The 136,932-nt window shown below is 39.9% G+C and overlaps 6 protein-coding genes and 1 pseudogene across 12 annotated transcripts; 5 read left to right on the top strand and 2 right to left on the bottom strand.

Annotated features, from left to right (window-relative positions):
• The first annotated feature begins 11,856 nt into the window (after window positions 1-11,856).
• Window positions 11,857-26,416, top strand: LOC137277628 (perilipin-2-like). Of its 4 annotated transcripts, none has more exons than XM_067809448.1 (10): window positions 11,857-12,029; window positions 14,262-14,503; window positions 14,871-14,953; window positions 15,076-15,165; window positions 15,990-16,197; window positions 16,561-16,718; window positions 17,385-17,522; window positions 18,276-18,440; window positions 18,896-19,018; window positions 25,162-26,416. In XM_067809448.1, exons 1-10 carry the CDS (start codon window positions 12,001-12,003, stop codon window positions 25,270-25,272), a joined length of 1,347 nt encoding a protein of 448 aa, XP_067665549.1. In that variant the 5' UTR covers window positions 11,857-12,000; the 3' UTR covers window positions 25,273-26,416. The 4 variants fall into 4 exon arrangements, with proteins under 4 accessions (XP_067665549.1, XP_067665551.1, XP_067665550.1 ...); XM_067809450.1 differs by lacking the exon at window positions 25,162-26,416 and adding an exon at window positions 21,814-23,321 and having other exon boundaries at window positions 11,860-12,029; XM_067809449.1 differs by having other exon boundaries at window positions 11,870-12,029; window positions 14,265-14,503; window positions 25,162-26,415.
• Window positions 26,417-35,737: 9,321 nt separating this feature from the next.
• Window positions 35,738-38,932, top strand: LOC137277627 (immediate early response 3-interacting protein 1-like). Of its 2 annotated transcripts, XR_010956623.1 has the most exons (4): window positions 35,738-35,850; window positions 36,549-36,644; window positions 37,055-38,438; window positions 38,881-38,932. XR_010956623.1 is itself a non-coding variant. In XM_067809447.1 (3 exons), exons 1-3 carry the CDS (start codon window positions 35,760-35,762, stop codon window positions 37,108-37,110), a joined length of 243 nt encoding a protein of 80 aa, XP_067665548.1. In that variant the 5' UTR covers window positions 35,738-35,759; the 3' UTR covers window positions 37,111-38,932. The 2 variants fall into 2 exon arrangements, 1 of the variants encoding a protein (XP_067665548.1); XM_067809447.1 differs by having other exon boundaries at window positions 37,055-38,932.
• A 6,288-nt stretch (window positions 38,933-45,220) lies between these two features.
• On the top strand, window positions 45,221-57,613 carry LOC137277626 (tripartite motif-containing protein 3-like). Of its 3 annotated transcripts, none has more exons than XM_067809444.1 (3): window positions 45,221-45,297; window positions 48,235-48,309; window positions 53,846-57,613. In XM_067809444.1, the coding sequence occupies exons 1-3, from the start codon at window positions 45,267-45,269 to the stop codon at window positions 55,936-55,938; spliced, it is 2,199 nt and encodes a 732-aa protein (XP_067665545.1). In that variant the 5' UTR covers window positions 45,221-45,266; the 3' UTR covers window positions 55,939-57,613. The 3 variants fall into 3 exon arrangements, with proteins under 3 accessions (XP_067665545.1, XP_067665547.1, XP_067665546.1); XM_067809446.1 differs by lacking the exon at window positions 45,221-45,297 and adding an exon at window positions 49,311-49,413 and having other exon boundaries at window positions 48,067-48,309; window positions 53,846-57,262; XM_067809445.1 differs by lacking the exons at window positions 45,221-45,297; window positions 48,235-48,309 and adding an exon at window positions 49,228-49,413 and having other exon boundaries at window positions 53,846-57,262.
• Window positions 57,614-59,093: 1,480 nt separating this feature from the next.
• LOC137276629 (5-formyltetrahydrofolate cyclo-ligase-like) lies at window positions 59,094-60,947 on the bottom strand. The gene is made up of 2 exons (XM_067808238.1): window positions 60,693-60,947; window positions 59,094-59,590 (listed from the first exon to the last, which is right to left on the bottom strand). The coding sequence occupies exons 1-2, from the start codon at window positions 60,892-60,894 to the stop codon at window positions 59,337-59,339; spliced, it is 456 nt and encodes a 151-aa protein (XP_067664339.1). The 5' UTR covers window positions 60,895-60,947; the 3' UTR covers window positions 59,094-59,336.
• A 3,675-nt stretch (window positions 60,948-64,622) lies between these two features.
• Window positions 64,623-68,355, bottom strand: LOC137276628 (5-formyltetrahydrofolate cyclo-ligase-like; annotated as a pseudogene).
• A 10,870-nt stretch (window positions 68,356-79,225) lies between these two features.
• On the top strand, window positions 79,226-97,566 carry LOC137277625 (solute carrier family 12 member 3-like). The gene is made up of 23 exons (XM_067809443.1): window positions 79,226-80,203; window positions 82,718-82,840; window positions 83,559-83,730; window positions 84,557-84,696; window positions 85,035-85,148; window positions 85,301-85,412; window positions 85,631-85,755; window positions 86,235-86,462; window positions 86,973-87,080; window positions 87,434-87,557; window positions 88,554-88,655; window positions 88,952-89,107; window positions 89,488-89,587; window positions 90,283-90,394; window positions 90,800-90,934; window positions 91,395-91,501; window positions 92,740-92,879; window positions 93,231-93,569; window positions 94,027-94,141; window positions 94,908-94,994; window positions 95,364-95,475; window positions 96,164-96,231; window positions 96,664-97,566. Exons 1-23 carry the CDS (start codon window positions 79,388-79,390, stop codon window positions 96,797-96,799), a joined length of 3,771 nt encoding a protein of 1,256 aa, XP_067665544.1. The 5' UTR covers window positions 79,226-79,387; the 3' UTR covers window positions 96,800-97,566.
• Window positions 97,567-100,843: 3,277 nt separating this feature from the next.
• LOC137277624 (activating signal cointegrator 1-like) lies at window positions 100,844-111,767 on the top strand. Its single transcript, XM_067809442.1, has 12 exons — window positions 100,844-100,933; window positions 102,195-102,345; window positions 102,546-102,683; window positions 103,677-103,779; window positions 104,030-104,148; window positions 104,521-104,735; window positions 105,180-105,516; window positions 106,175-106,356; window positions 106,677-106,798; window positions 108,473-108,570; window positions 110,954-111,050; window positions 111,598-111,767. Exons 1-12 carry the CDS (start codon window positions 100,857-100,859, stop codon window positions 111,666-111,668), a joined length of 1,710 nt encoding a protein of 569 aa, XP_067665543.1. The 5' UTR covers window positions 100,844-100,856; the 3' UTR covers window positions 111,669-111,767.
• Window positions 111,768-136,932: the final 25,165 nt, after the last annotated feature.

Here is a 136,932-nt window from a genome sequence, read left to right as displayed (position 1 = left end):
ACTGTTTGGGATTTTTTTAATCACTTCTTTTGGTCAATCAGGAAATATTTGGTTATTTAGTTTATCAGCAGTTTTAATACAAACCCTTCTGAACTGGAATTTCCTGTTTTGTATTCAGATTTAAAGGTCTGTGGATCTGTAAGCTAAAATGTGATAGTTTTTTTTTTTCACAATTCTCTTACTATGCACATTCTGACCATGTAACTTGTTCATCTATTTTTCTGTTGAAAGATAAATCATTCAGTATAAATCAGGTCAGTTCAGGTGTTCCAGTCAGAGCTTTTGCATGTCCTTATCATGATCAGAGGACACCTCCACAGAAGCTTGCATCAGTGATGTCAAAATGAAGATATGAATTCTTCATCCAATGAAATGTCAGCATTCTAAAACTATTTAGCTTCACTATTGTACCCCCTCATTCCAGGCAAAGGAAACCATCTATGAACCTATATATTCTGTGCATAGAAAACCCTTTTAGTAACCACAGCTTTCTCAAACAGTGACATATGCTGTATCCACAATAAAAGAAGGCATTCATGTTTATTTTTCATATTCACATTTTGTTAATTCTATTCATTTTTGAGATTTTTCACCAGATATGCTTGACTGAAAAGTCAAGTGAGAATAAGAAGCCTTGCAGTGAGAATGTTGAAGCCTTGACATTGATTGGATCGTTAAGGGTTCACCTGGTGCAACTTCCAATGGAGGTGCCCTGAGATCTTCATGCAGGTTAATCATACCTCTTAGGGTCCCGGAGATCTTCATGCATGTTAATTATACCTGTCAAATGTACCAATCTGAATTTCCAGGACCTTAATTGAATTTTCCTTTCAATATATTTTTATCATTAAACTGTGGTTCAGGGAGTGTACTTTCAACAAACAGAATTTCACTTCTGTACAGATGCATTTCAGTCTTGCAGTGATATTCTTATGTCTAAGATGTGGCCCTTCCTTATCTAAATCATGAATGCTCAAACAGTATTGATTAAAAGTAAGTATTCCAACATAAGCTCTACATCCAATCACACACTAATCAACACCTTAATTTTCGTTGTTTGCATACGCAGTCACTGACCTTGTACATAGTTTTCATAATCAGCCCCAGATTGGGACCATTGTTCTTCCTGTGAGTTCTCTAGCATATGATGATGAGAGTTTGATAGTTTTGTTGAAAATCCGCATGGCTGTGGAAAACAAATGTTTCATCCAAGCCATCAGTCATGATTTTCTCAGATGGCAGAAAGCTGTTATTGTAGTGTTGGGGTTTGTGCAGAAAAATTTTGCTTGTCATGATGAAAGGCCCAGATTTTTTCCCCCATGGGTACAGTTTGTGGAGCAAACATCTGACCACTTTCCACTGTGATATTTCTTGAATATTGTTGAATGAGGCATACAGTCTGTTTGCAGTGAAAATGTACCTATGAATTTCTGTTCAAACAAAAAAGTAAATCGAATAAAGAGAAATTAAGATTTCGAATCCTCATAATATTAACTGAACATTTGAATCTCAGAATTTTATTCAACTTAGGATAAAAGTTGTGTATCAAACGGTCATAGTTTTCAAATCGCTTTATTTGTTTGTATTTCAGGGGTTTATGCACATTAACTGAAACACAGAGGACAAGTAGGGTTGATCTAAATTACTTACTTACAGCTCATCATGTACCGCACATGCATTTGTTTCACTGTTCCAACTACTATGTGTACCCCTTTGTAATACAAACCAATAATAGTGATTTGAATATATGATTGTTAAATATCTTTTATCCTAAACTGAATAAAATTCTGAAACTTAAGTTTTCAGTTGGCAAGGTAAAGTTATTTGCAATCTTAACTTCACTTTGTTTGGTTTACTTCTTGGCTTATAGTGAAATTTGTCGGTGCATTGTCATTGCAAACAGACTCTAGTCACTCTTTTAGAAACCCACCGATGATATAAACTGGCAGCAGCTGAGATGATGTAACACAGGGAAAGATATCACTCCTGTTAAATGTCTTTAATGTTGGTTGACAAATATTATTGAACACCATAAACAGAACCTTCACACAACATGTTCTACATGAACTGTAACGTGATTAGAACAACCACCTACCACAGTAAAGGATGTTAGTACATGATAACTGCGGTTATATCTGCTGGTGTGCAAATCACTGACCACTGAGAAGTTCCAACTGCACTGAAAGAAATGTAATGAGAACTATAGCACTGGTACAGGTGTGACTTGGGCGGTAGGGTATTGGTTTGCCTAGCATTTGCTTGTCATCCTGAAGACCCAGGTTCAATACCCCACATGGATACAGTGTGTGAATCACTTCTGCCTTAATGGCCGTTGGGGAGGCTGGTGGTTAAAGCATCCACACGTCATATATTCCCCAGATGTGTACAATATGTGAAGCCCATTTCTAGGTCCTCCAACCATATTATGACTTGAATATTGCTAAAAGCAGTGTGATGCCATACACACTCACTTCAACCTAACTGACTGAAAAATTGAGGCAGTGCACAATATCTATGACAACCAGCTTTGTGGGTGTAGTGACTGAATTCAGAAATTCTTGTGTTGTGAAATAAGCCATATAATACGACTGAGCTAATACGTTACTCAGAATGTGCTGCCCTTTTTGTATTGTTAAATGGATGAAACTTTGATCATGAAGCAGTTTTCATCTGCTTACTGAACTGAATGTATCTTATAGTTTTCATATGTATTTGTGTGATCAGTTTTCCTGGAAACACACTTGTTCAGATGAAGGGTTATGTTCGAAGTGATCGATGGTTTCTCATACCTCGTCCTATAAATGTACAAAATAACACAGAAATGTCAACCACTCCGATTTTTGATGAGTTTTCTCAGATTTACAAACACAAAATCTACTTTCTGATTTGTCTGTAAGAAACTCTGATTCTTAGAAAATACAAATATGTTTATGAATTTACAATGTTTGAAAGAAATTTAGTAAATAACCATTTGAATATGTTCATTTGAGTTAAGTGTTAACTGGTTAAAAAAAATTGCATATTTCCAGCAAACTAAATCTATTTTTGTATGAGTCCCCCACTCGCCCAACATCCACAGTCAAAAGGGTCCTGGTGCATCTCTCACACTCACCCCCAACTTGCACCATCAGGGCTCATGAATTGCTTTGGGCAAGGCATGACTCCGCTTTCATTTGATTAAGGGTTGGTATCTCTGATAACAAACTACTTTGAGCAAATGGGAGAGTGCCTTGTAATCTACTAAGAATGATTATTGGAATTTTGTAGATGAAATCTATGTAGGAATTGTTGTACAAACATGTGTGAATTATGAAATAAGGAATTGTGTGTGTGTGCGGGTTTGTAGGTGTACGTGCCTGTGTGTGCATGTTTGTGAATCAATGTAATTGCCAGTGGGACCAGATGTTCATGAGACATTTTTTGTTTATATATGTCACAGATGTGCATGATTAACCTTGCATAAGGTGTTTATTGTGGATTGATTGTGTCTTGCCTGAAAAATAAGACCAATTTTGGTTTAGGGAACAAACACCATAACAATGACTGAAACTGGCTGAAAAGGTCATGACCTTTATTTTCATTCCATTCAGAATGAATTTTTTTTTTTCATTGGTGAAGCACAAGTTTAATTTCATAGCTAGCTTCATCAGTTTGTGTGGCTTACTTTTGTAAATCATCAAGCAAGATTGCTATGTTTGGGGATTTCCATGATTCTCCTAATAATCCTGGATTTTGTTAGATAATTGATTTATCATTCTCTGTGCGAAACCAAGTTATATATTCCATCTTCTAAGAATTTGGAACAATTTTTCCTCCCCCCAACAACAGAATGGTCAGTCCCATTGTGCCGATTTGTGTTACATTAAAACAGGTTCCCCTGCTTACCCCATCCCGCAGGAGGATAAACAGGGTAACCATGCTGAACTTACAGCTTTTAGAATTCAAATTGTCAAACATCAGCTCATTGCCAGGTATTATTGAATCTAGTAAGTATTCAGTTCATTGGGTCAGACCAATTTTATTTCTTGTTTTATGGATTTTTGGCCTCAGAAAACCTAAAGCCAGGAGTAGGGGGAGGAAATCCCCAGTCAAGGCAAAAGCCATCATGAGTTTTTCAAAAGGCGTTGTTGTTCATGTTCACACTCACTGACGTGCTCTAAGCAGTGATTTTTTAACACCAGTATTGTTAGATAATTCATTTTAAAGTCTCTTAAAACAGATGCCGGTGTTTTAATGACCTTGCATAGAAGTCTCGCTTCCTTCTATGTTAACATATAGGTTTTATTTTTTGAGAGGGGAAAATGTATTTACTGTCTCTTATTATTCTTGAAAACATACAATCAGCCGTATCTGTAACACAAGCAATAATATTGGTCTGGCGATACTGACATTTTTCTTTAATGTTCTAGACTGAACCCTCCCAACCTCTTGAATGTCTTACAGTGACAATAGCATAATGTGTTTTGTTGATTAGACCTTACACCTGCAAAAAAGACCTTTATTGTTTATTGCTATGAAAATATATTACTCAAAACAGTTTTAGAAGATCTGCCTTTGGAAGACTTTGTGTTTCAGTACAAATCAGTCATGAATGACTGATTATGGTCACATTAGAACTTGGGTGTTTTTAACTTATTTTGAGAAGCATATTAGGTCACTTCATAAGTGTTCTGCTGTGTACTTTGCGTGTGATGATGAATTGCATCTCAATGAAATGGCATAAACATTGAATAAAATGTGATAATAATCACTATTATGCTGTTACTCTAATATTGTGTTTCTTTGTGTGATTAAAGTATTTCATATGATTTCAACATGTTTCTTTTGAGGCAAATGTCAAATCATATGCATTCTACAAGTGATGAATTCTTGCTAGCTAAGGTGTGCAATTAGGCTTTGATGATCAATAATTGTTTCCTCTCAATTTTCAGACAATCATAATATTGTGGAATATTCTTAGCTGAATGTTGGTCAATTCTTCATAGTCGTAATTTTCAAGTGATAGTGTGTTTGTTTAAGTGATTTGTCTAATGGATGCATTTTCTGTATTTTTTAGGAGTTTACTGTGAAAGATTTCTTAACTGAATGAAGTCTGTTTGTGTGATTGTTATGATTTTAGATCTGTGACTGCAGATATTCCAGGTTTAATATCAGGAGGTGTTTTGGCAACTTCAGGACACAGCATTTATGATTCTTGTGTCAAAATTGTAAACATTTCCTGAAATAAGTGCATGTTAGAATTGTCTGAGTTGAGCTGTGACACAGTCAACACAATTATCCTTGCTGACTCTGCCTTGGAGGTATATCGAAGTCCCAGTGGGCAGATATATCGACCACTGACACTTGCACTCCTTTCAGTAAACTGAAAAGTAAAATATTTTTCAAAAGTTTCATTTCGTGTGGATCCGAAATGGACTTTTTTTAAAATCATTGGTGGTATTCATTAACATGCTAATTTGAGACATCAATGACAGGCTATTTGAAAAATTGAGAATATAGTGCTCAATGATAACAGGTGTACTGCTTTAATGATAAACTATTCCATTTCTGCCATGATTCAATGCTACTCTGGAACACATAGTGCACTGCATTTTTAGCACACCAGTCCGTGGATCAGTGCACACATGATTTTCAGTTCTCAACTCCCTGGGAAGTCTGTAAGAGGGCCATTGGGGTAGCCTAGAGGTTAAATCTTTTGCTTGTCCCGCCGAAGACCTGTGTTCAATTCCCACATGGGTACAATGTGTGAAACCAATCCATTGCTATACTAATGCTAAAAGTGGCATAAAACCATACTCACACACTCACTGTCAGGTGTTATCAATCAGAGTTTTGATTTTAATTTTTAATAACAATGCATCCTATGATGTCTTACATGTGGAACAATTCACTAGTAACAGCATAATGAACAATGAAATGTTCTGTAGATGTTTGGCCCTTCAGACATATCTGCTGAAACAGTTGTAAAGTGTAAATGTTTCATGTGATTGTTACAGCAATTGATGGATTTCAATTGATGGATTTCAAGTTAAGATTCAGACAGGAGTCAGATGTCATTTGATTGTCATGTGGATTTTCAAATCAATTAAACCTTCAGGAGAGACTGATGTTGATTGTGTAGTTGTTCAGTTTTGTACATCTTTGCTTTGACACTAAGATTTGCTCTTTATTATCATTTCTCTTCAATTTTGTCCAGTTAGCATGAAATGGCTTGGTTTTGTAAAAATCGTTTTTAGTTTTAGTTTTAGATAATGAGAAATCTACTCTTTAAAATGTTAAGCAAGATATTTGTAGCTTGAAAGTACTAGATTTTAGCTTATGTAATGGTGGTTTTATCCTTTTAGTGCAAAGTAGATAGTGTCCAATACTGAATGCTTGAGGATATACTGTGTACATCTCATTGATATACATGCTTAGTAATTAGTTCAATATGAAACACTCATTCTCAGATGGGTAATGGTTTGATTGGCAATACCCCTCATTACTGTTACCTTTACAAAGGTCATTATTAGTGTGAGGAGTTAGATACCTTGCTTACTAAGATATAGCAGGTCAATGTTGTTTTCTAGAAATCTTGTAAAGCTGAGAAAATTATGTAAAGGACATGCAATTTTTCCCACCCTAAGGAGAAAACAGTCCTTCCATCTTATATATATTGTTTATTGGTTGGGAGACTAGAACTGATGTTCAGTAACCCATGCTTGTCCTAAGAGGAGACAAACGGGATTAGGTGGTCAGAATCGCCAACTTGGTTGATACATGTTGTCATATCTAAATTGCATAGGTCAATGCTCATGTTGTTGACCACTGGATTGTCTTGTCCAGACTGACTTATTTACAGACTGCCTCCATATGGCTGGAATATTGCTGAGTGTGGCGTTAAAGAACAAACAAACAAACAAAACAAACTGAATAGGAGGTATTTCTCTTGTAGCTTTAGTGGCATTAGAGTCTTGAACGTTCACTTTGATTGTCCTGTAGATAAATCAGATTTTTCAATCTGGTCATGCATCAGCAGCTTTAAGTTGACTTAATCACTGGATTGATAGGTGCTTGCAGCAGTGATTTGTGCCTTTGTTACAATTCAGCCCATACACTTTCATATTTGACATGACAGGTGGGCAGTCAATTGTACATAGTGTGTTGTCTCTGTAATTTATCATATTTCACTTTCAGATTCATTAATAAGTTTGTCATACAGTGACGATATTGATGTTTTGAAAATGTTTGTGACGTGTTTCATAATTAAGGTTCGTAGAATGGAATATCTTTTGCTGTTAATCCCTGTAACGTTTTCATTTATGAAATGTGAAATAAACATGTGTTGATTGCAGTGGTGTCATGTTGATCTTTCTGTGAATGTTTTATTATGTGTTGTAACAGTTAGACACAGGGAGTGAAGACAACAGGCCAATGGCCATCACTTGCTGAGGGGGTACAATCATACCACTCAGTCAGTGTATCACAGGAATTAGTATTCAACCTTGTCACTAGAAGTATAGAGTTGCCATCTGTGTGCAGACCACAGTACATGGATAACTTTGGGTACATTAAGAACTCAGATGAGCGACCTGGGTATTTATGGGTAGTACATGGATGGGGGACCTGGATATATTGCGGTAGACCACAAATGGATGTGTATCATCATCATCACCACTATCATCATCATTAACTAAGAACTTATACAGTGCAAGAATACAATCAGTATAAATGCTCTAAATCGCTCTGAGAGGATGCATGTGACATGTATCAGCAATGTCTATTTGGTCTAGGTGTATGTGTCATGAAAAGGTGGGTCTTGAGATTGGTTTCAAATGTGGCCAAGTTATTAACAAGTCTCGGATTTAATGCCAGATCATTCCAGAGTCATGGAGCTGCTTATTGGAAGAATTAATCTCCATAGATGGTGGTTCTTGTGTGTGGAACACACAGCTTGGCTTGTCCCATGGATCTAACAGGCCTCTCGGGCTTGAATTCCTGAAGGAATTCCAGGAGATACAGGGAGGCTAGGCCAGTCCTTACTTTGAAGGTTAGAGGAGCACTTTATGGGTGATTCTATCCGCCACCTTCAACCAGTTTGAATGGGTGATTCGACTCAAAAGTTCCTTTTCTGACATGTCTCATTGTGGCCAAGAGCAGAATAGGAGTAGGTCCAACTGACGTCCTCCTGTCCAGCCTTACACACAATATGTATGTATATTGCTGCGCTTACAGTTCTGTACCTCATCGGGGTCAAACTCACAAAAGAGTGGAATTCCGTGTTTATAAATAGAAAAGTGACTTGGCGCTGATCATGTGCCAGTCCTTGTCATCTTGTCCCACATACGGTGGATTGTTGCGTGCAATAGCAGTGATAACCAAGCAGCCGTGACCCAGACGTGTTCGCTCTGCGGGAATCTTTACTACATATGTCTAAAGTCCAAATATACAGAGGACATTGACTGGGATTTTCGGTCCAAGCTGCTAGGGACAAAGGCACTCAAACCCGCTGTTAACATTCGTATTTTACGCTTAAACCAGCGGGACATTTTTACAATGATATATGTTGATATTTACAATATTTCAAACCATTTCAACAGAAATCAGCGGTCTTTTTAATACCTTGTTTTGAAATTCACACACAAGTTCGCTAAGTATCCTTTTGACAGACCAAATTAGTAAAAGACAAACATTACCTCACCCTCACAGAGACATGTTACATTCAGTTTCACACTATAATTTGAGTCTGGTGTAAATTTGAATGAAGGTTGTGTGACGAACCCATTGTTGTCCTTCATGGGGACAGAAACGAGCTGAGAGTGTTAAACTTAATGTTTATGTCCTAACTAGTCATGAAGTCCAAAGGTTCGGGGGGAAATGCTGCTCAGGGCATTTTTCAGGGGTGAAAAGGACATCGTTGATGACGCCATCTATACAAGTACAAAATGCACGTAACAACAAAAGAACAACATGTTTATTCATTATTCCGACCTTTGCATATGTGCTCATGATGATCTTTTAATCCCGTGTGAGAAATGGAGACCCCATGATACCACAGTGCCTCTCTGTAATACAAAAAGCATTGCTCCATTCACATCCAAGGACGTGAGAAATCACATTGCGTCAGCTAGAAGATGAGGGTCGCAATGTTAGCAGTTCATGTTTTGTTTTCGTTTTCTTTTAAACGATGTCTACGGCTAATATATAGATCAACCTACTTGAAACTCGAAATTACAGTTTATCTGTCCCTCGTGAGTGAATGATGCGAGTGCCTCGCTGGGATTTAACACAATTCCTTTTCTCAGGCAAGGTCAACCGTAGTTCTTCGCTGTCCATTTGTCATTCTCTAAGTCTGTGTAGATTTATTTAGACACTGTAGTTTAAAGTCACACCAGTGTCTCTTGTTTTGTAACACGCACTCACGCACGAACATTTGCGTAGAATATCAAGTATTACCAAGAACAACATCTATGTTAATGTGTTTCAGCAGACAGACCAAACTCGATTATTTTGTTTTTATGTCATCGTTTCGATAGTCGATGATCAACAAGATAAGTACCGGAGAACATTTTGCTTACATGGCGATAAGGACATTCTGAGTAATCTTTGACCTTACACGCGTGATTATATCTACCTTCCATGTTTCACACGTCATGACGCTAATTTCAACGTCAAGACATTACTGACAAACCAGTAACTTCATACAGACGGGGGGTGGGGGGTAGGGTGGGAGTGGGAGGGGGTGTCTATCACTGGGCAATAAACAGACTTTGAAAATCAATTAAGGTTTTCTCCATTATCTCTGTTATGTCTTTGTTTATGAAGACGAGAAGAGACGACTTTTCCCAATTTCTGCACAGTGTCAAAAGATAAAGTGATGTCGGGATGTGTCGTGCTGGCATTATCGCATTATTTAAACTCTGAAACAAACACTAGAATTATGTTGCACAGAGATAATGGAAAACATCTATTGCTTGACAGGTCAGCATCACATTATCTAGATGGTTAGTCTACAGACAAAAGGCCGGTAAAGTTCATCAGTATCTTGTCACGTGTTGACTACCAAACTGAAACTAAAACGTTAACCGGAAACAACCCATTGAAACACTAGGTGCGAAACCAACAAACATTTTAGCTACATAATGTAATTAACAATTTTATTCCAAAAATAAGTAAGTACACTAGTACAAATAACAACACGGGTTTCGCTATGACTGGGGGTTGCATATACAGGGGCGCTACAAAGAAAACATGTTTGGCTTTGGATTTTAATTAAACAAAGACTACGTGAGTACAACACATTTGCTTTTGGTGCAACGCAGTAGGATATATTCATGTTTATTACTTTTGACCTTTCAACATCCTTGTTCGTGGGTTTGTACAAAAGGTTAAATTCTGGGACCGTGGGTACAACCAGGGAGCCTATATAGAGGGGGAGAAGAAACTCCTCGAAAAGCCGCTGAACGTATGTCTCTGGTCATTACGTAACCAGTGAAGCCAAAATGGTCGCAGCGTAGTATTTAAGATTGAGTCCGGTTTGTTTTCAACAGCTGATTAAGTTCGCTGAGTGTTGTAACAACTCAAATCCTCCATGTAGAAGATGGGTTAACTATTTTGTCAACTCAGTTTAAGTCAAATAATTGGTATTAGTGTCCGTATTAGGACAGTAGATTTGAAGTAAAGTTTCTAGTCGGTATGTTATAGTTCACTGGCTTCTAGTCTCGATTCACCGTGAAGATAGACTAAATTGTGCCGATAAAAACTTCTTTCACACATTCGTTTACTTTATCGAAGGGAAACATACATTTAGTTGAAAGTTATTTGCAAGTAATAGTGACAGTTTAATGACTTGAAAAATTGTTAGGGTGTTATTGAGGTGTGTGAAAGATTTGACACATCGCCGATCTGTTCTGATCCGCCATTTAAATGCTACACGTCATTGTTTGAGTGTTTCTAGTTATTTCTTCCAAAACATCTTTCACATACACCTTTAATTAATATGAGGGGAAATGTGTTTGCAAGTAATAGTGATAGTTTCATAATCTAAAACGAAATGTTAGGGTGTATTTGAGGTGTGTGAAAAATCTGATCTGATTCGCCATTGATGCTTGAGGGTTATAGTTCCATAACTTCTTTCTTTCTTGTTGATCTAATTATTTGACAAAACTGTGACAGTTTTACACTTTATATTTGAGGTCAGTATGACAGTGTCAGTTAACATTTTGTTAATGTCCATTCCATTCTCCACATGCAATAAGATATCTGAGTTAATTATTAATGTAAACAAAAATGTCTCAAAGTAGATTTTTTAAAAGGACAGCTGATGTTAACCCGTTTTCTCGCGATACTTTTGCGTTCTTTAACATGTTTTGGGAGGGAAGGCCGCGGTTTATCATTTATTCTTTCATTCATTCACATATGTACTTCTTTCTTTTATTCTTTTTTCTTCCGTTCATTCACATAATTCTTGCTCTTAATTCTTACCACAATTAATTAATTCATTCATTGTAAACTTCCGACTGATACAATAAACTGGCTGAAGTTCTGTTACACACAACTAAGTTGTACAAACATGTATCGCTGGAACATGACTTTCTATATTTAAAAGTTTAACTATAATAAGCGTGTATAAAATATTTACACGAAGTATAAGGAAACGTTGCCTGTAACCATAACCACGAATAATCTACTCTGTATATAGTCTCCCTGACATAACACGCTGCATGACGACCGAACTTGAACTATATCTTGTCACCTGTATCTATGTGGCCGAAGTTTTCGGACAAAATGTCAAACCATTGTGCGACAAAGTGGGAGAGCACAAAGGTTAGGTTACGTTGACCTTGTACACAATCTTTGACCGCCAGACGGCTCTGCGTGTACGAGAGTTATTTCAGGAAACACGTCAAAGCGTGTCACGCGCAGACCAGCAACTGGACTTTGAACTGTACGTTGATGCAATTTGGCAGCGGTATATATAAAGAAAATCTCGAACGCTGAGGAACATTCTCAGCTCGCTAAATGCTGGAACTCTCGCGCATTATACTTAGGTAAGTAGATTCAAACAGTTTATACCTATAATCAGCTATTAGATTGTGGAAAAGTCGACTTCGGGAGCTGTAAAATTTTAGAATCAGAACAAGGCCAGAAATGTCAGTAGTTTAGTGAAATGTGTCTTGATTTCTGTCTGTAGTTAGGTGGTCATTTGTTGCTTCAGTGATTACTGTAGACATCCATGACAATGTGTATATTCAGCCACATTTCTGTGATCTATCGTGAGATTGTCCGCTGTTTGTCTTTATCTAAACAATAACAGTGAACAATATGTATACTTTGATTGGGTGATTTGATCTGAGAAAACATAATTTTGGATTTTAATGGATTATTTTGAATGATCGATGGATTTGTTCCCAGTCGAGTTACATGGGTCATGGCTATACAGCTGCCTTATATGTCCACAGGGTAGTCTCCGACTGGCCCTTTGTCTGTGTATGGTATGATAGTTACACATTATTCATGAACTGGTAGGGGAGCAGGCAGACCAACATTCCTGGGTCAGTGGGTGGCCGTCCGCTTTGACATTGAGTAGCCAGAGCGTAGATCTTCAGTGAATACTTAAGTTACATAGACAATGTTCCTTCTTTTTGTGAACTGTTATTATTTTTTGTGTGCAGAGGTTAGGAGTTATATGACAAAATACTCTTTCCAATATTCAAAATGGGGAGACACTAAACAAAGCTAAAGTTTGTAGAACAGGAATTGCATTATGTACCCCTCAGGAGTTGGCCTTCATTTACCTTTCCTTTATAAGTTTATATCCAACATAGACATGAAAAGCTGCCTACTCTGCCCTCCTCCAAACGAACCCACACTTTGACCACTTTCACAAGTATCAAGCGTTACTGTATTGACACAAATATAATTCCTTCTACTTTGGTTGTTATGATTCACCCATGTATTTGCTGACTTGAACCGTTTTCCTGTGGAAATTCATTTCATTCAGTAAAATCAAAGTTTCAGGAATCTCTGTTATAGGTGAGTGTTTGTACCCAACAAGGCAGTCTATTACCCAACACTCTTCATCTACTCAGGAGATGTTCACAAAATGACTCCATGATGATAACAAGAATGAATGTCACGTCTAGTAACTGTAATTGTCAGTAAGATATCTGAAGAACGGTTCCCTGGACTCAATGATGGCAGAACAAAACCCATGCTAATCTTGTCTTCTCAATAATCCCTGTTCAACATTCAGTCAGTCTGTACAACAATTGGTTTATTCAATCAGGCAATGTACACTATGCCTGGAAAGTTCAGACAATGTACAGAATGACTGAATAAATCAGGCAATGTACACACTGAGTAATTATTTCAGTCTTTGAACACATTGCCTGATTGATGACATGGACTGTAACAGATAAATGACCACTGGTCAATGTTACAATAAGATAACACAGTCAACATTGTCAAAACGTGTCTAAGAATTAAATTTGTGATTGTTTCATGGATACCTTGCCGGATCATATGTTGGATGGCAGTGTTTACCATTGTAAAAAATCAGTCCAGTAAGGCAGGCTGTGTCACAGTGGCTTTGTAAAAACTCAGATGTTTACTTAAATAGAAATGACTTTAATAAGTATGTGACATGTTTTGCAATTCTTTGTAATTGTGTGGTTATCCAGATAAAAAGAGTTTAAGCATCTGATAATGATCATAACAGGAAGTGCAGACATGTGATTGTATGCTTTGCTGAATATTTGTATTCCTGACCCAGTATTTTAAATATGTGGTTAATGTTTGTTTCAAATTAAAGAATTTGTTGCAGCCCTGCATTCAACTCTATATCATCATCCTGTTTAGGTCAATGGTGCTGCCTAGTTGTCAAAGCAGTTATTCACCCACTCCCATATGAGTCACATCTATCATGATTGTGATTTTTGCCCCTTCCCAAGCTAGGCTTATGCTTGTCTTTGTAACACCATGTTCAACATGGTCAAGATATGTAGCATGGGTGATAAAACTGGGTGTATCATATTATCTGATTTTGATGCTATCTCTACATTTGGCCTAGGAGTATGTATTTAATATTCTTACTTTTACATCTTATTCCATGTGGGGTGCCTAGATATTGCTGGATATTGCCAAAATCAGCGTAAACCCATACTCACTCACTCTTATTCTGTGTTTTGTATCTAACCAGGAGATTTAAAGTTATGAACTTATAGTGGTCCTGATGACTCATGATTTTTATTTTTGTATTATTTTGTTTTTCTTCCTTACAGCAGCAATTATATGTACCGACAAAGTCTGCAGGCACAACAAGCAAGAATGGAAGAGGAACAGTTTATAAATAAGCTGGGGAACCTACCAATGGTGAACCTGGCATGGACCACAGCCTTCAGTGCCTATGAGAAAACAAAAGAAAAGCATGCCCTGTTGAGAACAGCCCTCAACTTGGCCGAGAGCAGTGTCACCACGGTGGCTCAAACTGCTAAGCCACTTGTGGACAAAGTCCAGCCTCAGAGTAAGTTTATTATTTTCCCAAGTACTGAAGGGATAGCACCAAGCAAGATAACCTGACATTTTCAAACAGATTTGACAATCATAATGTTAATCAAGTTAATGGTCTCCATTATGTTTGGTATCTAACTTCATTACCATGTTTGATCAAGGCAGCCTTTGAATTCTGAAGTTTTATTTTCAAAGACAAATGCAGTCGAATGTGTAAATCTTATTTCACCTGTCTTCAGAATCATACAGAATGATATATGCTTGCTTGAATCTTCTGAAATTCTTCTTGTTCCATATGACTTGCGGAAGTGTCAATATTACTTAGAAAGGGATTGTTGGATGTGTAGATATTTATGAAGATACACATTTCTTGTTTCCAGTTGCTGTGGTGAATCATTATGCCTGTGAGAAGCTGACCAATCTGGAGACGAAGTATCCAGTCATCACCCAGCCTGCAGATGAGGTGTGTCTTGCTCAAGATTATTGTGTAGTCATTGTTAGGGCAATGTTTGTTTCCAAAAGTCTTAGACTAATGCAGTCAAGTGAATTTTTTAACGGACCTGACCGCATGTTGTTTAATTACAGGTGTATGCCAGTAGCAAAAAAGCCTGTGAGGAATACCTTAAACCTGTCACCAGCACTGTTAGTGGCGTCTACAACGTCGGCAAACAGCAGGTCAGTCCAAGCAATACAACATGTCGTATCTGTGATCAGACAACTAGAAAACCTGTAACACTAATCACTGATTTAGCTTGAGTCCTTTATTTGACAGTCCCTGGGACTCATACTCTAATTTTCAGGGGTCTTGGACTGCAAAATGGGTGTCCCAGACACTTAATATTATTATTAGTACTTTGTTATAATATTGTTACAATTCAGTCATTGTTATTGTATTGTGTTTCATGATCATCACTGTAATTAAACTGCAGACCCAGTGATAACTTATTGTTACTTGATCAACATATTGAAAAAAGTGTTTGGACTTTTTCTGCATCCCTGTGGACACGCTAGTTTACTTTGTTGCATCCCGTGTCAAATTTTATGCTTATAGGACACAGGAATTTGCTTCCTGTAAATCCCTGGTTAATACATTGAGCTTTGCTTATGCAAATCCTTGCTGCTTTTATGTTTTAACAATAGTTTAGTTCTTAACCTGCTGAAAGCAAGAAATGGAATGTTCAATTGTCCTATGAACAATGTTGGCAAGTTTGTGAAATTGTGTTGCATGAAATATAAGAGGAGGACATTCTCGCATAATTCATTTGTGAAAACTTACTGTATCTAATCATGAGTGGGACATATTGTCATGTACGTGGTATACAATGACCTTATCATGTTTAGGAATGACTGTATTTTGTCATTTTTATCAACTACATGATTCAGAGTTGCAATCTACTTGTTCAAACATGGTAAGGTGCGGTGAAATATCACTGGTGCTTCTTGGACTGTATTTGTATTGGACAAGTGAGCGTATGTTACTTTCAAATACTGACTTGCAGGTGACTCGTGTGGGTGAGTTGGGTACTGCAACGGTCAATGGTGTGAAGAACTACAGCACCAATCAGATTGCACGTGTCCAAAGTCTTGGCCAAGGTGTGCTGGACGCCTCCCTCGGAACCAAGTATGGCCAGCTGGCTGTGTCTGGACTGGACAGTGTGCTGTCTACATCTGAACATTTGGTGGACAGATACCTGCCTCCTGAGGATGGTGAGTGAAAGCTTTGGACCTTTGCCATGATAGTGACTGTTATGCTTGATGCCATGTTACTTACATTACAAAAGATCTGTTAAGCAGAAGAAATTGTTCAAACATAAACTTTCATATTGTTTCTGATATGTATGGTTGGCCATATGATATGCGATATACTTCACATGATGGGAAGTAAACATGACACTAGTCATCTTACTGTACTTGCAGTGAATTTTTAGATAAAATATTATTTACTCATTAAAAGTACATGTTACCATAGCAACACAATGTATCACTCTGTACTGGATCTGCAGTTTATTATAATACTACATTTAGTAACTCAAGGTATGACATATTTCATTTCTGCGAATCATGGCTCAGGTGAGGTTGACAAGCCAGAGAAGAATCCCCTCTACCGCGCCACGTCTCTCACATCCAAGGTGAGACGCCGCATGTACAAGAGGGCCATGCGGGATCTGCGTGGAGTCCAGGTGAAGGGTCAGGATGCCCTATCCAAACTCAACTTTACGGTCAACCTGGTAGGTACCTAGTCTGTCTGTGGTGTGATCCACCATATTTGTCCCCAACTTGCAGCGACCTATTGTGTACCATATTAACACATCTGGTTGACATTACTGAATATAGGGTGGTAGATTCATCAACGTCTCTGCTGAGTGATGTGGAAACAATATTGTCACTTTTCTTCTGTGGTTGTAGCATGTGAAGATGGTTTTAACTTTGCCATGCTTTTAAAGAGGTATACAACTTTATTTTTTCATGTGAGAATAAAGCATGACCAGAAATAGATCATCCACATGTATACCTCATCATTTCTTTGAAAAACTATTTGGTGGCATAAAACAAGTTTGCATTATTGAAACAGATTTTGTGATGTTTATGAAATCACTGTACATTATTTTTGGTATGTTCCTGTAGAGATTCTAGGTGAGAGTATCTGTCCTAGTAGCTTACACTTGTACATGGTGACTGAATTTGGTGGTCAGGCTCAATAACATTCATGCGATTTATACCCAACCCAAGTAATGTTGCTGGTTTGTCTGGTCCAAACAAGATTATAAATGGACACCATAACTGAACTGGATTATTGCGGAGTGCTGCAACAAACCCTGATCAACTGGCCACACCCGTTACAATCATTGTATAATTTCCATGTTGTTTACCGACTGTTGTATTGTGCTTCCCAGATCGACTATGCCAAGAACAATATGGAACAGGCTCGCACCCTTGTAGGTGATAGTGTGACCGCTGTGCAGGACAAAGTCAGCAACACCTGGACCCGCATCACCACTGAGGATGAGAAGGGGGAAGAGAAGAACCCTGAGGTGAGGAAACATTTCCATGACTGGAAGTACCTTAGGGGCTGACATGTTTGCAATTTAGACAGAAAAAGAATAGTTTCACATCAGAAAAGTTTTTACCCAAAATGGAAATGTCACAGTTTTTTTTACCTAATATTGAGCCAAGGTTTATGAACTGCTTTGGCACTGAATGAAAATTTCACTTCTAATTTGGTTCATACCAGTATTCCAGCACAGTTCTTTTTTTACCTTGTTTTCACTGTTGATAATTAGCAACAGTGGCTTCACACCTACCAGATTTGCATCTGATGTGATGAGATTCTTTCAAATGTCCATTATTTCACCTCTTCCTGACTCCATAAGAGGCAGCTAGGGCGATTAGGGTGGTCAGATCTGCTGACTTGGTTGTCATTGCATCCCAACTGTGTAGATCAATGTTTATGCTGTTGATCACTGGATTGTGTGGTCCAGACTAAACTATTTACAGACCACCTCTATAATGCTTGAATATTGCAGAGTGCTGTGTAAAACTAAGCTCACTGACTGTTCCTGACTCATACATAGTAAATTGCTTATCTCTTATTCTCCTGTGGGTGAAAATTGAGAGAGACAATGAAACTGCACAGGGCACATGGCTCCGGTATGTTGGTGCGAGATGTATGTGTCCTTAATGAACTGCAGCAGAGGAAGTTCCATTACTGTCAGGGTGAGCAAAGGGGTAATCAGTTGGGATAATGATGAAATAATACCATTGTAATAAAACACATTTGCCCCCAGAATCTGGAGGAGAGAACCATTCTGCTTGCCCGTCGCCTTACCCGCCAGATACGTCACAGCACCGCCACAGTGTCCCAGTACGTCACCTCTCAACCTCAGCATCTACGGGAAACTATTGCTCAGGCTACAAAATATATTGAAGACCTCTACACAACTTTTTCCAAGGTTTGTTTTTCACCGTTCAAGATTGTTACTTTTGGCTCTATTCACTCTAGACTCATCTAAACACTGCTTGCAAATAGGCTGAAATCCTACAGTAATACCAAAGCCTAATAGGTAGGAGGCAACTAACAGGATTCCAGTGGTCAGGCCTGCTGACTTGGTTCAAAACATGTTATCGGTTCCTTATTGCATTGATTGATGTTAATGCTGTTGTTTTGTCCAGACTTAAGTATTTACAGACTACCACAATATAGCTGGAATATTGCTGAGTGTGGAGTAAACCTAAACTCACTCACTCTTTGATTGAGGTAAACTATGAATATTGTGAGTTTTTTGTGCAAATGTTATGATGTTGTTTGTTGTGACATACGATGCATGTTTATCGATGTAACACAATCAGGTTGTTTCCCTGTATGACTTTCTCTGGGTATTTATTGAAGTGCTCATGTTTGTTCCAGGCTAAATCATATGAAGACCTCCCATCTCTGTTCCTGAGTCAGGCCAAGGACAAACTGGGCTATGTACAGGAAACGCTGAGCTTCGCCACTGATCTCCTCATCTCAACCCCACTCAACTGGCTGGTAAGTACCTAAATCTGTTGTTATCTGTACCTTACCTCTGTGCATCTGCCCTGGCCTGTGTTCATCTGTACTGGCCTGTGTGTATCTGTACCGGCCTTTGTCCATCTGGACTGATCTTTGTTCATCTTTACTGGCCTCTGAGCATCTGTACTGGCCTTTGTCCATCTGTACTGATATGTGGGCATCTGTACCTGCCTCTGTCCATCTGCACTGGCCTGTGTGTGTCTGTACCAGTCACTGTCCATCTGAACTGATAAGGGAGCATTTGTACCTTACCTCTGTGCATCTGTGCATCAAGTAAACTGAAAAAAATCTACATTTGGAATTACAAATTCCTCATGACCATAGTGTCCAACCTTTACTAGTCATCTGTTTTTTAGTTTGGAAAGGTGGGTTAATTCAACACATTGCATGCTCTCAATATCTGTGAGAACTAATTTAATGGTAAGGTTCACCATAATTAGAGTAAAACAACTTAACATAGAGTTAAGGAATTTGAACATACTTTTAAACAGTAAGTAAATGTTTCATACTGTCTTTACAGTGTTTCATACTGTCTTTACAAAATATTTTGCCCTTGTCAAAGGACAATTAAATTTTATAGAGTTAACTCCTATCACACTGCTGGGCATGATGTGTCTGAACGCTAGCCTGTCCGAACATTTCCCTTTTTACATCTTTCTTGTGCTTTTTCAGCCTCTTCATTACTCATATATCTGACTGTGCTATTGCTGGGAAATTATTAAGACTTCACTTTCTTTTCCTTATATGAATTTCTCATACATGCATAAACACACTTGCATTGGTCATTAACATGTATGCATGTACTTGTCTGTGACTGCTCATACTTGTCTGAACAATGCTGAGCAATCTGCTAGTGCTCACTTACACATTACAGTAGTTCAACATGGATTCCCACTCACAAACAGCATATTGACTGATACTCCAAGCCAACCTGGCAATTATTCCGAGAATAAGGACCCAGACCCTTTTTATCCAAGTCAGGCAGGGTAACAACAAGTACCATCATTTAACATGTTTTGGTATGATGTGACGTCAGATGGAAATATTGGCTTGCACTCTCCAGACTGAAGGTTGTCAGATATGTTGTAGACTTCTAACGAACCGTTGGCGAAACTGCTGGATTTGTCAGAGGGTCGAACACCCTATGAGAACACTGTCATCATGGGATGTATATTTGGAGCATGCATCAGTGATGCTGGACACATCTGCTGCTGCATCGATATGTACATGATATAGGGTTGAACTTGTATTTTAGTCTCATGCATCAAAGGACCCTCTTCTGATATTGAATGCACATATGCTGTGAATAACTCTGACAACTAGACTTGGCTAGTTGTAGCAGGAGATGCTGCAAGTATCTTGCAGGGACTAAGTACATATGTCCCATTCTTAAGCAACTCCTTGTTTGTATACAGTACACCTACCAATCAGCTTAGTTAGTAGATTAATACATGCTCCAGAACATTGGCTGCAGTCCTAGTGAAGGTTATATTATCCAAAGTACAATGTTTGTGAGATTCGCCAGTGTGATCATCATCTGGTTTACAGCGGGCCTTCCTTTATTGGCTCACACAGACTGTTAATGTTTCAACAAACAGGACTCAGAATGCATGCACTGACTAAGACTCAGGGAGGTGAATGAGCATTTAGATTCAGATTAGGTCATGTGCTTCACTGTATTGAGGAATGTCCAGAATGAGAGAGCATGCCAGGTGTTCCTGTCTCGTGGGTTGTTGCATAATTCTGACCAACCCTTGAACTTCCAGGATGATGTTAGTCTTTACTATCACAATGTAGGATATGACTTTTTTGTTTAGGTGGTCATGTGCAATGTGTGATGTGCTTACATTGTCAATCACTGGACTGTCTGGATCAATCATTCACAGACCACTGTCCTGCAGCTCAAATAGTGCTGAGCCAGCATTAAACTTCAAACACACAAACATAATGGTAAAAGAGGCGAGGTCATCTGAGTTGAGATTAATTGTTCGGCTTGCTTTGAAGTGTATTTATGGTGTTGGTGTGTTTACAGTGGTTGATATGAGACCAGTAAATATGGATGGTTTGTTGTGAAGGTATGAATATCCTTGAAATGACTCTTTGTGTTGTTTATTTTGTTGAGAAACTGCATGAACAAAACCGTTTCTAGTCAACTGATCTGGAGCACAATTTAGACTACTGGTAGTTAATGTAAAATAACTAGTGTCCCAAGACGAGGTGTGGGCTGAATTGTATCTTTTTCCACATGCTGGCAGTATACATGTATCTGTGTCCATGCTGAATATAGTTAGTTGTGAATATAACTTATAAGGACAGGAACACTTAAAATTTAACATGAGTCTGTTTATGAAAGCTTCTGAGGATGATGGTTGTCTTTTTAACGTTTAAGTGCTGATCCCTAGAAATGTATAGAGGTGCATATTTCAGGAATAGTTTACAATCACCATCAGTCTAAAACATTATCACTCTCCACTGTTTCTGGCAAGTTTAAAAATGTCTTTCAGAGACATTTAGAAGTTTAGTGATAATGATGTTAGAAAATACACCAAAACATGGTTCTAGTTGTAGAAAAGAAGTTTCATCCATATCAGTCCTAATCAGCTGTTGTGGACATATTCTTATCTAAGATCCCAGTGATTCCAGGTTATTGGTATGGGTTTCCAGCTCCTGACACTCATCAGTCTTCATATTTGTCCGGAACAAGGAATCTGTATGGTGGTTTGTGTCCTGAGTTTTGAGGACGTAGTATGGCATGTGTTTTTTCTTGACAGGTGGCTCGTCCCAAGGCTGCAGTTACAGAAGAGATGGAAATGAATGACTTGAATACAGACAGTAGTCGGAGAGAATAGTTCCGTCATCTTGGCCTTGGAAGCATCATAGTATCCTATGAATACCGAAGTATTGTAGTGTCCTCTGACCTTCAAAGCAACATACTGTCCTAGGCTTTAGTCAGGTTCCCATGTTGTGATAATCATCGATTAATCAAAAAGCACTAAGTTGCACAAACATCTCAGTTATCAAATTTACAGCTTACATTTAAGATAAGGGTTTAAGGATTAAGATAAAAGGTATTTGTCAGTGGTTTCATGGTGACTGCTTATAAATGTCTCCTGTAGCTGTTTATGGACAGGGTGTACACCTATTGGTAACTTCTGAACAATATCAAGAGGAAGACTCAATGTTCCAAGGGTTAATTTGCAGTTGTTTAAGTTTCTTTTTGTCAGAGACATTCCTGATATATGAGAAAATATGTACCATGTACCATATAATGTATAAGGTACGTCTTTTTAAGTCTGTAAGGAAAGGATAATGTTAACTTGTGTATAACATCAACGTGTTTTGTTAAAGATATGTTTGAAACATTCTCTGTATGCTAAGACCAGCTTGGTTATTATCATATTTTGTCAAACTGTTAGCCTTGTTTAACACATGTCAGAATGCCTTGTAAACCAGTTGTCTTGGTTGTAATCCCACACAAACAGCACTTACACTATGTAGATGCTATCGTCATTTCATCCATGTGTACATAGAGAAAGATCATTTAATGACATTTTTCTAATTTTTATCATGGTCTGTAAATGATGTGACATTTACAAAGGTACCTCTTCACAAGGATGTATTTACAGACTTTACTTCATGTACATTTGGACAATTTTATCATGGGTTTTTTAGCCGTTAAGTCATACTCACTTTTTCAGAGCAAATGAATCATTGTTAATTCACCACTGACCATTGTAAAAAAAATGTAACAGGAAGTTTTACAATTAAGCATAATGAAAGGTTTGTAATTATCAGTTTCGGCCTTATGTTTCGGATGCATGGAAGTAAGGTTTTCTGTGATTTTCACATCAGTCTCCATTAATTGGAGTTCAGTTTCTGCAAAACACTGGTACCTGCACCAGCCAAATCCTCCCAGCATCTCTTTCAGTAGATTTTAATGGTCATGGAATGATCATGTAGGTCAAATTCACCTGAAAGAATGTTGTTGCAACTCAGGTTTTAGAGAGATAGGTTAATAATATGGACAACGTTATGTTTGAGGATATGTTGCTGCTAAGAATGACAATTCAAATATCATAGTCTGACATGTATGCTGTTGAAATCTCTACATCTGTTCATGGTTCATTTTGCTATTCAATGGTGATTTTGCACAAAACCAATGGTGTACTTCCTGCACTGTTAGTGCAGAGATAGATGTGTGATTGAAAGATGTGCAGCGCTTGTCAGACACACATGATGTAACTCATATACAATGAATAAAATAATCTTCTTAATGAAAGTGTTGTGTTGCTGCTCATAGAGTAGACAGTTGCTGGTTCAATCCTCAATCTCTTCAAACCATTAGACATTAAGAGATGGTACTTGTTACCCAGCATGGAGCTCAGCATTAAGAGGATAGAAATAGGACTGCTCAACATGGAGTATACTGTGTCTGTTATCCGTGCTACACAAAGGCATTGTCTGTTTGGATACTATCTAAGTACAAAAACGTACATACAACCATACAACCATTTCAGGGCATTGGGATAGCCAGATTCCCACACTGGTACAGTGTGTGAAGTCTGGTGTCCTCTGGTTTGATATGGCTGGAATATTACCAGATGGATACTTTTTATTGATGGTCCCATGTTTGCAGACTGGGAAAACTTTGCCTTGTGTATTATGGACCCAGAATCAAAACTATCTATTTAATCAGACTACAGTAAGAATTTGGTTAGAGAAGAATGAGAAGGATGCACCTGCTGAAAATAGGGGAAATCTCTCTGTCAGGATGGATCTGGTATGTCCTCTAACATTAGTGGGTACTTTGTGGTCAGTGATAACAAGAAAACAACTCCATCCATGAGAAAACAGTGTACATGTTAAATATCTTAATTCACAAATCACAGTCTAAAGATGATACTTCAAAATATGAATAAACCACATCCCTACTGTCTTCAAGCGCGTTGCAGACCCTTTCTTTCGTGTAAGCCACAGGCGCTTGTCTCACTGCAGGGATTAAAGATGTTTTTGAAAAAATATCAAACTTTTGAGATGATCCCCAACTTGAAATGCTTCACAGTACAATTTATCTGTACTGTGAAGCGATTCAAGTCAGAGCTCATCTCAAAATTTTCATATATTATTAAACGAAAAATCTTTAATCTTCGCCATGACACACGCGCATGTTGTGCAAGCCCCACAGGTCACAAAGCTGCATAGTAAGAGCATAGGAGGCTTGTTCGCCCTTTTTAGCAGCAATCATGTATGAGACCGGCTTTTATTACAGAAGCTACCACCCTGAAGCTCTTTTATCCCTAAGATAGGCGTAACTGCCATACAGATAGTAATGACACAAATACATGGAACATGTTGCCAAGACTGCCTTTACTGTAATTACTACCAATGTGGAACATTTGAGACTTAGGTCACACTGTAACGGATATTGAGCTGACGGATAAAGTTGGTTACTTAAATGCTTAAAAGAGGACAAATATATTTAGCATTGGTTCAGTCGCATCTCAATCACATCTGATATTAATGAGATCGGCATAGATTCGATTAGTTTTTCAGCCATATCGTTAAGATAGGAGGGTTTGTGTGGCCCCGACTATTGTCGTTAAGGCGCATGATTTCGAAATATCCCTCTTCCACAGAACATATTGTGTTTTGTTTGCTGTTGTTTAACGATCCATTTTCACAGCTATATGACTGCGGTATGCAAGTAGTCGGGTCTGGACCAGACAGTCTAGTGATTAACAACATGAACATGGCTCTTAACTTAAGTATGCTATTTCGGATACGATGATGTGCATTAGACTACATCGGCCAAGTCAGCGAGACTGACCACCTGATCTCATTAGATTTTACTTACTGTGTTTTATGCTACGATGGCAAATCGAATCAGTGAAACAGCGTCCCTGATCTGTTTTTGGTCATAACGTTAACCAATGATTTCCCTGTTCGTTACTAGTAAACTGGAAACTTGGGTTTCGTCACACAATTGGAGTAAATCGGGAAGTTGTGACAGTCGCTTCCTTATATCAGTATTTACGTGTTGTCGACATGAATTGGGATATTTGATGAATCAGTACTTATTTTGTTTCAAAATGACTCCAAGCAGTTTATTCTGATTTCAGAGCCTTGATCTTGACCTGCATGACCTTCAGCTAGAGGACCCGGAAGTCGTCAACAGCAATGGTTTTCCTCACATGCCATTACTGGGACCAGACAGTGTGCAGCTTGAGTGATTCCTGGTTCCGCAGCAATACACGCCACTAATACTAAGGCGCTGAAGAGACCCTGTTACTGTCGCTAGTATATCGTATAACGTCATGTTTTAGTCATATATGTGCTTACAATGATTTTATCGATCTGTACGTATGACCATGTGCGATTTGGAGCTTAGCAATTTCGATTGGACGTTGTGAAGTGTTCACGTGTCTCTATTTTGTTTTGTTTTTATGAAAGAAAGTTGTTTAAAGAAAACTAGAATCCCGCAAAACCCATGCAATGTCCTTTACGAAAGTTCCCTGTGAGGACGGACACAGTATGCGTGGGTTTCATGCAGATATTTTATGCCTTTTTGAGAAAACAATTATGCCCTCTCCGGAAATCATTTTTGGTATGTATGTGTACAATTCAGGATACCTCACAGTGCTGTTCGTGAAAATGTCCAGAGTTAACAATGCAATGGGAGCGTGCCTCGCACCCTGTATCATTTAGCTTCTGGGCCAAGCATCAGTAAGACAGAAGTCAGTTGACCAATCCTTCAAACAAGGCTTTTCTATTCCCCTCTCACTTATCCTGTTTTGCCGAATGCATTGAGGTCATCTTCTGAGGGGCATGACTTGTTTAATTGTCATTTAAAGAACTTATCCTGTAAACATTGCTACGGAAGGCTTTTCTCATTAATTTTGCAGTACACACTGTACAAACGCATTGTATGTGAATTGTTAAGGGCATTGTAAGTATTCGACATAGTAATGAAAGATGCTTGAATTTTAAAATGTCCGATACCGATGCATGGAGATGTTTGACAGAATGTGTCGTGTCTTCATCATGGTTGTTTTTATATCGTACATGAACACTGTAGGAACTGCATACTTCAAACTACGCAAGATTTCACTCCCATTTTTACGAGCGTATACGCATTTTGTAACGCATGGTATACAGAATATTGTGGAATCTGTCCGAACCCCTTTACTGTTTCCTAACTTAAGTAAATGTTGCATTACGTTAAAGCTGTAGATTCCCTAACTCATTTCTCATTTACCAACAGAGGTTAAGGTAATAGAACTGGTTAAAATTGGAAATCCTAATCATAAATATTTTGTCCTCAAATGTTTTCTTAACTCATGTGTTAACCTTTAATAAACAATATATTCCCACTACTGTTTTGTTAACTGTCTTTTGTTTCAAATATTAAAGTGTGACATCGTATTGTTGGTGAAAAAACATTGTACATGCATATACAGAATAACCATCTGCACTGAACGTTGTGATCATTGTTTTCTTGAACGTTTCCATAGGAACACAAAGAACGTAGTGATATGTAGCCTTCCAGGGCGGATCCAGTGGTCATTAGGCATGACAAAAAGAGGAATGAGGTGCGCCCAAGGAAAGGATCAGGCAGAATCTCAGCAGGCCATATACTGAAATTCGTTTCCGCTTGTCTCAAACTATAACTAAACAATGCCATTTGGAACGTGGTCAGATGTAACGTATGCTATCTTTTGGACTACACTTTCTTAGAGTAATCCAAAATTTAGCATATGTTATTTGTCTCAAACTGTTTTCAATTGATCATTTCAAGCAAAAACCCTTCATCAGTTCTTCCAGACAGAGTACCACTTTTTTTACCATGCCCGTCCTTGATATTACCACCAGTGTTTGCTTTAAACCACTCACTCAGCAATGGCTTGGCTATGCATATGAGCAGTGGTCTGTAAATGATTGAGTCTGGTGACTGGCGGCTAGCCATTCTAGAGACTGACGTAAGGAACTTGGACCGCGATTGAGATTGTGTTTGTTATTTAACGTTTTCTCAGCTATATGGCGAGGATCTTTAAATGATCGAGTCTAGACCGGACAAACTGACAACTTACGGGACTCGGTGGCTTAATTCATGCATGGCATCATATCCCAGTTGCGTACATCGATGCTCATGTTGTTGATCACTGAGCTGTATTTGGTCCATACTGGACTGTTTTCAGACCGTTGCTATATAGTTGGTAGTTCAGCGTTAAACAACAAACAAATACAGCAATGCTCGGTCTGCCATGAACCGACAGCTGTGTATCACTAAGTGACATGCGGTGGTGTCGCTCGCTTCCGATTCCTCAGGAAAATTCATTCACTATGAGGGGTTTTCCATTTCCGTCCTGCTTAGTATGTCTATATTTTGTTGATACGCCCGCTTGAAAGGCCGTCCGATCTGACGGTCATGGGATTTACAAGTTTGAAATTGTCAAACAGTGTTATCAAATGATATCCCATCGAACACAAAAATACCTCATCGATCGGTTCCTCTAAATGTGCATACGAAAATGTTGCTGACAGTATTCTGGCTATAATTATATTGCGTTAGTTCCGCATTCGTATTCATTCGTCATCATGGCAACAGGCGAATGGTACAAAACCTGCTCAATAATTCGGAAGTAAGACAGATCCTCACGCGAGTTGTATTTTGTTTAACACATGCAACACCTTAGTTTGTTCTCACGTTGGCTGGTTTGATGCTTAACGCCGCACTCGGCAATATTCCACATATATGGCGGCGGTCTGTTAGTAATCGAGTATGAACCAGACTCCAGTGATCAACATCATGAGTACCGTTCATCACCAACTGGTACACGATGACATGTGTCAACCAAGTCAGTGAGCCTGATCATCCGATCCCGTTACTCGCCTCTTACGACAAGCATAGGTTGTTAAAGACTACTTCAAGCACGGATCTTCACAGGTCTGTTCTCGGGACGCCGGACACAAAAGTAGAAGATTACAATGAAAGCATAGGCACTTGAGTTGAATACATGCAGTACATTAAGACCGACACAAGTACCGCATAATGTGTTTCACATTAAGGGGACCAATCCATATAGTTTTTCCTTCAGCCCAGCACTGCCTGTATTGCAAACGCTTTGAATGAAGCAAGTCTAGATTTCCTCAGGTTCAGGATCTAAATCTCGCTCCTGAGTGAGCCTCCTTTCCTGTACAAATGGGGCTCGTTGTGTCTCGGAAAATTATCACTCTCAGCAATATAATGAATCGATAAAAACAATATCAATGCAAACCACGTCATTGGACCTGGCAAACTTACAAACATGTCAGAAAGATAAAACAGTACAGTGGGCTCTGTATTATCCGACACTCACCGGGACCGGGGTCGAAGAGAATGTCGGATAATTCGATGTCTCCTTGCTTGAATACTTTTCAAACTGTTTCATACATTGGAACTGGCATATACCATGAAATTAATGCTTAATAGCTGTTTCCTGGGTAAATAATGTGAAAAATCAAATTCTGTATTTACACGTACAGTATAACATTGGATTAGTCACCTTCAGTACAAAATACATACATGTACTACTATCATTATCACCTTCACACTTTCTTGAGTCCTCAAGTGTAACTGGTGTTTTTCGACTCCAGGTCAAATTAATTGATCCCTTTTCTGACCGCCCATTCATCCTACATGTTATCCTATCCTATTCTTGACAAAACATACCAAGTTTGGTTAGGTCCCGTAAGTTCGACCTTTGGATGAGTGTAAAAACACACTAGTTGCTTTGGAGGGATATAGCGTTTAGGTCGACTAGCTCTAGACAATAGACAGTCAATGTTTTCACAACGACATAATGCTAAAGTGTTCACCGGAACATAACTGAACGAGGATCACGTTGCAACATGTCGTTTTTGTTTGTGCATTCATTGGTGCAGTAATTGCTATACATATAAATAAAGTCGTATTAATATAATAAAATATATAATATAATTTTACATAGGTTACATATATACAAAGCTGACAGTTGTCTTTAAATAAAATAACATGCAATAATATTTTTACATGTTTCACATAAAAGTTCATAGCACTAGAATATATAACTGAACCAAAGGTGGAACATACGGACTACCCCACCTAGGTCAGTGCTGTTACCAGTGCCTGCTTCGCCGAGTAAAGTAGATAGAAAGAGTTGGTCCACTTGACCATGTCCTGACAACGTGTTAATACTATCCATTATGTAGTTCCTGTCTCGTTCATTTATACAGGGATTCGTCATAAACACGAGTGAGTTCCGAAATTTGGTAATTACATTTCAGGGTAACATGTTTATGGAGCTCCACGTCAGTCAAATGGCAAATGCTTGGGTTTTTTTTTCTCAAATCATCCAATAAATATGTCAGACATGATATCTTCTCAACACAGAAGCAATCAAGTGTTGCTAACTCGTTACCTCTCGACTATACTAATGCAAGATTTTGGAATTCATTCTGCCTTTTTTCAACATAGTCCCTTTCCAACTTCACACACTTCTCCCATCTGGTTTGCCAATTGCTGATTCCTGATCTGAAGAACTCCACATCTTGGTCCCCTAAAAAACCCTCCACAGCAGCGATAAGCTCATCATCATCCTGAAATTTCTGGCCCCGGATGTGTTTTTTCAGTCGAGGAAAGGGGTGGAAGTCGCTAGGGACTAGGTCTGGTGAATAGGGAGGGTGAAGTTTCTGACGAACAATTATACGGAACAATGTCTTTGTGTTCTTGATCACCACGTAAAATCGATTGCTCGAAATGATACAAATGTCACTAATGTCACCAATTGAACATTTCCTCAAATCCTCCAAAAATATTCAAATAATACCATATACATGCATCTCACTTTCCACGAATCTCACTAACTGAGCATTATGTTGAAACAAACTATGGCTCATGTGCCCTTGCTAAGTGTTATCTAAACACTCATACCAAAACATAAGTCTCGTTAACCTATTCAGACACTGACCTACTTTTCAGCCGATCCGAATTTTCTCGTGTGAAAGTGTAAATCGACACTTCACACAATTCTAGTTAAACTGAATTTCAATTCATTGTTTCATAAGAAAATGATATTTATAAATGAATTGTAATTACAACTTTAAAGGTCACATATACTCTAATAGGGTACAAACGCAAAATCACTTGCTGACATCGTTGTAAATGAAACCCCGTCATTAAAATGCTCTTGTCGATCTTTAACTACCTTAAATCAACCTTTTTGTCAACAGTGCAAAATTCTCAGACGCAAACGAAATTTCAACCAATCTGAGCGGCGCGTCTCCGTGACGTAATAGTGGGTATAGAAATGAGGGTCTGTGCAGTATTCATCTACATTTCAGGGGTTGAACTATTTCGTTTACAAGTTTGTACAAACCTGAAATCGCGAAAGCTGTTGAGAAAAATGAAAGCTATATGTTCTCACAATCTACTATCATTTAGTTTTGTCTCCTGCTTTGCCTAGTTTTCGAGTTACAACCCTTGTTTTCATAGACGATTCTGTCAAAATCACTTGGTGTCGCTAGGTTGTAATCCGTGTTAGGTGGTATAAACCTACACGTTATTTGTCATCATTCACTTGATGCTCAGTTAATGAATTTATAACAGGTATAATTAGTGGTAAAGCCACTTAGATTACCCGACAAAGGCCCCCATTTGGCATTTCTTTTGTCTGGATCGATCAAAGGATTAACCAATAGCACGCTGATTAATTGGTTTTATGGGGATTTAAATGGGGATTTGTCAAAAGGTAGTGTTTATGTATGTACATTTACTAATCTATACTTAATACACCCTGTCGTGTCTGTGTCTATGTAAAACAATGCCCTTCTATCAAAGGATTAACCGCCAATACATTGATTGATTGCTCATTATTCGCTGACTAAATAACTAAAAAGATTGACACACATTGTGCAGTTAGTTGCCAGGTGTGCTATCTTGGGTAACCAAAATGAAACTATACGGCAATGTGAAAAACCTGAAACGATACTTCACGTTTTCGTATATTAGACTGTTAAAAGACATATCACTTGGGAAATCTGCAGATGAATTATATATCACTTGTTTTTGTGGATATTGATGGATACATTCCTCGAAGAAGGTAATAGCCTGACATTGCTCCTATAACTTTAATTTTAATATTTGCATTTTTGTTTTTAATACGTTGTCGTAGCCTTCAACAGAAGCATTGTTTTCGTCCATAAGTTTAATGATGCAGACGACATACACGAGGGCCTGCGTGCGAATTATGATTCATATAGGAAAACTATTAAATGTCTACATATTACATTCCTGTTATACATTCGCAGATCGCTTCTTTTTATTAAGTTTCAAAATGCATACAAGTATGATTATAAAGTAATTAGGATTATGAGACCAAGTATAAAGACGTTTATTGACAAGCATCTACATACTGGTGAGTGAAAGTTACAAACGAAGTAAATTTAGCGAGTGGAGAAATTTATCACGCAGTATTTTCACTTCGACCCCGACCTCGCTTAGGTTATGTTACAGGTTGTGTCATGCAAACCCCTTTTGGTAATGATTCAAATACATATTTATGTAGTTTTGATTTTCTTACTTGATGAGAACAAACCATACATAATCTCATTAATTCAAATGGATTTGACTTCACGATTTTCAAAAATGATGGCGCCCGGTCTTGGGATGAATGCTATTTAAGTTTGTTTTCACTGACTTACAAAAGGAAAATTACTTTCTACTGGTAGTAAAATATGTATTTTATTGATGGACATTTTACATGACATTGCTTATAACATAACAATTTCACTCTTGGAAGTGAGGTGGAGGTCAATATAACATTGCTTGCAGTATAAATGTCACTTCGACCCCAACCTTGCTTCCTTGGAAGACGTCCTTATGTTAAAAGTTGTGTCATGCAAAATCCTTTTGGCCATGATTCAAATGCATATTTAACTACTAGTAAAATGTAGTTTTGATTTTCTAACTTGATGAGAACAAATCATAATCTCAATAATTCTAACGGTCTTTAGCCCGTGACTTCACGATTTTCAAAAATGGCGGCGCCCTGTCTGAGGATGAATGCTATTTAAATTTGTTTTCACCGACTTACAAAATAAAAATTACTTTCTACTGGTAGTAAAATATGTATTTTCTTGATGGACATTAGGATTTTACATGACGTTGCTTATAACATAACAATTTCATTCTTGGAATCGGTCAATATAAGGGGTCAATATAATATTACTTACGATAATATTGTCACTTCGACCACAACCTCGTTTCCGAGGAAGAAAGCCTTATATCCATGCAAAATCCTTTTGGTCATCAATGTGTAGTAAGCAGTCTTGATTTTATAAACTCGATGAAACTTGAACTCCATTTTCTATCCTGGAAGCGTGGTAGGGGACGAACCATCCGATTTAGTATATACCACAGGCTTCCACAAAGCTCACTTCATGACAAGAATTTTTATGGATGATCAACTTCTTTATTGCAGGGTAGCGACGTTTCGGTATAGATTCTTATACCGTTTTCAAGCGTGTGGGGAATGGCAGGGGGAGTACAATATATATACAGCAGAGATGAGCATGTGATGACAATACAACAATAACAGGATTAACAATAACTATTTGAGGTAACAATACATTAGAGAAGTGTTGAGGTAAGCTGATTAAGGACTGAAGCCAGCGGGTGAGTTGACAGAAGCCAGAGTGAGATGAGTGGATTAATTGGTGGAAGCCAGGGTGAGTTGAGTGGATAAATTGAGACTGGGGGCCAGAGTGGGTTGATTAATTAGTGTTAATGATGCAGTTGAATGCCGGAGAGACAAAGACGCCTTGATCCCTGTTGATTGTTGGGTTGTGTCTGCGGATTTGTACTGCTTCAGCAAGTTTGCGTTGTTTGAAGTCATGTTTGTTGCTAGCAAGTGTTGTGACAGTGTCCCAGTTGATGTTGTGGTCAGGAAATTTGGTGATGTGTTCCGAAATGGCTGATTTTGTGTCACCTTTGTTTGTGGAGGTTTTGTGTTCTTTGATGCGTATGTTGAGTGGTCTGGATGTTTCCCCAATGTAGTTGCTGCCGCAGCTGCAGCTGATGTTGTAGATGACGCCTTTAGGGTGTTGTTGTTGTGTACTGTGTTTCCTACCGTTGGCCTTAATGATTGTTTTGAGGGGTGTTCCTGTTGTAAAGTAGGTGTCAATGCCTGCTTGTTGCTTGAGTAGGCGACTGATGTGGTGTGATGTTTTGCCGGTGTATGGTAGTGAGATGCGTATGGGAGCGGGATCAGGCTTGGTAGTAGTGGGTTTGGGAGGTGGGTTGACAGTGGAGTTAATGACACGGTTAACAAGTTGGGGAGGGTAGTTGTTTAGTTGAGTGAAGACATGCTTGAGATGGTTTAGCAGGCAACAAGCAGGCATTGACACCTACTTTACAACAGGAACACCCCTCAAAACAATCATTAAGGCCAACGGTAGGAAACACAGTACACAACAACAACACCCTAAAGGCGTCATCTACAACATCAGCTGCAGCTGCGGCAGCAACTACATTGGGGAAACATCCAGACCACTCAACATACGCATCAAAGAACACAAAACCTCCACAAACAAAGGTGACACAAAATCAGCCATTTCGGAACACATCACCAAATTTCCTGACCACAACATCAACTGGGACACTGTCACAACACTTGCTAGCAACAAACATGACTTCAAACAACGCAAACTTGCTGAAGCAGTACAAATCCGCAGACACAACCCAACAATCAACAGGGATCAAGGCGTCTTTGTCTCTCCGGCATTCAACTGCATCATTAACACTAATTAATCAACCCACTCTGGCCCCCAGTCTCAATTTATCCACTCAACTCACCCTGGCTTCCACCAATTAATCCACTCATCTCACTCTGGCTTCTGTCAACTCACCCGCTGGCTTCAGTCCTTAATCAGCTTACCTCAACACTTCTCTAATGTATTGTTACCTCAAATAGTTATTGTTAATCCTGTTATTGTTGTATTGTCATCACATGCTCATCTCTGCTGTATATATATTGTACTCCCCCTGCCATTCCCCACACGCTTGAAAACGGTATAAGAATCTATACCGAAACGTCGCTACCCTGCAATAAAGAAGTTGATCATCCATAAAAATTCTTGTCATCTTTATCTCAGCAACTTCTAGAATGCCTCTCAAACAGTTTAAAGCTCACTTCGCACACACTTACAACCAATCTAAGCACAAACTACGGAGTCTGGTGGAAATGTGTGCATAGTGACACCTTCATCCGACCCCATGGAACAACTGACGGCAACACAACAATTCGGCGTGTCTTTGGTGACGTCGAGAAATCAGCAAAACGACGAGCTTCCTACACATTTTCTATACCGGAAACCGTTCCTTCTATGACGTCACTGTAGGGCTCTGGTGAGTTACGTAACCTGTCTGCGGTTTCGTTTGCGGGCGAGAGAGAAGCAGACGGCTTTTTAGCAACTTTTGAGCGCTTGGTATTAATTAACCACGCGGGTTTTTTTTAAAAAATGGTGTTTCGTTTATGACTTACCAAAAGTCTTTCATGTGCAGTGATAAAAAGAGTACCAAAAAATGAGTTTAGTGGTCCTTCAACAACACCGTCTTTCTATACTTTATGTCGAGGTTCGGGCAACATGGAATTGCAGACTGCCCCTGTTTGATGAGGTCCTAAATTAAGTCACAATGCATCTGGCTCACTGGTTAAACCTGTTATGTATTTGTTAGCGCTTATTCACCGTAGTCCTGTGACGCACAACGAGGCTGATGTAATATCAGTTCCGTCAGAGACCGCCAAACTTTTCTAGCGGCAGAGCCTCGTTTTGAGATTTCCTCGATTTCTAGGTTTCCCTTTGTCAGAGCTCGCTTTACGACAGAGCACGCCGTACGACGTGTTTCTTAGGATTAGAACGAGCTTAGTGTCGCAATATTCACTTGCATAGACTTATCAGATCATAATGCTTAATATTTATGCATCCAGTTAACTGACATAGTTTTAAAATTCTGGACTGATTATCGCACTAAGTTGCGCAACAGGACGGAACCATGTAAACAGGAAACGAGACTGTTCTCTAGTTAATGTTTTGACATGACCCCAGTCAACCAGATCCCACTCTGGCTAAGTGAGGGACCAGTTTTGACAGAATCTGGCTGAGTGAGAGGACACCGTTTGACTTCAGGACACCTTTTAGCAGCAGTAACAACTCATGTGGGTTGGCTGGGTTAATATTTGTTTTGGTATGGGAATGCAGATGGAGGCTGTGTCATGAAGAACAGCTGATTGTTTTAAAGGGAATATGAGTCGTGGTGTACTTAGTAACCACATACATCATTTCACTAGGAAATAATTTGAAGCGTGTTAATGCTCCTGCTATTTCACACATTTTCCTCGTTGTACCATCGTTGCATGGCAAAACGATAGGCAAAACATGTACTCGGCACTAGAACTCGTCGCGTAAACACGGCCTTACTAGGGAGCCGTTCGTGATAATAAATACAATCGATGCAGTGTTTGCTAGATTTACGTGGAGAAAGCTCATTTGAGCAAATCAGATTACAATATGTCATAATAAATAAGTATTTTATGTGATATATCAACTATCCCTTTAAAGTATGTGCAAAATGTTTTGTAAAATAATGTAAACAAAATACAAAATAATTTCTCCATTGCAGACGAATACTTCCGCTGCCAACATGGCGTTCACATTGTATAGTTTGATTGAGGCTGTGATTTTATGTTTAAATGCAGTGTGTGTTTTACACGAGGAACGATTTCTTGCCAAAGGTATATATTCTACGTTATCCTTGTGTTGTCAAATACTTTGCAAGTGTCATAAAAGCTATACAAGTTACGCCAATGGCCTGAATGTGTATGTTTATAGAGTGACAAACACTAAAGTCTGTAAACAGCAACTGGCGACTGGATAGCCGAGAGCCGCGATGGACGTCTGTTTAGTTTCCACATACAGGCTTATACCAGTTATATTCTGTCACTTTACGTAATTTCCAAAGACTTACACGTTATTCTACACGGTGTAGCATTTTGAAACCTTACAAAAATGCCTAAAGGCCACTTTGTTGAGGTGGAAGGGGTGCGTAAGAGGGTTGCTGTACCCAGTTTTGTTCAGTTATATTAATTGTGCTGTTTTGGCTTTCATCAGGCGTACACATAGCCACCACTAAGTGTGTCAAGAGGGTCCAGGTTTCATGGTATTTAGATTTTGCCAGGATGTTTTGCTTCTGGTGATGATGGAAAGGTAGAGTATATCTGCCAGAACTCATCACACATTTTTAAGACACGCTGAAAGATTACGATTGTATTTCTTTCATGGAAAGCCAATGTCATCTTAAATGTTCTTAGATCGTTTATGAGAGGAGAGGCAAGTAGATAGTTTTGTATACATTCACTTCATAAGGTCAATGTGTATGAATCTTGAGTGTTCATGAATTAATCACAAGTGTTCCAAACATTTTATGTTCCAGTTGGATGGGGTGCTGACCAGCGAGGATTTGGAGAGGAACCTGGGATGAAGACACAAATGCTCAACCTTATTAGATCAATTAGAACTGTTATGAGGAGTAAGTTCATGATGAATGATGCCAGTTGATGAAAGATGAACTGATCAGGGCCTAATGGGATTCTGTGTTAATACTGATTGCCAACAACATATGCTCACTTTCAGAAGTTAACTATGAGCGTACTAAATAGCAAAATTACAAGATATTTTCGGTTGGTTGTAATATATCATTACTCACGTAGTGTTTCTAATTATCTAAGGCATCCATATAGTTCAACACCAACCAACTATATTGTTTTACAGGAATCCAATTAACTTTTCATTAAGCCTCTGAAATTGCCTAAAGTTGTAAACACTGCTGTAAGCATGTCTTAGTCTCCCACACCTATGCAGAGCTAAGTCTTGAACAGATTGAATGTCAGTTTTTGCTATTTCAGTGTACTGAAATATTTTTCTTTGTTTTTTTTTCAGTACCTTTAATAGGAATCAACATAGCTGTAATATTACTGAAGCTTGTGTTTGGATAACAGAAGAACATTACTGTGGTGACATTTGACTATTGGTTTGCACCCATCCAGCAAGTACTGGATGAGAATATTCATCAGTGTGCCTTTGAGAAAATCATTAAATCATGTCATATTTCTTATGATTGTGACGGCTAACATCTTTAACCTTTTTGAAATTTTGGGTGAACCTATTACAATGGAAAGATAGTACTGTCTTGATTATGCTGATAATTTGATTTTTGTTTTCTTTAAAAAAAAACTCCAGAAGACCCATAAATGCTGAAGAAACATTACAAGAATGAAATATAGAAATGTATTAGAATGCAAATACACTTGCAAGAAGAACTGATCAACACTTGAGAGAAATAATCGAGACATTGATATCTTGATTTTTCTTAGTAATACAGCTTACCAATATTGATTTTTTATGCCACTTTCATTAACATTATTATCTCAACATGTCAAAGTTGTATTGTTGTCACTAAAAGGTAACCACTGACATCATTCTAAAATTCTGGAAGTGATGTGTTTTGTGTCAAGTGAGAGGGGTCAGTATCTACGTTGCTGAGATTTGAAAACATGTATGTCTTGCAAAGTAATTGCAAGTTCCATTTCATGTCAAATTGGATCTTGAATTGAGAACATCCAAGAAAATCCAAGCATATTCTGAAACTGTTTCACAGAAAAATGTACTAATTGTTCAGAATATACAAAATACAAGAAATGGTTAAAGATGCATTGGAAGAAATACCGGGGAAGATACAGTGATTCTTCGATGCTTGTAATATTGACATGGGAGGAACATATAAGTAATAGGTGGATTGTGAAGCATGTCAGAACATTGATTAATGTGCTGTAAATACAAAGATGTGTAACTGTAAATGTTTTGACGACAAGAGTTTTTCAATACTGTGGTGACTGTATGAATGTACATTTCACATCTGATTTCCTGCCTGTTTCCATCATGTTTCCTCACTTTGTATTTTTTCTTGTTATTCTCTAGAAAGAATGTTGATCTGCTGCAGAATTAGATGAGAACCTTGATAAGAGTTACGTTTGGTAAGATTTAACTGATTCATTGCAAATTTTGAAGAAAAGCAGGTGCTGTTCCATTCAGTCAGGAAACGTCACTACATCAGATATGTCTGGTTATTAGAAGTAAACCATGTAAAGACAGTTATATTTAAACATTTCTTCGGATTTGTCATGAGGTATTATGATATATTCATTTCATTGAATTTGGTTATTTTGTTAATGTACAATGACATTTTGTCGTTGTAATATGCATTCTTCCTTGTCAACTGTAACATGTATTGTGTGCTTTATGTGTACCATATTGAATGCAGAATGTAAACTGAACATACCTGAACTTGCAACATGTTCCAGCAAAATTGTTATTATGCTTCAGGGTGATTTCGTTTCCAAGGGTGGAGCATCAAGCCATTTCAATAGTAGTCAGCTTCAGAATGACAGGTGTACTTCTGATGTTTTCCATTACGGATTTGGCGCCAAGATGCATCCCTTGGGATGCACTGTGGATTCCGTCATTCAGGGACTGATATGCATGTAGTCTCTTTACTTTATGGGTGGTTAGGTGGCCCATCAGGTAAAGTGTTTGCTCATCATGCCATAGATCTGGGTTTGACTCCACCCATGGAAACAAAATGAGAACCCATTTTCTTCAGTTCTGTTTCATGAGGATGCTGAAATACATGTATGTCTAATAACAGTAAGAAACCATACTCACTATTTACCATGTTTACCCTCTATTTGTAACACCAGGGAGCCCAGGCCTATGAACTCCCTGGTAATAGGCATGTGGAAATAAACAATGTATAAATTACAGATTAGTCTGTCCTGTCTTCTTTTTTTTTGAGAGAGGGGTTGGGGTGGGAGAGGTGTTGTTTACGGATAAAATGTAGTTTGTCTTGATTTGTGGCAGGTTGTCTGGGAACAAACACACAGACAAATGGTTTCAAACGAAAGCACTGATTTTATGATTTAGGATCCGAAGGTCCCTGTAAATGTCTGATATATTTGGACTAATGGAGCTGAAAACAAAATTTCAGTCAGCAACTTTCAATTTAAGCAACAGTTGTTAAATTTCTTTATGTATTTCTTGAATTTGATAACATGATGCGTGTTATATGTTGTGTTTGAAGAACAGCAGTGGACTGATTGTATAAAGATATCCTGCAGCAACACTGATAACTGTAAAATATCATTAAATATGCAATGGTTCTATAAGTGTGCAAAAATATAGCAATAAGGGAAATATCTGAAGTTTTGTTGATAGAAAAATGAGTACAAATGATGAATTTCTCATGTCTACATGCATATGATTCTAACATCCCACCTGGGGAAGATGGTTTTCCAGACGAAGTTTTTACAGAATATATTTCTTTACTGCTTCCTTAGTCTGTTTAATCGAGTTCTAGATAGAGGTGTTTTCTCAGATTCCTGGGGTATAGGATTGATAGTACCTCTGCATAAGTCGGGCGAAAGGGGTGATCCAAACAATTATAGAGGCACTGCATTACTGAATACACGAAATAAAGTATTTACCACTGTATAAGATTATCGCATTAAGCCTTGGGTGTCCACACGCGAACATCTGTCAGAGTGCCAAGCAGGATTTCGAGAAGAATATTCAACAACAGACCATATATAGTCTGGTTCATAATTATTGAGAATTTTTCTTCTTACTTTGAGCTATCCTGACACCTCAACTGATTCACTGATACTTAAAACTAAGTAATGGTATAAGGGAGGAACTCATCTTGGCCTACTGAGTATAGTACAATTAGAGTTACCTCCCCTGAATTTGTAGCAGACGTCATTTTCCTCAGCACTGTCAACAATGTCTGCTGAAGATAAAAGAAGGTTGATTTTTGAGTTGTGTAATCAAGGAATTGATGATGTAAATACATTGGCAGAGAGAACAGGAACTCCTCTTTCTACTGTGTATAGCATTAGGAAGAATTTTAAAGAGGGAAAGGATTTTGGGCACCAGAAAGGAGCAGGGAGACCCAGAAAATTGGACTTCTCAGATCGCGTCCGGATGGGAATTTTAGCGTCTAAAAAGCAAAGGGCAAGCATCTCCAACATCAGGTATGAAATGATAGAAAGGGGATCAACAGTTGTATCAAAATCTACAGTTAGAAGAAATTTGATTGATCTTGGATGGGAGAAAAAAGACTGGAATTCCTTCTCCTCTCATGAAACAAGAACATAAAGACAGGCGTGTTGAGTGGTGTTTGGCACATGAAAACTTTGACTGGGAAAATGTGATTTTTACTGATGAAAGCTCAATATGGGTATATCCCAATAATGTGAAAATATGGACAAAGTCTGCGTCAGCACCGTTGTATCGACGACCTAAATACAGCCCAAAGTTTCATGTATAGGGAGGGATATCCTTATTAGGAACGACTCCGCTGTGTGTGTTTGAGGGAAATCTGACAAGTCAACGCTACACTAACATATTAGATAATTTTCTCCTTCCAAGTGCACATGTGTTTTATGGAAATGACTGGATTTTGCAGCAAGATAATGATCCTAAACACACCGCAAAACATGCCAAGCAGTGGTTTCAGGAGAAAAATGTGACTGCATTACCATTTCCTGCATATAGTCCTGACTTAAATCCCATTGAGAACATTTGGGGGATGATGAAGGAATGTGTGAATCAAAAGGGGTTGACAAAAATTGAAGACATGAAGAGAGAAGTGGTCGGATACTGGGACAGCATAACTCACGAAACACTAACCTCTCTGATAGGAAGTATGCTTACCCATCTTAGACTGTGCCGTGAAGCTCAAGGAGACTTGATAAAATATTAAATTGTTACCTACACAACATGAAAAGGTCAGTTCACTTTCACAATACATTCAATTTTATCTGATTTGTTCTCGTTTAATAATATGAAATGCTTTAGCTATTCTCAATAATTTTGAACCATACTGTGTATTTACTCTCAATAGTATTATCCATATGAGCAAACCTAAAGTAATGTTTTTTAAGAATGGAGGTGAAATTTCCAAAAGTGAAAACTTGTTCCTCCAAATATTGGAGGTAGTATCATATTATATATATTTTCTAGTAGAAATATATTTTCAAGAGCCTGTGAAACATTATCTATGCAAACTGAACGAACCCCACATGCCATAAAGAAATTCATATGTAAATACAGAGAACTACCGATCCACAAAAGTTTTAAACTGTTTGATGGAAACATTCAACCAATTTTGCTGTACGGTTCTGGAATATGGGGCATTAGGATAAAAATGTTACGTGTTGGTTACAGAACCGCGAACAAGGTTATTTTAGCTATATGTGCACGTTTTCCACCATTTTTTAACGCCCGCTGTCGGTTATATCATATTGGCTAAGATTGATGAGACAACCGATTTCACGATATTCACGATTTCGTTATGAAATGCTTAAACATTATATGATACAGGAGATACTAAATGGGTTTCCTTCGTCAAAACTATTATTTTTAGTCATGGCTTTGGAAATGTATGGCTCGCTCAAAATGTAAGCAATACAGAATATTTCATCGAAGTATTCAAAAAGATATGCAAAGACATTTATCAACAAGACTAGTACATTGAAATAACATCCAACTGTTACACAGATTATAAATATTGTGTTAATACAGAAATTTACTTTTCAGAGATTAAATCATCACAACTTAAGCGTGCGCTCACTAAATTTAGATGTAATGCCCACACCTTTAAAGTCCAGGCGGTACGATTTGCCAAAACTGTAAATGCAATAGATATCCAGTGTCCATTCTGTAGTCTATCGCAAGTAGTACCATGTACTAGCAAGTAGTACCGCAATACTCAGAAATTAGAGAAAAATATCTGCCTAATTTCTTTTTTAACCAAACGTCGAGACGAAAATTCTATATGCTGCTCCGCACAGAAGATAGGGACCAATTGTTTGAGGTAGCGTAGGTTAACTTAGGTTATGAGAAAGTAATGTGAATTACAAATGAGTGTCTAGATTTATCATGTAACTACAACATACGTACTTACAGGTAGCGCATATATGCATTGTTAGGAGTCTTACAGATGGCCTTAAGACCACATATACAAATAAACAATCTGTCTGTCTGTCTGTCTGTCACCCCACAATCGATGACCTGAAACAAGAAATCAGTACCGATGTATTGGCATGCGAATACTTGAAATGTTCATTTCAGCAACACTAAACCGTATCAGCAGCAACCCAACAACACGAATAGTATTGCCATAATACCAGATATACCTGCAAGCAAGGAATTGCCACTAACTACGGTGAATATCTGGTGCATCCACCCCTCGTGTGGATAACATGGAGTCACCTCATACCGGTAATCACACCTCTCATCTTCAATCATTTACACCCTCTGTCATTCCACATGTCCTCCCTTGGCCAGTTCATTCGGGTTTTGCGTTTGAAGGTATCGGACTCGCCTTCAGCTACCAATATCATCATACAGAAATTTTATTCAGTTTGGGTTCAGGTCAGAGTTATTATATTTCGGAATGGGATTATGAATCAAACTGTGTTTAATTAACCATATGTATACAATAGATGTATGAAATATGAAAGTATTCTTTTCCGGGATGTGGAGATGGCAGCTGATAAATATGATAAATATCCTCGGGAACAAGCCGACTAGTGCAGATAATTTAAAATCATTGTCATTGGGCGAGTGTGTGTAAACATAACTGCGCAATGTCCAATATTGTTGACTTGTGACAGTGTTATCATGTTATGACGGAAGAGGGAAGTATTCCACAAATTAATGACAGAAAAAAACAGTTGCAGTCGGTCAGTATTTACTTTTCATGTCACGCAGTTGAAACATATGCAGATGTTGTTTGTCATAATATATCTACGACAGCAACGACAGAATGAATATTCTGCTAGTGAGCACGTTTGTAATTAGTTCATCTACCAACAAAACGAACCCTACGTTGCAGTGTTTAACCCCACTTTAACACGGGTATGCCGTGCCGGAATCGGAAGATCCGGGTTACAGTTGGTCCTCCACAACATATGCTTGTCGTAAGAGGCGAATAACGGGATTGGGTGGGCAGGCTCGTGGACTTGGTTGACACATGTCATTACATCAATACTGCGTAGAGTGATGCTCATGCTGTTGATCACTATTTTGTGCGGACCAGGCTCGTGTATATATGGTTGGAACATTACTGAGAGCGGTGCTGAACAACAAACAAGCCACCATCCAAAACACAAGAAACTTGTCCCTTTAAACAAACTGGCGCAGCCTCTAAGGGGTTTGACGTCTTAAACACGTCAACGTGATGTTCGCTATCATAATCTACAGCAGGCACAGATCTGTCTGTTTTCAAAAGCCTGATTCTGTTCTCGTCGGTGAGTAAAGAGTAAAGCCCTTTGCCAGCTTCAGTTCTGTCAGTGTCACAGTGTCAGACATCACTGATGTCGTTGACGTCGGTGTTCCGGCGTCAGCGTTTCACCCCATTGTAGATTCTAAGCACTTCATATTGTGCTAACGAAATCATCATGCCCCTAACCATGCAGCGACTGACAATACTGGACTGATGATTCAACAGGGGTTGATGACAGACCTTTACCATTACGATACAAATACACAGATACATCGGCCAGCAAGAAATCTTCGCTCTGGGAGCCAATATCTTCTAAAAAGTCCCTCCCACAAGACTGAAAGGATATGGACTAAGGGCATCCAGGACTGCTGCAGCGATGCTCTGGGAAAGACCTTAGAAATATGAGGAATCAAGTCCTTTGACAATTTTAAAATTCACCTCATCATCGTCTACTATGCCTGAATCCCAATCTGTACACAGACTCACTAGTGTTGGCATTTTCTAATATCCGGTCTTTTATAATGTATATGCGCTTTGAGCTTATGTTCTTATGGAATCTAGCGCTATAACAAATATATACTATCATTACAAGCCATGTATCTCGTTTGCCCAGTTTGCCTGTAACGTGACATATGCCAGTCATTCTCCTTTGTCATGGGCATTCGTTGATTCTTGATGTATCACACCAGCGGCTTCAATTAGAATTTTGTCTCCGCTTTTGTCACTGACCAACGGTTTGGGTGAGAATTAACAATTAACGAGTATATTGTTCGTTTTATACCACAGCTAACATGTCGTATGCTTATATGCATCAACATTTTCGCTTCAAACATAGTTTCCACTCACATGGGTACAGTTCACGCGCACGTGTCAGTAGTTTAAGTCGAGTTCTCACGATTACTAATTATCAAACATTTCGTAATCCTATCGAGGCTTAACCCAGCGATTTCAACAGTCCCTTCCCTCAGAGGTTTCCTTTGGTTGTCATTTCATGATATTTCAATCGCTGATTGGTAAACTCGTAAAAGTATCAACTTGTTTAATACACCCATATCACTGAAGTAAGTTTAAATGTCAAGTTCAAACAATAACTTAGACAATGCACAATCACGTCAAACTTTGAAAATGTGTAAAATATCACCAATGAGTGATTATCACTAATGAATCAAGATAAGACTATCGAGATAGAATGTAGTAGACGACCCACTGGCTGCTTGGTTTGGTCAAAATGCCCTCTCTTCACCCAGCAGAAAAACGGGTACCCGGTGGGATAAGTCATGTGACCTTGTAGCGCACAGGCAGCTGGGAATATCCAGGGTAATAACTGTTAGCGTTGACATCCATATGCATATCCTGTATATGTATCCTTCGTTATAAGTATGTGGATATCAGTGTAGGCTTGCTGGACCCAGGACGTATTGTTTTCAGCAATGCAAGTCCCTGTGTTGTTTGTGTAGGCGTTTCATTGTTTTATGGGGTGAATAGCAAAGCATCACCTGACCCATCTAGATATTTAGACAGACACTTTTCAGTGGTTCCTGAAAATAATAGTGACATTTCTTTGAACAATAAAATTCTGAACAATGTCTGTATAATAGCAGCCTACAGAACACAATCAGCTTGCAAACACGTAGCCATTGAGTGCGACGACCAAGAAGATGCTGTCAGAGCGAGACGTTATTTCCGGAAAGATGAGTTCCGGGGTCTCGAGGAAACATTTCAAGCATCAGTACGTTATTTCCTCTGTTCTGGGATATATGCTTGTGGACGTGTTTGTGTGTCCGAGACTCACGCAGTACCAAGTTTCCGATGTCCGATATTCAACGGCACTATTACTCAGGTACGACATATTACGCTCCATCACTGTGACAGGCACTACACAGATGAACACCTAGTGTCCACGTGCAGTTGCAAAGATGTATACTGATGTCATTACTGTATTAAGGAAGTCGTTCATCTCTTTTGATGGTCCAATATTTAATGAATTTATTTATAAATCCAAATATATTCATGATTGTTAACCTTCGTGACAAACTGCAGTTTCACTTTCCAGAAAACTTCCATAACTGCAGGCTAAGAGACTATGTTTTGTCAACAACATATGAGTAAATTGGCAAATATGAATACAGTTGTATTATGAGGTTTATGAGTGATTTCAAACCTTTTCTAACCATCTGTGTATTATTATCATGGCTAGGTTACCCACGGACATGCACCTTGCACTGTTGGATTTGATCAACTTCCAGTAGCTTTGAATCTAATGCAAATGCAAACAGCAGAAAGCAGTACAGCCTGCTCGTTAATAATGGAAGTAAGTGTATCGTGGTGATCTATACGTCCCGCGGTAATACATGTTATCCGAAGATGACATAGCTGAAAGTGCCCACGAAACGACTGAAAACCTTCACCCGACCTGCAGATCAGTAATGCTTTAAGGAAGTTCAGTTGGTTGATTCAATGTTTCGATAAGCTGTTTAAAGGTTCCTTGGTGTACATACATGGTCAAACACGGAAATGACAACAAAGACATCCTTATCTGTTAAATTCATACCCTGCAGCGCCACAAACAACGTTACCACTGATTCTCTTTTCGCAGCCTTAAAAAATCACGCTTGTCCTAGAACCTGCTTAACGGTGCCTTGTATACATCCAATTATATTCGTTCTTGTGGACAAGATGCGTTTGAGGGCTGATATTAAGGGCATGTCAATGCTTCGGTTGTCCAAGAGCCCGTTTACCTGTGCCTAGTATATATTCAATTATATTCGTTCTTGTGGACAAGATGCGTTTGAGGGCTGATAATAAGGACATGTCAATGCTTCAGTTGTGAAAGCATTTTGACAGTTGACATCTTGGCCATGCAGGTATTGCTCACAACCCTCTCGCGTGGAAGGAAGTAGTGTTATATGAAAAACAGATATATACATTGTAAAATATCCTTTCACATTTCATTTCGAAATGTTGTTCCATTTTGTACGTGCATGTAAAATCATGTCAAGTCTACGGTTTCTAACCGTGTTTCACACAGATCTCTGAATTTGGGACTGTTGTGGTTGGAAGATTTCTTTATTAGGGCCAAATGGTACAGATTTGATCCGAGGTAGTTATCCCAATATATACTCTTCAAATAAAGCAGGGGAACTTCGGCTTTTTTTTATTTACGATTAAAAATATTTAGGAGATTTATCGGAGTCAATCAATGTTGATAAAATAATATTGAATGTTTTGAGAGTGCATCGCCATTTGCACTTCCTTACAACCATAGCTATTTGGAATGCAGTCGCTATTGAAAGACGATTGGTGTATGGCATGTACTTTGCATGTATACGATTTTCATTTTAAAACAAACTACTAGAAACAAACACTAACAAGTGTGTGGTGCAAGATGGGTGTCAAAATTAAAGTTCTAGGTGAATTCTCGACCTTCTTGAAAAATCGTCAAAATCAAGAATGGGACCCCATGCACGTAAATGGGGCTACTGCGTTGTGCAAGTGCACATTACACCTTGTGTTTAGGGGTGGTAATAGAGAGAATTGGTGGTGCCTTCATAAGATGTCTGCACGTGAAACCTTTGTCAACGACTACACTTACTATCCAAATTGAAAGTTCAAATTCCCCTACTTTTTTTGCAGAGTTTATAATACCCTTGATCATCAAGGATATTTGGCTTACTGTGTGTTGTTTTATCCGGACAGCTCATACCTACAGTCATCCACACCTGTTCAGCACTGACAGTTGCAGTTCTCATGCTCCGGCTGCCAACACGCGTTTCAGTTAACACGCCATACAGGCTGACTGACTGAACGGGTGTGCCTCCTCAGATTATATCAGTAGTTTTGATCTCGATCTAACAACTTCCTTTTGTGTACCTTGCAACCGAACCATTACTTGAACTATACAAAAAGTTTAGGATCATGGAAATCAGTGTCACTTTTGCACTGAGCACGCTGTGCCATGATCGTGAATATTCACGTCCTAAACTTTTTTGTTCGAACGTTTTTTGTTCGAATTATAAATATTGATTGAATTAAAAAACACAGTGTGTTTGCTTTGGACATGTACAATGGATAAGGTGATGCCCATGTTCTTGCTTATGTGAATATTAACCCGGCGATTCTCTTTCGTTTTAGTTTGAGATGACTGTAAAAGCCACATGTATGCATGGTTTCATATGTCGTCAAATACATGCATTATAAATAAAGATATGATATATGCGATTTTGCTGAAGAAAGTAACTGCATTTCATATAAAGTTTTAAAAAATACATGCTTTCGAAAAATAATTCATAATCTTTCAACGATTCCCTGTCAAGTGTGTAAAGCATGGCGCAATTCAACCCCGTACTTTACCCGACCACTGTCAAACTCAACGCCCTTCTGTTCCTGTCGATAGTCAAATCTACTGTCGTTCTGTACCATTTTGCTATCAAATCCAGCCCTTTACTCGTCTACTGTCAAATCCGAATCTCGTACTGCACCCGCCCACAGTCAAATTCAGCCCTTACTGTACCAGTCTATTGTCAAATCCAACGCCGTCCTGGACAACAAACAATTACTTTTTATGGAAAATAATGTATTATAACACCACACTAGCCGTCCCAAATCGCTCAGACTGTGAGTATAGTCCACGCAGAGTGTGCAGTCAACAAAATCATTGATTGGGCAGAATGTTACCCATTCACTCCCGTCACACGGGGAAGACGAAACTAAAAGTTTCTTTCAAATGTATTGCAAAATCCCAGAAAAACAAGTTGACAAGTAAGTGTTTTCCTTGCAGGGTTGAAGTGGACTTGTTCTCTCATCGGAGTCGTCCACTTGCACAGCAACGACATGGAAGACACAGAGAAGGACGGTGAGTTGCGTGCCTCGTGCCTCCGCACCATAATACTAAAACAAGATATTTTACTAATGCTCTGTATGGACTGACTCCAGTCTTTATTACACCAAGTTCTCATCAATTGGGTCATGCGTTTTAACGGGATATTAAGGTGGAGTACTCCCTGGTTACGTCACGTGTCACCACTAGAGAGGGGATAAACATTGTATGACCTGAATGGTTGTGTCGTCACGCATTTACACATATCGATAGAGACTCGATTACGTATACATTGTCCTGACGTAGCAGCACTATTGCTAGCCGCGGCGGAAAACAACATTCAATGAAGATGTTATATGGATAGATATATCCTGGGCGCAACAAACATTACACATCAGTGTGTATGTGTATCTAATTCTAACTTAAAATTAAAAACATATCATAAACTCGCTAAGATGCGTTTCTATTGCTCCTCTGTGCATAACTGACAGTAACAGTTACGTCAGCGCCTCCTACACATGCCACATTCTGCACTTCATCTCGTCTACATCACCAGAGTAACCTGGCATACAGACCCTGGAACAAACCTATCTAAGAAAGTCCATGCAAGTCTTGAATATGTGGCAAGTCTACTTTCCACAGTTAAGTCACAAGGCTCCTTTTCATTATATTAATATATTTTTAAAAAATGAACTGTTTTTTCGTAAAACATGTTCATTTAAGAAACTAGTTGTTAGACTGTCCCCGAGATGAAGGTCCAATAGAGCGTATTTTCAATATCCCCTATACTAAACCGCTATACAACTGGAATATTGCTGAGTGCGGCGTTAAACAACAAACTAAAGCTATGCTAAACAAAACGTGACCACACCCGAGACCACACCGTTACTACATACGTATGTATCATAGTGAGGCGCGACTAGTCTATAACCAGGTGACAAGCATTCTAGTCTCATTGGTTTATCGATTGTATTTGCGTTAAGTATTTCTTGCTAAACTTCCTGCTTGGTATTCTATGCCAGTTATAACATACACAGGATGTAGTCTCAGCGCTCCGACTGTGCAGCCCTGCTCTATATATGCATGGATGCAGCTGTGTATACAAGTGACAGCCGTGTGGAGGGATACTTACACGTTCAGGTACGTCAGATGTAAACTGTCTTGGTTCTATGTTGAAATCAGTCTTCAGTTAGAACCAAAATGCGAGTTCGGCCGCGTTCATTCATTCATGGAAATGACACGTTAGTCTGAATTACCGCCTGAATTGTTAAAATGAGGCTTGTAGACACTTGTAACTAGACATATTCGTGTATGCACTTCAGTGGATTTGAGTAACACATATGACACATGACAAACATACAGCTGATGTCATGTTAACCCTTTGCACCAAAAGAATAACATTTTATTATGGTCATGGGGTAGGGTCATCGTGTTTGTTTGATGGTTTACGCTGTAGCGATATCCAGACGGTGTCCGAACAGTCCGAACCAGTCCAACTAATTCTATCATGGGGCGGCGATGGGGTGGTCTAGTGGATATAAAGCGTTCGCTGAACACATGGGCACAACGTGCGATACTCAGTTTACGTGCCCCTCGCCATGATGTATAGGAGAAAACACGCCTCCGAGGTTTTGGTAGACAATGTAAACCCGGAGGGGGAAGGACATCCCGATGGTTTTACGCAGACTACCAAAACCGAGGAGAAGTGTTTTCTCTATCATATATACTGCAAGTGATAGGTAATTACAATGTAGATGATCATTTAATGACGCGACATAACAATAACTGAAGCGTCCGTAAAATCAATGTAATGCCAGTAACTATAATTAGGTAATTTAATCCCTCCACCTTCGTCGGCCCGATGGCCGTGCGGTAGAGCGTCTGCCTACAGAGGGGAAAACTGTGGTTTCAATACCGCGGCGGAAAATCTTTGTATTGTGACTCTAATCTTGAACGATATTTTTCAACTGATTCAAACACTCATGGACCATTTGAATGTTGATGTCCACATATAAAGTTAGGAAAAGTAAACTCTGGGAAGCGGTCTTACTCCAAAACAAAAGCCTCAAATGCGGTTATTCTGGGAAAACAAGAGATGACCTAATGTATAGTGAGATGCACACTTTAGGTTTATATATTGCTGGAATAGTGCTACAAGTGGCGTACAACTAAACTCACTCACTACTCCGAATACTGTGACAGTTATCAGCGATCCTTACCACTTGACCCATAAGTCTCTCTGTAACAAGCTGCTGAAGATCAGCTCAAACAATGGTGTCTACGGGTTTTGGCATTCGTAGAGGGGCGGTGGGGTAGCCTAGTAAGTGTTATCCTGACGGAGACCCGGGATCGTTTCCCAAATGGGTTGAAAGAGTGAAGCCCATATTCACTGAACTCCGCCATACTCATTCACCTAATTGAACATTACCACGAATCTCATCGCCTGGAGCTGATATGAATGGAAGCAGAGATGTTCTTTTCAAATTCGATTTTCTCCATAAAACAAATGATTCGATCATTTCGCCAGAAAGTTATGCTGCTTTATATATATATATAGATGAGTGCTGAAATATGAAATATGTTCACGGTTGATTTCACAAGTTTAACCTCGCCCGTATAGACACCGCGGCACTTATAGTCTCCCTTTCAGTCTGAAGCATCCGTTCTCTTTATACACTGCGCAGTGTCAAAGGAAAGCCAATATTTTTATAACGTGTATATGACTTGGGATGTGACTCAGCTTGGGAATAGATAGTCAGAAGGAAGTTAAGTCAACTTGTATGAAGTCCTCCATCTCGATTTTTCGCTTTTAACTTATAAGGCCACGCCCACTTCGGTCCCAAGTATAAATTGGTGAGTCCATGTACGGACATGGGCGGAACATGCCGAATTCATTACCTAATAGTTATTTGGAATAGATCTGAGCTACGCAGATTGGATCGTACAGAAGAAGGAAGTTTGTGTTCACCAACGCCTGTATCCGAGAGACACGTTGTCCCACATGTCACAGCGCTCAAGATGTTTGTCGAGCGTATTACGCAAGAATGTTTCAGGTCAGCTTGATCCGTGTTGCAGGTCAGCTGAGGGACATTACGCTTTGTGGAAGTGATTATGGAGCACCTTGTGAAACCTCGGCACCTTGAAAGGTTCCACGGTTATTACTTAACAGTAGTCAGGGCACACGAACTATAGTTTAATGTGGCGTTGGATGCCGAATGAGCTTTTAACTGGCGAAACACAAAAGCAATAATAGTAACATATTTGACATATTTGGTATTACGCTTCTTAGTAAAGTTCAGATTCTTGTATGTTGCTGGGTTAAATTCCATCTGGGATCCAAACTCATACCCGCAGAGTCAGGCACCTAATCGCCAGCACTGTCAGCTGTCGAACAGCTCAACCACCGCTGCTTTAACAATCTGCTTACTGAGAAAGTGTGATCTCAAATACATGTATAACATATGTCACATTTGACGACTTACTGAAATGGCATTGTGTATTAAATAATTGTACATCTACATCTCGGCTTGATGTGGAAAGAACGCCAGAAGTAATGGCAGGTCGTGAACGTTTATACCTCAGGCAAACCCATAAATGTGAGTATCGGGCTGATAGAACTAAAATATGACCCGAACGAACCAGGATTCTAACCCACAGTCCCAGGTTTCTGGCGATACTGCACAGCTGATTGCTGCGCCTTAGACAAATGAGCAACCTCTTCCAATAGTTGTTGTGAAATTATTGCAATAATCATGGCCTGTATTACTTTCCCAAATGGCAGATGTTCCCACTTCGAAATGGATCCGTTAATCAAATCCGAGTTTGATTCCAACTTGGGACAGCGTCTGTCAATCTGGTTACCTGCCATGCACAATGCGATCATCCCTTTTGACTCCCTTGTTGCACATACTCTATATTCATTATGCACTCTTTGTTTTAAACCTTCACTGCCGGAGGAAATAAAGAAATATATATATTTGTACATGTAGTTTGTGATACTTGAATCTGACTGCATGGTCTGACCTGGTGCATTTGAATACTTTCCCGCCTATGTATATTCTCGATCGCAGCGATAGCTACACTGAATTGATGACTCCATGCTTCATTCGTCGTCGACTTTTTAAGTCGTCGGTAAAAGTGTCGTCTGCTTTACCGGCAGTTTACAAAACCTCACATACAAGAAACTGAACAAGCCCTCCACATACTGATATGATGATGCGCCTGACTAGTGGGAATATTCTATCCCACTCATAACCAGGAAGCTGGTCAAGTGTATGGCCAATTACAACATCATCAGGGGGATACCGGAAATTTTGGCAGCATTTTACAAACGTTATTTTAACATGTATACAATACTGTGCGGGAAACTTTCACATCTGTCGAAATCAGTGTTTTTTTCAGTTATCAGCATCATGTGACACACAATTTCCCATTTGGTGGGGAAAACAGTTAAACAGACAAAACAGTTAATCAGAGATTTCACTTGACTGCTGTATAGTGGTCGGGTTTTTCCAAACGTTATTTCGAAGTAATCATACTAGGTGGAGACTAATAAGAACTGGGTAAACCCTAACGGAAAGTTGAAAGTCACAATAACATTCATAATGGAAGCTGTTTCAGAATTCAGTTTCAGAATTGTTCCAACAGTAGCAAGGAACAGAAAATAAGTGGACATCTCGTCACCTTCAAATCCAAGTAATTCTGACCTGGTGCATTTGAATACTTTCCCGCCTATGTATATTCTCGATCGCAGCGATAGCTACACTGAATTGATGACTCCATGCTTCATTCGTCGTCGACTTTTTAAGTCGTCGGTAAAAGTGTCGTCTGCTTTACCGGCAGTTTACAAAACCTCACATACAAGAAACTGAACAAGCCCTCCACATACTGATATGATGATGCGCCTGACTAGTGGGAATATTCTATCCCACTCATAACCAGGAAGCTGGTCAAGTGTATGGCCAATTACAACATCATCAGGGGGATACCGGAAATTTTGGCAGCATTTTACAAACGTTATTTTAACATGTATACAATACTGTGCGGGAAACTTTCACATCTGTCGAAATCAGTGTTTTTTTCAGTTATCAGCATCATGTGACACACAATTTCCCATTTGGTGGGGAAAACAGTTAAACAGACAAAACAGTTAATCAGAGATTTCACTTGACTGCTGTATAGTGGTCGGGTTTTTCCAAACGTTATTTCGAAGTAATCATACTAGGTGGAGACTAATAAGAACTGGGTAAACCCTAACGGAAAGTTGAAAGTCACAATAACATTCATAATGGAAGCTGTTTCAGAATTCAGTTTCAGAATTGTTCCAACAGTAGCAAGGAACAGAAAATAAGTGGACATCTCGTCACCTTCAAATCCAAGTAATTCTGATGACAATATTTTGAAGTCATTTCTTGTCTGAAAACGCTTTTGTCTGTCTGAAACAAGTTAATTTTCAGAAAACGCGTTTACGAATTGGATTTTTGTTTTATCAGAAATGGGTACATTTAAAGTAATACAGAGATGGGTATATTTTAAGAAATGACATTAACAAGTGAATGTTTTTCGTTGCCAGGTGATGTAATGAGTGAAACATCGACCCAGGACAGTATGTCCAGTGTTTCGGATACGATTGGTGCCATTCCAACGCCAGACAATATCAGCCTTTCCTCGTGCAGCAGCAACGGCCAGATGTCCTGCGACAACATCAGCAACATCACCAACTCAGCTACGGACACCGACACTACGTTACTATCCGATACTGAAGGATTTGGTACACTCCGAAACATGTCAAAGACCGATGTGACCCCTACCATTGTGGACGTGAAGAAGTTACTGACGTGCTCAGCCTGTAACGACACATTTGTTGAACCCAAGCTGTTGGTGTGTCTTCATGCCTTTTGTGAAAAGTGTATACAGACTTACAGAGAGGTTGACACTGACTTCGTCATCTGTGGCTACTGTCGCACTTGTCAGCCCAAACCTTGGAACGGGTCGAAAGGTCTGACGCCAAGCTATACACATGAAGACCTGCTTGAGATAATGAACAGATCGGACAGCCAACCGTCTCTCTGCCAAGCGTGCGAGAAAAACCACGACCCACAGTTCCTCTGTACAACATGCAACGTAGTTATCTGCAAGCCTTGTCAAGTGGCACATGCGAACTTAAAAATCACCAAGAAGCATACCGTGTTGCCAATGAGCCTTGCCAATGAAACACCATTGTCCATCTATGCCGGAAAGAGACAGGTGATCTGCAGAGAGCATGACGAGGCTATAGCGTACCGCTGCGTCCCCTGCGGTCTGTTCCTTTGTCACACAGATTTATCGCAGTATCACGCTGATCACGAGATCGAAACAGTAGCTGAAGTGAGGCACAGAATGAAACGCAACGCAGCTGATCTAGAACGGAAGGTAAAACAGAGTATTTTGTCTTCCAAATCAGCAGAGACCCTAGCCCGCTGTCGAAAAGAAAGACTGAATGAGAAATTCGAAGCTATGGAGTCAAAAATTGATACAGTTGCCAACGAAATCGAACGATGTGCTCGTCAGGCAGCAAACTCGATGAAGGCACAGCTGAGACAACAAAGGGGAGGAGAAGAGGAGAAGATTCAGGAGGTAATGGGTGAGGCTGAGGAGAGACTCCAGTCTTCTCAACATCTTCGTCGAATGTTGCTATCGGTTACCAAGGAATCCAATGATCTTGACGCCCTCACGTTTTTGTCGTACTGTGAACAAAGTTATGAAGACTTCCGACAGAGAGGTTCTGCGCAGAAGACTTTTGACTCGGACATAGTTTTCTTGCCATCACCACGGCTTAGTCAAATACTTACCTCGGGAAACATTGGCGAGGTTCGAGAGATTGGGAACTATCCAGCCTTCAAAACACCACAGATCTGCAGCTCGTTTGATGTTCTTGAAAATGTGTCGGGACTGGCAGTAAATGTTTACGGAGAGGTGGTGTGCACGTCCTATCACGAAGGACGGTGTGTTATGTACGACAAGACTGGAAAACTAATCCGTGATCTCAGCTCACAGGTGGTTAGACCTTGGGATGTTGCGTTCACAGACGACAACACTTTTGTCATCACCGACTGTGGCGACAATATTGGCCACGGTTCAGTCAAGCTATTCAGTCCAGCGGGATCCCTGACAAAGGTCATTGCAGCTAACGTCAAATCGCCAGCAGGCGTCACCATTGACCGTTCTGGTCGCTTGTACATTTGTGATGAACACGAGACGTGTGTCAGGATAATGTCCTTGGAGGGTAACATCATCGGTCAGCTGAAATCCTGGAACGAAACGTACCTCTTCCAAGGTCCCATCTTCGTTGCCACTAATATCAACAACGACGTGATCGTTTGTGATGACCACCGTTCCATCGAGATCCTATCTCCCGTTGGTGAACGGAAGGAAAGGTATGAAGTGGATGGTCGACACGATCTGCAGGCGATATGCACGGACGGCAGTGGTCAAATTCTTGTTGTGGATAATATAAAGAACGGACTTCATGTTTTGACAGCTGGGGGTAGGTTGAGAAGGTTCGTCTCTTTCGCGGATATCATAGGTCTGGAAAACACCCGTTGTGTTTGCGTTGATCCATCGGGCCGTGTCCTTATTGGGGGCAGGTCGAAACTGGTTGTGATGGATTTGTTCGAAACATGTTGATTCAGGACTGGTTGTATAAAATAACAAGAACTGTGTCAGACAGCCATTCATCGGACTCACTTAAGTCTGTGTACCGGAAATCCGAACGAATGCCTTATGGGTCTATGCTGTAACTACAGAGAGATAGACCGTCTGTTTTCAGTCCAAGCTAATGACCTTGAGTCGAAAGAATTGAAAGACTTATTCAATACATTGTGTAAATAATTTAACCAGTTCTATCTTCCACACAAACAACAATCTAGATGTAATTATTATATAGAGAGATATATATCTTGATGAGCGTAGCCCTCGAACTTCTTAAGCCCATTCTTTGCACACTAGCTGCGATCAAAGTTAAGAATTCTTAAGATTACGAATGTTTCGAGACATGGCTGATCACTATCATCGTATCCCAAATGAGTATATATATGGTCATAGTGCCAATCCCTAGAACAGTCAAGTCCGGACGCGATTATTCATCGATCTCTGTCATGTAGGAGTGTCGGGGTTAAACAACAGGCGAGTGAATTATCACAGGTGAAACAACCGGTCGGTGGAGCACAATGACAACGATATTTTATTGTCCAGCATCGTTGGAAGTATGTTGGAGGTTACAATTACACGCTGTATATTAGCTATTTATTTGGCTTCTAAGTTGGCAGCATTCAATTACTGCTACCATTATTGGAGCCGCATTCTGTGTAGTGGCAGCTCCACGCTGACACGTTAATTTCTATTACTACACTGGAATGCACGACTACACAAATCAAATCAGAGATCAGGTACGAATACAGGTTCACCACGATGTTTCAAGATTTGTCACCTCATCCCGTGCTCTTGGTGCTGTACATGTGAAAAGAAGCATCACTTGGGGCTGACATGTCGTGGAGTGACAGGAAAACTGACAAAAGTGACCTTAACCCAACTCACACACTGTTACTAGGCAGACTGGCTGAATTGGTATTGTCATCCTCATCATATATTGGTTAAGTAGATCGATGCTCATGCTGCTGATCACTGGATTGTCTAGTCCAGTGTCGATCCAGTGGAATATTACTGCATGTGGTGTTAAACAAAACTCACTCACTCACCCACTCAATGTTACTGCGAATCCTAAGTTCATTAAATGCTTCTTGCATTCTCAAACTGATGTTACTGAATTCCATTTTGATCTGGGGCGGTGGGGGTCACCTACTGGTTAAAGTGTTCTCGTCACGTAGAAGTCCCTGGTTTGATTCCCCACATGGGTACAATGTGTGAAGCTTATTTCTGCTGTCCCTGCCATAATATTGCTGAAATATTGCTAAAAACTGCATAAAACTAAATTCAGCCTTATGTGAACAAATGTTTCATGCATGTCATCACAATGGTAAACATTTCACCTCATCTCAAGATTTAAAATCCGAGACTTTTAAAAACAAAAGTACAAACAGAAAGAAAGCAGACATGCCCCAAGTGAAATATGTAGTGGGCTCATGTCCAACATACAATTATGCACTTGCTGCTGTAACACCCAGATACACTGACAACACAGCGATACTGCAAGCAAGGCTATGGCAAGCAAGGCTATGTCGCCAGGAAGTAGCACCTATCTATGATTGAGAAGTCAACAAGGAGACACAGTCATCAATATCTCCTGCATTACCTCCGATTTCAGTCTAAGTCACACTTGTTGCCATGGAAACGACCAAAAAAATTTTATTCAGAATTCCAAAACAATCAAAAGGCACCAGCACACCACTAGACCCATCTATGTGTCAAGTTTGGCAGAGAAATATTGAACGGTTTTAGAGTTTTGCTCCGGAAAAGATAAATGTGCACGATGCACTTTAATACCCGCCACAAAACTCGTTGTGGGGGATAATTATATGTTCTTTACATGTAGTATCAGCAGGTACCTTACAAACGTTTTGTCAATGATATGAGGCACTTCCAGGAACTACTTATTCAACATGAAGTCATATCAAGGGCATATACTCATTGTGAGAAATAGTTGCCTGAAACTGGAATTATTAACCCGCACCATAAAACCTGAATTTTATATGTAGAAACTAAGCAAAAGGTTACAAAAATATATGTAAAAAATAAGATATTGTCGACAGGCAGCAGGTTTCAACTAAAATCATGAAATTATCTGGCCGTGATTAGAAAGTGTAGTATAAGTCAGAGTCATTTACGAAATGACCCCATGAAATGCACTGGACCAGTGGATATTTAATGGATGGGCTGGATTTTCACTAGCTACGGGCTAGTGGGCCAGTGGTCATTTCGCACTCTGGATATATTTACCAGAGTCGCCTGTCAGTATAGATGTGTGTCACATACTGAACCACATAAACTGAACTTCAGGAGAATGGGGATCGTGTTTCTTGTCTAGTTCATGTGATTGGCAATCTTCAAGGGGCCTACACAAACATAACTGAAACATCCAGTTGTTTCCTGCTGATAACAAAACTAAATACTGATTTTTTAAAAGTCCTGTTTCAAAAGGAATATCTCGATTTATTTCCTAGTTTTTGATATAACAGACTGCAAAAATCATATGTGCTCTTGTGCAAATATCACTTCATGTGGATCAGTGTAGAGAGACAGCATTGTTGAACAATTCAAACCTTATTGGGACATATTGTTGTTTACACTCCTCATATTTGTGTTTTGCAGATAGTGCCTGTGATCACTGCATTTTCTACATGGTTTGATGTCTCTTTTAGCAATATACAGTGGGGGCGGCCCGTGAGGGTCCCAAGAGTAGAATAGGCTTTCAGCAACTCATGTTTGCCATAAAAGGCAACTATGCTTGTCGTAAGAGGCGACTAAACTGATCGGGTGGTCAGGCTCGCTGACTTGGTTGACACATGTCATCGGTTCCCAACTGCGCAGATCGATGCTCATGTTGTTGGTCATTGGACTGTCTGGTCCAGACTCAGTTATTTATAGACCGCCGTCATATAGCTGGAATATTGCTGAGAGCGGTGTAAAACTAAACTCACTTACTCACTGAGGAGCCATCAGAAATGGGCTTCACACATTTGTACCCATGTGGGGAAACGAACCGAGTCTCCCATGGGACAAGCTAACACTTTAAACACTAGGCTACCTGACATCCCTTCTAAATGGCAGCTGAAATGGTTTAAAACTAATGGGACATAATGAACATATCAAAGCAGTGCGTCATACTGATTTTAATAACCTTTTTCATCGTACAAACTTGGAAAATATACACATTCTAATACCTGATGAAATGTATAATCAGCATGAGAAACGTGTTCATATAATAATCTCTGTTTGTTATTTACAACAAAAACTATTAGATTGATTTGACACAAGTGTACTTCCTTCTTGTAGATATATTATAAAAATACTGACCAGTTATTTCTACGATGATATAAAAATACACCTTCCTCATTGAGACTTGGAAATCACTTTACATCCTTGAGAGCATCTTGTATCTCCATATCAGTGGGATAGATGACAATGTCTATGTTGTGGTCTGCCTCAGTGGTTGGGATGTTGCCACAGATCTGTTCTTGGAAGGCCAGGGCAACTGTGACAGGTTTGTGGCCTCTCTGCTCACACTGATGCAGGTAGTTGTCATAGTAACCCTTGCCATGACCGCATCGAACACCTTGAGGGGTGAAGGCAACACCTGGAGTCAAAATTACATCCAATCCACCTGCAAATGACAATAGTGTATATGTCATTAGTGGTGGGGTGGTGGGTTTGGCTGGCTGGCTGGCTGGTTGGTTGGTTGGATAGATGTGTATGACTGAAGACAGGGGCATTTAGTGAGTGGGTGAGTTGAGAGGTGAGAGTGGGTGAGTGAGTGAGCTGTGAGGTTGGTGGTTGGTTGGTTGGTTGAGTGAGAGTTGACTGGTGTGAATGGGTGTATAGGTGAGTGAGCTGACAGGTTGGTGGTTGGTTGAGTGAGCTGACGGGAGTGAGTGAGTGATTGAGTTGACAGGTTGGTTGGTTGTTTGAGCAGGAGATGACAGGTGTGAATGGGTGTATGGGTAAATGAGTTGACAGGTTGGTGTGTTCACAGGTGGGTCTGGGTGAGTGAGTTCACAGGTGGGTGGTTGGTTGGTTGTTTGAGTGAGAGAGTTGACAGACGTGCATGGGTGTATGGGTGACTGAGTTGACAGGTTGGTGGTTAGCTGGTTGAGTGAGTTGACAGGTGTGCATGGGGTGTGGGTGGATGAGCTGACAGGTTGGTTGATTGAGTTGACAAGTGTGAGTGAATGAGTCTAGGTGTATATATACTTTGTGAATATGCAAGTGTGTGCATGTGGTACTGAGTAAGTAAAGTTGTGATAGAGTGAGCTGAGTGGTTGGTTGACACTGAACTAGGTGCTAATATTTTGGGGAATGTGGGAGTGTGTGTGCCGTGTGTAATGTGGGTGAGTAACTGGGCAAAAATGTCCTTAGGATACTAAACATAACAGGATTCAAGTAACCACACTTTTTGCAAGAACTGGTCTTCCCTGGTGTTGGGCAGTTACAATTTGTGATGTACACAATGATTGTGCATTCTCACCTGGCAAGTCATTGTAAGAACTATGAACCACAGGTCTGGCTCATGAGAAGCAACCTCTTGATACTGGCATAGATCAAACTGTATTACCACACACGACAGAATGCTAGAACTGTAAGTCACTGCATCTACCTTGTAAGGTGCCATCTATTCCATATTGGCTAGATACAGGAGCAGTATTGTCAAATGACATTGATCATCATCCTCTCACTCACTCCATTTCTAATACAGACCTACACCCTACCTGTGTCCAGAGCATCTTCTCGCTGTTCATCAACTGGAGGCTGTTTAATCTTCCATTTTGTCTCAGGAAGGTCTTGGTAGTCCCTCCATGAAGCCAGTCGCACCATGGACATGCCAACGCCATCATAACGTGGGATGAAGCATGTTTTGTTGGTGTTGAGGAGGTGCTGCACCAGTGCTTCTGTACTGACCTCACTCTTCATGCTCAGGTACACAGATACTCGCTTGCTGGCCTGGAAGACTGGCAATGCAAGCACCTGCCAAACAGGTGAGGTGCAAAGAGGTTGAAGCCCTACTTACATAGTAACGTAGTGTCGGTGTCCGTAGCTGAGTTGGTGATGTTGCTGATGTTGTCGCAGGACATCTGGCCGTTGCTGCTGCACGAGGAAAGGCTGATATTGTCTGGCGTTGGAATGGCACCAATCGTATCCGAAACACTGGACATACTGTCCTGGGTCGATGTTTCACTCATTACATCACCTGGCAACGAAAAACATTCACTTGTTAATGTCATTTCTTAAAATATACCCATCTCTGTATTACTTTAAATGTACCCATTTCTGATAAAACAAAAATCCAATTCGTAAACGCGTTTTCTGAAAATTAACTTGTTTCAGACAGACAAAAGCGTTTTCAGACAAGAAATGACTTCAAAATATTGTCATCAGAATTACTTGGATTTGAAGGTGACGAGATGTCCACTTATTTTCTGTTCCTTGCTACTGTTGGAACAATTCTGAAACTGAATTCTGAAACAGCTTCCATTATGAATGTTATTGTGACTTTCAACTTTCCGTTAGGGTTTACCCAGTTCTTATTAGTCTCCACCTAGTATGATTACTTCGAAATAACGTTTGGAAAAACCCGACCACTATACAGCAGTCAAGTGAAATCTCTGATTAACTGTTTTGTCTGTTTAACTGTTTTCCCCACCAAATGGGAAATTGTGTGTCACATGATGCTGATAACTGAAAAAAACACTGATTTCGACAGATGTGAAAGTTTCCCGCACAGTATTGTATACATGTTAAAATAACGTTTGTAAAATGCTGCCAAAATTTCCGGTATCCCCCTGATGATGTTGTAATTGGCCATACACTTGACCAGCTTCCTGGTTATGAGTGGGATAGAATATTCCCACTAGTCAGGCGCATCATCATATCAGTATGTGGAGGGCTTGTTCAGTTTCTTGTATGTGAGGTTTTGTAAACTGCCGGTAAAGCAGACGACACTTTTACCGACGACTTAAAAAGTCGACGACGAATGAAGCATGGAGTCATCAATTCAGTGTAGCTATCGCTGCGATCGAGAATATACATAGGCGGGAAAGTATTCAAATGCACCAGGTCAGAATTACTTGGATTTGAAGGTGACGAGATGTCCACTTATTTTCTGTTCCTTGCTACTGTTGGAACAATTCTGAAACTGAATTCTGAAACAGCTTCCATTATGAATGTTATTGTGACTTTCAACTTTCCGTTAGGGTTTACCCAGTTCTTATTAGTCTCCACCTAGTATGATTACTTCGAAATAACGTTTGGAAAAACCCGACCACTATACAGCAGTCAAGTGAAATCTCTGATTAACTGTTTTGTCTGTTTAACTGTTTTCCCCACCAAATGGGAAATTGTGTGTCACATGATGCTGATAACTGAAAAAAACACTGATTTCGACAGATGTGAAAGTTTCCCGCACAGTATTGTATACATGTTAAAATAACGTTTGTAAAATGCTGCCAAAATTTCCGGTATCCCCCTGATGATGTTGTAATTGGCCATACACTTGACCAGCTTCCTGGTTATGAGTGGGATAGAATATTCCCACTAGTCAGGCGCATCATCATATCAGTATGTGGAGGGCTTGTTCAGTTTCTTGTATGTGAGGTTTTGTAAACTGCCGGTAAAGCAGACGACACTTTTACCGACGACTTAAAAAGTCGACGACGAATGAAGCATGGAGTCATCAATTCAGTGTAGCTATCGCTGCGATCGAGAATATACATAGGCGGGAAAGTATTCAAATGCACCAGGTCAGACCATGCAGTCAGATTCAAGTATCACAAACTACATGTACAAATATATATATTTCTTTATTTCCTCCGGCAGTGAAGGTTTAAAACAAAGAGTGCATAATGAATATAGAGTATGTGCAACAAGGGAGTCAAAAGGGATGATCGCATTGTGCATGGCAGGTAACCAGATTGACAGACGCTGTCCCAAGTTGGAATCAAACTCGGATTTGATTAACGGATCCATTTCGAAGTGGGAACATCTGCCATTTGGGAAAGTAATACAGGCCATGATTATTGCAATAATTTCACAACAACTATTGGAAGAGGTTGCTCATTTGTCTAAGGCGCAGCAATCAGCTGTGCAGTATCGCCAGAAACCTGGGACTGTGGGTTAGAATCCTGGTTCGTTCGGGTCATATTTTAGTTCTATCAGCCCGATACTCACATTTATGGGTTTGCCTGAGGTATAAACGTTCACGACCTGCCATTACTTCTGGCGTTCTTTCCACATCAAGCCGAGATGTAGATGTACAATTATTTAATACACAATGCCATTTCAGTAAGTCGTCAAATGTGACATATGTTATACATGTATTTGAGATCACACTTTCTCAGTAAGCAGATTGTTAAAGCAGCGGTGGTTGAGCTGTTCGACAGCTGACAGTGCTGGCGATTAGGTGCCTGACTCTGCGGGTATGAGTTTGGATCCCAGATGGAATTTAACCCAGCAACATACAAGAATCTGAACTTTACTAAGAAGCGTAATACCAAATATGTCAAATATGTTACTATTATTGCTTTTGTGTTTCGCCAGTTAAAAGCTCATTCGGCATCCAACGCCACATTAAACTATAGTTCGTGTGCCCTGACTACTGTTAAGTAATAACCGTGGAACCTTTCAAGGTGCCGAGGTTTCACAAGGTGCTCCATAATCACTTCCACAAAGCGTAATGTCCCTCAGCTGACCTGCAACACGGATCAAGCTGACCTGAAACATTCTTGCGTAATACGCTCGACAAACATCTTGAGCGCTGTGACATGTGGGACAACGTGTCTCTCGGATACAGGCGTTGGTGAACACAAACTTCCTTCTTCTGTACGATCCAATCTGCGTAGCTCAGATCTATTCCAAATAACTATTAGGTAATGAATTCGGCATGTTCCGCCCATGTCCGTACATGGACTCACCAATTTATACTTGGGACCGAAGTGGGCGTGGCCTTATAAGTTAAAAGCGAAAAATCGAGATGGAGGACTTCATACAAGTTGACTTAACTTCCTTCTGACTATCTATTCCCAAGCTGAGTCACATCCCAAGTCATATACACGTTATAAAAATATTGGCTTTCCTTTGACACTGCGCAGTGTATAAAGAGAACGGATGCTTCAGACTGAAAGGGAGACTATAAGTGCCGCGGTGTCTATACGGGCGAGGTTAAACTTGTGAAATCAACCGTGAACATATTTCATATTTCAGCACTCATCTATATATATATATAAAGCAGCATAACTTTCTGGCGAAATGATCGAATCATTTGTTTTATGGAGAAAATCGAATTTGAAAAGAACATCTCTGCTTCCATTCATATCAGCTCCAGGCGATGAGATTCAGTCCAGCGGGATCCCTGACATGATCGATGCTCATGTTGTTGGTCATTGGACTGTCTGGTCCAGACTCAGTTATTTATAGACCGCCGTCATATAGCTGGAATATTGCTGAGAGCGGTGTAAAACTAAACTCACTTACTCACTGAGGAGCCATCAGAAATGGGCTTCACACATTTGTACCCATGTGGGGAAACGAACCGAGTCTCCCATGGGACAAGCTAACACTTTAAACACTAGGCTACCTGACATCCCTTCTAAATGGCAGCTGAAATGGTTTAAAACTAATGGGACATAATGAACATATCAAAGCAGTGCGTCATACTGATTTTAATAACCTTTTTCATCGTACAAACTTGGAAAATATACACATTCTAATACCTGATGAAATGTATAATCAGCATGAGAAACGTGTTCATATAATAATCTCTGTTTGTTATTTACAACAAAAACTATTAGATTGATTTGACACAAGTGTACTTCCTTCTTGTAGATATATTATAAAAATACTGACCAGTTATTTCTACGATGATATAAAAATACACCTTCCTCATTGAGACTTGGAAATCACTTTACATCCTTGAGAGCATCTTGTATCTCCATATCAGTGGGATAGATGACAATGTCTATGTTGTGGTCTGCCTCAGTGGTTGGGATGTTGCCACAGATCTGTTCTTGGAAGGCCAGGGCAACTGTGACAGGTTTGTGGCCTCTCTGCTCACACTGATGCAGGTAGTTGTCATAGTAACCCTTGCCATGACCGCATCGAACACCTTGAGGGGTGAAGGCAACACCTGGAGTCAAAATTACATCCAATCCACCTGCAAATGACAATAGTGTATATGTCATTAGTGGTGGGGTGGTGGGTTTGGCTGGCTGGCTGGCTGGTTGGTTGGTTGGATAGATGTGTATGACTGAAGACAGGGGCATTTAGTGAGTGGGTGAGTTGAGAGGTGAGAGTGGGTGAGTGAGTGAGCTGTGAGGTTGGTGGTTGGTTGGTTGGTTGAGTGAGAGTTGACTGGTGTGAATGGGTGTATAGGTGAGTGAGCTGACAGGTTGGTGGTTGGTTGAGTGAGCTGACGGGAGTGAGTGATTGAGTTGACAGGTTGGTTGGTTGTTTGAGCAGGAGATGACAGGTGTGAATGGGTGTATGGGTAAATGAGTTGACAGGTTGGTGTGTTCACAGGTGGGTCTGGGTGAGTGAGTTCACAGGTGGGTGGTTGGTTGGTTGTTTGAGTGAGAGAGTTGACAGACGTGCATGGGTGTATGGGTGACTGAGTTGACAGGTTGGTGGTTAGCTGGTTGAGTGAGTTGACAGGTGTGCATGGGGTGTGGGTGGATGAGCTGACAGGTAGGTTGGTTGATTGAGTTGACAAGTGTGAGTGAGTGAGTCTAGGTGTATATATACTTTGTGAATATGCAAGTGTGTGCATGTGGTACTGAGTAAGTAAAGTTGTGATAGAGTGAGCTGAGTGGTTGGTTGACACTGAACTAGGTGCTAATATTTTGGGGAATGTGGGAGTGTGTGTGCCGTGTGTAATGTGGGTGAGTAACTGGGCAAAAATGTCCTTAGGATACTAAACATAACAGGATTCAAGTAACCACACTTTTTGCAAGAACTGGTCTTCCCTGGTGTTGGGCAGTTACAATTTGTGATGTACACAATGATTGTGCATTCTCACCTTGGCAAGTCATTGTAAGAACTATGAACCACAGGTCTGGCTCATGAGAAGCAACCTCTTGATACTGGCATAGATCAAACTGTATTACCACACACGACAGAATGCTAGAACTGTAAGTCACTGCATCTACCTTGTAAGGTGCCATCTATTCCATATTGGCTAGATACAGGAGCAGTATTGTCAAATGACATTGATCATCATCCTCTCACTCACTCCATTTCTAATACAGACCTACACCCTACCTGTGTCCAGAGCATCTTCTCGCTGTTCATCAACTGGAGGCTGTTTAATCTTCCATTTTGTCTCAGGAAGGTCTTGGTAGTCCCTCCATGAAGCCAGTCGCACCATGGACATGCCAACGCCATCATAACGTGGGATGAAGCATGCTTTGTTGGTGTTGAGGAGGTGCTGCACCAGTGCTTCTGTACTGACCTCACTCTCATGCTCAGGTACACAGATACTCGCTTGCTGGCCTGGAAGACTGGCAATGCAAGCACCTGCCAAACAGGTGAGGTGCAAAGAGGTTGAAGCCCTACTTACATAGTAAGTTGTATGCACACTTCTTGTTAGAGGTGTGTGTGTGTGTGTGTGTGAGAGAGAGAGAGAGAGAGAGAGAGAGAGAGAGAGAGAGAGAGAGAGAGAGAGAGAGAGAGAGAGAGAGAGAGAGAGAGAGAGAGAGAGAGAGAGAGAGAGAGAGAGAGAGAGAGAGAGAGAGAGAGAGAGAGAGAGAGAGAGAGAGAGAGAGCTTACAGTTGCAGTCAAATGAGATAAAATATTGACTCACAGCCCAGTTAACATCACGTAACTGGGCCAGTACTGGCCCCATAAAGTCAGAAAATCAGGCCCATTTAACGCATTCCGGAACTAGGCCTGTACTATTTTGCACCAGTACACCGCTGCTATGGTTGCCAAATTGGCCCTTTACAGTTTGACTTGCAGTGTAAGTAAGTTTAATACTGTTTCTACAGTTTAAAACAAGCTGATACCAAACAAACATAAACTGAAGGAGAAATACAAAACAAAACAAAACACAAGGATTTAACTTATGGCTTTGAATTAGATATGCAAACAGGTTTTGTATGATATAAAAACATGGCGATGAATATATGATGAATGACCGAATGTTTAATATTTTCAAAATGCTCTTGTCTCAGCAATATTTAAACTGCATGTTATTATTCAGAAGTTAGCTCAACATTTGAGTAGCAAAAGTAGTCTCTACAAGTGATTCAAAACAAAGACTGTTACAATTAAAGTCACATTACATCATCAGTTTGCACTCAGAAATATGGAAAGTGTCAACCTCTACCTTTCGGCCATTTCTCTTGAGCAGACGACAAGGTCCTGAGATAATCTCCCACAATTCCCCATACAGGAAGTGCACTTCCAGTACTGGGCCCCTGCAGAGCAATGTCTGATACTCCCAATTACAAGGAAGTGCACTTCCAGTACTGGGCCAGAACTGGGCCAGTACAGCATTGTAGTGTTGTGTTTACAGTAACCATCCACATGTGCCCAGAGCCTAAAGGAAAATAAGCAATGTCCTTTCTTGCTCTACATCAATTTATGACTTACTACGGTACAGCCAGAATGCCAGCACTGGCCCAGTAATGTGATGTTAGCTGGAGATGATCAGTACATTTTTCCCTTACTCAAGTGCCAGGCAGTTACATTAAGTAACATTTGGCATATATTCTTATATTGATTTAACGCCAAGTACTTCTTCAGTTTTATTGTCACTTGGAATGGAAACATCATGCCAAGTTGATGGCTTGTATACAAACAAGTCTATTCTGTATACAATCATTTATTGTCAAGAATACATTTTGTTTGAATATTAGATAACAAGTTCAAACTACAATTTCCCAACTGAGGGCGGGGATAGCCTTGAGATTAAAGCGTTCGTTTCTCACGTTCGAACCCAGCTAACAAACATAGCGTTCACTAACATGTTATTGAACGCTATGTATCTTTGTTATGAACTGAGAGACCCCAGTTCGATTCCCCACATTGATTTGTGTGAAGCCCATTTCGGTGTGTCCCCGTCGAGATGTTGCTGGAAAATTGCTAAACATTGAGTAAAACCATACAACTAAAAAAAATAACCAACTCACACGAACCTGAATACAGTGGCCACAGGGGAGTTAATTCGTGTATTCCCCATATAACACAATGACTCAAAGGAGGGTTGTCGTGTTACTCAACACGTGAACAGAAACAAGAATGCCTGACGTGATTTACCTTCCTTGTTACAATCTCCGATTGGATAGCCTTGATGTGATCTGGTATTGCTGACAATTTTGTCTTCATGTCTTTCCTAAGTAACACCTTGGCTTGTCGTATGGACACCGCCATCGTGTCCCCCAAGGCGAGGGGAGGTAACTCTGTAATTAATGACTACTTCCCAGACCTCTTGTTTTGAAATACACAGCCACAGCTTTAAAAAATAATATTATGTAATGAGTGTGAAACTGATACATTGTTTATTCAAGAAAATAGGAATCATAGGCAGGGGCATAGTTGACAGAAAACCATAGCATTATTAATGAAATGAGATACCATTAAATATCTAAGTTCGTGTAGATTTGTTTCATATGAATGTATATGCAGAGCTCCAAATAAATTTTCAAGCAATTCTCTGATGTCTGATACCATAAGCAAGCCAGTTTAGTTAATTGAGTAAAGTACGCAAGGTATTATAGACCTCTTAGGTTTTATATGATTCTTGTGCATTTTTGTACTTCAGGATTTGTAATTGACTGAGTAAATGTGATTTTATTGAGTAAAATACGCAAATATGCACCTTATGTGGAGTTCTGTTTGTCATCTGAAATTTCTTTAGAAGACAGACAATGATTAACGTCCTGTTTGAAAAAAAAATCAGTTTCAAACTTTGGGGGTAAGAGTTTAAGCAGGAAAAGGTCGATAAGCCTACCCCTTTTGGTCCAAGGTTGCTTTATCAATATTACAAAATTAAAGGTGAAGTTTCTAAGTTAGTTACGATTGGCATATGGAGGACATTCCATTATTGACTAAATGATATCAGATGAATTTCCCTTTTTTCAGGTGAACATGTGACTCGTCTTTGCGCGTGTTTTTGATGGGTCGCCCTGGGATACGCTTACTTCTAATCGAGCACCTGGCACATTTACTGTTTGAATGAAAAAGAATATGATCACTCAGAGGGAGATATGGGAGCTATAGGGTAGCCTAGTGGTTAAAGCGCTCTCTCGTCACGCCGAAGACCATCGAACGATTCGATTCCCCTCATGGGCAAAATGAGAGAGAGAGAGAGAGAGAGAGAGAGAGAGAGAGAGAGAGAGAGAGAGAGAGAGAGAGAGAGAGAGAGAGAGAGAGAGAGAGAGAGAGAGAGAGAGAGAGAGAGAGAGAGAGAGAGAGAGAGAGACAGAGAGAGAGAGACTGTTCAAAGCGTTTTTTAGCCTTGTTCAGTCACTCACTCACTCACCAGAGGATGTCGTTTCACATCGTATCGTTTCCAGAAGAAGGAACCAGAAAACGTTTACGTAATGTATTCCGAACATTAATCCTTTAAACATGGAAACCTTCGTCGCAAGACAACGGACCCAAAAGACAACGAAAGACAGTGAGATCAATAAAACACCATCAGTTACGGCGAGGGAAACAAGCATGGTTTTTGAGAATGTGACTATATAATTATTGTTTTGCAAGGGAATTCTAGTACAGTTCGTAATATCACATTTTTATGCAATCAAATACCAACAATAAATATGGCAAATGTATCAAATCACGTGTAGTATGATCAAGCACACGTATTAGCGTTTTAGTACTAAAATCGTTGTGGTGCTGAAGTATGTTAAAATTACTAAATTCTTCCTATTTCAGTCGTAAATGAAAACAAACGATGTTTTGACGTTTGTCAGCTCAGTGCTGTTTGTAGATATTATTCTGATCATAATTATATTTTAAGAAACTTGATCATATGAATGTATTATTACTGGTAAGTAGTCATTAAGCATTCCGAGCAGATCTCGAAGTTCACCCATTATTGTACAACCTTTGGTTTAAAGGAAAAATGTTCAGTTTCATCTTCTGACCTCATTTCTCGGAAAGTTTCAGCTGAAACAAATGTCAGACATATTCGCCATAAAAAGTCATTTATTAACAAACAAGCCAAGCAGCGAGACGGACGTGTTTCTCTAACACTTAATATGCACGTCATGTCGCCCAACGGTCGTAAATACCGACAGAATACATTTGTACAACAGACCACACAACACTTTCATAACAAAATACTCTTTAAGAAACACTTGTTGTTTGCCTAAAAAAGCTGAAAAAAGATGCCGATGTTACTGATCATTTTTATACAGTGTTGTGTTCTATGAGTGTTCTGTATTCTCTTCCTTTTAAAAAGTATTCACGTCTTTCAAATTTCGCATGATCGTGTTTTTAATTCGCATTTATGTCAGAACAGTGATACTGGGGAATTTACATCACGTCAACTTACTACATGAGTGTGTAGAAGCAAACAATCGTGTGACTAATTTCAGCTTCGTAAGTGTACGTGCTGAAATATTACAAACACATTCTGATGGAAAAATGTCGTAATGCGATCTAATGGAAATGTGAAAACAGATCAACAAGTGTTGCAAGCGTCATAGATTACATCACACAGTGCAGAAATGCCAGGCCAGTGTAAACAAAGCAGGGTTTAAGTTATGTGCCTTTGCAGTACTTTCTGGAGCGCACACGTTCATGGTATACCGACAAGATGTTATCAATGAGATTTTAGACAGTGACAGTATTGGTTCCCAGCAACCCATGCTTGATGTCCGCAAAGAGACTGAAAGGATCGGGTGCCTCAACTGTCTAAGACGTTACCAGAAACCTATTATCCTGGGTTTAAATCCCGTATTCGCAAAATATTGGCGGCCGAGTTGTCTAAGACAATTGAAGAAACCTATTATCCTGGGTGTAGATCTCATATTCGCTGAATACACGAAGTCTTGGTCTATCAAACCTGTTTAACAGTAACGAAGAAGTTATGTGCCTAATGGTTGTGTCAGGATCCCTGGTTCGAATCCATCCTACCTTCGTCCCGATCATGATCATTAGTCCATTAGTCCTTTAGTTCCCATCGTCAGTGGCATCTCGTGTAAAGTCACGAGTTTACAACCTGCATTCCCGTGTGTTTCCTTATACAATACCAAATGGGGATATAACCAAAATACTGCCCTACCTAATCTTTGTTAAACCCAAATCACTCACACCAGCGATGAAATAACACAACTAGATGGCGGGATGCGTGTATACATCTTAACCTCATTCACTATGACTGGTCATGTAGATATAGTTATATTTAGGATTTACATTGAGGTCAGGAAGGCTCAGTATGTCAAATATACAGTTATATTACAAAAACAAAAAGGTGCGAGGTCAACGACCTGTTTTCGCGGTTACGCCTCTGTTTTTGAGTCGATAAACCGCATGTGCGCAGAGCCGAATGCCTTACGAAAAGATGATACTTGTTACTAAACGCAGTGCAATGGGAATAAGACGCTAAGAATAATAGTTCTGCTCTAGCTAATAGTGTTGCTTTGAAGGTTCCTTACAGAACACAAAGGGAGGGATCGAGTACGCGTACTTTTGCGTCGACTGCTATTGTGATATACAGGTGTTTTGTAGGTTGTTATATGTAAGGCAAAATAATCATTAAAAGAGACCTTCATCTTCGATAATGTTAAATGGAGAGAATTGGTTTTCAGTTGACAATACCTTCATCGGTTAATTACTAAATCGTTAAGGCCTTGTCTAAAACGTATGAAGATGTTAATTACTAAATCGTTAAGACCTTGTCTAAAACGTATGAAGATGTTAATTACTAAATCGTTAAGGCCTTGTCTAAAACGTATGAAGATGTTAATTACTAAATCGTTAAGGCCTTGTCTAAAACGTATGAAGATGTTAATTACTAAATCGTTAAGGCCTTGTCTAAAACGTATGAAGATGTTAATTACTAAATCGTTAAGGCCTTGTCTAAAACGTATGAAGATGTTAATTACTAAATCGTTAAGGCCTTGTCTAAAACGTATGAAGATGTTATTACTAAATCGTTAAGGCCTTGTCTAAAACGTATGAAGACGTCACCACCATTCCAGTAGAAAAGGCAGCAAGAATAAGGATGAAGCAACCACTGAAACTGACGGGGAGGTGTGGTAGCCTTGTGGATAAAGCATTCGTTCATCAAGCCGAAGGCCCGGGTTTGATTCCCACATGGTAACAATGTGTTAAGCGTGATGTCAGGTAAGAAGTACTTACGTATTTCAGATGTAACGCAATCAACGTTTGCAGATTTAGTCACCTTCAGGTGAGTGATATTTCACATTCCGCAATGAACGCCTAATATCAACATCATTGGGCTCTTTACTTGCACAACCAATATCGCAGTCGACACCATTGTCAGCATCATTAGCAACACCATAAATGAATTCTCAAAATTACATAACAATTTTTGTTTGTGACAGAGTTCGAATGGCACTGGAGCGTGTTTGTAGAGAACATAGTTTTAAATGTGTGGATGTGTATGCAACTGCCTGTATCTGTCCATTAATGCTGTTACGCATCACCGCCATGATGTATACGGCCAGTATATTCGTCAGAATATCACCACCTCAAAAGGTGCAGAATAAACTGTTATATTCATCACATAACATGCACTGTCCTCATGTTGCTGGATCAGTTGGATTTCTCAGTTCCCAGCAGCCAATTTGCGTAGATTGATGCTTATACTGTTGATCACTGGATTGTCTGGTCCAGACTCAAATATTTGCAGACCGCCGCCTCATAACTGTAGTGTGGCGTTAAACAACAAACCAGTCAACCAATCAGCCCAGCGGCCAGTGGTCAAAGTGTTACAAGTTTTTGGGGAATACATATATCGTTTCATTTCTCATATGTTCGGGTGTGACACGGAAGCCTGTACTGATTTTCTGGAGACATTTTTTGCAACACGCATGAAAGGCATGCATGCATCTTTCACGTCCGCGTGCGTAGGCTCCTGTTTATCCAGAATGTGACTGAAGAAGGGTCCTCTTAACACTAGGTCACCATGACCTTATTAGCTTGCACAATAATGTAGGAACTAAGGGTAGGGTGAACTAACGTCACGAGAGACACCTGATGGAACGGAAAAAGAAGATATACAAAATAAATTACCAGTGCGAAGACGCGGCCCCTTGTGCGTCTGACGTCCGTCGTCACATGCGCATTGTCGTCCGTCCTGTCTTTTTGCTGATTTCTTCTTGCCCTGCAGCTGTTGAGTGGAAAGTCTTTTTTTTCACAACAAGATGATGATAAATCCGAGTCCGAGTCCATGACGCGAATTACACACAGAAGATGTCTCCCGATAGCACAGGGTTAATCCTTAATGTGACATGCACTACAATGGCGGTGATGAGGATGAGTATGGCACCTCTGATGAGTATTATGATGATGACGATGAGACCAGTGAGTTAGTGAGTTTAGTTTTACGCCACTTGTAGCGATATTCCAGCAATATCACAGCAGGGGACATCAGAAAAGGGTTTCACACATTGTACCCCGTGGGGAATCGAACCTTCGCCTTCGGCATTTCGAGCGAACGCTTAATCACTAGGCTACCCCGCCGCGCTGAATGTTAGAATGTGATAACGACAATAAAACCCCTAATGGGTCCACTTACATTTTTGTCGTCCGTATTTTTGGCATTCTTGGCGTTTGAGCAGTTCGAAATTCTGACAAATATAAGAGGCTCATCATTTTATTAACATCTGAGTGTTTGAACATTGTTTGTTTGTTTATATATGGGCATTCACACACGTTTTTTTTGTAATCGACATTTAGCAGTCTGACGTTTTGCCTGTAATGACATTTGAGTAGTTCAACAGCATGTCCGCACTACATTTCAGTGGTTCGACATTTTTGTAATGTTTTTTACATTTGAGTTATCCAAAATTCTTTTTAAAAATATTTAATTAGTCAGGCATTCTTGCTTTTTCACATTTGAGTAGTCAGACATTCTTATTTTTTACATTTGAGCAGTAAGGCATTCTTGCTTTTTTACATTTGAGTAGTCAGACATCCTTATTTTTTACATTTGAGTTACTGTAGTCAGATATTTTTACCTCTTTACATTTGAGCAGTCAGACATTCTTGTTTTACTGACATTTTAGTTATCTGTCTCGGTTTAGTGTTAAATAGTTTGCTCCGTGTTTGCTGAACCCTACTGCCTAAACCTGCACTCTCGCCAGAGCTGTTCCAATGATCAGAGCCTACTCTTGTCAGATTTGACCAGCGGGCTGGAGCTTGCACATAGCTGTACTACTAACCGGGTTCATTTAGGAGTTTGGAAGACACGAGTGAATATGTGAATGAAATACAAACTGACCTTGTACAGTAACAGTTGTGTAGAATATAGTTTTAGCTCAGGAAACGTTCATTTCCAAATTGAATGTCCTTGTTTTTCCCAACAAAACATTCTGATTATTTATTCGACTTAGAGAAAACATGGATTTCAAATGAAATAAGTATCAAATAATTTAAATAGCAGTTTCAACTTTCAAATTGTATTCGTGGGTGACAAAGTGAGCAAAATGAGAAATATGATGATTAGAACACCAGTACACATCCACCGTAAACAGACGTAGATAAACCCGGGGCCGTATCTACAGGTGTAGTCGGAATACCAGACTGTCTGATTGTAACAGTTTACATGTTAACACAATTTTAGGAGTGAACTTCAAAGGACAGACGGGAAGATAAAGAAGTGATTATCAACACTGCCCAAGGGATACGTGATTAGGGCTATAAATGACACAGTGTTACTAATAGATTGCTGTGTTTGACAATGACACTGTCATCTGCTGATGAACACAGATAACAGCTTTGGAAAGTCTACGTTAATCTGAGTTCATATAGTGAACTTATTTGAGTAATTTGCGTTCATATAGTTCGTATATATAAAGGAAAGTGAGAAGAGTGACACCCCGTGGCATAAAAAAGCGACACCCCGTGGTTTAAAAAAATGCGTGCATGTAATGAAACTGGCTTGCTTACAGAAGACAAACGTTAGTGTGCAAACACGCCATAATCTAAGGAAATATCTGACTGTGTATTTTGTTGTTTAAGCGGCATTAAGCAATAGATAGTGAGCTTGATCACCCGATCCCGTTAATCACCTCTTACGACAACGCAAGGTAAAGAAAGCTCACATTTCATGTAATTGTTTTAATTCGATACAACAGCGTTCAGTACGAACATACATATGCAATGTCGAGGGTAGTCGGTCTCCCTGGGAAAAGAATAAGAACCAAAACCCATCTCAAGTCTAGAATTATTTGCCAAGTCCGAAAAGAATAAGTGTTCTGGTCTTTTATATAAGCATGATAGCTCAAATTATTTCGGGGACAAAATGTTTATCTACAATTAGTTGAACGCTTGTGAGTCACAGAGTATGCCGCACATGTGATATATGTGTCGGACAGATGCCTTTGTAAACACGAGTCTCCTATATACGGCACAATATATGAAGCTACACGGGGCGTATAAAACGCACTGTGCAATGTAACATAAGACGTATTGCCGCCCACAGAAGAATGACCATCCTCCATATCTCCAGAGGCCGTATAGAACAATTCGGTACACGTGCACTATCCCCTGGATCCATTCTCGTGGTTCTTACCAACTCAAACTACCCGCTCTTTGGTTTCAATGACATAATATTACACCGAACGTCTAGATAAACATAATGGAGACACAGAGAATCATGCATAAACATAAAGGGTCTTTTAACGGCATTTAGAAGAGATACACATAAGGGTGAGAGGTTTTTCATGGATGTCATGTTCCTCATAATAAGTTAACACATCCATTAAATAAATATAATAAAAAAAATCTACGAGGCATTGTTTTGATCACTACGTCATCACATGTTCGCAGTATCAATGGTGCTTCGATCAAAATATAAAGTGAATTGTAAACATGTTCATCTAGAACGTCCACTGAGGGACGAGTTGTTTCAGGTGCAGAAGCTGAGTTAGTATGCAAGAAATCTTTTATCATGGATTCTGGGTCAGGGTTAGCGATCATCATACCCATATTCCGTGATTCCGTCAAAGTGGTATACTTCTAAGGTCTGCATTACTCCGGGTTTTCATCCCACACATAGCTGATAATGTTTTCTTCCATGTTGAATATAATAAAGTTACATAATACCGTTAGTATAGGTTGTATAGGTGTCAAGTGGCTTATTGTGGAAATAATTAGTTTACCCCACGGGCGGGTACTCATCTAAATGGTCATTTAGACCCCGAGGCGCGTTGTCGTATCACGTTTTGAGCGCGAACCTAGTCCGGTTTCAGAAATTAATCATTGTGATTATTGGAGTTCCTATCTTAATGTTGGTTAGTACAACTAGATCCTAGGGCGATAGACACCGAGGTCAGTATCGTAGAACCTGATGGGAACATGATTGAAGTCAGAATCTAATACATGAGTGAGTGAGTGAGTGAGTTTAGTTTTACGTCGCACTTAGCAATATTCCAGCTATATGGCGACGGTCTGTAAATAATCGAGTCTGGACCAGACAATCCAGTGATCAACAACATGAGCATCAATCTGCGCAATGGGGAACCGATGACATGTGTCAACCAAGTCAGCGAGCCTGACCACCCGATCCCGTTAGTCGCCTCTTACGACAAGCATAGTCACCTTTTATGGCAAGCATGGGTTGCTGAAGGCCTATTCTACCCCGGGACCTTCACGGGTCAATCTAATACATGAAATCATCAGGTTCACACATGACTGGTTATACAACATACTGGCGTCGTTTATGTGTATGCTTGAACAATGTCGTTGCATTTAAACGGACGCAATCCCTGTGAAATTTCACATCATTCATAAAACATGTGATGCGCATGGGAACATGAAAGCGCAACACTGAGCACACGTTTGAAAATATCACCGAGACGGTATGTCAGCAAACTGCGGTACGATGTCCCTAGCTGTGCACCTCTGTTTGGACAGTCCAAACTGTATTTTTCTAGACTGTGGTACCGTTTAAAAGTGTATATTTCTCAGCTATGGGTTTTAATACCACTGGAGTTTGTGCTTTGATGTGGGAGTGACGGGCTTAAACACGAAATATCGTACCATTGTCTGCACTAAGCAAAACCTTGTTGTCTTGTTTTCTGTAGCGATTTGAACTGTGCAATGACAGGAAAGCGAATTTTCACATCTATTGTTAAAAATCCGTTCTGCGAAACACATCCGAAAGAAAAGGGCCCCGAGAACACTGTGACCCTAACGGTTTAGCATCGTCAGGAAAGACTCGGATGGGCGAGCTACCATCAGGGATGGGCTGTGCACCAGTGGCGTGTATGCAGACGAATAAAGTATTTATTTGTTCGCTATGTCCCTATGTAAGGGATGTAAGGCAATGGATCTATGTTGTTGTTGTTTAACGCCACACTAAGCAATATTTCAGCTTCATAGTGACGGTCTGTAATTAATCGAATCTGGACCAGATAATCCAGTGACCAACAACAAGAGCGTCCACCTCCGTATCTGGGATATGATATCATGTGTCAAACAAGGCGGCGAGCCAGACCACCCGAAGTCTTTTGTCGCCATTAAAGTCAAGCATGGTTTGCTATAGACCAATTCTAACCATTCCACGCACCCGGCCCCAAAACCCCCTCACTTCAAAATACCTGCAATCGTCCATGGCACATACAAGACTAAATTAGGTTATATATTGTGAATGGAAATCGCAGGAAATATCACGCCGGAAATGTTGGAACTGCAAGATGAAAACGCCAGACCACATCGCCTCCAGATCATAGTCCATTGTTTCTGACGAAAAAGCATACATGGAAGTTGGTCTGCCCCTAAGTCCCCCAGCTGAGCTTCTGCCTGATAGAGAGTGTATGCAAGACTCCATCACCCACCAACGTACGTGGCCCAGCTCGGGGTTACTCTTCAGGCGAAATGGTGAACAATACCCAGGGCAACCATTTCCATATTTACCAACAGTATTCAGTGTCGTCTAAATGTAAGACCCAAAAATGGTTGACAAACCCGATATTGATCTACACGTGTAATGGATTTTACAGACATTTATAGTTATTACCCCTTCATTTATCAATTCATCAGTTGCCTTGTTTCCTTGTCCGTAGTATATATTCAAGTAACCGGGACAAACCGTGAGAACCCCGGGAGTGTTGTCTTCACTTAAAGCAGGTGGACTTCCTTGAGCCTCCGCGTTCTTCTTGGTCTTGGTGTTCCGACTATGAAATGCACGCTCGGTGCAAGTACACAATCCAGACAGGACCTGATTTAGTATAATAAATTAATAATTTCATACTACTTGAGCACCTATATTTATCAAACATAGTTCTTATGAATAAGTGTATCTTTCTTCTATCTAACGGTACTAATCTGATAATGAAAGTCTACCACAGTACACGCACGCAAAACGAATACAGTATTATCAAGGTAGTGAATAATATCAATATCGTTGCTGATTTCGTCCATGACGCTGAGGTGGAAGACTAGATTTAGAAGCTTATGGTACAGACAGGTTCGAATCCCAGAAGCAACACACCTTTTCCATGAGGTATCACTGATCCCCTAAAATGGGCATTTATAAAAAGCAAAAGAGACCCGACAAAAACTGCTTTGTGAATGGTGAAATAAAGACGCTAAAGGTAGGTTTCACCGGTACTTCACAAACGTGCTTAAAACTTCAATTACAAATACACAAACCGAGGCACAACTAAAATGTCCATATCAAGTACAACACCATAGGATCACTAATTCCTGTTTGTTTCAACTCATGCAACCATCATACATGGGTGTGAACTTTCTTTTGTTGTTATCTCCCGTCCACGTGTTGAATAACATCACACATGTATGCATAGATCCCTGTAAGTGATTCATACAGGACCACCGGCTTCTCTAGTGTTCTAGATCTGTCAGGGCGAAAAAAGCTAACGTGACACATAAGAAATTAATGATGCCCATACTGAAGGGATGAATTAGCACCGCCTCCTGAACCCCTGCCATACAAATAAGACTCATATCTATATGCGCAAGGAGCATTGCTTACGTTAGAAATGTCCTCTGTTTTGCATATGAAGATAATTATTCACCGAGTCTTAATGGCGATTTTTATCACCTCCTGGAGATAAGGATTCCAATGCATGTAGCCGTGACGTCAAGAGGGCTATATAAGAGAGCCTGGCTGTCACACGAGATGCTAGGGGCATATTTACAAGAATACGAGACAAGAGTAAGGTCGGACATTTTGTGGATGTGCAAGGTATTCGTCCTGGCTTTGTCCCATTGAAATATTCTTTCATATTTGGGAAACAACCTCTTGACATGGACCTGGAAAAGGGCGGACTGTGTAGGACGGTTCTGAACTTAAACCATGATGCAAGTCAAGAAAAGGAATGCGAGATAGACAAGGCCAACCCTGTGACAGATATGGCAGCACCTTCTTCACCTTCAAGTCCAACACGGAGGAAGGGGCAAGTGGAGATGGATGCAAAAGTCCTCATATCTTTGAAGAATGACGAGAATGAGAATACTGAAGACCATGATTATGTTAATGTCCCTAAACCAGCCGTTAAAGCAGGACCGGGAGAAAACTCAGTTACCATCAACATCATAGGACCGGATTCGGAAGCCGGGGAAGTAATTGACGATGAGGGCGAGGAGAGTGATGTCGTCAAGGACAACGCCACCTCGGAAGAAAAAAATACAACCCATGAACGTAACCCGGCTCATCAAATCTATGAGAAAAACCTACGAACAGGGCGAACACATCCCAGAAAGATTTCGGTGTATTCACAAGGATCGGACCATAGCGGACATGCACCTTCTATCGTTCCTAGTCGGAAAGGTTCCACGGTTCTTATCGACGAACAGCCGGAGATTATCAGTATGCCTTCAAACTACCTGTCTGCCCCCGATGACAGAGCCTTCCCTCACGGTCCCGACAACAACTACTTGATGTCCCCGAGAATGTCCGTGTTTTCCATGTACAGCCAGGCTAGCAGGGGTAGTTTCCAATCCGACAGGACCTTCCGGGATCCGTACGAAGTTCTTCCCCATGCGGACCATTACAAGAACGTCACGAGCGCCTTCGACAACTTCCGACAACGACCGACACTCCAACAACTTCGCGAAGAACAGGTATGTTTTGAGATTACAAACAAAAATTAAGAAATGACGGATAGCTTGGAGGTTAAAGTGTTCTCCTGAATGGGTTTCGGGTTCTTTTCCTTCCACGTTTTTATGCAAGAGGCACCTAACTGGTGTACCGCCGTGACATTGTTTGAATATTTGCCAAAGCACCGTAAAACATACTCGTTTACCTTATGAAGGACGTTGCCGCTTTTGGTTTTTTTTTAGTAACCGATCCCTTTTAATAATTTGGCAAATTTAACGAATTTTCTGTACCAATTATAATGTCGGTATAAGTGTTGCTATGATGCGGCACGAGTCACAGTTATGATTTTTGTCATTCATATGAGGAAGATAGAACTGGAATTCAGCAACCCATCCATATCGTAAGAGGCGACTAACGGGATCGGCTTGTCGGGTTCGCTGACTTGATTGACACGTCATCGTATCTCATTTGCGTTGATCGATGTCCTTGCTGTTGAACACTGCTTGTTCCAGACTTGATTGTTTACAGACCGTCGCGATATAGCTGGAATTTTACTGAGAGCGGCGTTAAACAAACCCAAACTAACTGCTACTATTTCTCCAACAGATAGGTCATTAGGTATACATTAATTTGGTCGGCGAGTCACATATACATGTAGATGAATATTCAACCTCTGTACAGGTACACACCTGCCGAGGTGTGTGATGACAGTGCTTGACATGTGCGTGTAACCAGAATACCTGGAATTTTCAGGGAGTGAAATAATTAAGTCATGAAAGCGACAAACCGGTTCTCCTGTTAAGCCCAGGCTCGCCATCATAACCTCTTCCTTACGCATGGGGCGCGTCTATGGGATCATTCAAGTTCAAAGAAGCGCTCTTCTCATCCCAAACAAAAAGACAAAGAGATAGATGAACAAGATGTGAAACCAGTGATAATGTTGTAGTGTAGATCTTTGGGTTAAATATGTCAGTTTAATTGAACTGCATAACTCTCTAGTATTTTGGGATCGTGTGGGCCAGTAAATTTCTTGTCAGTAACTTGGTGGGCATGTTCACTCCTGGGACGTTACAGTGAATTCCAGAAAAAAACAAACCTTTTATCACTTCTAAACACCAGTTAGAGAAACTCATAAAAAGTTATTTCATGGTGCAAGCTTATGCGATCATATTTTATCTCCAAGTGCCATATATCGCAATTAGTTGTATGTAGCAGCGAATGTCCCTATTATATAAGGTAATATAGTCACTGTTTTTGGATGAGAGATGTTATAAATTATAGATTTCCGGGAACAGTAACTTGTATGTCACAAAGGAAAAGTTCTTATGGTATGTTTCCTTGACCCCTAACACGTGCTTTGGGAAAACAAATGGTTGACTTAACAACTTCCGTGATGCTTGATGTTTGGAGCTATTGTCTGTTCCTGCTAACCGACAGCTATTTCTGAATACCGAAAGTACATCTGCACCAAACTGAACCCACTTAGACCGGTTACTCATTCCACAAAGCAGGCCCAGTGCCAGAGTATATTTACAAGTATACTGTTATGACAGGCGAATACTATAGCCGAATGTTTACCATAAAGGGTCTAGAATTTCGAAGCTCTCTTAGCGCTAAGATAGTTGTAAGTTCCATACATTAACTATCGTTGCGTAAAGAGAGTTTTGAAAATCTAGGCCCTGGTCCGAGCCTCAGTCCGATCCTCATATACAAAGTAGCATATGCATTGCAATAACCTGCAAAGATAACAAGACTATGCTAATATAACTGATGAATTATTAAACATAACAGTCACTGTACAATTTACTGACACACTATGCGTTATGACCTAAACTTATCTTTTAAGAGTAAAAATAAAAATATGGATACTGCTCCTGGAATAACCTACCTAACAGAGACTGTATAAAGGCTAACAGCTTGCTATAGTCTTCTCACCAGACGATTGCGTCATTTGAAACGAGATGTCGTTTGTCAAGATTTACTACTTTGCTAGGTTGCTTGCTCGTGAAGTCCTCAATGGTAGGTGTGCTTTGAGTGTGTCATCGAACTGGCTTAAAATGAGCTAGGGGACCGGGTTGGCTCAAATAGCAAATATACGAGTTTATTAATAGGACCCTGTTTCATATATACGCCGTCGAAAAATAGAATGTTGGATTTAACTTATACGCAACAAACATTGTGAAAATGTCGGTTCCGAATGCATTCCCGTGCTTTAATTACTCAACAAAATGATGTTTATCTGCTAATTAAACATTTCCTTAACACTGCAAACGATGCCAAAAACATACAATGACAGGAGTATAAATGTCTCACATTAAAAAAAAACTAGCCATCACCAATCTGGCTATTTTCTGTTGACCAGCAGTTACATACGCCCCTAATGATACACACCCAGCCGATTGCTGCCGACGACGTGGAATTTTGTTTATGCAATCAACCGCTGGTTTGTATGTGATTCCATATCTTCAGTACAACCACTGTATTCCTAAAACCCACATAAAGTGAGTTTTAGATATTCAAATGTATTCTACTTTCAGTCACCCATCCCCTTAGGCGAGGACCTCCCTGACAGTGATGAGGACGACTCGGGGGGTATTAAGACGAAGGCGGAAGTCAAGCCACGCCCAGCCGCCAAATTAGGATGGATCCAGGGAGTCTTGGTATGTTGATGGTGGTAGGCACCGAATGATGTGATCAGTGTCAAACAATATTTGAACCGGTCAATGTAGTTTTTAAAAAGCATTTAGAGGTTGGACGAACATGAATACTTCTTATGTCATTTTTGCATAAAATCTAACGTGACATTACAAACACAGAAATTGTAAAAGAGGATCATCGCGTTGTACAATTAACTATATGTGTACAGTCGACTTCAAACGATCATTACGGTCATCAATACACAAATTCATTTTGAAACTTTCGGGGTAAATGTCTTCTCCAACTGATCTGGATCTACAGCTCACATCGTGGTAAAACTCACTGTAACAAACTTATATCCACTGATCACATACGGGGCCTTTAGGGGTGGCCTTGAGGTTAAAGCATCCGCTCATTACAACGAAGACCCGGTTTCGTTTCCCAACATGGGTACAGTGTGTGAAGAACACTGGAATATTGCTAACAGCGGTGTAAAACTAAACGCACTCGTTTACCATTACGTTTACAAAAGATGCGACACAATTCATTCCATTTTCACTAGACACCTCTTGTGAAAGAGGAACCTATCGCACGATTCCGACTAGGCCATAAGTATGTGTGTATGAATCACTATCAATTTCATAATAATAATCACTATCAATAATACCATAATTGTTAGCGAAACCATTCACTGATTCAGAGACAAAGGCATTTCGAATACGTAGTCCCGTGTTGTTGTAGGTCAGGTGCCTGTTAAACATCTTTGGGGTGATGTTGTTCCTTCGCCTCACTTGGATCACGGGGAGGTCAGGGATCGGGTTCGCATCCGTCATCATCCTGCTGTCAGCTTTCGTCACCTCCATCACAACTATGTCCATGGCCGCCATCTGCACCAATGGAGAGGTCAGGGGAGGTAACTCACAAATATGCCAATGTTAACACCCGTTAGTTGCCCTTGCCATGTGCAACATGATCCCTGGCACACCGATTAGAAGACTTGTCACAGTTGTTATGATCATACATGCGCAATGGACAAATGTTCACCAACTGTTTCCAACTGTTTGTCGCAAATAATATCTTAGATTATCTCAGACGTTCTTGAAGGTAATAACTAACCTTGTGTCAGACGTAGCCATAGGTAACATCTGTGTGTGTGAGAGACATTTTAAAGATGATGCCGTGTTTGACTTTTAGGTATTCAATTTAACTGTTTGCATTACTCAGTCACCTTATATAATACAGTAAACCTACGTCATAACGAACTCGACACTAGACTAATGTTTAGTCTCTAATATATAATTTTGATAGTAACACACTTACCTATAGAAGTTGAAAATGCGCCTCAGAGAGACCAGAGAATCTGAGACTTGCTTAATCCGAGGCTTCAGTATTGGTTGGCAGTAGGGAAAATAATGTGGTTCAGGGACTGTGAGACAGTCTAACTCAACACATACGCTAGTCTTAGACCGTTTTAACCCTTTTACGCCATATGCATTTCGATTATAGCGAGCAACTAGTTATCTGTCTCGTCTTCGTTATAAGCGTGTTCTTTATAAACGGAGTTTAGAATATGTTGAACGTCCTTTCTGTAAGGCAGACAGAATTTGAAAAACTGTCAGTTTAAGCAAACGTATCTTTCTAGGACTTGTTTATGTTTCATATCCTGTTGTTTTTCATATACAGCATCTTTCAGATCTATCAGAGATGGCTATATCTTTGTTTTGCTTGCCATGTCCCAGGGGGCGCCTACTACATGATATCCCGCAGTCTGGGGCCTGAGTTCGGGGGAGCTATAGGGATAGTCTTCTCTCTGGCAAACGCCGTGGCAGCTGCCATGTACGTGGTGGGGTTCGCTGAAACTGTCCGTGATCTGATGTGGGTGAGTTTGGCCACTCTGATAGTGTATTTGCAGTGATCATCGTGGGGACTGAGTTTAACGTCACTTTCCTAACGTCAGGAAATTGCAGGAAGCAAAGCAAACGTGTTGAAGATCTACGTCTTTGCCACGTTGGTGGGACGTACGATCATTGATTCGATTCTGACAAATAATGGTAGCAATTCTGGAAATCGAACCAACTGTCACTGTGTCCCTAAATGCATTGCGAAACTGACTGCTTCTGTTACTCCTGTCCTGAGTATATGTGAAGGACCTGTTCGTAGGTATACATGCATGTATTTAATGTGTGGAAGCATACTTCACCCGATGACTTCTTGCAGGAATACGGAACGTTCATAACAGGTGACTCAATCAACGAGGTTCGCATCATTGGCGTGGCCACGTCATTCCTTATTCTGGGTATCGTGCTGATTGGGCTGGACTTCGAATCAAAGGTAAATTTGTAATTGACAATCCGCATCACTGTAACGATCACGGGGTAGGAGGGAGCATATTTTGTGAAACACAAAAAACCCTATTCATATTTGCTCTCGGTATGATAGAACGGAATATACCGAGTGGATCTGAATGACTTCTTTCCCTTCAGGCTCAGTTGGTGCTCCTGGTGGTGCTGATGGCAGCCATTGTCAACTTCTTCGTGGGCACCTTCCTCCCCGCCACACCAGAGAGACAGGCCACGGGATTCGTCGGCTACTCGGGTAACTTGACCCCAATCGGAACATCATACTGATACTACAGTCACCTCAACTCCACGTTAAATATATCTGATGTCAATAGAACGTGTTTATATGTTAAGATCACTAATATCATAGTAACATACTTACAATATTACATGCCAACCTATTCAATTGTGAGTCCTTTCTACATAACACCCATTCGTCACTTTTTTATACTTGGACATTTTGAACATTTATAGGCAAGTTATTGATGGAGAACTTTGGGCCTGACTTCCGGGAAACAAGTTTCTTTCAAGTATTTGCCATCTTCTTCCCAGCCGCTACTGGGATACTGGCGGGCGCCAACATATCTGGCGACCTGAAGGTTGGTGAAATATTGCTTTTAAACACAGGCCTGCTCTCTTTTGTATTCAACAGGGTTTTCTGAATTGGAGTCCAGTATTAGGTTCTATACACACACGTTTTAGAGAACGTGAATAACCTTTTAACAGCAGTTATCTTAAATTGACACAATTCACTATTTGTTACGAGGGAGGAGTACAGAGAAAGGGTCAGCCAGGTGTGCGAGAAATGATAAAGACAGTACAGTACAGGTTAATGAAAAATAACTTTCTCAGCACTTATGCGCGTGTTTCTCGAATACCTGGCTGCCCTTTCTCTGCACTCCTCCCTCGTAACAAACAGTGAACTGTGTGAATATTTTAATGATAGATTGTGAAACAACTTAATTTTTTAGGACAAAAATTCTGCAAAATCCTGCAGAGTTGCATTGGGGATGTTCAATTCATCTGTCCGCTTTTGAGCCAAACGGACTATAATAGAGCACATTGATCACCCATACAGAATCCCTCCACTGCTATTCCCCGAGGAACCTTTCTGGCTATATTCCTGACAACTGTGATATACCTCGGCATCGTGTGGGCGTGTGGTAGCTGTCTCCTCAGGGACGCGGTTGGCTTCTCCGTGCTGGAGGCGGCATCCGGCAACATCAGCGATGTGACTCTCACCATCGCCAACGTCACTCAATGTGGAAACACCACGTGCAAATATGGACTCCAAAACGACAACGGGGTATGGCAAAGAACACTATTTTTTAGAAACCAGTTTAAAGAACATAGATTGAGACATGGACTGTGAGACCAAGTTCACGGTGTTATGATTCCACTGTTGTGATAACAAAACCTTATCAACAGCTTGCTGAACCCGTATTTGTTCTTTACCGCCATATGCAGTATTGCAGCTATATGGCTACATAAACAGTCTAGGATGGACCAGACGATCCAGTGATTGACATCAGGGTCGTCGATCCACGCATTTTGGGATGTGATGACATTACATGTCATCGAGGCGACCCACGATCCCGTTGGTCTCCTCCACTGACAAGCAAGGGTTACTGAAGAAACTGGATATTTTCATGAATCGCATGTCACTAATTAAACGCTCAGTAGGCATTACCCCACGGGGGAATTCATTCACGATATCGGGTACCCATTCACTGCTCTCTGAAGACAACATCTCTCTGCCGAGGGTTACATCTATGCTAGGTGTTACCATCTAACATATTTTTCTTTCCCCAACCAGGCAGTTGGCATCGCGTCTGCCTTCAAACCCCTAATCCTGGCCGGGATCTTCTCTGCAACCTTGTCCTCGGCGCTAGCAAGTATTGTCAGTGCCCCTAAAGTTTTCCAGGTGAGTATCTTCCACGTCAATGCGTAATGTAATCTAGACATTCGCTGTTTCTTCTTTGCGAACACGGATCCTTCTTAACTGTAGTTTTTCAATTCATTTACCAATAGGGCTTAGTTGTTCGAAGCTCGAACGCTAAGATAGTCGTATGTTAAATTTGATGAATGGAACTTATGGCTATTTTAGCGCTGAGAGACCTTTGAAAATCCAGGCCCAGGATCTTATCCCTGTTGCCGCTGCTACGAATGTCATGGACGATCTTCATAGCGTTACGATCTCTTTGTGGTTCGTAACCCTGTCCGCCATTAATTTCCGGTTTGTCATATGTCTCTAATCTCTTTGTGCCGACCTTGCAGGCACTCGGCAAAGACGGTCTGTTTCCGTTCATTGGTTATTTTGCCAAAGGTTTCGGCAAATCTGGAGAACCAAAGCGAGGCTACTTCTTGACCTTTGGCATCTGTATAGCAATGACATGCGTGGGTAAGTAACAACTGACAATGAATGTTGTAAACGGATTCTAGGAGTAACACCAATGAATTGTTTGACAGATAGTATCATGATTTATAAGAATTTGTACATTTTGTGATCTTAATTGTGTAAAAGATGAATATCATTTCCTCTTAATTCTTCCCCATTCTATCGGGAGTTATGAAAAACAAATGTCCCAACATATTATTATGAATATCCTGATTGCTAATGAGTACTGATGACAATGTCCTTATCCGTAAGTTGTCAACCTTTATCTACCAGGCATTGTCTCTACGAAATAAACATAGTAACCTACAGAAAGTATTTATTTATATTGTAATTTGATGTGATATGGTTTGATGTGGTGCGATATGACATGGTATGGTATGGTATGGTATGGTATGGTATGGTATGATGTGGTATATGATATGATATAATATATGATATTATATGGTCTGATATTACGCATACTATCGTATGGTATGATGTGATATATAGCATGATATGGTATAGTATGATATGATATATGGTGTGATATGATACGATATGGTGTGGTGTGATATGATACATGATGTGATATGATGTAATATGGGGTCTTATGATATGCTGTGATACAACACAGTATGCGTATGTGACGTGACTATATTTCTCCTTTCTATGATATGAATGAAGATTGATTGATTGATGATTCAAACTTGATTAAAACTACCCTGTGGTTTTGAACATTATTTAGACTGCAGACAGGGTAACGATACGTTTTGTTGCGATACCATATATTGAAACTCGACTCTGGAGAGAACTTAGTGTCAGGGATAAGACGAGAGATATTTTCAATATTTTTAATCTGAAGTGTTTTCGTTAATTTGATGTAATCAGCAGGCTCATTGATTGTAGTACGACAGTCATCTATTATTTGACATCAGTGTAGAAACGAAACCACTGAGGATGCCGTGATACACTGACGCTGGTTGTTCCGTCCTTGACTGGAATGCTGCGTGAATGTTTCAGGCGCCCTGGACATCATTGCTCCAATCATTTCGAACTTCTTCCTCATGGCGTATGCTCTCATCAACTTCTCCTGTTTTGATGCCTCCTTTGCCAACTCCCCAGGTAAGTAATAGCTACTTCTCGTTTCGAAACCTTATTCGTCTACTTACCTGTTACGTTCTAGCAACGTCTCTTGTTTTCTCGTATTTTCGTTTACTCCCCTGATAATCTATGTAGACTTCAGCCAGACAGACGATACGACCACGTTTTGTTCGGTTTATGGTTTATTTCTATGTACAAAGCTAATGTGGTGTTACTTGGGATAGATTCATAAGCTGTTAAAGAGAAGAGCCTAGTTACATCGTTAGTTCCCCATTTGCCAGTGTCGTGTTCATGCCTGTTGATGCTCCTGTGTGCAGGGTTCCGGCCCGCCTACAAGCTGTACAACAAGTGGGTGAGCCTTCTAGGAGCTCTTCTCTGTCTGGCTGTCATGTTTCTTATCAACTGGTGGGCAGCCCTCGTTACATTCGTCGTCATAACAGCGTTGTACCTGTTTCTCAAGCACAGAAAACCAGGTGACGTATTGTTACCCTAATAAGTGAGTAAGTGAATGCTTATTGTTGCTGTAATCAACAAAAATCACCGTTAGTTAGATCTCTAAATATCACACCTTTCAAACCAATGGTTGATACAAGAGTGGTAGTCCAGTATTCCAGATCTTTAAAGGACTGTATTTTTTATGTTGGTGAGAAAGTCTTAATTCACAACTTGGTAAAATTGGTATTAATGTAGCTGACACTGCCATAAACATAATCTGGGCGAATGGGAAGTCTAACTACTACAACAGGTTTCTGTTGGTCAAACTGCTCCAGTCTAGACGAAGGGCCCACCCAATTCGTGATGATTGCAGATAGGTCTAGTTTCATACCACTCATGGTGTACTTTCTTTTTACAGATGTGAACTGGGGCTCTTCAACACAAGCGCACGCGTACAAGGACGCTTTACAGGGCACACTGAAACTAGCTGATACGGACGAACATGTTAAAAACTATCGGTAATCACACTCACAATGTCTACTGTATATACTGGACAAACAATAGATGCAATTATTCATTTACATACTGATAAAATATCAGTCCAAAAATGCCATTATCCCTAACTTATTTTGTCCAGTATATATGCCAATGTGGCAAGATGACATTAACACATTAGACGCAGGATGAGGTTATCTTGAAGTTACCGTGCTATTGAAATTAGATACAACAATAAATAGTCGACAGCTCACTGTATATGTGTGTACCATAATAGATGATTACATGTTTCCTGAAAATGATCACATTATCTCTCAGTCATATGGACGATAGAACCAAGACAGGGACGGGTATATAATACCCAGATGTGTATAACTTGGCCAGCCAAAATATTTTGAACGGACGATCGATACTGGCTGAGTGGTACGAAATTGGATCTATGTCCCGTAATAGGCCACTAGCTATCTCTCGCTACAAATAAATTTAGCTGCCATATTGCTTGTGCGGCTTAAAGCAACATTCATTCTGCTAACTTGGCAGTGTCTTTTAAGCATTATGCAATCATATCACACACCTGCTTGAAAATAGATACATTTTGAACTTTGTATGTTTTGGAATGAGATAAAAGGTCACATGGCACGTTCCATATTACACCCCAGTATAATATAACCTCTATGTATTTTATGGCATATATGGCTAGTGAACGCCTGTACTTCAGTCCTCAGATCCTGGTGCTCAGCGGTTACCCCAGGAACAGACCAGCCCTGGTCGACTTTGTGTCCACCATTACACAAAAACAGTCCCTCCTGATCTGTGCGCACGTGCTACTGGTCAGTGCTGACCTATGACAACGATTACATGTACCCATATAGACATCGCCTATAGATGTGGAGGAAGTAGAGTAGTGAAATCTTTGTTTTGTAAGACTGGCATCTATTTTACCCCACCCCTCCATAACAGAAAATACACCCAGTCCGTCAGTGTTAATCTTTCTAAACAGATTTGATCTCATCCTTCACACCACATATAAAGATATTTTTGTTTTCGGTTTGTATTGAATAGTATTCAAGTAATATGTATTAGGTGTAATACGGTACCGGTTTTGAGATGAATTTGAAAAATGTCGTGTTTGATATAATTCTATTATAAAATATTTGCAGTTTGTGAGTTCTTGCAAAGCTAAAAGAACATATTTATGAGACTGAAGATATTAAATTCATTTTTTACGCTAACAGGGTGATCTGAGTGATCACGTTACACACATCCGATCCACGGCTGCCTACAAGTGGTTCAGTAACAGAAACCTTCGCGCCTTCTACACAAACATCGCAGCCCCCAATCTGAGGATCGGCATCCAGGCAATATTACAGGTATGTTTTCCTTCAGTGACAGTCACAGGATGTACCTGAAAATGCAGTCTCCTCGCTTTCACCTCTGCATATTTTATACATGGTGGAGTTTACTTAATCAGCCTGGCTAAACGATCATTTATACAGGGCGTAAGAACTGGGCCAGGTTCACTAACGACTATGATTTTACCTCTCTCTCTCTCTCAATGTATGATAGAATATCCCCTACTTTTAAAATGGTATACGTAGGCGTTACTGTTGACGAAGTCGAATAACAAGATCGGGTAATATGGCCCAATTTGGTTAATCCATGCATCGAATCACAATTCCGCAGATTTAAGTCATAATGTCAATCACCGGATCGTTAGTGTATAATCGACTGTATATACCCGCAGCCATACAGCTTAGAAGTTGTGGCATGCGACTATAACCAACGAAGACCATACAGTGTATTAAATGATTTCAAATACTGCATTTCCAGACTTCGGGTGTAGGCAAGTTGCGACCGAACACCATCGTCCTCGGGTACAAGGGGGACTGGCAGGTGGACGACCCCAGGGTGGTCTTCAACTACTTCTGTGTTCTGCAGTAGGTTGACATGCCGATCTGTATGTCTGTCATTTCCAGCTTCGCAACTGATTGTTTTGAGCCTGACATATTCCCACTGTCACCATATATTAGTACTAGCATGCATTTTGTTGAGTCATCTATCCCATTTTGGCATTCCCTTGACTAGCTGTTAACTGACTTCAACACGGCTGCTAGGCAACAGACAAACCTGAGTTTTAGCTGTTATCAAGTCTATCCAGAGGATTAATCCCAAAAGAATGGTGCGTGCTATTTGGGCGGTGGCTGCCCCAACAGTGAAGAGCACCTGCTGTGAACGACCCTTTACCAGTACAAAACAAGGACAACACTGATGCCGTTCATAGTATGATACTAAACAACATATTACAAGCAAGGAACTGACCACAGACTTTTCGTATGCGTCAGCAGAAAAACGCTTTCGTGAACAATAACAACTAGATTGGTGAAATGAATAGACGACGCCCTAGTGACCAGGTACAAACAGCAAACCAGAATATGCTCAGTTTATGTTGCTGACAGGTCATTAGTCCCGAAATGATCCAAAAGGTCAAGAGACCAAAGAAGAATGGCTTGAGTGGCACACTCACTGAGGCCAACACCTGAAATCTAATAGATGTGCAAAACCTTTATCGTCGCTAGCCTTTCACACAACAAAAGAATAAAAATATAATAAAACACTGTCAAGAACAACATCGAACGGTGAACTCACAGAAAAGCCTTTATATTTCTGAAATATTGCTAAAGGCAGTTGCATCTCACAATAAAGGCATCATATCCGAGTACCTATATGTATCAATTTTATACCAACGTTGATGCGTTACGTAACAACAATCCTTATATCCGAACTGCATTAAATGGACGGTGAAGTTACACCTTTTAACATTATTTCAGTTCTGTTAACTTAGTGTGGGAGGAAAGACCGATGTGATTCAGGGCCCCGTTTCACAAAACTCTCGTAAGCTTGAGATCTCGTAACTTTCCTCGTAGCATTTGCTCCTCCTATGTTACAGTATGCCAGGTACAAATGCTACGAGAAAAGTTACGAGATCTTAGGCTTACGAGAGTTTTGTGAAACGGGCCAAAGGTCAAGAAAGTGGCACAGCTAAGAGAAGCAACTCATTACCACAATAAGGTCGTCCTGAACCACAAAGTCACCCATGTTCCCATGTGAGTCAGGATGAATTTTGTGACTTCTTTCCTCCAGATATTGTGTGAACATACCTGTGTTATATCCACAGCGACGCCTGTGATCTGCGATACGGGGTGGGGATACTACGGTCAGTGGAAGGGTTTGACATCCACAAAGTACCCGACGAACTTCTCTCCGCCACGGACGAGGATATCAGCGAATGGACGACTGCTGACTTCTCTGATGACGGTGGGTTGGATGAAGCTCATTACTTCATATTTGCCGTTCAGACATGCCGTTAACGTGTTGTGAGTTATCGTGGTGTCTTCGTTAACGTGTTTTCATTTAAATTTAATCTGGTAAGTAAAATGTGACATTTCTAGGTTATAACGAAGAAAGAAACACATAACCATATCTTGTTGGTGCCACGAGTAATAATTGATTCATATATAACATTGGTTACGACCCCGGTTGTGATAACATACTTTTAGGTTAATATTTTTAGGTTGAATAAGTTTAGGTTAACATAGATGAATTAATGTTACGTTCATGGCATTCGATAGCTGATGTAAACGTTGGAAACGGACTTTCTAATTGCAGAAATTCATGTGGATAAATCTGATGATGAAGAAAGTGATCAGGATGAGAAACATACAACAAGGCCCAACGTCACACCAGTACCAACCGTCGTCGTCGACGAAGTCTCCAATGGCATCCCACTTGAAAAACTCGCAAAGAAATTAGACGGAGAAATAAACGTAGGATTTAAACACGAAGACGACGGGTCCATTTCCGATGGAAGGGTAGATCAGAGCGTGTACGACCGGAAACGGGCCATGCTCACTAAAGGCATATCTGTCGACGACGAACGTCTTGGGAACAGATTCCGTCGGCGACAGGTCGGGACCATTGATGTCTGGTGGCTCTTTGATGACGGAGGTAATTTGAGTGATTGCAGGTCTTGTAATATTTAGGAGACATTATGCTTGTATATACAGTTCCTTCTTGATCTAAAACATTTTTCTTTCGAAATCATGAAGCATGCAAAGTAGCATCCTCGATGCCATGCGCGAATGTATGTATCGTATAGTTTATATAGACAAATTGCATGAATAAAAGCTTCTTTGTTTCGTGAATGTGACGTTTCTATACGGATTCATGTATCGTTGTCAAGCAGGAGTGTCTGTCTGTTGTGTGCTTTCCAAATTCTAAAATGGCACTCAAAGAACTTATCGTATAATTCTCAGGAAAAATCACTCTCACAATAGTTACTAAACACGGAGAATACCAGTCTGGTTTAAATGTCGAAACAGCTTCCTATATGTGTAAAATAGCGCTTAAAATAGAACTTTAAAGAAGGTGTAATGCACATACTCATGTTTGCCTGTGTTTCCAGGTCTCACCCTGCTCCTGCCCCAGATCCTGTCTACCCGGAAACAGTGGAGGGGTTGCAAACTCCGGGTGTTCTGTGCCGGAACGAAGCGAGACAACATGGAAGAAGACCATCGCAGGTAGGCGAACCAGGTTTCCAGAAAGACATGGAAATCAGTAGACTATTTCTTCCCATTTTACCAGTAGACTGGACTGGTAAAGAAATTAGAAAGCAAATCATGAGCGTTCTCAACCGTTACTATACTGTCTTAACACAGCAAAGACCAATTTAACCGTGATACACGGCGATCAGCTACACCAACATCAATACTTTCTTGTTCCTTTCATTTGTTCGCCACTATCAAACATGGAACTATACTTTCTTACTTCTGCTGTCAAAAGAAAGCATTTAATGCCTTCATTAATACATCAAACTTTAGTCATTCAGGTTTAGTTAAGTTAACATATAGCTCAGAGAAATGATATGAAAAACAGTTTTAGAAACACAACCCCACTCACACACACTGATTCTCGGGAGTCGAACTGATGTGAACACGACATGTTTGAAATGAGCAAGAGAATGAAGGAATATGTTGGTGTCTTTTATGAGGGGAAATATGAATATTTTGGAAAAAATCCAGTACGAAAAGACCCAGACGTGTGGTAGGTTTACTAAAGATGATTTAGAAAAGCAGTGATCGGATTTAGACATTGACCCATTGGATGAGTATGAGCTTCGCATCGTTGAGATGACGTTTCCGTCAGCATTAACCTCATACTTGTGGGTGTCGACAGTGATACACGTCAACATCCAACAACACTGACACCGTGTCTTAAAACCGATGCGGGTAGATAACCGAACTTATTTACAACATGGTTATTTAACCCATATTTTCCTGCATGCAGGATGGCGTCTCTACTCAGTAAATTCCGCATTGACTACTCCCAGATCACTGTGATACCAGACATAAAGAAAAAGCCAAAGAGGGCGAGGTAAGCACAGATGGCACCTTCATTGTTGCATGGAGAACATGAACTCCACTTTGCTGTAAGATTTGACTAAAGACATCAGGGTCCTAACTTTAAAATTGAAAGCAGGAACATCTTGGGTTTGTCAGTTCAACGCTGCACTGGAGAATAATCTCGGTAAGAAGAATTTGCGTAAACAAAAAAATTTCGACCGCATTTGATTACGTATTTACTAGTTGACGTCATTTTAGCTTGAATATTGGTTACTATGCCCTGACACATCGTAAACCTCACTTCCGGTGAACCAATGCTTTCAGCTACAAAAACCTGAACATATCTCAGTATTATTTGAAGAAGTTAGTGAACGAAAAGGATGCATATGCTTTGTTCCAGCTACAAAGAATTCGAGTCCATGATCTACAGGTGGCGGTTGCGCCCTGGAGAATCTCAAACAGACCTGCCCTGGAAAATAACTGACTCAGATCTCAGAGCGCAAAAACATAAGGTAACATAATTGAGTAATCACCTGCCATCATCCCAGGTCATAAATATACGCCTGCTTCTTGAAAACTCTTGATACATCGAGGAGATGTGTTTGAAACAAGTTTGATAAAACGTTTGATGTGACAAGAATAACGCCCTTCGTATGTCATGGAACTTCCAGATATACTTCTCTATCATAGTCATATAGGAAATGACGGTACAATACAACATTACATCGGCAATCTCCACCCATTTACAAATACGTAAAGTGTCTTTTCTGTTCAAGGGACTGACCATATTTACAATGCATATTATGAGCATCACCTGCACAGAGTAGGTATATATGTTTTATTCGCAGTATGATTTTCAGTTTTAATGTTGAAGCCACGGCAGGTAGCGTGTTCCAGTGGTTAAACCGTTCACTCATCACGCGGAAGACCCGGTTCGATTCCCCAATGTGTAACACCCAATGTGTCACCGCTGAGCTGTTGCTAGAATGTTGCTTTTTAAAAGCGGCATAAAACCAAACTCAGTCACTCAAAACTACTATTCGGGTGAATGTTTCAGCGATATGAATACAGATTACGGACAAAATCTGGCCTGTGTTATAAGCAGCTGGTTACATCTATTTCACGAAAACTTTTCTCTTTTTTCCCTTCATATCACCGGACAATGAAACATGTTTAGAAACTGACCACTCTCTATTCCAGACCTACATGAAACTCCGTCTTAGAGAACTGTTGTTGGAGAACTCCACAGAAGCCGCTCTCATCGTCATGTAAGTATTGCTTTCCTTCACAGAGTTAGGTTTCTGCTTTCTCTGTAACACCCAGTCTTTTTTAACCCAGATTTCTTGAGACTCTTTCTCAGATGTCGTTTGATCAAACATTCCCATTCCCAAGCAAAGTTGTCAGAAAATGTTATGGTCGACTTGTGGATTTGACGCAGCACTGACCATAACTAATGTCTGATGCAATTTTCTGTTTTATCTTGCCCCACACATTATCGAATTTCTTTAAAATAACGATTGTCTAACCTTTGCAGGTGTTTATAACGGGTAGCACTGGTGGCGCTCAGACCATGCTCACCCGTTCGCCTCTTATCATCAGCTTATGTTCGAGGTTACCAAGCAAAGCAGATTGAAAAATACAATGTTACCATATTTCACGAATTCCAAGTATGTTAAAGGTGTATGTTTGACTGTTTCCAGGACGCTCCCCGTGTTGCGGAAGACGTCGTGCCCGGCAGGCTTGTACATGGCGTGGCTGGAGATTCTGACCAGCAACCTCCCACCCACATTACTACTTCGCGGAAACCAGGAGAGCGTTCTTACGTATTTCTCTTAGTGACTGCCGTCAATGTAGAACTTGCGATCCTCCACCACTGCCTTGGGTTCTTTTATAAAAACATTCAATGTTTCTCGTGAGCTTTTATTGGAGAGAGAAAGCACCGGGTGGTTTGTGACATTCTCTTGTGAGCATTAGGTGCTCTTTTGGGCAGTTGGCAGTACAAAGCTGTGAGCTTGAATCACAGATAATCCTTCATTATGATTCTTGGTTTGTTGTGGGTCACTTTCTGCTCGGTGAGTCCATATCAGTGAGAGTGTATATTTGCAACATTCCATCACTAGCGTCTCCCACAGCATTCTGGCCACCATTCCCCAGGGTGTTCCCATAAATTTGGACCAGTCCAGATGTATACCCTGGACATTATTGAGGATTCATTCTTGTTGGTATAAAAAACAACCCGATAGTGTCCGAACTGGTGATAAAGATCTTGCCCTGAAACAAGTTTCACACCTGGACATAGCCTTGTACAGTGTTTCTCCTGAAGTTTTGCGGTACAGCATCGCCTACTGATAGTCTGAACTCCTTACAGACATACAGTCACGGTTATCTTGTCTCAAAGACCACAGACAACATGTTAGAAACTGAGTCCAACTCAGCTGTAGTTTGCCTCAAATCAAGGCCTGAATTTTATCTGAAATAAAGCCTTGTTCTGAGCTCCTTAATCACTTTTGTAGATTTTGTAGATTTTTGTTTCGCAAGATTATTTGTAACTATATATTTTCAGAGAATTGTATTTATGGGACGAATAAAACCTGGCCATATTTTTTGCCGACTCACTTCTCTGATTTGTACTTCTTTGGTAGATATAATACCAAATGTGTCCATTCATTTGGCTCAGTAAGGTACACTTCACATGTATTGGGATTTCCCTGGTTTATACATCTTCAAAGGTCGTGTCTCCAGGTACTCAACTTGCAGACAGCTAATTCATGTGCAATGTCATGTTTCTGGAGTAAGATAAGATAAGATATGTCTTTATTGGCCAAAAGGAAATCTTTATTCTGCATTCTCACCTCGACTTCAGTTTCAGATGTGGCATATTAAAAATAGTTCCATATATAGCGTCATCTCCTTTTTCTTCTCCAGACATTAAATCCAGTAACTGACAACTACGTTACACTACATGTGACACAGAAGTACTAGCTAAATTTGCCTTCACTGTGAAACCAAAAGAGATGTCCTTTGCTCTTCCGTTAAAGATTACAAAACCCAAACTACTCACTACAGACAAACACTGCAGGGTCCAGCAAATTTACCACCAAATCCGTCTCAGTCATGAACTTCAACCATACACGTTTCTCCATTGAAGGACTTTCTTTATATTCACACAAAGCAACATGTGAATTATACCATGTGAATTCTCAGCTACACAAATCATATGCTTTTCATTTTTTCAAATCCAGATAAGTTTTACGCCGCACTCAACAATATGCCAGCTATATGGCGGCGATCTGTACAGTCTAGGGATCAAAAGCATGAACATCAATCTACCCAAGTGGGATACGAAGACATGCGTCAACCCAGTCAACGAGTCGGACCACCCGCCTCCTACGACAAGCATAGGTTACTGAAGATCAAGTCTAATCTGGATCTTCACGGGGTGCCCAGAAAAGAACCAAATGTAATTGTGTGGTGGTATCTGATTTTACTTCTATGAACATCACTTCTTTGATCGAAAGGGCATTTGTAACTAAACGCCTGGATCACAAATATCGGAAATATTCTATAAAAATCCTCTGTTAAGAGCAGTACATGGCATACCGACTAGATAACATCTATTTGAAAATTAGGTTTTGATATAGGACATCTGTGTATCATGGTGTCCACATCAATATTGACACTTTTTTTATCATCTTTTATTAATAAGAATCGTAATTTCTGTTCGGAATGGCAATATGTCAACCCACAAATGTTGCCTCAAAATTAAACTGTATCCCAACGATGGTAAAAACCCTCTTCTACCGAGGTACTCCCAGTCTATCAAGAGATGACGTTTCTCAACCAAGTATTGAAACATCACATCATACAAAGTAACATTTATGCCACCACAAAGGTTTGCTGTCAGAGCTAGTGTGTGATTAATTAGTGCCCTTGCCTGGTGGTTCGCTTGTCACGCCGAAGACCCGGGTTCGATTCCAGACATGAGCACAATGAGTAAAGCCCATTTCTGGTATCCCCCGCCGTGATATTGCTGGAATGTTGCCAAAAGCGGCGTAAAACAAAACTAAGCGATGTTCTGGTTATATGACAGCCTGTATGTCGTCAAGTCCAGATAGTTTTTGTGAATGAGAATCGATCTACTCCATATGACATTTTCAATTACCCATTTTAATTGAAATATTAATGTATAGCATAAACATTCTATTAGGTATCTCTTGATCGTACAATAACAGTAGCAGTGATGGAATGCAAACTACTCACTAAACAGGTCGATACAATAATAAGGAGAAAGGGAGACAACCATTACTGAAGACACAATGTTGATGACGCAATGAGGTCAGTAATGATGCACAAGGTTTAAGACTGAGCCAATGATCAGCACCACTTCAATTTCTTTTCTGTTTGAGTGATGGTGGTTTTTGAAACGGAATCCAACCAGAGAATTTGAAGAAGTTTTCAAACATACATTATGACTGTCCGCTTCAAACTCACGCAGAACTGAATCAGAGCTTTGTTCCATCTGGTGAGGATGTAAACTGGGTCAAATAAAACAGAGAGACCAGACATTTTTGTCCTGGGAAAAATATATCTCATGAAAACTTACCGTCCCACAAATTAGAAATGTGTATGTTTCTTGTTTATCAACGTTTGCTTCAGCGATGGTATCTTAAACATGAATGCTCATGCATGCAGTAAAATAAACTTTGAATTAATAAAAACATATTCACTTTTCATTTTATTTATCGTCTGCTAGCGTAGCGGCAGTATCGAACAATCTCTAAAGACAAGGATCATCCACAATGACTATATGGGATGTAGATTATGTGGACAGACGTTCTTCATGATAATCAGAACCAAAGCACTGAGTAGAAAATATTTTCTATATGGAATGTTTGAAGACGATGGCTGCCCTATCGAAAAAACGTTTTATATACATTCAGAAGAAAGATGGTATCAGTAATAATTTTCTGATCAGTGGCTTTCAAAAGAAATAGTTATGAAATGAACAGTTAATCAAAGAAACTCTATTTTCGTGTGTGCGTATGTGCGTGTGTGCGAGTGTGCGTGTGTGCGTATGTGTGTTTGTGCGTGTGTGCGCGTGGTGGGTTGCCAACGTTACTTGTATGGAAGACGATTCTTCCTATTAAAATCAAAGAAACCATTATCTCGTCTTTGACGATTACTGACGTCCACACAGCGTTAGTTTTACTACAATTACTATGAGTGAGTGAGTTTAGTTTTACGCCGCACTCAGCAATATTACAGCTATATGGCGGCGGTCTGTAAATAATCGAGTCTGGACCAGACAATCCAGTGATCAACAACATGAGCATCGATCTGTGCAATTGGGAACCGATGACATGTGTCAACCATGAGCCTGACCACCCGATCCCGTTAGTCGCCTCTTACGACAAGCTGAGTCGCCTTTTATGGCAAGCATGGGTTGCTGAAGGCCTATTCTACCCCGGGACCTTCACGGGTCACAATTACTATGAAGAGCTCTTGACTGTGTGAAACCGATTATGATGACGTAGAAGATCCAGAGAAGAAAACTCATTCATCGGCAAGGTGGCCACTTACAGTTCAAGAATTCCTCCAGGAGGACATCGAGAAGACACTTACTGCCCAGAAAGATTTGTCCATTAGCTCTGGTGTGTTTTCTTTCACTTGAATACACATACTAAATATTACTAGATCCTAGATATAGCTGTGTTCCTTATTAAAACTGAAAATATGATTGTTTGTGATGTGATTGTGTATCATATGATCCTATTTAGCGTGACCTGTTTAGTAAAGCTAATTAAACATTTCCTTTAAACAGTACAGCAGACTAGATTTTTAGGTGGTCATCAACATGTCTGCTGTATGTTACCTCCCTTTGCAATAATTCAAGATGGCGGCGTCCACAGAAGATTGGATGTGTGGGGAGCTCGCTAAACTGGGGATTGATGCTAACGAGGAAAGTGCAAGGTAAAGCCGTGACATTTAACAGAAAAATAGGATCATCCTTATCTGTGTTTCATTTTAGACCCTTGTTGCATAGACAATTTTCAATTTGAATGAATGACAGCTGCATCAATATGTTGAAGTGTTGTGCAATATTTCATTTATCTAGTTTCAGTTTTAATCACTTTAGAAAGTAAATAATGGGAAATTATTACCTGACAAAGTTTGTGCCTGCCATTTGGGTGTAATGAATACCGCACATGTGAATCGATATTGACACAGTCTACAACAAAAACATGTTACAGAATTATGCAATTGCAAATAAAATGAAGATGCTGACTTGGCAAATAACCTCTTGGTAATATAAAGATCCTCTGTTCTTCCATCAACTCACAGTTCATGTATTACACATAAGCTATAAAACCATTCAAAATGGAAGAGAATGTAGTGAAACCCACTGACTGATTACTGATGTGGTCATGCATTTATAATGGCACTATAGTGACCGATGAAAAACATTGATGTTTCATGCAAGTTTATTATTTACCTTGTAGGCATGAAAATGAACTGCTGCTGGTTTCTACCAGAAATGTTATGCATATATCACATACTAAAATTACCATACATGTACAAACAATGTAGTTTCTTACGACCAACAAAACCTGAAAGCATTTTCAGTAAGATCAGGGTTGCCAAACCGGGATTGTCTGTCAAGACAGTTAAAATTAATAGTAATACATCATTACTAGAAATTTCAGAAACCCGACATGACTGTCAAATGAAATGACTTCATTAGTGCATGCATGTCTAAATATCTTATGACTGAGAACATGTTACTTGACACAATAATTTTCAGTGGCACCTAGTGACCCACTTATCTTCCATCACACTTTACAACCAATTGAATTTGTAACAGTTTTTACATGTAGAGTATTTATGTACTAGTTCACTAAGCCTGGAGTTGGTTTCTGCCACAAAAGTCATTTCCTACGCCCTTCACAATGAAGCATCCAGTATTCACCTAACTGATATAGACATAATACATATCAGCTATCTGTTGACTCATTTATGACCATAACTTAGGATATAGTCTTGATTATCTGTGGAATATTTCTGTTGTTTCCTTCATGATGACAACTCACTCAGTGGTGCTGGGAATAATATGTCCCAAATTGATAGGGAATCGAAAAGCTGATTGCAGATAATTTTCTTTTTTTATTCCCATGCCAGATGGAACTTTTAATGACTATGTCTAATGATTTCATGAAACTCTATTTTTCTGTAGGTACATCCTTGCAATTGAAACAGCCAAAGATTTAGAGGACTATATGCTAGATCTGCTGGATGCAAGTGACTCAAAAGTACGCAGATTTGTGAAAGAGCTCCTCAATCGGTGGCGCCCACCATCAAGCCTGCAAGTGCCTGATAATGTTTTGGTAATGTCATGTTCTGTTATATGAATGAAGTATGTCAGACAATGAAATGGTTTCTCCAAAGATAGTTGATTCAAACTGATGTATTGAGAATTACACACAGATGTGTTTGTTTGATTTCTGTAATTTCATTATCATCATAAATGTTGTAGTACTCAGCTTGTAATGATGGTTTGTAATTACTGTGTTTCATTTTGTTGTAGGTATACAGGAAAGGGAAAGACAGTGATGAGTTTACTCAGGGTTCACAAAAAGCAAAGAAAAAGAAACAAAAACAAGATAATAAAAATAATTCCAATTCTTCCCCAGAAAACATAAATGGAGTTATAGATCACAACCAGGTAAGGTTCATTGTGTCTGCTCATAGCACTAAAGAAAAGACTGAAGCGATGCTCCTAGGAATGAGTTTAGTGTTTATTCATACAGCTTCTCCTTATTTAGCACTGCAGCTTTTATGTGCCTGCAGAATAACATAAGGTTTTTACACATTAAAGCATGTTGTTGGGGGGTGTTTTGAGAACTGCCTTGATCAATGTTTGTTATCCCGTGTATATTTCCACATTACCCCATTTTTCTTGTAACTTCTGAATATTGTCTAAAGGAATATAGGATATTTGGTCACTTGGCTGACTGGATGTCATCATGTTCCTAGAGTGTAGATTGTGCTCATGCCTTCAGTCACTGGTTTGCTAGGGATGCCAAACTGCACGAATTTATCGGAATCATTCCCAAAAATGTGTGTTGATTCTGCCATTCTGATAAAGCCAAATTCATTCTGTGTTTTTCCAAATGTAATAAATATCTTCTTTGACTGTAAATACCAGGGATTCAATAAGGCACAGTTCATTGCTGGCACTGAGACACTTTGGCCACAAAACAATGAATGACTTAGTATGTATCTTAATGTAAATTATTTCATTCAGGAGTCATAACAATAACGTCTATCACAGTGGCGTAGGAATTATAAAGTCTGACCAAAGTAAACCAGAGATGCCAACCACAAATCAGTGCAATTAGTAACCTGAGCTCCCTAAGAGGAGGAATTTTCCAAACAAATTAGGGATCCATATAATCCACTGTTGAAACGGAACTTTTAATTACACATAGCGATCCCTACACAATTTAAAATGGATTGCAGTACATGGCAGCAGTATTTGTGAATGTTAAGGGAATAAATAGTGCTTGGAATTTATCAGGCAGCCTACTCAACTGCCAGATTACTTTCTTGTGTAAACAATTTGAGAGCTTCTGTAAATAAAGTGTTATATTAATTCGATCAACGTAGTTTCAATATCCAGTTCATGTTTTGCAAAATACCATTTTTTCATTTTCAGATGCCAGTTCCTTCAGTTGTAGAAAGTTCTCTGAAGAAAAAATCTAAATTTGTTCCTCTCTACAGTCAGGAAGGTCAAGAGAAAACAGTCCTAAAGTTGCCTGGTGAGTGACATTCTTAACCTGCAAGTGGTTGGTATAGGGCTTTTGTCAAGTGGCCTAATGAGTGATATGTTTTCTTTTTCCTATGTCCTCTAGTTTGCAGGTAAATTATGTCCTTGTGGTCTAGATGTCTGTGGAGTGACGTCTGTCCTCCAGGTTTCTAGTGGAACAGTTTTTTGTCTGAATAACAGACTGTATGATGATGTACTGTAAGTGTTCCCCTGTACTGATGAGGGCCTTCGCTGTGTTGCAGGTCGACACACGTGTGAGTGCCAGGCCTCCAAGCATTCACTTGTCAACAACTGTACCAGCTGTGGGCGTGTGGTGTGTCAGCAGGAGGGTTCAGGCCCCTGTGTCTTCTGTGGGACATTGGTGAGTTGGTTGGCTCTTCAGTGTGCATGTGTTCCAATGTTGTAGAGTCATTAAGGCTTACCCAGATGAGACTATCCACTTTAGAAATGTTCCAAGAAGCAAGATCCGTTCTAGGCATTCATTGCAATTATTACCATGGTTACCATGATAAGAAGTAAGTAAAGTACTGCTCTTGTTTGGCTGCTTTTGCCTGTATTGATTATTCACATTATTTACAGACTGTCATGATTACATCAGAATATGGCAGACCATGATGTTTAACTGCACTGAGTTGGCAAGCAGTGAAAACAGCATGTTACATCTCCACTGGTATCTCTTACTCTAACAGGGTTCAGACAAAATACTGAATTTGTGTAATTACAATTTTGTCAGGTGTGTACGAGGGAAGAACAAGAGATACTGAACCGAGGTTCTAAGAAGAGTGAGAGGCTGCGACAGCAGCTGATGAAAGGGGCGACGATAGTGCCATTCTTGGAGACAGAGGGCGGAGGGGGAGGCTTGTTGCCAACAGCGGCTGCAAAGATGTCAGAAGGTCTGGAAAAGGCAGTCAAACACAAGGAGAAACTGTTAGACTTTGATCGGACCAGGTGGGTTGGTAAAAGCATTACGAGAAAGTAAGTGAGTGACTTTAGTTTTATGCTGCTTATAGCAAGTATATTCCAGCAATATCAAGTCGAGGGAATCCAGAAATAGACTTCACACATTGTACCCATGTGGGGAATGCAACCCACAGTCTTTGGTATGACTAGCTAATTGGCTACCCCACACCTAAGTCAAAGTGGCTGATGGAATAAGGGCATTTTGTTATTAATATGGACTGCTGGGCAGTGATGTCAGACATAACTAAAATGATCTATCTGATTGCCTTTTGTGTTAAGCAAGGTTCCCTCGAGAACTCAGATACTGTGAAGAATGGTTTGGATGATATGCTTGTGCCTGAAAATCTTCCAGAATATTTTTACTGTAAAATCATGTGCCCCTTTTGAAACATGCCTTCCAATATGCTGATTAACCCGTCTTGCTTGTTTCAGTGCGAGACGAACCAAAGTGATAGATGATGAAAGTGACTACTTTGCGTCGGACTCCAAGTGGCTCAGCAAGAAAGACAGAGAAGCACTGAAGAAACGCGAGGAAGAGCTCCGCAGTCAGAGGTTTGCATCGAGGAGAGATCGGAAGATAACTCTTGACTTTGCAGGACGTCAAGTGGTTGATGCTGAATCGGACGCTGGGAAATACATGTATGATGCCAATGATGAAGTGGTGCAACAAGTTTACCAAGGTGCACGGCCCAAAAACTCACCTAGTCCTTACACGTTACAGGAATCCGGGAACATACTGAACCCCACCATAGTACAGCCAGCACCAACAGTAAGTGACTTACACAGAGCCAGATTCATGATCTTTGCTGAAAGTTAGAAATCCGTATTAACCATCTTAGGTTTTAGGACTTCTAAACGTTACTCTCTAACAAATTCTGTCATCATGAAGGTCCAGGGCAGAACTGATCTTCCGCAACTTATGATTGCTGTAGGAGACAACGAACATAACTGGAAGCCTGTCTCTGACTTGGTGGATGCATGTTGTCGTACCCCAATTGCATAGATTAATGCATTAATCAGTTGTTGTCTGGTTCAGTGGTTTACAGACCATGGCCATATCAGAAATCCTAAAACCTCAGTGCATCACTGAGCACAGAAATGAAAAAAAATCTGAGTGAGTTAGTTACCACCTTACATGTTAAGCAGAACTGTATTTTTGTTTACCTGAAAACCATAATACTACATCTGTTATGCATGTGTTGCATATGGAGTCAAAGATTTTTTCCTTTATTGCTTATTTATGAATAATTGTTAATATTAACCATGCTAATAAAAGACTCGGGTTATGATTTTAAAAAGTGTGGTAAATAATCCACAGAACACTGATCAAGTACATTTGATAGCAAATTCTTCAAGTGTTAATATGAAAGAAAGTGTTCCAGTTATGTTTTCTCTCAGTTAAATCCATCAATGATATTTGTTTACAGTTTGTGTCGAAGGGGTCTTCCTTTAGTCGGAAGGTTATAGGTCAGAGTTCATCTGGTGATGTTGACCCACATGCCAAGTCAGCTCGTATCCAGGACCGGGAGCTGCTGGAGATGACAGATGAAGGCATGTGTATGAGCATGCATCAGCCATGGGCGTCACTGCTTATCAAAGGAATCAAAATGTATGTCAGTCGTTTTGTAGTCTTTGTTCATGTTCCAAAGTTCCATTTTAGATTGTCTGTTTAGTGGCACCATTGGTAATTGGTATCCCATTTGCGTAGATGGATGCTTATGATGTTGATCACTGGATTGTCTTGTTCAGACTGCCTCCACATAGCTAGAATATTGTTTGTATCGTTAAACAACAATCAAACAAATAAACCTTGCAAATATTCATTTGGTACATGGTGTTGATTTGGTTGTGGTAGAACAACTTCAGTGAGGGAATAGAACTATTTTGATTTGACTTACACGATATGTTTGTATTGTGTGTGCTTCAAAGGCATGAAGGCCGGGTTTGGTACACAGCCCACCGAGGTCGCCTCTGGATCGCGGCTACGTCAAAGTCCCCCACCACACAGGAAACACACGAGGTGGAGCAGATGTATCAGTATCTCTACACAGGTATGTGATCCTCCTGTGGGGATTCCATGTCATAGCCGATCCACAGTACCTCATGCTTCTCTACCCATAGGATTCAGGGTAGATCATTCAGAATAGATCCATAGAACCTCATTCTTGTCTTCCCTTGCATTTCAAGTCAGAATAGATTCATAGAACCTCATGTTCCTCTCCTCCTCCTCCTGCGGGGATTCCATGTCATAGCCGATCCACAGTACCTCATGCTTCTCTACCCATAGGATTCAGGGTAGATCATTCAGAATAGATCCATAGAACCTCATTCTTGTCTTCCCTTGCATTTCAAGTCAGAATAGATTCATAGAACCTCATGTTCCTCTCCTCCTCCTCCTGTGGGGATTCCATGTCATAGCCGATCCACAGTACCTCATGCTTCTCTACCCATAGGATTCAGGGTAGATCATTCAGAATAGATCCATAGAACCTCATTCTTGTCTTCCCTTGCATTTCAAGTCAGAATAGATTCATAGAACCTCATGTTCCTCTCCTCCTCCTCCTGTGGGGATTCCATGTCATAGCCGATCCACAGTACCTCATGCTTCTCTACCCATAGGATTCAGGGTAGATCATTCAGAATAGATCCATAGAACCTCATTCTTGTCTTCCCTTGCATTTCAAGTCAGAATAGATTCATAGAACCTCATGTTCCTCTCCTCCTCCTCCTGTGGGGATTCCATGTCATAGCCGATCCACAGTACCTCATGCTTCTCTACCCATAGGATTCAGGGTAGATCATTCAGAATAGATCCATAGAACCTCATTCTTGTCTTCCCTTGCATTTCAAGTCAGAATAGATTCATAGAACCTCATGTTCCTCTCCTCCTCCTCCTGTGGGGATTCCATGTCATAGCCGATCCACAGTACCTCATGCCTCTCTACCCATGGGATTCAGAATAGATCAGTCAGAAAAGATTCATAGAACCTCATGATTATCTCCCCTTACATTTCAAGTCAGAATAGATTCATAGAACCTCATTCTTGTCTACTCTTCTAGTTACAAGTCAGAGTAGATTCACAGAACCTCATTCTTGTCTCCCTTACATTTCAAGTCCTATGCTCCTCTCCCCATGTCTTTTCAGTCAGAATAAATCCACAGAACTTCATGCTTGTCTCCCTTTGCATTTCCAGTCAGAATAGACCCATGAAGGTCCGGGGTAGAATAGGCCTTCAGCAACCCATGCTTGCCATGAAAGGCGACTATAATTGTCATGAGTGGTGACTAAGGGGATCAGGTGGTCAGGCTCGCTGACTTGGTTGACATATGTCATCAGATCCCAATTATGGAGATCGATGCTCATGGTATTGATCACTGGATTGGCTGGTCCAGACTCGATTATTTACAGACCGGCTGGAATATCACTCAGTCACTCACGTCAGAATAGATTCATAGAACCTCATTCTTGTCTCCCCTTCTGATTTCAAGTCAGAGTAGATTCATAGAACCTCGTGATTGTCTCCCCTTGTGATTTCATATCAGAATACATCCATAGAGCCTCATGCTTGTCTCCCTTGCCTTTCAAGTTAGTATGGATCCATAAAATCTCATGTTCGTTCCCCCTTGCATTCCAAGTCTGTATCTGTAGAACCTCTTTCGTCTGTAGGTTTGAAAATCTTTTCAAGCTGTTCAGACCTGAATTGATGGCATATCTTGTGTTTCAGATCCCAACATATCCTTCCCCAGCACCTACCCTGTGGGCTGTCTCCTGGGGTGTGTGGATGTTGTAGACTGTCTCTCTCAGGAGGAGTACAGGCAACAGGTATACAGTTGGCGTAGCTTCATAGACTTAGTGGAGTACCATGATAGAGGGGCAGGTTGAGGTACCCTACTGCTCAATATATCCCATTTATTGGACTGTATCCAGGTATCGTTCCTACCAGGCCTTGGTGAGAGTATATCGTTTCTAGGACTGGATTCAGGTATCCTTCCTACCAGGCCTTGGTGAGAGTATATCATTTCTAGGACTGGATCCAGGTATCCTTCCTACCAGGCCTTGGTGAGAGGATATCATTTCTAGGACTGGATCCAGGTATCCGTCCTACCAGGCCTTGGTGAGAGGATATCATTTCTAGGACTGGATTCAGGTATCCTTCCTACCAGGCCTTGGTGAGAGTATATCATTTCTAGGACTGGATCCAGGTATCCTTCCTACCAGGCCTTGGTGAGAGGATATCATTTCTGGGACTGGATCCAGGTATCCTTCCTACCAGGCCTTGGTGAGAGTATATCATTTCTAGGACTGGATTCAGGTATCCTTCCAACCAGGTCTTGGTGAAAGTATATCATTTCTGGGACTGGATTCAGGTCTCCTGTTACCATGGTTACTAGTGCATGATTGGGGAACCTAATTCCTGTGCTACAGGAAACAGTGGGGTAGCCTAGTGTTTGAACAAATTGAAGCCATTGCTCATCATGCCGAAGACCCTAGTTCAATTCCCCATGTGGGTACAATGTGTAAAGTCCATATCTGGTGTCCCTCTTAATGTGATATTGCAGGAATATTGCTAAGCATAAAACCAAACTCACTCACTGATCTCTGGTATATAGCTCAGGTTGGCCACGACTAGTTTGGGTTAAAGGTCACATTGAACACAAAACACAACTTTGTAGATTCTGACACCTTTTGGTTTGGACTTACAGAAACAAATGGTTAAAAATGCAAATTCAACTTATGAAGTTGAGATAACGCGATTAAAAAAATCCAATGAAATCGGAGTTCAAATGATTCACTACTTTCACCCGAGTACTTGGGGAAAAGGTGGTTTCAACAGCACCACTGCTCTGCACCCATAGTGCATGCATGGTGATTAGATTTGCGCCTCATGAACCAGGAATGGGACTTGTAAAAACACAGCAAGTGATGCATGCAAGGATTATTGCTGCGATGAGAACAAGAGATTTTTCTTGTCATTACAAGCATCTTGAGTCTACAGTAATAAAACTACACTGGTCCCATGCTTACAGATTTTAAGAAAGTGCAGTGGTAGAAATACAGAAAAATATGTTGATTATGACAAGCGGTCTCTGTCATACAAAATTAAATGTCGGTTTATTAACACCATTGTGTCTGTCTGCCTGACTGTATGCTAATGTCAATATGCAATGCACAACTTCAGTCCTTGACCATATGCAATTTTAACTTAACACCTATCAGGCTACATACCATAAACAAACTACATTCATTTATGGCTCATACACCTAACCTCTGTCTCTGTGACGTTATGTAATTACACAGACAGGCAGGTGTGATGCTTTCTGCACATGGCATGTTATTATGTCTGTAGGCTGCAAACAAACTGCATCCATTTTTCTTGGATGATTGCATCTGACGGAAACCAGTGCAATGGACTTCTATGGACTTTGACAAATGACAGTTTCCAGCCAGGCCATAGTTCACCATCTCAGTATTTGTTGATTGGATCAAACGCAAATGCAGAAAGGATGTATTTACAAAACTCAACATCTCTATATACATTATTTATGGATAACAACTTCTTCTATTCTATATGATGCGATGTTTTGGTTATCACTCTAGCTTGACAATGGTAAATGAATCCATACCGAAACGTCGCATTATGTACAAGAAAAGACGCTGTTATCCATAAAACATGTTACTTCCTTATTACTCACCATACTTCTAAAGTGCTGAACAGATCATCTCTGTGTAAACACAATTAACCCTATGGGAATTGGCAAGTGACACAGCCAATGAAAAGTCTTTCTTACACTTGAGTGCACACACACACGCTCTGACTGGGTTTGGTCTCCCAGGTGCTTCATTTGGAGGGTAGTAAGCCCAAGTACAAAATATTGCACTTTTGACTCTTGATTGTACGCTTGTAATTTTGTTATTTATTTTTTTCACAATGTATATGTCATGAATATGTGTTTTAATTATGTTTGTATTTTTGGTTGCATGTGACCTTTAAGCTTCATTGGCACTTGGGATTGAATATATAGGAAGTCATGTATTATCTTCCAAGGACTTCCCAAAGTGATAATATCTAGCATTATTGTATGCTCTACCCCCATATCAAGCAGACTAGCTGTGATATGCTTTTCTTGAGGATTTCATACAGTTTATCTTGTGCTTGTATTTTTTTAAAAGATCATGATTTCATTGTGTTTCTTCCATTTCTCAGTTCCCCGATGGCGAGTCTGCCTCACCGTATGTGTTCATCTGTGAGAACCCACAGGAACTAATCGTCAAATTTCCAATCAAGGGAAAACACAAAATATGTGAGTAGTGGTTCATATTCTTACAGATCTTACTGTGTACTGTGCATCATGTGCTTCATGTGTCATGTGACACCTGAAGGTCCGTGGTAGAATAGGCCTTCAGCAACCCATGTTTGCCATGCTTGACTATGCTTGTTGTAAGAGGCGACTAACGGGATCGGATTGTTAGGTTCACTGACTTGGTTGACACATGTTATCAATTTCCAATTTTTCAGATGGATGCTCATGCTGTTGATCACTTGATTATTTGGTCCAGACTCGATTATTTATAGACTACCGCCATATAGCAGGAATATTTCTGAGTGTGGCGTTAAACTAAACTCACTCACTCATACTTCATATGTCCCAGGAGTTTTGATGGATCGGGTGCTTGCAGCACCTGGCTAATTGTGTTTTGTATTGTTCATTCTGTTAATCACAGAATCCTCATGTACAGACCATTGTGATATGGATAGATATTGCTTTGTGCGATGTATAATAACATATCATCATGAAAAAGTTTAATATTTTAATATTGTATTAGTTATATGAGGTATTCTATTTTCAGATAAACTTGACAGTCGCATACATCAAGCTGCTAAGAAAGGTCTCCGCCAGTCAAGCCAGTCAGGTCACTGACATTAGCTGATTTTAGAAAGAATGAGCACATACTGGTTTTATTATTGTTGGTTCTTCTGGTGCATAAAGTGATGCATTTGGACGGGTAGTTATGTACAGGGCTAAATGATGGCTGGACAGGAAGTTGTTGTGTAATTATGCTTGATGACACTGGTCTGACATGTTCAAGGTTGGGGGACAACACTGTGCTGTGTCATTTATGAAACTTGTGTTTAATGATGTTGAATGAAGTGCGCTGATGTTTAATGCCTAACTTTACATGTCTGTTGTGTACTTTGAACAATTCAGTGTACAATTTTGGTGCAACATAAGGGCACCCATAACACCCATAGTGTTAACCAAGGAGTCATTGTGACACCTTGTGTATAACCTGAGTTGTCATTTTGACACCTTGCGTATTACCTGAGTGATCATTGTGACACTGTGTGTATTACCTGAGTGGTCATTGTGACATCTTTGTATTACCCGAGTGGTCATTGTGACACTTTGTGTATTACTAGAGTTGTCATTGTGGCAAGTAGGTATTACCTGAGTGGTCAATGTGATACATTGTGTGTTACCTCAGTAGCCAATGTGACACCTTGTGTATTACCCGAGATGTCATTCTGACACCTTGTGTATTACCTGAGTGGTCAATGTGACACCTTGTGTATTACCTGAGATATCATTGTGACACCTTGGTATTACCTGAGTGGTCAATGTGATACATTGTGTGTTACCTCAGTAGCCAATGTGACACCTTGTGTATTACCCGAGATGTCATTCTGACACCTTGTGTATTACCTGAATGGTCAATGCGACACCTTGTGTATTACCTGAATGGTCGGTGTGACACCCTCTGTATTACCTGAGTTGTCATTGTGACACCTTGTGTGTTTCCTGAGTCGTCATTGTGACACCTTGGTATTACCTGAGTGGTCAATGTGATACATTGTGTATTACCTCTGAGTTGTCATTGTGACACCTTGTGTGTTACCTGTGTGGTAATTGTGACACCTTGTGTATCACCTGAGTGGTCATTGTGACACCTTGTGTATCACCTGAGTGGTCATTGTGACACCTTGTGTATTACCAGAGTTGTCATTGTGACACCTTGTGTATTACCTGAGATGTCATTATGACACCTTGTGTATTACCTGAGTGGTCAATGTGACACCTTGTGTATTACCTGAGATATCATTGTGACACCTTGTGTATTACCTGAGTAGTCAATGTGATACATTGTGTATTACCTGAGATATCATTGTGACACCTTGTGTATTACCTGAGTAGTCAATATGACACCTTGTGTATTACCTGAGATATCATTATGACACCTTGTGTATTACCTGAGTGGTCAATGTGACACCTTGTGTATTACCTGAGATATCATTGTGACACCTTGTGTATTACCTGAGATATCATTGTGACACCTTGTGTATTACCTGAGTGGTCAATGTGATACATTGTATGTTCCAGGGAGTCATGATGAGTCCCTCTTGATGTGCCACTGTAAAACTTTATAGTCTTGATTTCAGAACAGATTCACATGGTTGTGGACATGACAATCTTCTTGTATGAAATAGGATATATTCTTATAGTGAAGACATTTAGCTCACTAGGACTCGAAAGTGGAAGCCCCAGTGAACTTATGGCAAGGCATGTTGTCCATCCATAAACTTCTTCAGAACTGGAAATATTTGGGCAATGAATGAAAATGTTGAAAATCTTTTGCGCAAAAACAGGGCTGAATCATAATCATGATGTGTGGGAATGGAAGTTAGCTTTCTGAATGCTTGAGACAAAAAAGAATTCATGTTCATATAATGAAAATATGATTCAGCTAGGTGAATTAATTATCATTTCTTCGGATAGGACTAGAGACCTAAGATATGACATTTTGTTGGACATGTACCTTTCATCTGGCTAGCTATTCTCAAAACCTTTGTTGCCCTACCAACTTCTTATGCCCATTCTTAACACATTGGTTAGGATGAAATGTTTTAGGGCTACAAACATTTTGAGAATCAGGGCTGGGGTTTCTAATATAATCATAGCATGGTATCTTCTCCTGAGGGAAACATTTATAAATTGTTTTAGTTATCCTGCTGTTTAATGCTGCCCTCAACAGTATTCCATAAATATGGTAGTGATCTGTAAATAATTGAGACTGGACCAGACAATCTGGTGATAGGCATTATGAGACCTTTTCTGGTCAGCCTTAAAATTGGTGAGAAACAGATATTTGGCAATATTTTTATCAGCAAATGAACTAGTTTCATACTACAGTGATTAGTAATAAGTCCTGTTATAATTATCATATAGATTTATTGGAGTATTTATGCAATCTCAAACTTCTGCATATAAGATGTTGTGGGTAGATCTTTCTATAATTTTCCTCCTGAGAAATGGACATCCATATTTTTCTTTGCAGGATTGTCATAAACAGGGTATGAGGTTATTTCTAGACAAGGAGATGCAACATGTAATATATCTTTCCTTGGTAAACTGTTTTTGTCAGCAATTTCTGATGAATTGTTTCTTAAAATAACCATGTCACTCCTTACTCGTTATAGTTCTGTTGTAAACACAACGATTTATAGTCCACTTAACTGCTTATACTTTTTGACAGATTCCAGTTTACTTAATATTTCCCATCAACTCCGTCCTTTGAATCACCTCTTGAAAAACACAGACTAATTGTTTTCTTGATACATGTATATTTTATTCTTTTGTGATTTCGGTCATATATGTATGGAGTGTGCAGTTGCAGAGATACCAACCCTTATGTTCTTGGCCTAATTATTAAGATTTTGATCAATTAATTACGCCATTACACTTAATATTTGAAATTTAAGATTTTCAAGTGGGTTTAGGAAAATGAATAAAGTAGACAAAATTTCACGAGAAAGTGTTTTATCACACACTAATTTAAGGGTCAAGAAATTACCTTACTCCGATAGAAATCACTTATTCTTGGAGTTGTGCTCATTCCAATTAATCTGTAAGGAGGTAACGTTTTTTGGTGTCACCTCAACAATAATTTTTGATGCATGGAGTTTCATAATGATTGGCGACGTGCATTTCTGTCTAGATATTCCTTTTGTGAAAACGAGCACTATATCAAAGCGACTGGAAGACAAGTATTAGACTTCGGGGGTCTATATTACACTTTTTGACGTCCAGTATTACACTTTGGGGGTCTATATTACACTTTTTGACGTCCAGTATTACACTGAGGCCCAAAATAGGGATGGCGTCTCTCCAGTTGTAACACATTTTAGTCTATTTGGGGAGAAACTGGTAAAGTTGTTGTACAATTATTTACGATGGTTTTGAAACTGGTATCATCTGTAGTGACACAGATTTTCTGAACATAAATGCACCAACCAGCTGATGCTGCCCCATGTTATCCCCATTGACAGGGGCATGATGTGTAGATTTGGGTAAGTTGAACAGGTCTGTAATAACCTCTACTTTCTACCCTTTGCCACCATGCATAGGGACCAGTCATTGATTAGAGGGATGGATTTGTCAGAGGTTTTCGATGTACTACTGCATTAAAAAGAATAGAGCTCCCCTGCTTGTCATTTATGAAGATCCCCCCATTGTGCTGATACAGTTTTATTTACCTTCACTGGAAATACAAAATACAGCAGCACCAAATATTTGTAGGATTGTATTCAACGTGTAAATGTGTGTCCACTATGCACAAATGTAGTGAATGGATGCCGAAAAAAATTTCATACACAACCTCCCTGTAAATACATAACTGGTCCCAAAGTAGTTGGAAGAGATGACCCAGTAACTGTCATTGTAATGACAGACTTTGTTTGAATCCTGGGTCAGGTGTAGCAAGTTCTGTCTGTGGAAGGCAATACATATGTTGAAATGCATGGCTGTGAACATGCTAATGTTTTTTAGACTCTTAGTCAGGTCTCTTATCCATATAATGAATTATATGATGATGTATACAAGGACAAGGTAACGTTTTGCCACCACGACTTAAACCTTATTTAAAAAAATATACTTATAAATTTCACTAAGTAAATGTGAAAAATGTAGAACTGTATTTTCAAATCTGCCAATTACAAAAGATTTACATGTAAACATAGCTAGTGCTCGGATAAGGGAAAATCTCTAAACTTCTTACTTTGAAGACCCAAAATATGTAAAATGTTTACAATAACCAGTCTAACTTGCTATCGCTATCAAATATGCAAAGTGTTGTACTTAACACCAGTTGTAAATCTTAAAATGTCTTTTTTCTTTTAATTCATTTTTTATTTAAAAAGTTTAAATTAACATTACAGTTTCAGGAAGTTAAAATATTTTAAGTTGAAATTCAGATATTTGTTTTGAAAAAAAAAGGCAGTGACAGTCCACCTTACTAGCCATTCGACAACCTGTCCCGACTGCAAACTAGTCCTACTTTGGGAGTCTGAATTCTGTATATATGAATTTCACTGTGATATATAGATAATCCACTGTTAGCTGATATATAACTGTACATAACCCATCTGCCAGCCATCCTGCATGTGCTTACACTATACTAGATATGATAGATGGTTAGTAATAAGAGACGAGTGAAAATGCAGGATAGAACTGGTGTTCAGCATCTCATGCTTGTTGTACGAGGCGACTTATGGGGTCACACGATCAAGATTTCTTTACTTTCTTAATGCATGTCATTGAATATTAGCAACTAGATTGATGATCATGATGTCAGTCACTGGATGGTCTGGTTCAGACAGGTCATTTGCAGATTGCTGTTATGCTGAGTGGTGTTTAACAAACAAATAGTAATAAGTGGGATAAGTCATGTGACTATAAGCTCCTAGTGCCTAAGAGGCAGCTGAAGTTATCAGGGGTAAAGATGTTGTGCTGTTTGTACACACTTTGAGCATGCCCTTTTATGGTGTGGAGTACTGCTTGGTATAAAGCCGCTTATTATTATTGTTAGTATTGAGGGATGATAGGATAAGGCTAGTGTCACCAGGGTAACCAATTTCTGTCCAAATTTCCTGATAAGAGGGGCTTTGTAAATTGAGTCTGAAAGTGAAGTAATATTTATCATATAAATATTGTACATAGTTATTCATGGACGGTGTTGTCACAAAGAAGTATTCTACTCACTATTGATAGGGATAAAATGTTATTCATTTCAAATATGCGACAGTTTTGTGTATATTTATCACTATCAAAAGTAGTGTAGAATATCTATATGTGTATGTATTTATATGTATATATATATATATGAAGATACCTTGTAATATGATATGAGAAAATATGCCCTATATTGAATGTTTCTATCTCTTTGACAATCATATATGCGATATATGACAAAAATAAAATGTCTGTTTCAAAAATTATGTTAAACAGTAACACTGAATCCACAGACCAAGACCTGCAAGTGTACAATGAAGTTTTTGGTCACAAATACAAAATAGGTACGTCCTTTAATAAGTGTTAAATAATATGTATCCCACTTGGTGCATAGGCAAATCCAGAATGGTGTGAAGGGGTGAAAGTTCATTATTTGCCTATTGAAGCTCTCGTGAAACCAGGTGGAAATAAAGTTCATCCCTCTTTTTCAAAGCTGTGTCCACCCTTGCTGTGATACTGACCAGCTCATGTCTGCAGTCTACTTAATGTGACTAAGGGAGATAATTCCAGTCATATCAGCTTTGGAATTAATTTACTTTGAACACAAATATTCCATGATATTCATGATAAGTTTTGTAGAGAATGTATGGAGATGTAAATCAGATTTTTTTTCAAGTATAGTAATGCATTCCATGTATTGATCAGTTACAGATTGTTATCGGTGTTCACATTTGTCGATCATTTTTCAATAAAAGTACAGAAGGGTTGGCGTTGTATATTTGCATGAGAAATGTGTTGAATTACATGTCAGTATTGCATTTCTCCTTCCAGAGGCCATTTTCATGAACCAGCCTGTGCTATGGTTAACCATAAGTCCCATTCCTTAACATTGCACTAAGGTTACCTGACTGACTTACGACACCTTAGTGCTTTAGGAATGGAGGCCCATTGCACTTACTGGTGGCACATCCAGATAGTGTGTCACTGGCCAAACTGTGTACATGGTAAAGCTGGTCATCAGATGAGAACACGGTTGGGGAACCATGGAACTAGACAGTGGCTTTTTGTGTAATGTCTGAAGCTGCTGCTTTGATAATGTGAAACTTGCTTTGATTAATAGCTATTCAGATGGGATGTTGATTTCATCATCGTTTGAGGAATGATATGTGAAAGGCCCATCCACTTTGTGATGTTGACAGCCAGGGACGGGCGCTTTACATGTTGATACATTTCAAAAATAAAATCACCAGAGAAGCAATTGGTGCTCTATTTTCTTTACCAGAATGTCCATTCTTAGGTTTCAGAGAAGTGTTAACTCCGCATGTTATTCATTTCTAATGGGTTTTGAAAAAAACTGTATAAAACAGGTTTCTGTCATACATTTTGCAATAGATAGGCAGCAGTTATGTTTAGTGCAAACAGCTGTGAAGGGGAAACACTTTGTATTTTTTATCATTCAATGTCAGTTGTCAAGCATGGCCCACGCATGGAATTTGAAAAATATTTTCTAACTGGGGAAAAGATTAACAGGAATAATCAAAGCGATGTTACCATTCCAGTGAAAGTACAACAGAATGATGTCTCAGCAGTCACCCATGACCTTAGGCTTGCTGCAATGCATGAACCTGCACTTCCATGTAGATTCCTGATAGACATGTATGGGGTGGGTGTGTTTGTCTGCCAGCCTGGCTACTCAATCACGACAGTCATACAATCATGGCTGCCCATATAACAAGCGTAATTTCCCCAAACAAGAAGCATAGGTTGTGAGGGACCAAATACAACCCACATCTACAAGGATAGTCCAACATATGTATGTTAACATCTACAAATCAAATTGTTATCCTGATATGGTTTTCATTGCTTTGCTTGTGGAAAGCGTTTGATTATTTGGTCCGGACTTGATTATTTACAGATTGCAACCATATAGCTGCAACAATGCCGAGTGCAGTGTAAAACTAAACTCAATCACCCACTGTGATACACATCTTGGATGCTACCGAATGAGAGGTGCTTCAGTTCAGGTGGTCACAATGAAGAAGACAGGAAATTATTTTATACTGGCCAAAAATACTAAGGTCTAAACGTAAACTTTCAAGTTATGTACAATGACATATTTATTAACTGAAACACTGATAAAGTATTCAATCCTAAAAATACCAATATCCCTAACGTATTTTGTCCAGTATATGATGCGACGAAGCAGGGGTCAGCGGCAAGTCTGTCAGTCAACTAATATCTTCAGGGAGTTTCAAAACATATTAACAGCAAACTGAACTTCAGTATATAGTGTTCTTTGGTGGATCAGAGACGATACATAAAGCACGGGAAGTTAAACAGTTGCTATTTTCACTAAACACCGTACCATTCGGAGCTACCTTCTTCAGTTGTATACTGTATACTGTTGTCCTGCCATGGTCCTGCCACTGTGACTCATTCACTCTACCGCTGAACTGCAGCATTACCTCCCTTAGACCAGACTCGGAACAATCGCATGGGCATCACCACCTCTCCCCAACAGTTTTCACGCATTCCAGTATAAGGTATGTTTAGATGTGTCATTCAGTTTTACTATACATGTCAGTACAAACATAAGATGTCTGTTCTATATTTAAGCCATTAATGACACACACACCAAATTTACACGGCATGCACAGGTTCGGACACTCTACCGATGAATAGTTTGATCTGCGAGTTACTTCCCTTTGACCATTCTTTCATTTTCTGGCGTCCCACACAATGATCAAGTTCAGTTATGAAAAATAGGAGTTACATTATAGCTAGGTTATAATTCAATGAATTAAATACCCCCACAACTTAAAATAGGACCAAGATGCCCCCCCCCCCCAAGCTAAAACTGTCCGTTCGCTTGCCCAGAGAGCGAATTAAGGCTAGACCGGGTGGTTCATATATCATGTCAGAAATAATAATTTCAGTTCTCGATCCATGAATCTGATCTAGAATCCAGGTTTCGATAGTCAAACTTTTTCCTGGATCGTAAATATGTCCAAAACTTCTAGAGAGAGCTGGAAACGACTTGTCGTGGAGAATAATAGGTCATTTTCAAAGAATACTTACACAATAGTTTAAATCAACTAGCACTAATTGTGTGTTCTGAAAACGTGTTGTTCATGGCTGAGTTCCTTGTCACACTGGAAACCTATAGTCGTGGGGTCTAATCCCAGTTCGAACCCATGATGTTTCTGAGTATGCCAGGGTTTGATGGTGAGTCTCGCCGATGTTGTAAACTTCTAAGACCGTCATTACTTCGGGATTTCCCCCCTCATTAAACAGACACCTCGTGTTATAACTGGGACGCTATTAAAAGACGGGTTCAACCCATCTCACTCACTCACTGTCTGTTGCGACAACCAGCAACATGCGGGCTTTGATATTTAGTGGGTAAGGGTATTTTTGGATCCATTTCTTGGGCTCTTGCTGGGAGGAATCCCGTGTACAGCACGTTAAATATCACTCATGAACATATGTTTATCTGGACTTTTTAACGTGTGTGACAGTATCAGTAACAGAGAGGCGTTGCTGCAAATAAGAATGAAAATTAAGCTTTCTAATCATGTTACTGAACAGAACTTGTTTGTTTTGTGTACGCCGGATTTCATGTACAAACATTCTTCATATTATTACGCATTGCCATTAAATAAAGTGTGTCAGGGTCGATAACAATCTGGCTTGCGTCTGTTGCAGTAATGTGTATTATATCGGGATACGTTACGTTATTTGAACATTCTTGATTGTTTTTTTTTTAAACATGCACCTTGTGTTGTAGGAATATCCATTCACTTGTCGTGAAAGAATGCATGTGTTCACTGAAGTACTCAAACATGCATTAAGAACAATTCAAGCTGTTTTAGTAGATAAAGGGTATAAAAATGTTTGAAAAAAATATTTTACTAAAGTGCAGTATTTGTGAAAGAGATAAAGGTGACCTGCTGATCTACTGTCGGTCTTTAGGTTATATAGATGTATGCTTTTCTTACAAAGATTTTAGAATTTAATCTTTAACGCACCAACTGCCACTTAGCGTGTATTGAATTACTTTCCTAACCTCAATTCAATATCCTTTAAGACACGTATGGTGTCTGAATAGCGACGAGAATTATTCTTTTCAGCTATTTTGATCGTGTGAGACGAACATATGTTGTGTCTTCTTGCAGAAATCAATATCCGCACGATATACAAACAAACCAACAAAATATAGGAGAGGTGTCCACAGAGTATGTCCTTTTGTATCAATAACCTCAGGAACGGCGTATTAAGACATTAAAGCAACATGTAGATAATCAAATTCTCTTGAGGGCCCCCCACAGCGCTGAAGGGTTCACCAAGGACGTGGTAAAACACTCCGCTTCGAGGCTATAGAAAAAAATACTCTCTAGCCTCGAGGATACAAAAGTTTAGCCTTCATGTGCAGCTAGAGGTATCAAATAGCTCAATTTTAGTCGGGGCCTGTAAGCTTTGAGATCAAAGATGGGCCATTTTGTTTAGCGCCAGTTTCCCTCGCGTTTATTGACATGGTAACACGCTACTAAATTGCAAACTTAGATCTAGTGAGGAAATGGTTTTCGTTTTGGTAAAAAATAATGCGATGTATCACAGGGCTGTGTTTTTTCTGTTGAAAGTAGTCGTCTTGCTAGTGATGGCAGATTTTTTTACACAAGCTCAGATCGTCTTTCAGTTAAATCTTTAGAACTTGTTTTAAAACTCTTATTTCAGTCTTTCCGCTTTCTAACTCCATACCAAGTGAAATGCACCTCGTTGGAAGACCAAAAAACATCGGTGCAATCTTGATCAATGTGTAGTCTTAACTTTAAATCCCACTCGTGTTCTTTGTGCTACACCAAACCATCAATGTGTCGTTTGATTTATCAGAAAACTCCTTTCTTTCCCCAACTTCTTCAACCCCCTCTTAAGACTGCTTCGAGGCTGGTTGTTTTTCAGTTTCCTTTTCACCACTCCTGCACCACTCAAGATCGTCGTTTACACATTTAAACGCATCCCACGATTTTCGCATAGATAATATTTACGTAATTTTAAAGGTTTTATGTGAATAATGTTCTCACCCGAACCCAACACCCTATCCTCGAAACAACATAAACAGCAACAGCAGCGCCATTACCATGACCACCACCACCACCAACAACAACAACAACAATAAGTACAAGGCAGTGACATATAAATGATCACACTGAATATAATGTTATCACAAAGAATAGGTAATAGGAATAAGTAAATATATGAAACAGAACATAAAGAACCTCAAGCATACAATAACAGAAGAAAAAAACGACCAACTCATGTCGTATGGACAAAGAACAGCAAGCGCCAACTCGAGCGCAATTTCAGTTACATGTAATAAAATATAATGTCAATATAGTCCCCTCTGTATTCGGTATATGGTACTAGATCATGTGTGTATGTGGTATATATGTCATATGTACACACTGCTTGACGTCATGCGAGAATGCCCACGGATGTGGCGAGAACGTTGTTTCATAGGTTCCCACTTGTCACTGGATCTCCATACAGAACTTGTCGGCAATGAAAAAAGTCCCTCGAAGTTCAACAGGTGCCCGCTAGGAAGATAGCATGGAGGAGAGTAAACAAACACGCCGTTTGCCATAGAGATAAGCTTGTACGAAAAACTGTAAAACTGTCACGGCAGTAATGATTTTACTTGCTAACTAGCACTGTGAGAATGCGATAAATAGAGTAAAACGCAACATCAATTTGTGTCAAATGAAAATTGACTACACTTAGAATTATTCCCAGAAATGAAAAAAAAATAAGGTGGGGAATTTCTGATTTATCAGACGTCGTGCCATTTTGATTAAAAATACGGACTAGAGTTGAATTACAGATATGAATTTTGCATTAGAACATAATTTCCATTTCTTCAAAAAGAGAAACGTTGAGAAGCGTGTTTCCACACGAAGTTCACGCAATGTATTTTTATTTGGCGTTAACTTCGTGTGCAACGCAAAAAATATTCCACAGGAAAATATTTCTGTCAACACCGGCACTTATGAATAAAACAGGCAGTGAACTTTTAAAATCATTTGAGCATAAACCGTACTGCAAAGGCAATTATGTCTGAGCGTAATTTCCACGTCTCGTAAACCATCGGAACTAAGGGCTTGCAAACATTAATCACACACCACAGAGCTTAAAGCAAGGCGTTTTATACGTACCGTAGTCAATGTAAACAGGAGAGAGAGAGAGAAAATTTGGTTATAGTTAAATCATATGTCAGAGTTTATACATGTACGTTTAACTTGTATTAACACGAAATGTCAAAGTTTCCTATGCATATCGTGATGTATCCCTTAGAGCTAATGATGCATGTTTCATCACGTCCGAATGTGGTAACGCCATGTGAAAGATTCCACGAATTACCGACTTAACGAGGGCTGTATACCAGCCTCCTTAGCGGTTTGAACGAGCCCCATTACGTTGCGTGATGTAAGTAAGGGAGGCTACGGTACGCACATAACTGTGGCGTTACTGAACTCCGAGCGAGCTGCGTTTAACCACGTTCCCGTGGAGAACATGTAAACGACTACAGAGGAGACAGACGCGTTTGTATAAACAGGCTCCGTCTTGCCAGAGATCACAAAGTAACAATATATCTCCGCCATATTCTACAATGTACTCAACAATGAATTACATGTATTATTCATACAGGCCCAGGGCGCTTTTTAAATGCATACATCAACTCCGGATGATTGGGTATTGCCCACTAAAATCTCATTTCCGTGTAAGTGCACGTTACATTTCAGCAATGATACTGTTTCCCTCATAGAGAGGAAATGTAGGTTTTACAGCCCTCTCGTGGGTAGTCTGCAACACCGATAACCTCCGCTGCAGCAGGGACGAGATGGCCGACGCCACGAATACAGTCTATCGGATGCATGGTTGCTGGGATCTCCTGATTTAAACATGTGAAGCGTATTAAGGTGTCAACTGAAGCATTAGATATTCAATGAATCAAAGAATAAAATTCTTTATCTGCCTGAGATTTATCATTTCGAATACTCGAATGGAAAATTTTAAATTTGTGATCTTGTGAATCTCTTCCTGGATTTCTGGAGCTGTGATTTGCGATTTTAATGATTAATCGGTGAAACAACATGACCGGTTTTATATACGAATACGCCTTGATATCGATTCTATTGTGAAAACGATTTTGGGATGTAAGAGGTATTTAGTGCAGATTTGTTAGTTGTGGTTAACAATCTACCTGTCATATATACGTCACATCATTTACCGGCATACACCTATAGTGTGTGTCAAAAAGCGTTGAAAGAATGCGATATGCAGCATATATAATTGTGTAGTGTAACATATCAAAACAACAATTTCGAAACTGGGGTGAAACTAGTTTGTTTACAAACCTGGCAACATATTTTCAGATGTGAAAACTGACGCATGTTATCTTTTACTGCTGAAGTGAATTTCTCTCTCTCGTTTTGACCACACCTGCTTTTCTCCCTGGCGTTATCTAATGTACGATAAGGTAGACGATACAACACAGGCGGTGTTAAACAGAGGAAAGCCGCAGTCTATCTCAACAGTGAGTCATCAGATAGTGACATCTCTTCTCCCATGAATAACACTCGGTCACATTCTACGAAAGGCATTTTTTCAAAAGTTGTTTTTTTAACTCCTCGTAAGTACATCAAAGCATGTTCATTCTAAACTCTTTTCACAGCAAAACGTCGTAAAGATCGCTGTTGGTTTGCCATTTTTCTAAACATAAACATAGTTTGTCATAACAATCCACTTCATCAGAGGTATTCGCTTCTTGAAATTCGAAAGTACATCTGTCATTCATCAATCATTCAACCAGGTACATCTTGACCGGTGTAAGAGGAATTAGCTTACCATGAATAACTATCTGATTGTGGCGTAGATCCTCTAGCGTTATTGCCCGAACTCATTCTCCATTTGTCTCCTACTTCAAACACCCGCAGAATGTACTTTTATATAAATAGTCAGGGACTTATCTGATTCTCCGAATAGGAAAAGTTAAAGCATAAGGCACTCAGACGAAACAAGAACAGAAAAGTTAAAAAGAAAAAAAAAGTAGAATAGAGAAAAGAAAAGAACAGAACAGAAAACAGAAACGTAAGGAAAAGAACAGAGATAAGAACTGAAATAAGAAAATATTTGAACGAGAAGGAAAGGGGGCAAAATAAGAGAGAAAAGAAAAAAAATTAAGCTTTTATACTACTTTTCTAACTTCAGAACACACGCATAGTGAATATAAGGTTACATGTTATAAGATGGCACAGGAAAAGTAAGCACTGCGTTACGTTCAAAGAAGAATCAATGACAACATTCTCCAACTAAAGAACAGAGAATAAAGGCAGGTGTTCTCACACTCATCCAGCAAATCAACTCTACAACCCCAGATTCTAACCTTATGCAGTTAAGCTCACTTGCAAGTTTGAAAGGTTATAATTAATATTTAAAAGATAATTGAAGAAACTGTATGTATATATAACAGAGTGGAATCCTCAGATGTTCTGCCTCTTTATCTGGACTTGCCTCTTTAATGGATAGACTTACTATACATGCACGGGCTCTACATGCAGTACAATCTTTATGCAGTCTATCGTAAGACGATATTTTCATGGATAATGCCAAATGCTTAATGCCATGACGCACCTTTCGTTAAGGCAAACTGTGACTGCAATAATGACGGGTACGTCAGCTGGTTGGGTCATGTGGCCAGTCCCCTATTCGCATGCACAGCATTGTTGTACCTTGCATGTTGTTATCGTATGCATGATTGGCAGGTGGTGGCTAGACGGGCTAAAACTGTAATCTTTCCACATAAACAGGCGAAGATAATATCTATGTGAATGACGTGTTATGTCCCATACGACGAGTTAATTTATTGTCTCGTGCATACTGTCTAAAATAAATACGTGCAGTCACGTCTTGCACGAGACGTTATCTAAGTGAATGACGCCGATGTCATTTTGGGCGCATTTGTTTCCTCCTGCTAAATTTGGACCTGCGTTTGCACGTGAAGGACGTGTCCTGTTACTGAACAAACAGAATATGTTGAAACACGTGTGAAGGCTCTGTTTGTTTGTTGTAATTATAAGTTGTAATATGGTTTTGCACTGATAAATAAGCATGTTTGTTTAATACTATAAGCATAAATAATCACCTCCACAGCACTAAATATATTTCTGTTTTAGACACCTTTTTTAATCTAGGCGAGGAACATACCGGAAACTGTCTCCCCAACATTAGAGAGTGAATTCGAGAGGAGTCTAACTTCGATCGAGAGTGACTGGGCATGTTTAGATTGCTTAAGCTCTCAAATTAAGGACTGAACTTATTTTATCATTTTAATTCTTAAGGACAAGGCAGTTGTTTTCTGGAACCAAATATCAGTGAAAATCCATGCATATCCCAACAAGTTCTTCCAGATAGGGAGTTTACATCAAGCCTTATCAAACTTTACATGCAACAACAGTAGTAAGGAGATATCTTTATGTAAATATAAACTCTTGAATGATCGCTCCCAGTATAATTATATCTGGATTGTCTGACATAAAACCCGGTTATTTTACAGATCTCTGTCATATATAGTTAAATTATTTTTGTGTTGCGTCCGACAACCAAACAAAAAAACAAACAAACAAACAAAAAAAAAGAAAGGAAGAAAAACCACTGAAGCAATCAGTTTGTACGTTTTTCCGCAGCCGGGATCCTTATCAGACAGGTTCGACTTCATCCACTCTAAGACAATAAACTGTCGTAATCTGACTTATAGGTTGTTGGATGTACTTTTAGAATGTGATCTCATGGGGACGAGATGTTAAGGACCATTGTTAACTTAACTGTTTGGTTAACAACGTCGGATTATGTGCAACACAAATCCCAAGTTAAAAAAAAGTGCCAACGATATGTACGTTGCTTACAACGGAAATAATGAAAAAAAAAACAAAACAAAAAACAACAAAAAAAACCACAACATTGTGCTTTGAGCAGTGTAAACAATCTGCGAGGGCGATAATTAAAACCCATGGCTACCAGCAAAATGTCTTTCAAGCAGAAGTCTGGCACAAGAGCTTTCGTTGCTAGCTCCGAATACGGTCATCCCGTGCTTAATTTCCTATCTTGTCAATAGAAGCCTGTTGTCAACGTAACTGTCTTACAGGGATCGCGGCACATCGTGGAGCAATACACATGCTGCCACCAACTGGCGGAGAACACATTTTTAGCGATTTATAATATTTGTGCAATGAAAGTATTGATAAATCAAGTCACTGATGTGCCAACTACGTTATATCGGGGATTAATGTATTGACGTTGCACGTATATTTAATGGCAATCTCTTCCGGATCCGTGATGTATTGATCTTTGGACTGATAACAATTTCTTTAAAGAGAGAAGGTGTGACAAAACGTTTATTTATTATTTTCATTACATACCGTCTGCTCTTGCTGTAATAGGGGTTTGGTCGTCTGCTACAGACAGGGGAGGTAACTCTAGGTAATTGTAGGTGTCACTTTGTGTTTCTTTCTAGCAAATTTGGTTAGTTCCAGTTCTTGGGGTTTCTATGCCATCCCAACAATGGAACCAAGATTAAAGCACCCTCTGGCTTAGGAACCTAAAGAAAGATGGAAAATTTCATGTACTGTGCAAAGGTTTCTTGCTGTAACCAAAAGCGAATTGTTGGGTTGAAACCATATAAAGACCTTGTTTGTTTTCATTTTGCCCTGAAGTCAATCTTCAGAATAACACATATACGCACAGTGATGTTGCGAAAATCTCACGCACGACCAATATTCATTGTGTCAGCATAATACAATGGAGTAAATGTCCAGAAAACGCAAAACCCTTTACGTGCAAGATGCTGGGAGCACGGAAACACTTGCATCGTTTTAAATGTACAACTTTTGGCTCTCGTCTTTCTAAGCGAAAGATCTTACTTAGAGATCTCTACATTAGCTCTCGCAGGCAGTTTTGTTTTCATCAGAAAAGATCATGGTGAGCAAACATTTCCAGTTTTCAGTCAGTAAGTGTGCCATGGTTTTTCACATAACGATTCAAACTATTGATGAAACATAGTCAGCCGGTATATTACGCGTGAATGTGTTACAATTACCATTGAACCAACAGACTCCTCATTTATATAAATATCTAGTAATCCGGATAATTTGATTTGTATGGCAGCCATGGCGTTACGAGTGATGAGGCCTGACGGAAGAAAGTATGTCCGCATGATTAGTTGTAGAAAACACAACGACTAAGAGGGTTGCTAAAATACAGGACTATAGACTTTAAGAATTCAGAAAGGGTTGGCATTCCTTTTGCGACTAACTAACATTTTTACACCACATTGATCACCGACTGGGACATTTATACGCGACCTTTAAGTCAAGAGTGAGTTGTTCATTGTACGAAAATAACACAACAGCGACTGCAAGACATGTGAATATATAAACAAAATTGCGCCCTTGCTATGCCAACTATCCTGTTTCCACTCTAATATGTTATTTGTGTTTCCGAGGTAAATGTTAGGTGGAGAGAAACCGATATATCTCCGGCTTCTTTTGCAAGTTTATGTATGCGAATGATGTAAGCTTAGACTCCGCTCGATGTATAATCAAATATTGATGTGAAACAAATAATCAAGATTTATCCGTGTAATACAATATGATGGCATTTATCTTCTGGGAGTAACACTATCTTCGAGTCCTCTACAATAAGCTAATGAAACACAAGCTACGAGGCAATAAATCTGTATTATATACAGACTGTCTCTTGGCTCCCACGAGGCAGTGTAATGTCGACGGAACACGTCTCATTATCCAGGCGCTGTTAATCTATTGATGAGCCTGCTAATGCCATCGAACACACAGTGAGTAGGGTCTTTCCATCTGCCGGTTGGTAATGACATCGACGTGTCTGAAATGTACATGATGTTTTGGTGAAGACGTATAGGTTATTACTGTCAGGGTAGGGCGGGTGAAGTGGTGTATGGTCATTGTGGGAACACTGACATGGAAGATGGTACATGATAGTTGTGGGTGCTAGAGTGGTGGTGGAATGAGTGAGTGAACCTGACTAAACGTCGCTTTTGGTAATATACCAGCCATATCACGCCGTGCTAAGCAATTTGATGGCATATTTTAGTTGACAGCAGTTTGTGCTATGGGATGGATGGCCTGTGAGGTTTACTGGTGTGTGTGTAAGTAGGTAGAATATCTGTTAGGTGGTAGGTGTTTGTGTGAGGAGGTCGATGGTCTGTTAGTGGTAGGTGTTCGTGTGAGGAGGTATGGATTGTCTGTTAGGTGGTAGGTGTTTGTGTGATGAGGTAGATGGTATGTTAGGTGGTAGGTGTTTGTGTGAGGAGGTCGATGGTCTGTTAGTGGTAGGTGTTCGTGTGAGGAGGTATGGATGGTCTGTTAGTGGTAGGTGTTTGTGTGAGGAGGTCGATGGTGTGTTAGTGGTAGGTGTTCGTGTGAGGAGGTATGGATGGTCTGTTAGGTGGTAGGTGTTTGTGTGAGTAGGTAGATGGTCTGTTCGGTGGTAGGTGTTTGTGTGAGGAGTTTGATGGTCTGTTAGGTGGCAAATGTGTGTTTGTGTGTATTTGTGTGTGTGTGTGTGTGTATGTGGGGGGGGGGGGGGGATTGGGAGGGGGCGCAGATGGTGTGTTAGATGACTGGTGTTTGAGGAGGTAGATGGTAAGGTAACAGGTGTGTGTGTGTGTGTGTGTGTGTGTGTATGTGTTTGTGTCTGTGTTTGTGTGTGAGAGAGAGAGTGAGAGAGAGTGAAGACAGATGTCTGGTAGGTGATGTGTATGTGTGTGCTGTGTGTGAGAAGGTACATGATATGTTTGGTGGCAGGTCTTTGTGAGATGAGGTAGATGGTGTCTCATCAGGTGACATGTGTTTGTGTATGGAGGTAGGTGGTCAGTTAGGTGACAGGTGTTTGCGTGAATAAGTAAATGGTCTTTTAGGTGACAGGTGTTTGTCTATGGAAATTAGATGGTGGATGAAATGTAAGGTGTTGTGAAAAGGTTTGAGGAAGGTGTCTGGTGGTAGATGGCAGGTGTCCGATGGTAGATGGCAGGTGTCCGATGGTAGATGACAGGTGTCTGATAGTAGTGATGAGAAAATGGAAAGCGTACACAGTATATTTTCGTGAATACCATACACATTTCATTACCCATTCAGCACCCCTCAATGAATGCCCGCCATTACCCCTCACGTATCAATACCCTCGCCGAAGCCCCCTCCAACACCCTCACTACTTAACACTCAGGGTTAATATGAAAACTGCAATGTGACGTGCCCAGCGAGATATTTTCATTGTGAGAAGATGACGCGACACACATAGAAGCCGCACTAACAACTGACATTTCTCTCAAGTATCGATTTTACACGATACATCATGTACTAAGTACACCCACTGGCATTATGAGATACATCAATATATCATCAAATGCGTGACTGGTATTGGACATTAACATTGAATAACACGAGTGTCTGAAGAAGCCTGTTATTGTATCCCCAATTTGTTGTCGGGGAAATAGTACAGCTTTCACTTTAATATACTATACCCTTTAAAACTAATCCCGTTAATGTGATGTGTATAATGTAGAATCTACGAAGCAAGGGAAACCAGTCAATCTGATGGTAAACCAGTTATTGTTATAGCCTGTTGTCTTCAGACAAAGAGATAAAAAAGATAATCGATTCCAATTCTTCTTGCTTCTTGACTTCGTATTAGTGTAATGGATATTTACTTGGCTCCGTGTTTAAGCGAACATGACACTTTTGACGTCAAGGCAATTTTGAAGAAATTGCGTTGCCATTTCCTGTTTAAAAGGCCCGTGCCATTACCGTTTAAAAGACCTGTGCCATTAGACTACCATTATATATTCAATCTGTTCAGGTTGAGTATGTAAATGTCGCTTATAAATGAACCCGAGCGCATGTAAATGTCAGTGAACATGTTTAAATGTAAGTGAACACAAGTAAATGTTAGTGAAACGTCTGAATATAAATGAACAAATATAAATGTAAGATAACACATACATCCATATGAACACGTGTAAATGTGAGTGAACACGTGTAACTGTAAGTAAACTCATGTAAATGAACACATGTAAATATATAATTAATAAACTCATGTAAATGTAAGTGAACACGTGTAACTGTAAGTAAGCTCATGTAAATGAACACATGTAAATATATAATTAATAAACACATGTAAATGTAAGTGAACACACTTAACTGTAAGTAAACTCATGTAAATGAACACATGTAAATATATAATTAATAAACTCATGTAAATGTGAGTGAGCACGTGTAAATATAACCCCACAAATATAAATGTAAGCGAACGCATGTAAATGTAAGTGAACACGTGTAACTGTAAGTAAACTCATGTAAATGAACACATGTAAATATATAATTAATAAACTGATGTAAATGTAATTGAATACGTGTAACTGTAAGTAAACTCATGTAAATGAACACATGTAAATATATGATTAATAAACTCATGTAAATGTAAGTGAATACGTGTAAATATAACTCCACAAATATAAATATAAGCGAACACATGCAAATGTAAGTGAATACGTGTAACTGTAAGTAAACTCATGCAAATGAACACATGTAAATATATAATTAATAAACTCATGTAAATGTGAGTGAACACGTGTAAATATAACTCCACAAATATAAATATAAGCGAACACATGTAAATGTAAGTGAAAACGTGCAAGTGTAACTACAAGACACACAAATAAACAGAAAGAATAAAAAACCGATTAATACGAGAATATTTATTGGCTCTCACAACAATAATTACGGGTGCCAGTAGGGGTAGGGAGTGTGGGGTGTAATGATGCATATTTTCGGTGTGTGTCTGTGTGGGTGAGTGAAGAAGGGTCAAGGTGGAGGTGAGGTGGTGTCAGTTGCAGAAACAATCACTATATGTTCAAAACGAGTGAGAGAGTGAGCGCGTGAGTTGAGGTTTACGTCGCACTCAGCAACATTCCAGCTGTATGGCCGAGGCCCAGACATTCCAGTGATCATCAACATCAGCATCGATCTGCACAACTGCTAACCGATGACATGTTTCAACCAAGTCAGCGAGCCTAACCACTCGACCCCCTTAGTCGCCTCTTACGACAAGCTGATCCAGGGCTACTGTTCGGTATTTGTCATGTTTATATTATGAACTGGGTTTTTTCCTGTATATAATCCTAAATCTTTTCATTTCAGAGACCAGTTGTCAGCCTATCCTTCCTGTGGAATCAGTATCAATACAAACAGTGATTAAGCGGTAATAAACAATTGGTTCTAATATATTACGAACTGTAAACCAAAATATTAGCAGTTTGTCCCGTGATTGCTGAGATGAACGATGGTACTGAAATCCCCCGACGACGCCCAATAATTCCTTGAACCTACGTTCCAAGGACGTGCGTCTGTGATGGAACAAAGCGATTGTGAAGAAAGAGTGGAATTGGACTGCACGACTTGTATGGTAGTTTGAATTGGATTGGCAGACCCGTGGGGAAAAATCTCACTCTGTATGTTTGGGAGTTCCACCGTATCTCATGAATTAAAATTGTGAGCTGTTCAGTAAATAGATTAAAATGACAGAGATGAAAGACCCTGTGTCGAGGGACAGCATTTATCTCCGAGCCCCAAATCAGGCAAAACTGTTTTGAAAATAAAGGAAAAAATCTGACGAAGCCTTAATTACATTGTTAAAGGTGGACTTGGGAAAGAGCAGTCAAGTCCTAAATTTCGTCTTGGAATTGCAATATTCATCTCATCGCGAGTATTCAAAGGAGATATCCTTTCTCCTTTTTTTATAATTCCATTACCCTTTTCTTTCATTTTAGACGTTTCATTTTCACTGCAGGACCCAAATGATCAATTTCTGTCAAACAGCAATCACTCCACGACCCTCAATTCATGTTTATTTCATAGCATTGGCACGGTCTTCCTGCAACTACTTATCGATTGTGCTTGTGCTGTAATCACCCCCTGATGCTATCAAGACAAACTAACTCTGGACTTGCGTCCGAATAACTCGTCGTTGAACTTTAATAGGAATCTGCACAAATGTCAGACAATAGTTAGAACACCGTCCCGCAATATGAGAGCTGGGATACGAGCCAGCCTGAACTATATTCCCTTAGCGTAATAAGATCTGTCAGAGCGATGTGTGCTATGTCTTCGTAGAGGCGAATGAATAATTGAAGACCCAAAGAAGCCGATGTATAAAAATGTAAGGGCCAGGGGAAACGAAGAAAGGAAAATTTCCATCTTACTTCTAGGTTTCAGATCTTGGAGAGCAAAAAAATGAATATGATTAACTATTTGTTCGTATTTTTACGTTGGAACACAGCTGCTACTGAGCATGCGCACTTACGTCACACTGTGCAGTAACACAATACATGAAGTCCATTTTGAAGGATTCAGAAACATATTATTTCTAACATGTTGAAATCGGGACGCTAATTGCCAGAGAAGAAAAAGGAAATAATATATGTTTAATCTTCAAAACGTATGTACGGGCGATGGAGTCGTGTTTGACGATGTTTGCCATTTGCGTTCAGTCAGTGACACTTTTGACAAAAGAAATCTTAGGACGTCAAATACAAGGACGATCTTATTGTAGCTTGGAGTATCTTTCCTATCCTAAAAAGTAAATAACGTGCCAATGAAAAAAATAAATTGAGACACACCAATATATAAACGTAAGTTTATTTCTCATATTTCACTGTGGTGGCCTTGCATTTCCACTGCGTGTTATATAGCTTGTCACAGATGAAATAAAACACTGCCAATACACTATCTATCAAACCAGGGATGAATAGCAATGCAAATAGGGGAGTAAATATGAAGTAAACATCAACAGAGTAACATAACTATGAGAAAACGTCTTTGTATAACATGAATGTTGAAGAGATGTCGCCCCTGCTCGCGAGTTTTTCATGCTGCTGTTGACGCGATTCGCCCAGATCATCAATCATACGAAAGATATCCATTTTCATTATTTTCAACATAAGCGATTTGTCTGTTCCTCAGGAAGCAATCAGTGTACATCGGCTTAGACGTGGTGGCGACGTCCTTCAACAACGTTGCTGTTGCAGCGACTGTCATCAGTCCAACGGGAAATGGGGCCAGCGCAGGCGACACATTTCCTGCTTGGCGTCTATGGCAAATGGACTTTTTCCTACCACACGCAAGAAAACGTTCATATTGTCGTTATCATCTCTGAAAAAATACAAGGGAAAACAAACAGGTATGAACTCTTGTTCTAGTGCTGCCCAATGCAAAACGAATCCGCAAACCCATTGTAAAGTTGAGCTGAAATCAGATGGTGAAGTCTGAAAAAAGGTTGGCTCAAAAGCAGCGGTTGACAGCATGATCAACTACAGCAAACAGCTGACATATAGGAAAATCCCACATTTTGACCGACCGAGTCCAGTTCACTTGGCTTTCGTAATGGTGGCATAACCGTAATGGTCCAGAAAGGGGCATTCCAGATGAAACAAAGGCTGTTTGCCGATGACAGGCCAGCTGTGTTAGAAGTCAGTGACTCAAACACAGCCAGACAAAAGGAGATGTTTCAGATCACAGACCATATTCCTTGCCCCAGCTCTACGAACATCTGCACTATCAAGATAACAGTCAACGAACACGATACCCGTTCAAAACGACAAACACGAAGATAATGGCCTTGCATCCAGTGAGTCAGGAAGTGCCACTTACTTTTCAACGTGTACATGAAACTAAATATGATTCATTATTAGAACCGAACCGACCGGATTTTCGGACGTTTGCCCATACCTGTTTGTTTCTTATAAAGAAAGGTATCTCGAGCTTTGTAATGATGGGGAAGCGGCATCAAGTCTCGTTTTTAACGTTATGTTTCACCAACATGTCTAAACCGATTGGCTAAAGAAAGTACACCTCCACGTTTGGACGGAAAAAGAAAAAGTGATTGTTCAGTTTGATCGGGGTTATGAAGCTAAGGTTCACGGTGTTTTTTAGTCTTTTTGGAGAAGTAAACATTTGTAATGTGTTGGGTAAATACATTTGTCAGGAGTATGCCATCTTTTGCTCTACAGGTAAATCTTTGTTCAACTATAAGATGCCTCTACAGTACTAATGACCTATTGTGAGGTTCCCTTGTGTTAGATCTTATCTATACATCGATATTATTATCAGCTAACAACACAATGCTGCTCACATTTGACGTTTTTCATCACGGAAATGCCAATTACAACCGTGAACCCAGGACTAACGTGGTTTATCTCCTTGATTAAATCCGCCTCAATCATTTCTGCTCTCACTGATCGAGAGAAGTGAATCAATTTGGAATCAGGAGTCGTAATTGGTGCCAACACAGGTCACGTGACAATGCATGGAAAGGTCAAAGGTCGACTAGTTCCGGCCTACTCGGATGGTCTGTATTTGTAAACGTGACCTAACGTAACAATGGCGGCTTATCTCATGCTAAGGCCGTTGGTTGGGCACGTTTTTTTAAGGGCTGGCGGGGACTAGCGACAAGGCGAGCTGTTCAGAGCTGTCAAGCCGTAATCTGGAAAGCCATGCTGATTTGACGTTTAACGAGGTAATCGATAGCTGACGGAAACTGGGAGCAAAGGCGGTTTTCAATGTCGTAAAAAACAACGCAATGCATTTTTTACGTCGTAACGATTTCATGCAATCTACAACGCTGTCATTTTCACGTGTCGTTAGAAAAACGTAACTGCGTTAGCAATTGTAGAAGATGAACAAGCATTTAACTGAAAAAGGCGCTGTGTGGAGTTGTAATCCCCAGCTGAAAAGGGATGTTTCGACATTACCCGAGAACACCATGACTTCAGTTCGGTTACCTTTCGTTCAGAATAACACGACCAAAATGTGGAAAGTATTAGTTGACCCAACCCTGTACCAAATTCATTGGTCGCCCATATATCTTGTACTGTAGCTCCGCTCCGATGTATGTTGTTGGCACCCTGTCATGTCATTTAAACAGCGCGTGTATGAGCGGCGTCTATGTGTATGGTTTTGTATGTGTGTGTGTGTGTGTGTGTGTGTGTGTGTGTGTGTGTGTGTGTGTGTGTGTGTACGTGTGTGTGTGTACACACTCACACACATAACCCAGGATTATATATATATATATATACACACACAACCCAGGATTATATACATGTGTGCGGGCGCGCGCGTGTGCGTTACAAAAGAGTGTTAGACACACGTTTAGCGTTTAACGTTAAATGTCCCACAAGTCAAATATTTCATCCAAAAACATCCGTAACAAATCTAATTCCCTCCAACTGAGGCAACCTCAACATATCAATCATTTAACCTTTGCATTGGTTACATTTTCATTGGAGACTTAGAAAGTATATTTACGACGCTTGATCTAAAGTGAAGAGGGTGGCGTTTGGTTGGTGGATGTGGGTAGACAGATAACTCACAGGAGACAAAGAGTGAGAAACAGGTAAACAGGATGCAGAGTTCAAAACAGGCCAGGCGAACGTACTTGAAAAAATGCTGATTGGCAGATGGACGAGAGTGCAAGATGGGGATATCAGAGTGAGTGAGCGCGTGCGTGTGTAAGTGTGAGTGAGTGTGTAAGTAAATGTGTAAGTGAGAATGAGTGAGCGACTGAGAGAGGTTACATTTTGCTCTCTACCTCGATTTTAATTACATGACTAATGCATATCAGTGATAACCGATTCACACTGCGATATATTCCTAAGTGGGGATGGACTAGCAGAATAGAATGAATGAGCCGAAGATTGACTGAAAAACCGCAGCCTTTCAAGAACACCAGCACTCTGCTTTCTCACATAATCTTTTCGATTGCTAAATTGATTTTAGCCTAATTCTTTAAATAATGATATTGGCATTTCATACCAGGTTTTCAATTCTATGTTGTTATTAGAGAACTGATGAAATAAAACCAATCAGCATATTATCTGTTTATTCCCAAACGCCATTAAATCTCCCTAGACCATGTCAGATACACTGACGCACCCGAGCATAGTAAACTGCACTTTAGTGAGGGAGGTGAGTGCTGGACTATAGATTTCACATTTCAACCAGGTTTAGGAATATGTCTTTGGGACAGAATCTATCACTGG

This window comes from Haliotis asinina, chromosome 3 (genome assembly GCF_037392515.1).
Source record: "Haliotis asinina isolate JCU_RB_2024 chromosome 3, JCU_Hal_asi_v2, whole genome shotgun sequence".
NCBI classification, from domain to species: domain Eukaryota; kingdom Metazoa; phylum Mollusca; class Gastropoda; order Lepetellida; family Haliotidae; genus Haliotis; species Haliotis asinina.
The sequence above is the reverse complement of the archived record's forward strand: the minus strand, read 5'-3'. Positions and strand labels throughout refer to the sequence as shown.

Bases quoted from the DNA above. Each gene is read 5' to 3' on its own strand.
- LOC137276629 (XM_067808238.1), bottom strand. From the start codon at position 60,894: ATGAAGAGTGAGGTCAGTACAGAAGCACTGGTGCAGCACCTCCTCAAC. The intron at 59,591-60,692 runs GTAGGGTGTAGG...TGTCATTTGCAG, and splicing joins AGAAGATGCTCTGGACACAG to GTGGATTGGATGTAATTTTG.
- LOC137277628 (XM_067809448.1), top strand. From the start codon at position 12,001: ATGCTGGAACTCTCGCGCATTATACTTAG. The intron at 14,504-14,870 runs GTAAGTTTATTA...TCTTGTTTCCAG, and splicing joins GGACAAAGTCCAGCCTCAGA to TTGCTGTGGTGAATCATTAT. The intron at 17,523-18,275 runs GTGAGGAAACAT...ATTTGCCCCCAG, and splicing joins GGGAAGAGAAGAACCCTGAG to AATCTGGAGGAGAGAACCAT.
- LOC137277627 (XM_067809447.1), top strand. From the start codon at position 35,760: ATGGCGTTCACATTGTATAGTTTGATTGAGGCTGTGATTTTATGTTTA. The intron at 35,851-36,548 runs GTATATATTCTA...TTTATGTTCCAG, and splicing joins GGAACGATTTCTTGCCAAAG to TTGGATGGGGTGCTGACCAG. The intron at 36,645-37,054 runs GTAAGTTCATGA...TTTTTTTTTCAG, and splicing joins AATTAGAACTGTTATGAGGA to TACCTTTAATAGGAATCAAC.
- LOC137277625 (XM_067809443.1), top strand. From the start codon at position 79,388: ATGGACCTGGAAAAGGGCGGACTGTGTAGGACGGTTCTGAACTTAAAC. The intron at 82,841-83,558 runs GTATGTTGATGG...GTGTTGTTGTAG, and splicing joins GATGGATCCAGGGAGTCTTG to GTCAGGTGCCTGTTAAACAT. The intron at 87,558-88,553 runs GTAAGTAACAAC...TGAATGTTTCAG, and splicing joins TATAGCAATGACATGCGTGG to GCGCCCTGGACATCATTGCT.
- LOC137277626 (XM_067809444.1), top strand. From the start codon at position 45,267: ATGTCCGATATTCAACGGCACTATTACTCAG. The intron at 45,298-48,234 runs GTACGACATATT...TTTTCCTTGCAG, and splicing joins TCAACGGCACTATTACTCAG to GGTTGAAGTGGACTTGTTCT. The intron at 48,310-53,845 runs GTGAGTTGCGTG...TTTCGTTGCCAG, and splicing joins GGAAGACACAGAGAAGGACG to GTGATGTAATGAGTGAAACA.
- LOC137277624 (XM_067809442.1), top strand. From the start codon at position 100,857: ATGGCGGCGTCCACAGAAGATTGGATGTGTGGGGAGCTCGCTAAACTG. The intron at 102,684-103,676 runs GTAAGGTTCATT...TTTCATTTTCAG, and splicing joins GAGTTATAGATCACAACCAG to ATGCCAGTTCCTTCAGTTGT. The intron at 104,736-105,179 runs GTGGGTTGGTAA...TGCTTGTTTCAG, and splicing joins TTAGACTTTGATCGGACCAG to TGCGAGACGAACCAAAGTGA.